The 125,309-nt window shown below is 52.7% G+C and overlaps 1 protein-coding gene across 6 annotated transcripts; it reads right to left on the bottom strand.

The window, feature by feature from the left end:
* Nucleotides 1–26,001: 26,001 nt before the first annotated feature.
* LOC144931788 (collagen alpha-1(XIV) chain-like) lies at nt 26,002–120,391 on the bottom strand. 6 transcript variants are annotated; one of them, XM_078856086.1, is made up of 55 exons: nt 120,373–120,391; nt 119,709–119,779; nt 114,947–115,056; nt 109,921–110,040; nt 107,825–107,971; nt 106,155–106,238; nt 103,500–103,766; nt 101,998–102,180; nt 101,540–101,713; nt 101,004–101,297; nt 100,182–100,343; nt 99,726–99,887; nt 98,576–98,866; nt 97,906–98,244; nt 96,960–97,232; nt 93,858–94,133; nt 93,547–93,742; nt 93,280–93,407; nt 90,665–90,817; nt 89,957–90,076; nt 89,450–89,614; nt 85,569–85,730; nt 83,880–84,040; nt 82,943–83,072; nt 82,400–82,545; nt 80,613–80,742; nt 76,854–76,967; nt 76,591–76,713; nt 68,079–68,228; nt 67,374–67,490; nt 65,847–65,993; nt 65,000–65,074; nt 63,832–63,971; nt 61,596–61,719; nt 60,031–60,174; nt 58,530–58,694; nt 58,016–58,054; nt 55,914–56,052; nt 55,656–55,798; nt 55,351–55,460; nt 54,388–54,546; nt 54,147–54,224; nt 52,389–52,475; nt 47,771–47,824; nt 47,239–47,334; nt 46,619–46,672; nt 45,906–45,959; nt 45,531–45,584; nt 45,005–45,076; nt 42,265–42,300; nt 41,028–41,094; nt 38,687–38,878; nt 37,812–37,889; nt 35,244–35,399; nt 26,003–26,389 (listed from the first exon to the last, which is right to left on the bottom strand). In XM_078856086.1, exons 3-55 carry the CDS (start codon nt 115,023–115,025, stop codon nt 26,109–26,111), a joined length of 7,590 nt encoding a protein of 2,529 aa, XP_078712212.1. In that variant the 5' UTR covers nt 115,026–115,056; nt 119,709–119,779; nt 120,373–120,391; the 3' UTR covers nt 26,003–26,108. The 6 variants fall into 6 exon arrangements, with proteins under 6 accessions (XP_078712213.1, XP_078712212.1, XP_078712214.1 ...); XM_078856088.1 differs by having other exon boundaries at nt 76,911–76,967; XM_078856089.1 differs by having other exon boundaries at nt 76,926–76,967.
* Between the last annotated feature and the right edge of the window lie 4,918 nt (nt 120,392–125,309).

Genomic DNA, 125,309 nt, shown 5'->3' with positions numbered 1-125,309 from the left:
GGTAAAGATACAATATGTACTATACAGAGTGAAATTATTATAGTTGTGTAATTAATAATTAAACTAATACGATAATTTATAAACTGGGCAATTACCAATTTTGCACCTTACGTGAACCCTTCCCCCTCCCCCCTTGGTGGATGTTCTCTGTTCGCTGTGCATTGCTGTTCTGTTTGGGCCATGCACGTAGACACGTGAGCTCGTGAGAGTGTCAGTGGGGAATTTGCTTCAACTTTCTCCATTTTTAAAAGCAATAACGTGTTCTTTTCCCGTTTTGGCTTTCGGTTCACTGTCAATGTGCCACTCGGCAAGGTGCATGCCTCCTCCTTTTAACGGCTGTTGTTTCCGCGTCGTGACCCCCATCTCCCGTCCTCCGTCTCGTTATATGTGCCTGCTCGCCACGGCGTCCGTAACGCAGCGTGGACTGCCCCTGGCGAGGTTGGTTCTCCCTCGGATCTAGGTTGAGTGTAAACAAACTCCACTCCGGTTTTCCCGGCCTCGGGTGATAACGTGTGTAGGCGGATCGACTGATAAAATTTAATTCCGAAAACTGGCGGTGGCTTCGTTATCATAGGTGCTTTCTCAGAGACCCATAGGCTCACATAGAGATAGACTCACACAGGACTCACTCACATACAGACTCATACCCTGACAAAGAGACCAATAAACTCGCAATGAGACCCACAGACGTGCAGAGACCCATTGATACACTTGAATGCGCAGACAGTGGCTTCATCATCAGCACTTTCTAACAGAGGCTCATCGACTCACATAGATACCTGCAGGCAAAAAAAAAGACTCATAGCCTCACATGCAGACCCACTGCGAAACTGTAATGAACTGGCAGTCACTGGCCAGAGATCCACAGCCTCACAAAGAGACCCCTTGAGTAATTGGCCTGCACTGGCGGAGACAGTGGAGAACTGGTCTGGCGGAGCCCAGCAGGCGGCATGATGATTACTGGACATCTGTGAAAAGAGCTTCATAGCTCATCAAATTTCTCCAGGAAATAAAGATTTTGATTTCAGATGGAGCAAAGGAGCAACCGCACGTGCTGGAACCTACCAATGATTTTTGATTCATACGTAAATGGCTTCAGGTCACCCCTCCAGCCACTGGAAGTACTCGTGAGGTAACCGTGCTTACGCCACCCGCTAGTGTCCGGAAGTTTCGTGGAGGGCTCCCTTCGGTGGAACAACCACACCAGCTCAGTAGTCCCACGGGACCACAGCCACGGCCTCCAAGGTCTATTTCCAGGCTGGCAAGGTTTACGATGTCACGTTCTCTCACGTGAGGTCCATGATGTCACATTCTCACGCGTGACAGCCTGAGAGCGTGGCTTTGACAGTTGGTGATGGAGAATAATATTTTGGCTGGAGGGAACTCGGTCAGGTCATCCATCATACACGTCACGTGTTCCTGGGTCGTGCTTCCGAGGTCATGTCACACACCCCACTCGTGTCCGGGCTGACCAAGTTAGCCGCACAAAGCAGCTAATTTGGTCAGCCATTGCACCTTCTGTGTACGCGGCACACATACAATAATGCGTGATTTCAATGTAATCATGTCATGGAGTAATTTAGATGATTTTTTTTTAGTTTTCCAACTACGGTTGAAAGTGTTAATGCTTCATCTTGGTCTGTTTATCTGTGTGTAGCGGGGGCTGGGGTTTGGAATCGCAGTAATCAGCATCAAGTTCATCCCAAATGAATAAATCCTTTTTTTACATATTTAAAGCCTTGTTGCTATTTTTGAATTACTCTATGCACGACTCCAAAAGTTAGAGATCAAAACCAGCGCTTAAAGGATAAGCCTTGTCGGCCAAGGTGATGAAGTCATTATGTGTGAGGTCTCGTGGTGCGGCTGAGAGGGTAGCGTCATTATCGCTGATTAAACAGTCCCGAGGACAACACGCATGCTGACATTCATTACAGAACCCATATGCGTGATCGGTCTTCCCGGCTGTATTTTATTTCATTTATTGTTTTTATATCCTGGTTGTGTTATTATTGTATTTCTGTGCGTTGTATTTTGTTACACTGTGTAATTCATTGTGTTTATTCTATTTCAAACGTCTCCCGCACCCACAAGTCCACAACCGACAAGTCCACAACCACAATTCCACAACCAGCAAGTCCACAACCAAGAAATCCACAACCCACAATTCCACAACCCACAAATCCACAACCAACAAATCCACAACCAACAATTCCACAACCAACATGTCCACAACCAACAATTCCACAACCAACATGTCCACAACCAACAATTCCACAACCCACAACCAACAATTCCACAACCAACATGTCCACAACCAACAATTCCACAACCAACATGTCCACAACCAACAATTCCACAACCCACAACCAACAATTCCACAACCAACATGTCCACAACCAACAATTCCACAACCCACAACCAACAATTCCACAACCAACATGTCCACAACCAACAATTCCACAACCAACAAGTCCACAACCAACAAGTCCACAACCAATAATTCCACAACCAACAAGTCCACAATCAACAAGACCACAATCAACACATCCACAACCAACAACCGACCAAGTAATCTCTCAAGGCGCAATTTTCCTCTTCAAACTCCAGCCGCTAACACAGCGCCTTTGGCCTGTCACACGTGGCCACGTTAGATCAACCACTACATCCCATGAAGTGGTACCAACTTAAAATGCCCCTGGGGGGATGGACTAAATCCCTCTCTGACAGGGATGTGAAATTTCAACTTTGTAATTGTAAGTCAAGAGCTCTTACAGCGACACCACCTTGCAGCCAGATTATTCATAGAATTACGTTGTAGTAATATAATTGCTGAGGCCACCAAAGTCAAGCGTGTGTATCATGAATCTAGGCCACTGCGTAAAAGCCAGGGTGGTGGTGGCTTGGGCTTGCTGCCCACGCGGATAATCTCACAGATTCCCCATCACCAGTGGAGGCGCTGTCTCTTTGATGTCCAGGCATGTCACCATTCTCCGATGCACACCATTCAAATGTCACAATTTCTTGTCATTATTTGATTCAGAAATCGATTCCTTATTTTTTTGATTGGTCGTAGTGTCTTGTCTTCATTGCCCATGTCACTTGTATTGTCTTCATTGTGCTGTCTTTCAGAGTTAAAGTGATTTCTGGCTCAGTTGGTACTGGGGTGGAGCTAATCAACTGTTTACAGCCCTGAGTTAGTGGGAATATTCCACATTCCTATGAAAGGGGCGAGTCTATCACTGATGACCTCCCCACAACGTGGTGCTTATTTTATCAACCCCAGAGGGGTGATCGGCTGAGTCAGCCCCCAACCAAGATTTGAACTCGCCACCATTGGATTCAAGCCGCTCACTCTGCCTCTTAGCCACTTGTTTGGTTGAGACAGTGCTGTCTGTACCTGTCTGGTCGGTACTGTTTGTCTCATCCACACTGCATGTCACTGTACTGCCTCGTTCTCATGGTCTCATTAGTACTGGCTAAACTATGTTGTTCATCTTATTTGTATTTTCTAGTTTGTCCGCTTTGTCTGCCTCGTCTGTGCGTTGGTGTCTCTTGCAATGCTGCGTGCCGCGTTCCTTTGTACCGTGCGTCTAGTCCATCTCGATTGCTCTTGCACGTCTGCTCTGTAACTGTCCACCTCGTTTGTTCTGACCCTTACAGCCTCATCACATTTGCATACAATTATAAATGTACATGTGGAGATATTAATCTATTCCTACATTTCAACCTCCAAAGTCCAGCCCTAGACAATCAAACCTAGCTCACCAGCTACGAGCAGTGTCTGACCCGAAATCACGAGCCAACCGACTTCTTGTACATAGCGAACAGATTAGCACGGTTATCTATGTACGGTGTGAAAGAAGTTCAACGTACATACATAGTGAACAGGTTAACCAAATCCTAGCCTTACCACTTACCAGCATGCCGACTGACCACGAGTCACAGCTCCACCACTGATTCGAACCACAAAAGTGCCGCTTTTCACTCTTCGTTATTTTCCCAGTGTTCAGTGTTCATGACGCTCAAGGTAGAATGTGCAAATTGAGCTTCGCACTTTGTTCTATCTCTGCCTCCTGCAGGTCAAAATATAAAACAAACGACAAAATGAAATATTCTTAGGTTTTTTCGGAAAAGTCAAGAATATGAATCGTTGCAGTCACGAAAGCTTCAAATCTAGACAAAATGAAAACTCAAATAAATTTAAGTCCCGGATCCCTGTGGAGGGGTCACGCTGGAGGAGGTGATGTATCCGTGCCTGTCCCGTCTGTTTATCTGTCGGAATGTTGTTATGAAGCCCTGATGTTCTACCAAATCTGAACTGTCATGCTAGTGTATGATTATTAAAGCTGAATAATGAGAATATCAACATTAAAGTATTTTTTAAAAACCAACCGCAGATGTTCACGAGTCGTTAACGAAACCCCCAGCAGTGACGGGGAGCGTTGTGAGAAGATACTGAACATCTCGTTTGCAAGGGTATCGAGGTGTGATTTTCACAGTGCACCATCGCACTGCATCATCAGAACACTGAACACGTTTGTCATTAACAATGCGTGGCCTTCAACGGATACATACTACAATAGCAGGCGACGTTTCGGGCAATGGCTCTTTTTCATTACATGTGCTTGTGCACCGCAGCTAACGCAGTATCACCAATCACTTGTTCACTTTGTAAGCGCACTGCCATGATTTGGAAAGGTTCATTTAAGTGTTGCTCAGCACAGGCCCAGAGGCCCACAAGATCAAGCGGGCAGAAACAAACAGCACGATTAGGGTTACAAGAGATGAGTGAACACGTTGCTCTTTACTGCTTCTGGTGTTTAGTTGGTTGCGCCCCCTCCGCACCTCCAACGAGTACTGTTGGCTACGCACGGTGGTTCGTATCAGAAGTGTGTATTATATGTCGAGAGCTTGGGACAGCGATGATGACGGGAGGAAATTCCAATGTGGAACAGAGTGTGTTGTTGTGACCTGCATGCACGGTGGCGAGTGGGTCAGTTTTGTGAGTATGTGAGTGGGGTGCGTGAGTGAGTGAGCAGGTGAGAGTGGGTGAGTGAATGGGTGAGTGAGCGGGTGAGTAGGTGGGCGAGCGAGTTGATGGGTGAGACGAGACCGGTTGGGCAGCTGCACGGTGGTCGCTCACCGCATCCGCGGGATGGTTTGACTCGGACACGGGCAACAACACTCCAGCAGCAGCAGCAAGTCGCCATATCAACAACAGCAGGTGGAGGGAGACACCGGCGGTGATCATAACGTGCACATAGCCTGGCACCACTCAATGACGTCACCGCCACTGAATGGCGGTTGTTGTTGATTTCACTGCCAGACGCTGCTACTTATACTCACGATACAGAGCTGAGATAGCCTCGGCACGACCGGGCTCGGATAGCTCCAAACCGGTTCAGGAAGCACGGGCCTGACTCGGATAGCCAGGAACTACGACCCGTGTCACTGGAGATGCAATGGGTTTCCTGTGGCACGGATCGGGTCGCAACATTTTCCATTGCAGGCCAAGCCCGAACATATTTCTCGGTCAGCCCAGGTATTTTAAAACCGTGCAGGTAAAGCTCAGTGGGCTTACCTAGGAAAATAAAATAACTTAGCTTAAATTACGTAACATTACTTAGCTTAAAATTACGTAAAACTACGTAGCTTTTTAGTTTGATTTTCACTAAAATCCCTCTCGCCACATCCCCTGTATCAATTTCAGTCCGATGATCGATCCGTTTATTCCCCGCACTCTTCTCTCGTATGAGTAGCGTAAACACATTCCTGCGGAGGGAGCTGGTAGGGACGTTGGGTTGCTGGGTCAATGGCCAGGGTCAACGGCGGCGTGGTGTATTCCGCAAATATGCCCGACTGTGAGGGCGGGCACAAGCCGGCGTGAGGAGGTTAAACGTTGAGTTATATAAGGGCACCACGGGGTGACCAGCCACGCGGGGATCCAAGTGACGGCGACAGACCAAGCAGCACCCACAGGCAGGCGGCACGATTGGCCGCGCTGTACGACGCGACCCCGGGCTTTTGAGGTCAGGGGGATAATAAGAATTATTTTAAAGATACTTTTTTAAAAACACTCTTTAATGAAATGTACCGTACGAGTAATGGCAGAACTCCACGACTCCAGGAAGTAGCCCGGGGCTTGCCATAACGTAAGGACCGTGGTGATTTACAGCCAACGTCAGTTGAGCGTGGACAATTAGAGCCAAGGCGAAACATAACATATAAAAAAGAGGGTTTCATTTTTTTTTATGATAAAATATAGTATTGCCATCAGTATGACATAAGTATACCAAGTTTACAGTCGATACCACATTGGGAAGTGGGTTAAAATTGAGTGACAATATTTGAGCATACGACAACGACGACGACAACAGACAGAGTGAGTTAAATAACAGCGTGTAATACGAATTATAAAGGGGAGCCCGGGGGGCGTTCAAAAGAGTGATTCTTCAACATCTTGGCTGTCAAGACCCCCTGCCCGTCCTGCCTTCTTCTGCCTCTCACGGCGTCCGTGCGACGCCCGTATGTGCCGCTACGAGAGAGGGCGCGAGCGTGGAGGGAGGGGGGCGTCACTCGGTCGGCGGGGCCCGGCGGGGCCCGACCGACGCGGTAGAGTTTCCTTTGGCCTTTAAAAAATGCCTTTATGCAAGCCAACAACTTTTATTGAGCACATCAAATTTAATTAATTCCGGAGTCAAAAGAATGTATTTTACACTTTTGAGTCCCCAAAAATGCGTGCATTGAAAAGCTTGTTTTTTTTACCTATTTTTTACTCCTCCCTTCTATTGGCTTTTCTTTCGACAGATCGCATTCGAAGTGAATAAAATCTCGTTTATTTGTCAAAGCCTCATCGAGCCGAAGTAGCGTGGTTGGTATGGGCCTCGGCGCAAGGAAGGAATGAGCAGATGATCCACCTCATGTACGCCCGATAGCCACTGCACAGTTCGGCCAGCAGCTGCTGGCAGCACCGGGTGGAGGGGGAGGCCCCTCCAACCCCCGGACTCCACCAGAACCCCACGTCCTCCCTCCACCCTCTCCGCATCCGACCTCCACCACCAACTTTCACGCAAAGATCAGGAAGCTCCTTGGAATAATCGCTGTCTAATCGCCCCGCCTCACAAATGGCGAACGCTCTTTTACAAGCAATGCTCGTCATTGCCGATCGCTTGAATGAATAAACAGCGCGGGTCGCTCAATTTGAAGCCAGAGAGCCGCGCTATACTGAACCGAGGACGCGGCGTGTTTGTGCGTCACGTGCGCAGCACGTGGGGTCTTCATGGATGATGTGGAGTCCCCAGAGGCCCTCTCGGCCGTTCCATCAATTACAATTCAATGTGAATGCATCTCCAAGTTGGGATACCCGTTGATCAACTCAATTGCGCCGAACATAGAAATCATCGCCGGCGGCTGCGTAAACTTTCCAGGACTCTGCTGAAAGAGGATCGAGAAGGAGCGATGCTCTCCTGGGTAAACAAGCAGAAGAATTGTCCGGTTTTCAGTCCCCGAGAGCAACGCACATTTTTAATTCCAGCTTTGTTTCACGTTGGGTCATCTTTAGGACGGGGGCTATCACGACACAGCCGCTTGTGCACGCGCGCGAGGGTCTCTGGCGAGTAACGTGGAGTGGCCTCTGCAGGAGCACCGTCGCGCCGCCGTCCGAGAAGGAGCGCCAGCGGGAGGGTGGTGCCAAGAAAGAAAAGAGATCGACAGGGTAACGTGTTCGCTTCTCAACGCCGACCACGTCACAAATTGCGAATGCTGCAGGTATGAGATCAAACTCGGAGCCATATCTGCCAAAAAAACATCTGGTGGGTTCATATTCTCAGGTTTTTTCGGTAAAGTCACGTAGGTAAAACATTAAAAGTAATGAAAGTAAAATAAAACAAAACAAAAATAAAAATAAAATTCACGACGTTTCGGAGGCAACACAAGTCTCCGTCATCAGGTGGGACCGTCACAGCCAGATTAGCTGCATCAAGTGCTGCATCAAAAAATCTTGATGCAGCTAATCTGGCTGTGACGGTCCCACCTGATGACGGAGACTTGTGTTGCATCCGAAACGTCGTGAATTTTATTTTTATTTTTGTTTTGTTTTATTTTACTTTCATTACTTTTAATGTTTTACCTACGTGACTTTACCGAAAAAACCTGAGAATATGAATCATTGCAGTCACGAAAGCTTCAAATCTAGAATCTGGTGGGTTCACCATCATTATTGGTGAAAGCAAGCCTGGCTGATGGAGAAACAATGTCGAATCCCGTCCAGAAATTTTACTTGTGTTGAACTAATAGCTAAAATTCCACACTCCGATAGGGCTGTTCATCTGATGGGATGCGTCAAATACTGTTGTACTTCATGAGGTATGTGGAAGAACAGATGTGTGGAGGAGGCGTATTGTCTGCTTATTTATGTTGTACAAAAGCGATCATGGTGGGAAACGGACAAAGTCCGCAAGGGCTCCGGGAAGCTGCGACAGTGACTGGAGCTGCTGGAGGTTGCACGTTGCATCGTTCCCAGGGTGCTTGTTATATTGCCATTCCTTCGTGGTAGTTTTCTCCTCCTAACAGAGTGCAGTAGGCATTGGCTTAGCTCTTCATAAGAAATCTCCGCTGTATACTCACCCGCTCATGCACGTGAATAAAAACTGGGGTACACATTCACAAGAAGACAACGATCCCCCATATAGCCTTCAACAGACGTATGGGGCAAGTGCTGTTAGTGAGCACCTATGAAGGCCAGCACGGTACAGGAAGGGGTGGGTGGCCAGCACCGCTCCTCCCCCACACACACAGACACGCACCCACAATTCAACACTTCTTAGCACCCGCGTCACCGCGGCTTGTGCAGCAGACGCGGGGCTTCTCGGCGAGGGCGGAATACAAATATCCCAAGCGATGCTGCTAACGCGCAGCACAACACTGAGCAAATACAAAGAACGTTGAGAGTGGAGATGATGAAAATACAGCACAGAGGACGGCGCTCGTTTTGTTTGATGCCGCTTTTTTCGATTAAAAGGCACCTCTGTGAAGGTTCACGCAGCTGAGATTCGAATGTTTTTAACTCAACACCCATGTGGGGAATGCGGCGTCTATAATTGAGCGGGACCCACTGCCCCTTGGCCCAATGCCCCATGCAGAACGCGGCGTCTCTTCGTCGATCACGGCCTCTCTGATGGCTTCTCGCTTTGGGTTTTTCGCCTACATCTTATTTTTACTCAGAATTTACCCGACGCCGAGTGGGGGCATAGCAGTTAGCGCACTTCTATGAAGCTGGTGACTGAAGTTCAATTCCCGGCCAGAATTAACGTCAGCGACGAGTGGTCTCTCTGCCAGTTCTGGATGGCCTCATTTTACCAACCCGCACTGACCAGCGTGGTGAAGTATGGTCAATCAACCCACATGGCTGGGCACGGCATGGCGAAGTCTTAATTTTATTTTAGGATGTAATTTGGGTTCCTCCACCCAATCAGATTCTATCTTCGCCACGTCCATAGAGGAGCGCGCTGATGATTGCCCCACCGATCCATCCACAACATTCATCCTCAGCAACAACAAAATCCCAATCGACGAACACAGACGCGCGAGTATCTGGGCCATGGTCGACCACCAGAGGTCCGCACAATGCCACGTGGCCATGGTTGAACATGATAATTGTGTTTTGGTCGCTGCTGGTCAGGGGTCAAACTTATCTTACTGTGCTGAGATCATAAATGCGGGCAGCAGGGAGTTGGCGGCGCAGATACATTCTCCCCAACGAGAGGAGGTGGGGCCGAGTGGAGACCGCGGTGCGAACCGCCCCGTTCTGAGACGTGACTCCCTTGCCTAGGCTATGTCCACTCGCGCGCACGGCACAGGAGCAAATGTGTGTGCCAAGGAGGAATATGTTCCAGTTATTGGTAGGTTGGAGTAGATGCGTGACTCGTAGACACAGTCACAGCGAGACGTATACTGGATGGGTGTGAAAGGTGTATAAATATTATCTGGGTAACTTACTCAGACATATCCAGGTTTATTTAAGCCATTGTGTGTGCACTAAAATTGGTGTATTTCAAATGTTATTCCAATTTCGCGACTGACATCGTCACATCAGCAGATACCTCCATGTGCAACTCTCTCAGAGCAGTGCGTCATCCCTCTGGTAGTGAACGGCCCGCGGAAAGATATAACAAATAGCGACTTCTGAGACCCCTCAAAGTGACGTATTTTATTTCACACTAGGGCTACTGGAATTTGCCGCATGCCTGATACGGAGAATTGTTCGTGGCACGATAGCCAAATTTAATATTTTAAAATGATCAGAACTTGAATGTATCCGTTTTTGTAGTTATCTTCTTTTGTGTAGTCACCGACAACAAAGCTGAAGCCATCAACTCGCAAGAATTGTAGAATCTGATCACTGCTGGCTAATACCCGGATTATAACCGAGGTCCTCAGTTATACCGACTCACCCCCGTCCCTCCCCCACGGAGCCGCTCGGCACGTTTTACGCAGCGAACTGCGATCTGGTTTTCAACATTCGCGCACGTCCCACATTCGTCTCGCAGATCTGCGTGGGCGTGAGCTGCAGTGTGGTCCGCGGTCATTGCGATTCGCGGCAGGTACGCGGCAGCGACGCAGCAGCAAGCGGCACGCGAGGTGGCCTCGTGCGCGCGCCACATTGCGCATTCCGTGCGTGCGCCCCTCTCCGCCCCCTTCGACTTCCCCGCTCACGGTCGCCGCAGACACCGCCGTGAGCTCTGCCACTGGCTGGCTGACTGCCGTGACATATTTCACATCGTCTATTTGTCAAGAAACCATTCCTCGCCACTTGTCCTCTCCGCGTCCATACGTGGATATCATTCTCCGGCCTTCTCCCTGTATTGTTTCAATGAAGTGACCGCCCCAACGCACCAACGACGCTCACTGCAACGTTCATCACCTCAGCGACGAGGAGTACGTGTGCAATAATAATGTTCAGCCTCCTCCATGGGATTATACACGTGGTCAACTCCGAAATTACAGCATGGGGACAGATAATATGATTATCACAGAACGTAATGTGAACATCGTTCGGCTTTCATAGTTTATAGATCTCGCATTGCAGTACATATAACATTCCCCCGCCACCCCTTTCGTCACGGTGTGTAATGCGCCTGCATTGATTTTGTAATTCCGTTGTTAGCCAATTGTCCACATGTATGTGTGTATCGAGAACGCAGGCGAATTACATTGATGGCCAGAGAGAGGCACGCGTGGATCGTACAGCAAACATCCATCAGACGCGGCACATTTCCCGACGAAGGAAAAGGAACGCGGGGAGCCCCGACGCGTGCGAGGGGAGGGGCGGGGTGTAACAATCAGCCCACGTGCCGGTGGAATATCGTCCAGGGCCGAACTGACATTTCGTGGCAAGCCAGAAGATGGCGACCTCTCAGCAGGTTTGGGACGTCACGAGCCGAGATCAGAGCTGCGACTTCTCGCGTGTAACAACGACAGTTGTGTGTCACCTGTGAGATAAACATACACATTATAGCGCATAGATGGACCCACGAATCCGCTTCCTCTACTGAAATCGTATGGTTACTTCGCAGCCCAGCTGGTTCGTGAGTACCACAAATCTATAGGTGATCCACTAACTCTCGCTACGTAGGCCATGGCGCCCGCTTACAGCGCCAGCGATTTAACTTGAAAGCGACCAATTCGTGTTTACGGAATTGCAAGCCACAGAGAGGTGGCCCACATCTTGGTACCGAATCCAGCTTGCACATTCAGCCGGGTTCATCAATTGTAGCTGGATAACGTTTACACAACACAGGTATATAATAATATGGATGTACACCAAATCACAATAAACATGCAGCGAACTGCAATTGCGAAGCTATGGGAAACTGATATCGTCATATTGCCAACATTGATATCGTATTCTGTATCTATAAACCTGAATTATATAATTATCGACGCGGGTGTCACGTGCGGGGTGTGTTCACGAGGTGGCGCTGTTGCTCTGTAAGTCGTCGCGTCTGCATGGCACTGTTAGCGACAGCGCTCAGAGTCAAAGTCGATTTCCTACTCGAGTGGGCATCGAGACATTCGTGCTCATACCCTGTTAAACAGACCAGTGGAGGACATTCCACATTGCTATAGCCTAGGCGAGTACTATTCACAGGACAGCCAACGTTGATTATTGTTGATTTCTCCGCAAAGCGACAATCGTGTCGACCCCCCCCCCACCCCACTGGGATTTAAACTCGCGACCTTCCGATTGCGAGCGGCCTTTTCTGCCGGTGTGCCACTACCCTGGATAATAAATCTCGCCTGACCACGTAGCCATGTGGGTCACTGTTTAGGATAAATTTCCGCATTGAATATTGCGAGTGGGACGATTCTATGGTCCCTGTTTGGTAGCAGAGATAATTTAGTGGCGTTGGTTTTCGCGCCATTCTTATGCGGCACAGCTGCTGCGAAGGCGCTATGATTCCACACAAATATAGTCCACCAGTATAGCCCATCAGAATATTCCACCAGTAGGAGGCGATTTTGATATGTGGCTTTGTCCAATTAAGCAATTTTTAAGTAAATTTCTAAATTCGGACCGTGATACCAGCATACATTGCCAATTATTTCATATAACGTCAAATAAATGTATTTTTAACGTCCACCGTAAGCAGCATAAGCCGCGTATTATTATTATCATGGTCAATACAATCACAGCATTAATCAAGGCGGTCGCTCGTCTAGAACCACGAACATGCGACAAACGCAAAGCCATGTCACCATCTCGACAAGGTTTCATTTCTGCCACCACGTGGCTCCTGCAGAGGGACAGCCACTGGGCAGCAACAGCGGCAGTTGCTTCAACTCTCGTGGGAAACCAAGGTGGTGGTGGTGGGGAAGGGTGGGGATAGTAGCTGTGCCTTGGGTCTGCATCGGCGCGGCGGTCGACACAGAGCAAGGAATGTACGAATTGCGTGAGAAAAAAAAGAGAGAACACCACCGCAAGGCCCCGGGACGCATTCCTGGAGAATCATTGTGAGGCGCGCAGTGGGGACGAGAGTGAGAGAGCGATGATGAGAAACCCTGAGGCCGGGTCAAGTACGTGGGGAGAGAGTGGGGAGACGGGTATGAGGGTCATGATCCATTCGCACTCATTGCCCCACGTGTTACCGGTCTCCCTATTGCCATCTTCACGCAAAATAGCACCGCACACAATTCGCCTCTTCATCTCTGTCCCTGGACGTAAATAAACAGGTGTATACACATATTCATCGGCCACAAAGCCTCGAGTGCGTTAATTTGTTCAGGAGCATTGGTTTTATATTAACAAACTCTGGACCGGTGCCAACATTCAGCGTTTTATCAGCAGCGCTGGGCTGTTTAAATCACTGCCGGAAAACTACCAGATGGTTAATCTTCGATGTTCTGCGAGATGACCACAAGATGGCAGTTTTGAGTGGCAAAGCCCTCCGATGCAACGTAGCGAGTCCTCTCCATGGTGTCCGGTTTCCTCCAATGGAATTGGCCAAACACCTCGATGCAGTCTTGAGACTCAGTGAAGTCTTTCTGGTTAAACATCTGAGAATTTTTGCTTGTTAAACGAAAACATTGACTCGCTCAGAGTGCCGATATTAAATCATTATAAATAATGTACAGCCATGTGTCAATCCACGGCGAGATGAAAGCTCTTCCACCACGTGTCGGTCATGGATGTTTGACCATACTTCACCACGCTGGCCAATGCAGGTTCAGATATCACTCGCCACGGATGTTAACCGTGACTGGGAATCGATGTCAGGACGTCAGGTAAATAGCGAAGAGCACTAACCACTGCGTCACCGCTCCACACAATATCAATAACCACAAAAACAAGAAGCAAAAATATCATTACGCATATTTTATCGGCGGTAGTTACCATGCACATGGCCTGCAATCAGCACTGTGGAGGCGAGGGTTGGTGGATCACACAAATGTTGCGAAACTCCCTGTGGCGTCGAGGTAGTGCCATACCCTGGCTCGCCAGGACAATGCGGTACAGCAGGGTGTGTACTCCATCGGTTGCGTCTGTATGGGGTGAAGTGTTGCCGCCTTGCACGCGTGTGTTTTCTCTGGGTACTCCGGTTTCCTTCCACGTATAAACAAGGACTAAATGGCCGATAACAACTTCATATATAGAAAGGATCGCAGAGCTTGGGGAGAATTTGTCGCCAGGTCACAGCGTAGCTGCTGCAATCCCGCTCGTCTGTGTTTCCTCCACGCGCCTCTTAGTAGCCCTTTTTCTCCGAGAGTGAGCGAATACTGAGCGCGTTACAAGTTTACATCATTATTATTATTGCAGGTCTTGGATAAATGTAAAGTGTGTTGTGTTTTTAAAGTGCATTTTATTTCACTGACGCCCTCCTCGTTATTTCCCCTCGCGGCGCGGGTGACGGATTGAGTTATGAATCTGTTCAGAGCAGCCACGATGCCCTCCCTTATGCATTTATGCTAATATATCGTGAGATGTGTGCGTGTTGAACCTGACATTTCAACGATTTTCTAATACGGCTGTTTGTTTCTGAATAAAGTCAAGGTGCAAAATGAATTCCTGAATCTGGACGGGACGTAGTGGAGGCGGGAGATAGAGTCGGTTTCAGTTAATATAACAAATAATAATCAGAAGCTATGATCGATCCACTGCTGGATTAAGGACTCGGATAATAGTTTGGCATAATGGAAAATCAATAATTCCACGCTTTACTCGGCAGGTCAAATGAAAATAATTACAATAGTAAAAAATAAATTCCCTTTGCTTACTCATGAAAATCTTACTAAGTCTCAAGAATATTTTTCAGCAGGGTCCTGCTTTTAAATGTTTGGACAATTCCAGTAATGAGTTTGGCTTCGTGTTGGGAGGACATCCGATAATCCTGACAAACCCCAGGACGCAAACGAGGGGGTGACGCTCCAAGTTCAACCCAGATGGATTGGCTACGAACTGTGTGAAAGAAGTTCAACATACGTACATACAATCAATCTGCTGGAGTCATCTCATCCCTGCCTCGTGGCCCAAGCCTACAACAACTGGCATATCCAGGGGGTTTAACATTTGAGTGTTAACCAGGCTGACAATGTAGTACTCGTTTTATCGACGATGAAGAGATGATCGCCGGGTTAGTGGATTAGTTGAAATGGAGGCTGGGTGAGACGCCCCACAATATAGGCAGGAGGTTCGAATGCCGATGGAGAGTACTGTATATATCACAGTGCGTACATGAGAACGTTTTAAATCGGTGAACGTCCTTTGATGTATGGAGCAGAAAGATTGACAAAGAAAATGGAACAAAAGATGAGAAGAGTGCCAAGAAGCAATCTTGTAATGACGCTGAGAGAAGAGAAGAGGACACACGCAGGCTTGAGACAACATGGGGACTGCCGAGACGACGGGTCCCTCGGCTTGGGCTAGAATGGTGATGGCCATTGGCTGAGGCTGATGACAGAGTGACAGCCAAGAGGACGTCCACATAGAAGAGATGGAGCGATGACATCCGCTCGTGTGACGAAGATAAATTCTAACGAAGATATTTCCATTTTTGCAATTGAGATGGCTTGGGGGAGGTCTTCATGCATCAGTGGATAGATCATGGCTGATGATCATAGCTCCACTCAGCTCTTATCGGCAACCGAGAGCTGAGTGGCGAATTCAAACATTTCCGCGAAAGCCCAACACTGTCGCCCGCTTGAGCTCTGTGATTAAGACGAGTCAAGTCTCGAGCGCCCCAGGCTCAGTGCCGAGCTCTGCCTTGCTCCACTTGGAAGCGACGACAGCGGCGTCTCAACGCATTTTCCATCTACCCATGCTGCCTGTTCAGTGGCTGATGGAGCGGTGGCGCAGTGGTTAGCGCGCCGCACGACAGGAACCGCTCGCGACCCGAGAACGATTTCCCAGGCCGCGGCTAACATCAGTGGCACGTTATATCACAGCCGGTCTTCTTCACCAGCCGGAATTGACCAGCTTGGTGAAGCATGGCATTTAAAAAAATCATGGACAACATACCGCGAGACCTCCATCCATTGGTGGATTGTGGATGGCAGCAATGTATCTTTATTTATTTAATTCATGCTCAGCGCAGGTTTCACATCCTCCTCTTTCTTCCGCTCCACTCTCTCATCACCACCACCACCACGGCGCTCGAACCACCCGCTGACGCTGCCGCAGCTGACGACGCCGCGGCTTCACTCGACGGGCAGTCCAGGAGGTGCTCGACCCGGAGGGGCGGGGCGGGGGGGTAATTGAGTTTCCGTGTGCCGGGGTTTTCCTGCGTCGTGTTAAGCGAATGCACGCGTGCACACACAACATATAAAGATCTCCCGTATAACATTTAACAGGGTGTTGGGGCAAGTGCTGTAAGCGAGCACATAATGAAGGCCGCCATGGCACGCGAAGGGTTGGGTGGGGGCAGCACACAACGCCCGGCTGCCTTTGCTTCCCGAGGACTGCTGTTTCCATGCCGCGTCAGATGCTCATTGAGGGCTGAGTCAACCTAAGTGAAGCCAACGAATGGTCAAGATAATCGTCACTGGTATTGGCCGTGAAAGGGATATAAACTCGGGTGGCCGGGTTCAAAGTTCAGCGCGCTAACCACTTCGCTACCGCACCCCCAATACACGCGCACAAAGACACGCGCACACGATCCCCTGGAGCTGTTGCAGGCTGTTGCTGCACGGAGAGGTTCGACTGCAGAGTTAATCTGTTCCTCGGAATTAGAAAAAAAATTCAAAAAATGTAAAACCTTTGCTAAAATGACACATGTGATTACTCCCCCCTCCTGCAAGGATTGGAGCCCCCGACCGGCTCAGCAAACATTTCCTCTGCTTAAGAAAACACAGACATGCTCGTCTGTGTGCGTGTCTGTGTGACTGTGCGTCGGTGTGCGAGTCCGTTTTGGGGAGCGGTAGCGAAGTGGTTCGCGAGCTGCGCTACGTACCCGGCCATCCGACACCAGTGACGATTATCTGTACCGGTCCTGGGCTTTCCCTAGATCGACTCGGCCTCAAATTAGTACCTTCTGCGGTGTGTAAACATCGCCGCCCGGAGACAAAGGCGGCCGGGAGTCATGGCCACCACCCCCTCGTGTGCCGTCCCGGCCTTCATAGGTGCTCGTTAACAGCACTTGCACCAACGGTATGTTAAGGCTATACGGGGGATCTTTGTCTTGTGTGTAACTGCGTGAGTCTGTGTGTCTGTGGGGCAGCTGTAGCGTAGTGGTGAGCACACTGCGCTACGAACTCGGTGACCTGATTCCGTTTTTGAATCCACGGCCAACATCAGCTGCGAAAATCTAAATATTTCCTGGGCCTCCGCTCGGTCGACTTAGCCTGGTATCGGGTGCGTAATGTAACATATCAGCACTGGGAAGACAAAGGCGGCCGGGCATACTGGGCACACCACTACTTCGTGCCCCAGTGCCGGGCCTTCTATTAACAAGTTCTCGCTAAAAGCACTTGCTTCAAAGATCACGTGTAGGCTAAATGGGAGATCTTTGCCTTTGTGCGTCTGCGAACCACGGGAGGGGGAGGGAGTACCCGCGCCCACACAGGGGACCATTGTTCACGTCTTCGCCTCAACTCCGAGAGGGGGGGGGTCCACTTTGTCAACTCTGACCGCCCGTGGGCGGCACGCGGCTCCCAGAGACGGCGGTGTGACGAGCGAAGTGACTGCGCGCCGTGCTGCCACGGCTCGTCTTGACCCTCGCGTTCGTATTACTTTTGCTAAGTCCGCATGCATATATATAAGTCGTCGTTTAGTCCATTGCGTATGTGGTGGGTGTAATGGGAGGCGGCTGGGTGGGCGGGCTAGGCGAGTGGAGGACACGAGTATGGATGATGAGTTTGCTGACAGTGCAATGCTCTCGAGGCGCCGCGTCTCACCTGCAGAGGAGACGACTCCGCGGCGCAGCTTCACTCGCGACCTAGAACTACCTACACCACCATCAACACTGCCTTCGTCATTCTCGTCATCATCAGCAGCAGCAGCAACACCACCACCGACATCACCACCACTACTATTTTCATTAGCAACACCACGACGATTACAATCGACAACACCGATGTCACTAACATCACCTTTAGGACGATCATCAGCAACAACAACGCCACCACCCATCATCACAATCAACATAATCATGGCAGGGAAGACACAATTTGACACATGGACACTAATGCGACTGCAATACCCCCAGTAAACTATGCGACCCTTAAGTGTTTATTCATCGAGGCGACCGACACAAATTAACAAGTGTAAAGCAAAATCAACAGTAACAAAATGAAGAGGAACAACATCCATCGTGGTGAGCAGCTTGCTCGTCGCTCCCTTGCACGCCCCAGGGGCTCTGATCCTCCACAACCCGCGCACGTGCATGGCGCCACGCAATGCGGAGTGACCGTAACAGGTCTGGGCACATCAGCAGCGTCTTATAGAACACGACAGAGGTTCGACGATAGCGAGGTAATTGTAAGTTACTCCAGATAAACATTCCCCACCAACGCTGCAGGCTCAGTTGGCATACGTGTCCCTCTCTCCCTTGCGCGACTGTGACCACGACCACCAAACCACACACACCATTTCACTCCGCACTGCCTCAAATGTACACGCGCAGACGTTAAGCGAGGAGGTGAGTGGGTGGCAGTGTCTGTAATCCACCAACTCTCAAAGCAATCGAATGGCTAAGTCACTTACAACGGAATCTCGATGAGTTGCTCTGCATTGGCCATCGGAAAGAAAACGTGGGCACAGAACCATTCGCCGGGAAGGTGACATTTGCGATACTGTACAAGTATTCGAAATAATATTTTTTTTTCAAATTAATCGTAATACTAACATTACTATTTGTCAACTTAGGCCTACACACTATCTGGTATCTGAATGGTGCTCGAATAATAAAACGTAAATTGAGATTTGATATTTGGACTTCAAACTTTCGTGACTGCAGGAATTCATATTATTGGTTCTTTCGGTAAAGTCACGTTGATAATCTACGTGAATGTGAGATTTGAAAGTCTAAAATCCACAGCTATTACAATTCGGCTCTCAGAACACGTCAGACAACAATGGCGAACTCCACATTTTATTTTGAACCCTTGACCTCCCTGGAGATTGTAAATATGGGGCTTAACCCGCATACGTGGAATAACCTTTATATCAACTCGGGGTTTCGGATACTTTAGTGTGACGTTAAGGGCAATTGCGAGCGTGAAGCAGAGATCACGTGGCCCACAGCTACACTGCACGCGATGAACAAACTCGGTCCACATTCCGGGTCACCCTCCTCGGTCACCCTCCTCCTCCATCGCAGCTCTGTGGATGCGATTTCGCGTGCGTACCGGCAGTGCGGCCAGTCGCTCTAACCGGACTGTTTCGTTTCATTCATATTGTATTCAACCACGACACTGCAGGCCAACACGAAGACGAATATCTCACGTATAGCCCTCAACAGACTGTTGGGGAAAGTGCTGTTTGAAGGCCCGAACGGCACACGAGGGGGTGGGTAGCCAGCACCGCGATCGACCGCAACACCACCCACTCACCCACCCACTCACCCACCAACTCACCCACCACACTGCAGGTCGCCTCACTTTTCAGCTTCTTCACTCGCTCTGCTTCACTCTGGAATTCCCTGCCATCGTCTCAATTCCCAAGCCTTGACAATAATAACCTTTCTCAAACGTGCCACACTCTTATCAATGACGACTGATAAGAGTGCTGTTTGTTGCTGGCTACTTGACGTTTTGGGTATTCGCTGAGTACCTGAGTTTAAAAAGAAAAGTCGAGCATCTGCAATGGGCCTCTGGGTCGGAATAGACACTTCAATTAGTCATTCAACCAACAGGTTTTAAAACTTCAGGGTCTCATTAGCAGTCGTTTCCCCTCCCTTCTCTCGATGGGTTTTGTGCCTACCTAAGCCGAGAGTGACCGTGGGAAGATATCAATCCAATTATGACTACAATCTCCTTGTTACGGTCAACATCTCACGCGGTGATGAACGGGCTGGTGTCACACCGGTTGTTGTCACGAATACCAATCTTAGAGTGCATTTAATTAGACCAATTAAATGCATGGACTTTGCTGATCAACTGCTGATTGAGAATGCCTCTACGTTCGTGAAAATCTGGTCCAGCAGGAGACGGAGGCATTGTTTTCCTCTCCACGCCAGGAACGCGATAAGCCTTGCGGAGCAGGGGGTTGCATATCACGAGTTGACACGCATGCGTCTGTCGGAACGTTTACAACGTGCACCTGCCTGTCTCTCGTGGTTCTTACCTGGAGTGCACGCACCCCCTGGGGGTGTGGAATGCCCTTTCAGTGGGTGCGAGACGTGTCAGAATTGTTTAGAAGGTAAATCATCGAAATACAAATTAAACACGGGCATGTAAAGTAACAACTTCCTTTGTTTTATAAAAAAAAAACTATGTATGTATTTATTAACATTATATATTTTTTACGATTGAGAACCAAAGGCTGCAGTGAAAGTTAAGAACCGCTGCTCGAGTGAGAACACGTGTGCCGTAATCATACAGACCTTTCAATTTCGTGATGGGGCGGTCATTAACGTCATTATCACTTGAGTGTGACGTCTGCAAGGGTCATCCCGAGGATGAATTGACCCTCGCCATGACAATGTGGATTTTCCAACACTATCCCGGCGAATATATTGTGTTGTCCCATTGCTCAATTGATTCTGTAGAGACGTTGATCTTGGCTTTAGAATAAATTAACTGGAAAGGTGGCGCAGAGGTAGAGCGATCGGCTTGCAATAGGAAGGTTGTGAGTTCACATCCTGATTGAGAGTCGATTCAAACGACCATCCCCCCCGAGGTGGATAGTGATTTGTATGCGAATAAACTCGCCCCCGCCATAGAAATTTGGAATTTCACCCTCTGGCTTCGGGCTATAAACGGGAGATGAGCACCATCCCAACGTTATTATGAGCAGGAAATAACTTAAGACTGATTGCTGGACTATTAGAGGTGGCTCAGTAACAACCAGCGACACTCAAGGTCTCTCTGCTCACGTTTATAAGCACCGGGTACGAAACCCCCTTGAGCTGGGCAAGCAGTGGCCCAGCTTAGCACCAAATCACCCTGAATGCGCGCGATCACATTGGATATGAGATGCGAATCGTTATCGGCCAGTACTCGGACTGGTAATGATCAGAGCTAGTCGAACAAAATGAGCACATCTCATAACGCACGCCACTGAGAAACCCGTCCTCTTGTGGACACGTGCACACGGTTCCAACAAGGGAACGTGATCTCAGAACGTCCACCACTCGCAATGGCAAGTTGTGAACTTTGTGATGAGATTTCAGCTCAGGTGTAAGAGGTAGACTTAGAACACAGGCCAAGTGTTGGACAACCTTCTGAGTCGTCCGACTTTAGCTACGACGTGCCGATGTGGATTTCTCCATTGCTAAGGATGGGCGATGCGTTTCGGCCCCTGATGTGGAACTGGCTCAGAATGCAGGTGAATGGGAGTGCCAGGGCTGATAGAGAGTTCCGTGGTCCTACACAGAGAACGGCGAGTGGCTTCACGCAGCCGTGGTCCTGCTGCAGGGGTCGCCCTCAAGGGCCGTACACGCGGCCATCGTCACCACCATCACCGTGGGTGCCCCATGGCCCAGCCTGGGAGAACACTCGCTCCCCAAGCCACTCGCAGCTTACACCGTGACTTCATCGTTACGAGAATAGTAATTATCCCCACATCATTCTTTAGCCGTGGACGTAAAAACTTAACACATTCGTCACCTTACCAGGATAATATATGCATAAAATAGGCAACGTTTTGGGCCAAAGCCCTTCTTAATATGCAATGCATTAGTGTCATTGCCAAAAATGTCGCCTATTGTATATTAATTTCCATTCAAGGCGAGTGTTATTGGTGAATGTGTTGAGTTGTTGCTGTCTGTGCTTGTGCACCGCTGAATCCCTTGGGCTGGAGAGACACGGAGACGACGCTGCGCGCCAGGTCCGGTAAGCGCAATCACTTTGCTACAATTACTTTGCTACAATCACTTTGCTACAGGTTCGACCCAAACGATTTTGGAGATCTCCATGTTTTAGAGAACGCGTAAAACGAGCTCATCTCAGAGACCTGGAGAAAATAACACGACAGTTAATCTCATATTACATTTAGTTAATTGTTAAACCAATAACGGAATTTTAGTTACCTGTCCTCCCCTGTGTTTTAACACCATTATTAGTAAGCACCATTGTAAGAATCTTGTTCACTCTATTAGCCTCAGTGTGACGTGAGCATATCGTATCATAATTTCTGGAGTTGGCCAACCCTGAAACATCGAGGACTACACAAGTTGGTCGGCGCAGCTTCTGGCTGCCGCCATGCGGTGTCGTCTGCGGTTCCCTGGGCCTCTCTGAATCTCTCAGGCGGGTGGGGCAAACGAGAAGTGTTCTCCTTACACACGCCACGTGATTAGTCAAGTTGTTATTTGCAAACATTGGAAATAATGGCTTCGATTTGCATTGTAAGCAAATCGATTGTAATTGGTGAACGGGAGGGTGGTGGCGCCCTCTGTATCTCGTGTTTGGAGATTAATTAGTCCCAATTTCGGAGCGCGTTACATCACTCCAATGAAGAACTCGTGCCCTCGTGAACATCAACAACACGAGGTGACACCCCGACACAGTCCGGATAAACAGCACAGCCGCTCTCAGGCGGAGGCAAAGCTGAAGTTTCCTCTGCAGACTAAAAACACCCGTAAAAGTAAAATTAAAAACTGAGGGCGATTCCGCAGACTCGTCACGTCGGCTACGGCAGAAGGACAGCGATTCTCACCGAGGGTGATTCCGAACAGCACAGGGAGAGCGAGTGGGGTCTCACCGAGGGTGATTCCGAACAGCGCCTGCAGGCAGCCGGACATCGAGCGCTCTGCACAAGCGGTGGGCGCACCCATTGGACAGGGAGGGGTCAAGGAACGGAGAATTCTATCCGGACTTTGGGGGAGTTGACAGCACGGGTGTCTGGGGGAAGACAACTCAAGGCCTTGTGGACAGCAGAGGAGAATGAGCGACCTCCCACTGGGCGAATCAAGACAAGACAGCAGTGATGGCTGGAGCGGAGAGAGTGTAGAAGGGAGTAGAGTGAGACTAGAGGGTGCAGGTGGAAGTGTAGAGGGGAGTAGAGTGAGACTAGAGGGGGGTAGAGTGAGACTAGAGGGGAGTAGAGTGAGACTAGAGGGTGCAGGTGGAAGTGTAGAGGGGAGTAGAGTGAGACTAGAGGGTGCAGGTGGAAGTGTAGGGGGGAGTAGAGTGAGACTAGAGGGGAGTAGAGTGAGACTAGAGGGTGCAGGTGGAAGTGTAGAGGGGAGTAGAGTGAGACTAGAGGGGGGTAGAGTGAGACTAGAGGGTGCAGGTGGAAGTGTAGAGGGGAGTAGAGTGAGACTAGAGGGTGCAGGTGGAAGTGTAGAGGGGAGTAGAGTGAGACTAGAGGGGAGTAGAGTGAGACTAGAGGGGGGTAGAGTGAGACTAGAGGGTGCAGGTGGAAGTGTAGAGGGGAGTAGAGTGAGACTAGAGGGGGGTAGAGTGAGACTAGAGGGTGCAGGTGGAAGTGTAGAGGGGAGTAGAGTGAGACTAGAGGGTGCAGGTGGAAGTGTAGAGGGGAGTAGAGTGAGACTAGAGGGGAGTAGAGTGAGACTAGAGGGTGCAGGTGGAAGTGTAGAGGGGAGTAGAGTGAGACTAGAGGGTGCAGGTGGAAGTGTAGAGGGGGGTAGAGTGAGACTAGAGGAGAGTAGAGTGAGACTAGAGGGTGCAGGTGGAAGTGTAGAGGGGAGTAGAGTGAGACTAGAGGGTGCAGGTGGAAGTGTAGAGGGGAGTAGAGTGAGACTAGAGGGGAGTAGAGTGAGACTAGAGGGTGCAGGTGGAAGTGTAGAGGGGGGTAGAGTGAGACTAGAGGAGAGTAGAGTGAGACTAGAGGGTGCAGGTGGAAGTGTAGAGGGGAGTAGAGTGAGACTAGAGGGTGCAGGTGGAAGTGTAGAGGGGAGTAGAGTGAGACTAGAGGGGAGTAGAGTGAGACTAGAGGGTGCAGGTGGAAGTGTAGAGGGGAGTAGAGTGAGACTAGAGGGGGGTAGAGTGAGACTAGAGGGGAGTAGAGTGAGACTAGAGGGTGCAGGTGGAAGTGTAGAGGGGAGTAGAGTGAGACTAGAGGGTGCAGGTGGAAGTGTAGGGGGGAGTAGAGTGAGACTAGAGGGGAGTAGAGTGAGACCAGAGGGGGGTAGAGTGGGACTAGAGGGTGCAGGTGGAAGTGTAGAGGGGGGTAGAGTGAGACTAGAGGAGAGTAGAGTGAGACTAGAGGGTGCAGGTGGAAGTGTAGAGGGGAGTAGAGTGAGACTAGAGGGGAGTAGAGTGAGACTAGAGGGGGGTAGAGTGGGACTAGAGGGTGCAGGTGGAAGTGTAGAGGGGAGTAGAGTGAGACTAGAGGGGAGTAGAGTGAGACTAGAGGGTGCAGGTGGAAGTGTAGAGGGGAGTAGAGTGAGACTAGAGGGGAGTAGAGTGAGACTAGAGGGGGGTAGAGTGGGACTAGAGGGTGCAGGTGGAAGTGTAGGGGGGAGTAGAGTGAGACTAGAGGGTGCAGGTGGAAGTGTAGAGGGGAGTAGAGTGAGACTAGAGGGGGGTAGAGTGAGACTAGAGGGTGCAGGTGGAAGTGTAGAGGGGGGTAGAGTGAGACTAGAGGGTGCAGGTGGAAGTGTAGAGGGGAGTAGAGTGAGACTAGAGGGGAGTAGAGTGAGACTAGAGGGTGCAGGTGAAAGTGTAGAGGGGAGTAGAGTGAGACTAGAGGGGGGTAGAGTGAGACTAGAGGGTGCAGGTGGAAGTGTAGAGGGGGGTAGAGTGAGACTAGAGGGGGGTAGAGTGAGACTAGAGGGTGCAGGTGGAAGTGTAGAGGGGAGTAGAGTGAGACTAGAGGGTGCAGGTGGAAGTGTAGAGGGGAGTAGAGTGAGACTAGAGGGTGCAGGTGGAAGTGTAGAGGGGAGTAGAGTGAGACTAGAGGGGAGTAGAGTGAGACTAGAGGGTGCAGGTGGAAGTGTAGAGGGGAGTAGAGTGAGACTAGAGGGTGCAGGTGGAAGTGTAGAGGGGAGTAGAGTGAGACTAGAGGGTGCAGGTGGAAGTGTAGAGGGGGGTAGAGTGAGACTAGAGGGTGCAGGTGGAAGTGTAGGGGGGATTAGAGTGAGACTAGAGGGTGCAGGTGGAAGTGTAGAGGGGAGTAGAGTGGGACTAGAGGGGAGTAGAGTGAGACTAGAGGGTGCAGGTGGAAGTGTAGGGGGGATTAGAGTGAGACTAGAGGGTGCAGGTGGAAGTGTAGAGGGGAGTAGAGTGAGACTAGAGGGGAGTAGAGTGAGACTAGAGGGTGCAGGTGGAAGTGTAGAGGGGGGTAGAGTGGGACTAGAGGGTGCAGGTGGAAGTGTAGGGGGGAGTAGAGTGAGACTAGAGGGGAGTAGAGTGAGACTAGAGGGGGGTAGAGTGAGACTAGAGGGGGGTAGAGTGAGACTAGAGGGTGCAGGTGGAAGTGTAGAGGGGAGTAGAGTGAGACTAGAGGGGGGTAGAGTGGGACTAGAGGGGGGTAGAGTGAGACTAGAGGGTGCACGTGGAAGTGTAGAGGGGAGTATAGTGAGACTAGAGGGGGGTAGAGTGGGACTAGAGGGGGGTAGAGTGAGACTAGAGGGTGCACGTGGAAGTGTAGAGGGGAGTATAGTGAGACTAGAGGATGCAGGTGGAAGTGTAGAGGGGAGTAGAGTGAGACTAGAGGGTGCAGGTGGAAGTGTAGAGGGGAGTAGAGTGAGACTAGAGGGTGCAGGTGGAAGTGTAGAGGGGAGTAGAGTGAGACTAGAGGGTGCACGTGGAAGTGTAGAGGGGAGTAGAGTGAGACTAGAGGGGAGTAGAGTGAGACTAGAGGGTGCACGTGGAAGTGTAGGGGGGAGTAGAGTGAGACTAGAGGGTGCACGTGGAAGTGTAGGGGGGATTGAAGGGGAGAGGTAGGAGCAACTCGCAGCAACGGAAGGCACTGTGCGGTGCAAGACGACTCATCACAGTGCAGCTAATGAACTCCCGTGTCTGCCATAACCGAGATCACGCGGTCGCGGGCGCTATCGTGGCGAGCGGCGGAAACGAGCCATCCACCGAGTCATCCCGGGAGACGGCACCTGCTCCTCCTCATCCAGCCCCGCTGCTTCGTCCGCCGCGTCCCCGTAGGCGCCCTCGTGGTGGCCGTAGGGCCCCGCGTAGTCCCCGTAGCGCCCCTCCTCCTCCGCGTCCTCCTCGCCGCCCTCGTCTCCTCCCTCCTCGCCGGGCGAGTCGCCCCGTCTCGGCGGCGGCGCCGCGGGCTGCTGGCGGCCTCCTCCTCTTCCTCCCTCGGAGTTGTGGTCACCTTGTTGTTGTTGTCGTGGTGGTTGTTGCGTGTGTGTTTATATTCGTGTGTTTATGTTCGTGTGTGCGTTTCGCGGTTGTTTGTTGTTTCGCAAACAACGATGCAATGCATCGGCCGTTCCCCCACCACCAGAATAGGAGAACGCGTGTTAGACCTGTCAGAAGTCTGTTTTAATATCACACTTTATGTACAATCAGAAAACAAAACGTATCAAAAATCATTCACCACAGAACCAAATAAGGCCACGGTGATTGCAACACCTGTTCCACAGGTGCTGTTGAGGCGGTGTGCGGGTTGTCCCGTCAATGTTCTGACATGCGGCGTGTGACATCCTCAGCGTCACGTGTGGTGTGCGTTCGATGTTCCAGGGAGACAGGGAACGGTATGTGGCAGGCTGCTCCCGAACAACGACGATGACGAAGGCTAATCAGCAAAGGGTAAACACCCGAGTGGAGCGTGGCACGCCACTGACAGCGCCCAGCTGTGTCTACACTGCCCCCCGTGTGCAGACGTCGCGATTAGCGCGTGGTGCTGGCCAACCACCCCCTCGTGTGCCGTGCCGGCCTGCAAAGGTGCTGCTCGCAAACAGCACTTGCTCCTACAGTCTGTTCGGCTATCGGGTGATCTTTGTGCGCGTGTCTATGTGTGTGTCGGTGTGCGTGTGAATGCAACGTTTCAAAACGAGGCATGATTCTCGCGTAAGACGAGTGGATGAAAGAGAAGCCAGAGGTCGTGTCGAGTGCGGCCAGTGGTGGTCCAAGTCGGGGGTCAATCGCCCCACCCCCGCCCTTTGAGATCTGTAATATCGGTATTATATTTGATATTTACTGTAGAAACCGCATAGAATGTTTTTATTTCATTAATGTAGTGGGCCCGATGAAAAATCTTTAACTTCCAAGACCGCCCCCCACTCCCCCATCAAGTGGGAGGAGCTGCCGGGTGGTGATGCGATGGTGAGGAGGGTGAGCGCACAGACGCTGCTCACCGCTCTCCGCCCGGCCCCTGCGGCGCGCGGTGTCGGTCGACGCCGCAGCGACGGCGCGCAGTCGGCAACTGGCGGCAGCTCTGCGCCTTAGGCATCACAACAGCTCAGCCCCATGCTGACCCTTCGTTCTCTGTGGTGTAGAATGTGTCTGTCGCGGTGTGTATGACCCCTGGACGTGTGCATGCGTGCGCGTGCGTTCGTGCTTCGGGCGGGATGGCAGGCGCGTCATCCATCATAGTGCCGATCCCCACCATCATAATCCCCCTCCTCCGCCTCCCCAAGCCTCTCCACCCCAGTGTGGACTACGCGATGAGTCGGCCACACGTGAACGCAAACGCCGGCGACCACCGACAAAGAGGAGAGAGAGGGAGAGAATGAGAGACACACACACACAAGGGCAGAGACACACACACAAGGGCAGAGACACACATCGTCATCGTCACCACCGCGACGTGGGGGAGGCGGCACTCCACACCCTGGCACCCACCACGGCCCACCTCTCCGCGCTCACCGAATTTCTCAGTTTCAATACAAACCAGGTTGTTACATATTCTTAGGTTTTTTCGGTAAAGTCACGTAGGTAAAACATGTAAATTAATAAAAGTAAAATAAAATAAAACAAAATAAAAAATCACGACGTTTCGGAAGCAACACAAGCCTCCGTCTTCAGGTGGAACCGTCACATCCACGACAGCTGTATCAAGTAAATGAGAGATCACAAGAAATACCACCCCGTATATATAATGGTTGAGGGAATCAGAAGGATGTCGTTCCTGACTTACAGTATCCTGGAGTCTACAAACTGAGTTGCAGATGTGGTGATTGCTACATTGGAGAAACGAAACGTCATGTTTCTGATCGTGTCCGCGAGCATAAGTCAGATCTGAAACACGGCAGAACTGATTCTTCGGCTGTTGCCGATCATTGCTACAACTCTGTGGGCTCTCATGAAATTGTCTTTTCCGAGACCAAGGTGCTCTGCAAACCTCCTGGCTACCATCAAAGGTTTGTACACGAAGCCATACAAATATAAAAACACAGACATAATTTCAACCGTGATGAGGGTTACAAACTGAGTAATCATTGGAAAAATGTGATTAACCATGCAAAAAAGATGTAACTACACTTATTTGGACCATCTTATTTGACAGACAACTATTACAGGTTATTGATAGACAGCCAGTTTGTTGTTTTACCAGTTTTAGTTTTTACTTGCTTTCTTTTTCACACTTTTGTTATGTATGCTAGGTGTTAGTTACAAACCGCACCTCTCCATAACAAAGGCTCAGTCCTTTGTGATGCAGTCTATTCTTAGTATTAAGCCTCACCTTACCATATTAATAAAAAGTGTGCCGTTCCTGGCCCTTCCCCCCTCAACCATTATATATACGGGGTGGTATTTCTTGTGATCTTTCATTTACTTGATACAGCTGTCGTGGCTGAGACGGTTCCACCTGAAGACGGAGGCTTGTGTTGCTTCCAAAACGTCGTGATTTTTTTTTGTTTTATTTTATTTTACTTTTATTAATTTACATTTTTTACCTATGTGACTTTACCGAAAAAACCCAAGAATATGAATCCTTGCAGTCACGAAAGCTTCAAATCCAGGTTGTTACACACTACCTGAGCCTGATGATTGGTAAACATGTCCCATGTCATATAGAGAGCAGCGATTTGAATCACTGTCAAAGATCCCCCATATTGCCTTGAGCAGACTGTAGGGGCAAGTTCTGTTAGTGAGTAGAATCTATGAAGGTGGACACGGAACATTATGGGGGTGGGTGGCCAACACCATTCCCGACTGCCTTTGTCTCCGTAGTGGCGATGGTTTACACACCGCACAGGTATTTATTTGAGGCTGAGTCGACCGAGGTGAGGCCCAGAACCGGTTCATATAATCGTCACTGGTGTTGGCCGCAATGGGGAATCGAATTCGGGTCGCCGGGTTTGTAGCACAGCGGGCTGACCACTACACTACCACTCCCCGCCCATGTATATGCACACACTCACGCATAGATAATATTTGTGAATGCATATATACATATAATGAGCCTGTAGAAATTCTTTGAGAATGCAGTCTTTTAAGACTGTGATATGCTCACTCTGGGAAGTGCACATTTGGGGTATTAACTCCCGAGGTGCACGCACGCCCTGAACGAACGGCAGAGTGAGCGGTAGCCAAAGGAGACGTCGACGAGGAGGAGACCGAGAGGACGGATCAACTCGCGTGCGGCAGCGGCAAGGCGGATTGTTGCATGGCGGAACCGCGATGGACTGCAAAGGTTCGGGGAAGCCTTCATCCAGTAGTGGACAAACCAAGTTGTTTTTATTATGCACCTATACTAGGCACATCATCATCATCAGCCATGATCATTCCACTGCTGGATGAAGGCCTCTCTAAGCCGCACTTGCGTACGAATGGATTTCATCGCTCCATCTCCTCGACGGCCGTCGCCTTGAGGCGCGTTCCATTCCTCGGCTGCCACTCCATTATGCTTGACCCTCGAATCGGTCCCCATGAGCACACTAGTGTTGACGAGCACACTAGTGTTGACGGTCACCAACGGATCGCTAGACGCCCACCACACTGGGTGTGAAACGTTAGACGCCTATCCTCAAAACACTTTCACTGGCCCTTCTACCTAAAAAAGACGTGAATACAGTGCAAGCAGAAACACAAACGCACACGTTGCTAACATTTGCATACGCATGCATTATGTATGCACACAACTGTCGGTTAACTTTAAATAACAACGCGTTGCTTCATTGCCACAGAGTCCCGGCAAAGGATCCACTGCTGCATGTCCCCCACCAGGGTGGGATGGGAACCGAGGGTTTTAGCGCCGAACAATTACTTGATGGAACGTTACAGCCAATGGGTTAACTTTTAATTTACTGACCCTATTATCCTAACTGATCTTACGTGGAATGGAAACAATAAAATAACAAAATAAATTAGCAAACAAAACGTCTCCTTCACGTAAAAATATGGCCTTCTGGGAGTGTGTTAATTCAGCAACGTTGCTTCCAGAGAAGCAAACCGAGGTTTATTAAATATCCATAAAAATAGCAGCCATCTGAAGCGTGGATGATTGGTCCTTTCCTCTCGGTGACTGGAAAGATTATTTTTTTGTTATTTTTCTGTAACCTTAGTTTGTGTACAAGTTCGCTGAAAGAAGAACTTGACGTCACAAACGGACCTACAAACACACAGAGCAGACTCCCAATTCACCAGGGTATTGGGTGGGGGAGGGCGGGGGGGCTGGGAGGGGGGCATGGCCAGAAAGAAACAGAAATAAGTCGTTGTCAAGAGTAAACTTAGCTCAACTCGGAGGAGGTTTTCGCAGCCAATATGATGATAGATAGGTTAATTTAGGGTGAGGCTACGCGATTATCTGGCCAAATATATGGTGTAAAGCCCTCCTCCACCAAACACAGCCAAGTAAATCGAATTTGTCACTTGGTGTGCAAGCCTTTAAAGTTCCAATCAATATGTTGCTTCAGCTGACCAGTTAGTTGAAAATCAATGCACACAGCCAAAATTTGAGCGATGAAAATTGCTCTCAACTCACTGGTGAGTGAGCTGAAACAATGAGAATTGGCACGTAGTTCAACGCTTGTACACGCGACACTTTGATTGTTTGGCTGTGTTAGGTGGTGGAGGGTCTTACGAAACACATTTTGCAAGATCATTACGTGGCCTAATCCAAAAGACAATTGTGAGACTTGAGTGAATGAGACTATCAATTATAATTCTTGTCGGTACAATCGGTGTGCAGATGTAGAAGGCGACGCGTCCGCGGTCACGTGGGTGCCAAGTCTGCGACCCTCGACGAGTGAGGAGCAGCCAAACGTAAAGCGAATAAAAGGCGCGACAGAGCGGAGAGTCCGCCTACAGCTGATGGAGTTAATAGCGCACACGCACACACGCGGAGGAAACCTCAGGTTACCTTGCCAAAACGTTTCGTGGATTTAAACGCCTCGAGGCGTCGCGAACGGTCGCATGCGAAAGAGGAGCGCGGCGGTGATGGCGAGACAAGGATTCACGCTGTCAGTGAGATCCATCGTTTAATTTCACAGGCAGGTTTAATGCATTCAACACACACGAGGCACAAGGAGGTAGGCCTGCACAATGCACCTTCAACACACGGCTCTCCACAGAAGTGTAATTGTTATTGGTGTGTCGGTATTAATTGTAGTCGCTCATCGGACAGCTCGGGATACACGGAGTGTTAGGGGCACGTGCGGCGCCAGGTTAGTGCATCGCTGTGCCGCGATAGCGCATGCAAAGCCACCCAGAAATCACGAGATTCGAGGTCACCTGGGTTCACGCCCGAGTCAAATCGGGGCCATTGACAATGCGAACAGGCGTTTACGTGACATGACCGCCACGCGGTAAACTTGGCCGGGCAGCGATTCGATTGTTCACAGAACGACGCTTCGCTTGGGCAGTGCCGCAGATTGGCCAACGTCACCGTCCCACGTCACCGTCCCACATCACCGTCCCACGTCACTTTCCCGATCTCAACATCGTCGTCCTAACCCAGGGCTCCATTTCTCAATCGGTGCATTCTGGGTCGCTGCTACACTGCAGTAGGCAGTCACGTGATCAGAGGCCACGGCCAGAGCGAGAGGTATATTTGGATGTGATGTGCAGGGCGCGTGAACATTTTCATGGTAATTGGCCCAGACAGACCCGGGTGAACCCGAGTCCTGACCCTAACACCACACAGGAGATGTCGTTTTGCAGGTAATCGTCTGTACTTTTAGAAGGAATAAGTGAAAGGTCTAACGAATGAAATGGAAAGCACCATCGCCACCCTCCCCACGCGGATGGGAAAGCTGAGTTCGTCCAGAGTTCGTTCCGGGTACGCCCGACACCGCCGCGGTATTTTACGAGCGCTTCTCCCTCGCTAAGGAAGGTGGACAAATGATTCAAATCTGCATTAAAGAATTCCTCATTGGTTTACATCCTTCACCACATACAAATAACTTCAGAGTGTCTGAAATGTACGTCCAAATCTATGGAACTGCCACTGGACGGCTAAGATTTCATCGTAAAGTTGGGCATTGCCAATAGGCGACCGACCACATGTGCTCCAATTGCAGCACTGCAGTGGAAACGGTGACGGACGGCAAGTCTGTTGCCTGTGGTTGTGCACGACTGCTAGGTGCAGTGCAGTCAAATTTAAATTATTCAATATATTAAGTTTGCTTTAAATATCTACAATCATAGCTTTTGGAATAAAAACTCAAATTCCAGATCGTAATTGAACGGAGACTTTGATTTATCGATGGGTTTGGGGAATTTTCGTTATTTGTTGTTGTTGCAATATTTGCAAGTGTTTGATCCAGACAGCCGTGTTGCAGCCAGCAGTGTCACAGCCAGCCCGGTCATCGCCTACCCCCGCTGTCGTAGACTCGATCGCTGGAGCTGCAACGTGACCAAGGCGTTCCCCTCGTGAAGAAACTTGTCGATATCACATCCCTGACACCAACATTGAAGACCATCTCCACCAGCCTACCGCATGGAACGCATTATCCAGCACGGCCCCTCTCTGGCTCTGTGTCCCACCAACCTCGTCTGACTGATGCTTGTATCAAATCATCTCTGGAATTGTAAAAATGTCTTCCTTTCCAACTTTTCCTGTGCCCGTCTTTGTTTTATGTCAGGTCTCTAATAATTGGCAGCATTTCTGAGATGACAAATGTTTGAATTCCTATGATAAGTATTTGAGAGCAGTGTGACGATTGTTATGGTGTACGATGTGTACGCTTATTGCAAGGTGCCTTGGAGTAGTTATATAAATGTGAGTATTGATCATTCTATCATTATTATTGTCATGCCAAATGCCGCACACAGAACGACTGCGCAGGTGGAAGCTCCTCAGAGTGAGAACAGCGACGGCATCGCTGAAGCCACACGAAGCTCGCGGCTATCTTCGCTACGTACGGGCACGTGTGCGCACACACGTGCCCGTACGGTCACCATTCTCCTCTCAAGCTGCAGGCGCATGGCTGGTTTTAACCGAAGTTAGGGTGGAATGACTGAATAAGCGACGGCTCTGAGAGGCCTTCGTCTAACAGTGGATAGATAATGGCTGCAGATAACGATGATGGCGATAAGGTGGGAATGGAAGAAATCTGCCATGCACAGCCATCGATGTGTCCCTCGGCTAACCGGCGAGAAATCGTGGCACACCCAAGGAGGCGACCGTGCCGATGCCCAGAGGCAGCAGGGGGCGTGCGAGAGGCAGAGAGCAGCATTATGGGGATGCCTCGTAAAGCCGGTGGGGGGCGGGGGGGCCAACATGTGAGTGCCCCCCCACTCCGTGCGCAAGCTGAAAGCGAGCATGCATCACCGCGCTGGTCCAGCGCGACACTGGGGTTTGCAGAGACGCGGTTCCTCCTCCTCCTCTCAGCAATGCTCCGCTCGGGGTCAGACATGTGATCACAAGCTCGTATCACTCTGGGTGACTGACACCAGAATAAAGACCGAGATCGGTTGAAGAAGGGATCATGTTGCTGCAGAGTCCTCAAGGTCACGCAGGGCGTCACCGACCAGTGGGACGTCAAGAGCCGTCCTTCACCGATACGAGTGAACCGCGTTCTGACTGTGGCTCAGAATGGCATCGGTGGCGTCATTTAGCCATCGGTAATGTTGGTCGCATAAAAACGCCTTTGGCGATATAAACATTCTTCTGAGTCCATTGCTTACAAGAATGTGAGTGTCACGAAAAATATAACACAGAGTGGGTTTCCACAGGCAACAGTAAGATCCGTAATTGATTTTTGTGTCAGGCCACGAAATTATTTGGTCAAATCTGTGTCGTGAAGGCCCCTCCACCACCACCCAACATGGCCACACAAGTCAGATTTTCACGCACAAGCATTTACGTGGCAATTCTGATTGTTTCAGCTCACTCTCCGGTGAGTTGAAGAGCAATTCTCACAGCCAAATATGGCGTTAAGATAAATAACGTTTACTTTGAAACTGCATCAAGGTACAGACAGTCAGAATAAAAATTCAGCAAGTGACAAATGCATTTATTTGTCATGTGGTGGAGTGTCTAAACGACACATATATGGCCAGACCCTTAGATGGCTTGACCAAAACATCAATCGAAATAACAATGTCAACTTAAAATGCGCACAGTAGTTGCCTGCTCTGAGAGAAGATGGATGACGACTCAGAGGCGTGAGGAGCCGCCGCAGACGAGTGGGGAGGCAGCCAGGGAGTAATCCAGCACCACATTCCCACCAAGCTCTGCGGCCGTCTATATATCGACGGTGTTATCAGCCTTTTAATGAGTGTTTACACGTGGGAAGAACCCGGAGCACCTGGAGAAAGCCCACGTGTGTGAGGGGGCAACACTCTATCCTGTACAGATGGAATAGATGGACTTTAGTCTACACTTAGCTGTACAGCCAGGAAGTGAACCAGGGTATGGCACCTGGACACCCACCAACCCTGGCTGCCGCCTCCGCAATGCGGGACGAGAGGCTGCGTGTTGCAGCTGTATGAATATATTACGAGAGGATGTTTTTTCTCAAAGAGAGGCAATGGACGAACGGGACGGGCAACTATTATGAAGAGGGCCAACGAGCAGACAAGAGGGGCAGACAAGGGGGGCAGACAAGAAGAGGGGCAACGGTCGAATGGGAGAGGGGACGAGTGTTCGATATCGTGACGGGCGAGTAAATAAAAACATAAAAGTAAAATGTGAGAATATCAAATGACTGGCCACAAAAACGAAACCTCGGCATCAAACAAACGGAGGAGGAGAGGGCCCGCGTTTAAACGGCAGGCCGAGAACGGCAGTGCCGGTACTGCCGGAGGCGGTGACGCGTGCCCGCGTCAGTAGTTACCTCCGATGTTGTAGCCGCCGCACATCGATGCGTCGCAGTAGCCGTTGGGGCCCGGCGAGCCCCGTAACCCAGGCGAACCGAAGGAGCCTGGAGGCCCCGGGGGCCCTCGCATTCCCTCAGGGCCCGGAGAACCCTGCCGACCCTCTCCAGGGGACCCTGAAGACAGAGAGGAGATCGGTCGCCATAATTATAATTTCGGACAAATTTAGCCTTGCTTAATGGCAACCCCTAACTCGTCTGCGTTTCTAGCACTGGTCTCTCACCAAACCTGTGCAGTGTCCTGCACCAGCGCACAGCACCACGCCGGTGCCAGATCTCAGGGAAAATAGATTCCGGGCACCCGGAGACAGATGCCGGATTTTGCGGACTCTGCAGGTCAAATGTGGGACAGGTGTCGACACAAGCGGGGCCTTGGCAAGCGCTCCGTTAGCTCCTCTCTCAATCCCCCCACTCGGCTGCCTTCCACACAACCGCATGTGCGAAGGTGGAGCGGTGGTGCAGCGGTTAGTGAACTGCGTTATATACCAGGCAACACGGAGTCTGATTCACTGCCGAGGCTAACGTGAGTGGTGAGTGACATCTGAACTGGTCCTGGGCTCCACCCATCCCTCCCCATCCCTTTGGTAATCCGCACTGGCCAACGAGGTGAAGTATGGTCAAACAACCTCCACGACCGGCATGGCATAAGAAGACCTTCATCCAGCAGTGGATTGGCAAAGCGTTGTAAATATGTATTTATAATTTTACCTAGAGGTATGGTTCAGCGTACGGTATCATGCACGAGGGATCTCTTTGTAGCGTGAGCCCCATGTGGGACCGCAAACCCAATGACCCTTTGTTGCGAGTACCTGCACAATGAGGCACTCGCTCAAGAATGTTGTCTTTACGACCAGGGTGAAATGCTTTATTGTGTAAAAGCTGCTCGTCTGTCACTACATTGATACCACGGCAGTAGCAATCGACATCTGGGGGAGTAACTCACAGGGCCGGGTCTGTTTTGTTGCTCACATGAAGTAACGTTTCAGTCTCCAGAGCCACGAGCGCTGTGCTCGCATTTCCCAGGAGCAAACCATAGACCAGTTTCACTTTCTCCGAGTCTCATCAGCAGGGTATGTGACTCATGAAACAAACAATAGGTGTCAAAAATGACGTCGTGCGTCACTCTGTTTATCCGGGAGAGTCTTGCCGAGTGTCGAGACTATTCTTCAGGGTCCCACTACATTGGGATGTCTGGCCAATTACTTGTGGGAGGAAACTGGAGTAACCGGAAAACTCACCACACACACGAGGGGATAACACTCAAACCTCCGCACAGATAGACTTAAGAATTCACTTCTGTCTCCTGGCCACCTCGCATCGAAATCGACCAAGGAGTGTTTTTGACACTGCACGAGTGCGCTACGTTATGGGCAATATCTCTCCACAGCCAGGACCTATCCACTGCTGGATGATGACAATCGCATTTCCTCCCAGTCTTGCGTTACAGCAATCACCTGGCTACGGCAACCCAGAGCTGGCTGGCGTGGTGCTGGTGACACTGCCCTCTCGTGCACTGTTCCGGCCTTAATAGGTGCTCTCTAAAAGCACTTGCCCAATGCGTGCATGGCTGTAAGAGAAGCTTTGTTTTTAGCCGTGCGGACAGACCACACTTTATTTTCCCGTGACTCACTGAACACGACAAATGATAAATATTCGTTTAAAAACACGACCATTCGCTTCCAATTCCCCAGCCAAATGGCAGAGAACCATTTGCATTCGAATCAGTGCCTGCACAGAATACCCATTAGCATAAAAATGTACGAATATGGAAAATGAAAAAATGGAAAAAAAATCAAGCGGCAAGGGTTGCGTGTTTTTCTTCTTTTTCTTCTTCTCTTCTGTGTGGAAAATAGTTGGCAGCTCTGAAGGAACTCAAGAAGCCCGCCATGGAGGAAGGCATGTGTTCTATATTTTCTCCCTCTGGGCACGAGTCCAAGTGCGCGCTCCGGTGCGAGAGTGGAGGGCGCAGCGGAGAAGCGGAGAAGCAGAATCGGAATGGGGGTCAGGGGCTGCGAGCGTCACTGGAAAATGCTCACGCTCGGCCGGCCAGCCGAGACAGGCCTCTGCGGGCTGGGTGGGGGAGACTGTCGGGGCAGGAGCCGTGGGGCGCGGAGAAAGGGGGGCTCGGGGAAGAGACGGCAGGGAGGGGGGTGGAGAGCCGGAGAGCCGGAGAGAGGAGCGAGCAACAGAGACGCAGGAGGTGTCGGAAAGAGATGGGTAGGGACAGGGGAACGGATCAGAGAGGACGCCAGTGCAGACACAGTCACGGAGGTGAGTGAGAGAGGAAGTGCGGGAGGTGAGCAAAGGAACAAAAGAAAAGCTCGCGTTGACACGCGAGGTAGACGCAGCGAGACAGATGCGGTGACGGGGACAGGCGCAGACACGCGCAGAGACGCAGACGCACGGGGAGGAATGGGAGGCGCAGTGAGACCAGGAGAGAGGCTTGCAGGCTGCGCGTGTGTGCGTGCGCGCATACGGAGAGGCAGGGTGCGACTATAGGGAGGGGGAGGGGGGGTGGGGGGCATTTACCTGGAGAACCTTGAGGGCCGGGCAGTCCTGAACTTCCAATGCCCGTGGATCCCCGCTCGCCCTTCTCTCCAGCGAGGCCTGAGGGACGCACACAGTCCACGCCACGGTCACCCCACGTCCCCCAAATACAAAGATCCCCTGTAAAGCCTTAACAGACTTTTGGAACAAGTGCTGTTAGCGAGCACCTATGAAGGCCGGCACAGCACACAAGGGGGTGGGTGGCCAACAGCACGCCCGGCCACCTTTGTCTCCCCAGTGGTCATGTGTACACACCACACCAGGTATTCATTAGAGGCTGAGTCGACCTAGGGGAGGCCCAGGACCGATTCAGGTAATCCTCACTGATGTTAGCTATGAGCGGAAATCGAACTCTTATCGCTGGGTTCATCGCACAGCGCGCTAACCACTGCATCACCGCTCCACCCCAGGATGAGTTAATCTCCGCCAAGCAGTGTGACGCATGGGACGAGACATTCAATGAATAAATAACCAACAACCCCAGCAAAACAAAACAAAGGAGTGACAGCTGCCATAATATATCGTGCACTTTGAAGCGCAAACTTTTGTCAACGCATTCTATAATTTAGCAGAGCCATACCTTAGATGCCCGGCGGGCCCACACGTGGAATGCGCCACGCGGCAGGGAGAGTACCGCTGCTCAGAGGGCCGCAATGAGCGGGACATGAGCAAGAGGCAGAGAAGAGAAGAAAGTGGACTTTTGGATGAAAATTAAGAGGTGGAGTAAGGAGGAGGAATTAGGGGGAGGAGGAAGAGGTGGATGAGGAGGGAGGGATGAGAGAGAGGGAGAGATGGGGAGGGAGGGTGCTTCATGGAGCACGTGGAGTCAGACAATCTCGAGAGTGGAGCCGCCTCACCTCTCTCCCCGCCGCGACCAGGCATACCAGGGGACCCTGGGAAACCCGGGCGACCCAGAGGCCCCGGCTCCCCAGGCGGCCCGGGGGGTCCTGGGCGTCCCGCCTCCCCTTTGGGCCCCGGCAGGGCCCGGACATGGTGGTGGTTGTTGCTGGGGATCTGGTTTATGATGCTGTTGAATCGGCTGATGTGGCCTGAAGATGGGATACGGACACAGTGGTGAGAGCAGAGGACACGCAACGTCACTGCCGGGGGGAGCGATGATGGCCCTTCCTTGAGACCCCAAATATTTGTGTTTTATTGACGTTTCTTTGTGCCAAGACTAGTTTTGTAACCGAAAATTTTCTATGAGAAAAAAACAAGAAATGACATCAGTAAAAAGCATTTTCTTGGAACATGCATGTCACGTTTTTATTAACTTCGGGGTGGCCTGTTTGTAAAGTTTGACATTTTGCGACCACCCCCACCTTGAGAAGTTACTCGTTTCATCACTGTAACGACATGTCGACTTATCGATTAAAATATATTTAATGCTTGCGACACATATCATGATGCCTTAAATAATTGGAGGATTGTGGGTAATGTTTTAATAACTCGCTCTTAGTTCCAAATGGCCACGTTAACATAAAGTATCGTTCAGGCAATCAGACCAGCGATACTGGAGGTCAAGAGGCAGAGAGGATTAAGAGATAGGCTTCTGCAGAGATGATTGAATGGAAGCCAATTTATTTGTAACCCAAATTGAATGCAAAGTTTGGTGCATTTCTGAATGTTCACCATTCTGACAGAGTCCATGCACTGGGCCGCTAGACTCGACAAACGTGCGTTACTTGCTGCCAAACCTTGAGGAACATTTTTTTGGAATCACCTGCAGCCGCAGAGATGTGCATGACATAGATAAGTAGTACACATCTCCCACCGCCGGAGCGGAGACGGAACGGAGAATTCCAAATTTCACGTCCGTCGGCGTGAAGTGCTGCAGGTTGTGCGAGTGTGAGCAGTGACGCAGCTCACCGGGAGAGCGTGACGACAAGCCTCTCTCTTAAACGATCCTGAGAGCGTGCGCCTTTGCAAAACTGCAAAACGCGTTTCTTAATACCCTTTGTACCAGAAACCACTCGTGCAAGGGCCTCTTGCTCGTGCCAAGTCTATAAAGCAATGGCAACCGCACATTAACCGAGAGATTTACACGTGGTTTATATGTGGCACGTTCTGTTTAATCGCTGCATCTTTTAGAAGCCACTGTCTCGTGGGGTTTTATGGAAACGCAGGTAGCGATGTTTAAGAAATTACGCCACGTGCGATGGCTCCACAATTCCAACTACAGGTGGCACACCGGGATGTTATTTAACAAAAAGAAGAGTAAAACGTGCCGGCGTGCATCACGGCGTTTAATTTACGAGCCGGGTCCGGCAGCGAGCCTCGGGGACGTGAACACGCCAGCACGCAAACTCTCCGCATTGCGCGCTCCCCAAATGATTGCGCGTGTTTACAGCAAATTTCACAAACACGCTGGAAATTACACAACAACAACAAAGAATGACTCGCGCTGAAATACGAAGTCATTCTTTCCACAGACGTTTCCCGGGCATGGATGTGAGCCAAAGAGCGACAGCAACTGCAGCCCCGCAGCGCTGATGGCGGTCGTTAAATCGTGATCAGAATATTTCATTAAACTGGAGGAATCCGATGAGCTATAATGCTCTTTACCACGAATGTCCAGTTGGGGTGGGTAAGAACGTTACAACAAACAATAAAATAACATGATAGGAGTGCAAAGTACAAGAAAGGTCAACAATCACCCAAACACGAAACAAATACAACACTAAACCATCCCCATGCTACCAGACAAAGCTCACCGAGGTAATAACTTGGTTTTCAAAAGCGCCTGGTCACTGCCACTACCCCAGTGTCGAGTAACTTCCCAGGTGGTCGAGTGGCTCGGGAAGTGGAGCGCTGATCTGGCACCCCTGAGAGCCGGAGTTCGAATCTGAGTTTCAGCGGTGGTGCGTTGATGGTTTCAGCCGAGTCACCACCAATGGCTCACACAGAGACCCACAGGCTCACACAGAGACCCACAGGCTCACACAGAGACCCACAGGCTCACACAGAGACCCACAGGCTCACACAGAGACCCACAGGCTCACACAGAGACCCACAGGCTCACACAGAGACCCACAGGCTCACACAGAGACCCACAGGCTCACACAGAGACCCACAGGCTCACACAGAGACCCACAGTAATGTCCTGCATAATATGTGGGTAGTCGGTCCTGGCTCTACGAATACCACTGGTGTTATTTTCTGGCACGACTCTACGAATGTACAGCAGCAGGAACTCACTGTTGATCATCTGCTCGCAGACCTGCCGCGCGAGCATCCGCACCACATTCTGTCCCTGAGCATCGCCCTGTGGGGGCATGGGGTGGGGGAGTCAGTGGAATCGATGGGGGGGGGGGGGGAAGCAAAATGAGTCTCCACCATGGCGCCGTGCAAGAAAATGAGGGAGTGAATGGGCACCACGTAACCTTGTGTGGGAAACAAGGGTTAGGGAAACAGGGTGAGGGTTCGGTATAAGGTTTATATCAGGTTTGAGGTTAGAGTTAGGGGCAGGTATCAGGGTTGGGTTAGGGTTGGGGTTGGGATTAGGGTCGGGGCTAGAGTTTGGAATGTGGATACGGTTGGAATTAAAGATTTTAAGGTTAAAGTTGGGTTCGGGTTCTATTTAGGGATTGGATGAGGGTTAGGGTTCAGGCTACAAGGTTCACGATCGAGATCAGCTATCGATTGGCTGCAGCGCAATTAACCATCACTGTAGCGTTGCTCCCGCCAGTGCCCACCACGGCTCCTCTGCAGGGTGGACACCACCTGGCTGCGCGGTCGATGCGTTACTTCTGCAGAGGCCGTGCCAGCGGTCATGATTACATATTTACGAGTCCTGACGGCGAGATTGCTGTTCCCGCGAGTGCTCCGGTCAAAGGGCAATTGGTAACGTGCGCTCGTATCGGGCCAGATTACCACGCAACGCGATGATGACCGGAGCGCCATTCTGCCGGCTCACGTGTGGGGAGCGAGTGAGGGCCGCAAGGAGAAATCGCGAGCTCAGCTGTAGCACTCGATTTGAGCCGTCGGGAATTGAAGCGACGGCTCGAGGCTGCGGGAGACGGGGTGACGGAGGGAACGGAATGGAGCGCCACGCTCACGAGTTTGTGACCTTGCGGCACGTGGTGGTGTGGGTGGGGTGCCCATCATGCACCAAGTTCGGTCCATGCGCTCAGTCGGCCCTACCACGTCCCCTCACCTGCTGTGACTGCAGCAGGTGAGGGCATGTGGGGAAAATTTAGTTTCAGCTGGGCCCGAAAAATATATCAGCACCCGGCACACCACAACCAAATAAACCCCTCGATTTGGCTGTGGTTACCAGTCACGCGGCTGCTCTAGTCGACCATGGATGTGGCAGTGAGACATTAAACCTTGGACTGCGTAATCCTGAAGCCGAGGAGTGAACATCCCAATCCCCCAATTCTCTGACCCCCGATCCCCGGAACACCAGCGGTGCTCGCGTTGCGTACACACTCACCCTCTCTCCCTTTTCTCCTTTCGTTCCTGCTGGGCCCTGACGTGGTGGGGAGACAGACGGACAGAGAATAACACACGCGTTGTGAATCAGTGCCAAGCGGGAGTTACACGCGTCGCGTACGCGCAGATCGCCGGGCTCCAGGCAGGGAGGCCGAGCGTGGAACCGCGCTGGCTCCACTCCCCGAAGCCGGGAGCCCAGAGCCGCGAGCGGCACTGCCCAGAGCAGGATCCGGCGGTGCAAACAGCAGCCACTCACTCGCACTCTGTGCGAGCTTGTGAGCGAGCGAGCGAACGAGTGGTGTGACTCGATATTGATAGAAAAATCCACACGGGTTTTCTTCTTAGGCAAACACAATGCACAAAATCTACCCCCATCGCTTCTAAAGCAGGGGCTCCCCACCTCCCCCCCATCCCCCTTGAGAACCAAAAAATATAAATTGTATTTATATTTATTAATATAGAGCCTTGTTTATTTAGTTTGGGATTTTAAGACCATGCCCCCCATCCCCTGCCCGGCCCCCGCCGTTCACCCCTACAGTGGCAGGTTTCTCAATCCACCCGGCAAAAAAGCCTGCGGCCCGGTTCTAGACGGTGACATGGCAGAGACCGGGTGGCTCGGCAGCCAGGGGAGGCCGAGTCGGCACAGAATAGATAAAACCCAGGCTTGGGCTCAAACCAAGTTGATCTCAACTGAGGTCACCACTGGCTGTTCAAACAATAAATAAATAAATAAGCGATGCTACATTGGGATTAATACCTTTTTTGGCAAAATTGACGGCTGTGAGAATGCAAGATTGTTTAATTGCCATATGATGAACGCTTCTTCGTAGCAGCGCATGTGGCGCAGTGTGGCACCCCGGTACTGTGTGTATAAGTGATCACTGAAAACAGCCTCAGAAGTAGTTCTGCGATGTCTCCTTCTACAGACCGCTCACTAACACACTACTCTGGCAAAGTTCAGAGTTCATGCCACGACATCAGCAGCACAACTGTAGTAAGACAGACAGACACACACCATGGCTTGGGGTGGTCTGCATACAGCAATAGATTGATCATGGCTGCTGATGATGATGATTATATATACATAAATATTGGCTACGTTTAAAAATTTGATTTGTGGACCACGCTCTTGGGCGGAAATAAAGGGCATTTTTCACAGCTGCTGGTGCTGCCAAACACACACGTGTGGAGGTGTGCAGACTGGCACAAAACACCGGGCAGCATGAGCGAGCGACACTTGCTGTCGGTCGTAGTCTTAATATGGCAGGTCTGGGGATGGGCATGCACGCGGCGAGCGGACTGCAGTGAACAGCTGAACTCTGCTTCAAGGAAAACACGACCCCAACCCCACCCCCCGTGCAGGGTCACCCCGACTATAAAACGCACCGCGTTCATCATCTTAAGCCTTGATCTACCCACTGCTGGAGGAAGGCCACTCGTCTGGCTCTTGCACGAGAGCTTATTTCGTCGCTCCATCTCTACCGTGGGCGTCCTCCCGGCCTCAGCTGTGCTCCCTCCTTTGGTTGCAACTGTGGAGTCAGTCTCTCCCTACCCACCACCCCATGCGTCATTGTAAGCATTCCCGAACCCTCATAGCACATTATAAGCCCTCCCTGCCCTCTGCTGGGCCATCTGAACCCATCTCTGCACCTCACGAGCCACCCCAAGCTTTCTCTTGCCCCTGCTGGGCCATCATCGGACGTCCCTAAGACGCGGAGAGAATTCCGCCCCCGGCGCTCTCCGCCTGCCGTGCAGCACCGCCTCCGCTGCCGCCAGGGCCCAGGAGCGTGCACACAAACACCAACGGTCAAGCAAAATGAAATATTATCATGATATTAAAATAATACGATTTGTGCCAGCTCATCTGAAATAGTCATCAGCATCTGCACTGCAAGGCGCCATCGTTGATGGGAAGGATGATCTATGCTTCTGTGCACGTGTGCGCGTATTTGGGCAGCTGCAGTTTTAAAGACAGCTGACACACAAAACCATGCTTATGCATCATGTTTCTAGAGCAGGCTTCCCCAGGCTTCAGATATCGCTACCCACCACCGTACGCTCTGCCGAGAGTTTGCCGTTTAATGATCATCCTCATCATCATCATCTTTGCACTAATATGGTGCTTGCTTAAAAACCTCAGCACTCAAAACCAGCTGGCATCAAAACTCATCTCAACCCTTGATAAGGACACCACCAGTGGCAGCTGTCCCTGTGCGGCACGAAGTGCTCATCACGTGGCCTGCAAGCAGGCACGAGTCCACTAGTTGGGGGCGATAATTGCTTCTACATGATTTGGACCGTGACCCTGGCAGACAAAGGCCTACTTATACTGAACGACGTCACGGGATCTTTCACGTTCGCTATGTGTACAGTTAATACGCCGGCAGTGTATTCTTGTGACCTGCAGCACAGTGGTGGCTGAACACAGTGTGGGTGAGACGAGACAGTGTCTGGTAGCCCGATTCCTCAATGTGGGTGGAGGAAACAATGAGCAAAGCTTACGGACACCGTACCCATGGCCATAGTGATATGAGAGCAACAAGGAGAATGACATACAAAGCGTGAATGCTTTGGAGCGTTAATGGAGTGAGCTCTCAGTTGCTGGAGCAGACGGGCGGAACATCGAGACAGCAACAGCCACCAGCATGTCGGGAATCCGTGCACAAGAACCAGATGGCCCGGAGTGGGGCCCATTCAAGCGCTGCCCAGGTTGGTAATGTCCATGCTGCGGGGCCGCTCACCTGAAGTCCACCCTCGCCGTTGAAGCCAGGTTTGCCGCTCGGCCCCGGGGGTCCAGGGTTTCCTGACGTGCCCTGGTGGACAACACAACGATGGGTCGAGCAAGGGCAACGCAGCCTCTATCGCTGTGCCCCTCTTAGACACACGGCACCTCTGCACAGGCACACCGCACGCAGCCGGCTCAAGCTTGGCGAGTTGCTGATTTAAGCAATCGATTACTCTACCAATTATTAGTTCATCACTCCATCAGAAAACACAATTGGGAAAAATAAGAAATGTCGCCTCTGTTCCCATGTGTGCTGTTGGATGGGTGCTGATGGGTGGGGCTTGGCGACTTCATTAACATCATCAGTGGCGCTATGCTGGGTGCAGATTGACGGGGGTTTCCTGCCTATGGGAGGCAGGATGTGGCCGCGGTTTTTAAAGGGGCTGAACAATCGAGTGCAGCGAGCGGTCGATTGCGATCGTCGGTGAATTCGTCGGCCCACGCCACGTGATGCACGACCACCCAGGGGTCTCGCCACTCACCATGGGCCCCGCTTGACCCGGCAATCCAGGTCCACCTTCCTTCCCCGGAGGGCCCTGCACAGGAAAACACACCGCGATCCGCGTGAGGGCACAGCGAGGGGTGCGGTTGATGCAGCGTGAGTGGCGAGCGGTCAGGGAGCCGAGGTCGGGGTGGCCACCGGTCCGAGTTTATATGTTCACGGAATACAAGTAGAATCTACACGTCACATTCCTTTACAAAATAATTTCTAAGTTATAAAGTGAAGGTTATTGGGTTTGCTTGCTGTTCACACACACTCGTGCGTGCACACAAAAGACACACATGTCGAGTTAAAAGTCTCTTAAGTTGTAATTAAACACTGACTTGAAGAGTACTAATGTCGTGGAGCCACTCACCCGCGGGCCCTGCAAGCCCTCCCTGCCCTGCTGCCCGGGAGGGCCAGAGGGACCCTGCAGACACAACGTTCAGAGATGGCGAAGAATATTACAAATATTACATAGAAAACATAGGGGGAACATAGACATGGAGTAGAGAGAGAGGGGGGTTCGAGAGAGAGAGGGGGGTTCGAGAGAGAGAGAGGGGGTAGAGATAGAAAGAGGGTAGAGAGAGAGAGAGGGGGTAGAGAGAGAAAGGGGGGGTAGAGGGAGAGAGAGGGGTAGAGAGAGAGAGAGGGGGTAGAGGGAGAGAAGGGGTAAGGAGAGCAGAGCGTGAAATATTTTCATTTCAAAAGGGGAGGGGGGATTTACATAAAGCAAAGCATAAAAAACTAAATGATGAACGAAGCAAAGTGCCGACTACACCGAGCATATTCTTGTTTCCTCTGATCGTAAAAAAAAAGAGAGAGGGAAAATAAAACAAAATAATCAGAGGGAGGCAGGGTGGTGCAAACAGCTAAACTGCACGGCCACGAGTCGGGTGCGGACGTATGCTTTGATTGAAATGGAAAGTGTGGCAATGTCTGGAATCTCAACATATCGCCACGTTGTTGGTGTGTGCGGCAGAAGGAACACAAGCGGAGCGCGAGACGGGCGAGGGAGCGAGACGGGCGAGGGAGCGAGACGGGCAAGGGATCGAGGCTGCCAAGTTGAAAGTTCGGCGCCGGTGTTACCATGGGCCCTGCATGTCCGGCCGGGCCCTGGTCTCCCTTCTCACCCGGTCGGCCCTGCCATCAGACACCAATGATGAGGAAACGATCGTTAGTATTGCGTCAGAGAATATTGGTAACAAAATTATTATGCAGACAATTTGCCTCCTTCACATATCAGTCCTGGCAAATAAAAAATAAAGAAAGTATTTTTTACGCATTGCATCAATCACATGCCATTATGTGAGTGCATAATTTAATCGGCATTGGTTCAACACGAGAAAACTCTGGACCAGTTTTGACATTCAGTGTCTCATTAAATTATGCCAATTGTGCACTTCAAACAAGCCTGACTATGCTCATGAGACAATGCATGTGAAAAACTAGACCAGCATTTGCTCAGGATTAGAGAACACACGTAAACTACGGTGTAATTCTGACTCAAGAAAAGACGATGACCGGTGGTCGAGACTAACAATGGAGTGGCAACCAAAGGAGGCAACTCGACTTCGAGAGACATCGAGCGCAGAGATGGAGAGATGGCAATCAGCTGGAGATGAATGGTCCATTGCATCGCAATACCATCAGAGATCGCGACACATTGGGGAGGCCTTCATCCAGCAGTGGATAGAACCCCCACTCACCGGCTCTCCTTCCATTGATATTCCATTGGGGCCTTGAGGTCCAGGCTGTCCCTGAGAGCCAGGGGGTCCTTGCTCCCCCCGTGGACCCGTTGCCCCCTGTGCTCATGACAACAAAGACAAAGATCCCCCATGTAGCGTTTAACAGACAGCTGGGGCAAGTGCAAGTGCTGTTAGGGAGCCCCTATTAAGGCTGGCATTGCACACGAGAGGGTGCTTTGAAAGCGAACATTACACCGGGTTGCATTTGTCTCCCCATACAGTCTGTTAAAGCCGAACCAATCCAGACGGGGCCCACGATCGGTTCGGACAGCACTCGCCACTGATGTTAGTTGTGACCGGCAATCTGATTCAGGTCACGAGTCCGTAGTGCAGTGCGCTAACCACTGTGCCACCATTCCCCACGCACAGAGACAACACTCCCCACGCACGCTCGCGCACGCACACGCAAGCATGCACCAGCACGAACGTGCACGCACACGCACGCACACGCACGCGCTTCTCCAGGATGGAGTAGTGGACGCTGGGCGCTCACCTGGGGCCCGATGCCGCCGTTCTCTCCCCTCGGACCCTTGGGGCCAGTCCCTCCCTGCGCACCATGACGCACGCACCAGCCCGGTTAAGCATGGGCAAACAACCCCCGTGACAGTCGTGGTGTGGGGAAGCTGTCAGCCAGCATTGGGATGACAGAGGGCTGCAATCAGCGATGGGAATTGTACTGAACGAGCTGCACTGTCGCATGTGTGTGACGTCCTTCCACTGGAGTGGTGTGCTTAAACATCTTTTTGTTACATTCCACGGTGAGTTTTTTCACGACATTAATTGGCAGTGTGGGTAATTGTTTGAGTTGAAATAGTTAACATTCCAGTCATACTTAATTGACGTACCTTTGCTAATCAACGACCATGGAGTTGTTTGACGATGCTTCCCCATGTTGGCCAATGCGAATTGATTAAGTGGGAGGAGCGGGTGGGAGACGCACACGACCAGTTCAGTTCCTGCTCCCCACTGATGTTCGCCGCGGCTTCAGAGCATGGCAGGTGCTAACCGCTGTGCCACTGCTCCACCCGAACGACGGTATGTTAAATATTACTCCTATAATGGGCCAAGAAAGTCTGTTTGTGTCCCGTGCGTGACGTCACTCCACATGCCCCCCCCATCATTAATATTCATGAGCGGGTGGATTTTTACACTCACGCAAAAGAAGGTCGAGCGGAAATTTTTTTTTTTCGTAAATTCGCTTTAAGTTTGACGTTTCTTTATTGAAAGTGCAGCTAATAAATAATTCTACGCAGCAACAACGTGGATTTATTTATTTATTCAACACTTGAGACAAAAGGTAAGTCTCATTTATGCTCCTACATTATGGTAAAATAGACATTTATTGGTGATTTCCCAGATATTTTATCGATTTCCAATTTATTTCAACCCCAGCGACCGAAAGCAGAAGAGAATAAAGTATCAGAGCAGTGAATTTGAACACATAGAAGGTCAGTTATATACAGTGCTACAGTGACATGAAGTGAGGTGTTTTATGACATAGTTTTGTGGAAGATTCACTGCCATTAATACAGTGCTACAGTGAAATGCAGTGACGTGATTAAGTACATACTTTCGTGCAAGATTCACTGCCATAAAATTTACACAAGATGCAATTATACTCTGCTCAATTTTTTCGTAAATATTACAGCTTCCGTCCTAGGACGGGCAAAGAAGCTAGTTCTTATATAAACGTTGAGGGTGTTTATTGTGACTGTTGTTTCGTATTATTATTTATTACCCTGAACTTATCCTTGGCCAATCACTCAAAGTGACGTCATCTCTAAGAGATTTCGCTCGGTCTGGAACCAACACTTCAATTCACCCGCCCGCTCGGTCACACGCTCCACGCGGCACTATCAAGATCGACGGCGGTGAGATGAGACGCGCCGGCTCAAAGGGAAGTTCGTGAGGTCGGTGGGAATTTCCACCGCTGGCTCCGGGCTGTGAACGGGAGATGAGCACCAATGCCTCAATGCTCCGCTGCGACTTGACTCATGAAAGACCATCGGCAGCAACGCGGTTCTCGCCCGGCGTGGGAATGCCGCGGCTCCCACCGCCGACTTGTTAACGGCCCGGATGGACGGATTTAACGATCTGCACGTGGGAGTGCGCACGACGTGCCCTGACTGCGGGCGCTCGCTCCAAGCATCTGGCAATATGATCCAAAACCGATCGAGCAATCGTGTCGCGGACAACTGACCCCGTGACCCCGCGTCACGCCCGTGTCAAGGACACCCCACTCCGGGTCAGGAGACGCCAATTGAGAAGAGCGAGGGTGGGGGCGGCCGGGTGGGTCAGAGGTAACGCACCGAGCCAACAATACTTGGAATCTGGGTTCTAATCCAGGTTTCAGCCACTGACGGTGATTATACTGGCCTCTCCAGGCGTGAGGCGATAGTCTCAGTCCGGTCACTGGTGACTCACACTGAGACCCATAGACTCATATAGATACCTACAGACTCTTATGAAGACCCACAGACTTACAAAGACTGTTTTGAGATTAAGTCAGGTTTTCAAGTGTTATGCGTTTAGTTTTTTACGTAAGTAATTGATTCCTTAAATAATCAGAGACATAGTTCGACTGCCAAGTGGAGTTACACATCCGTGATCCTGAGGACACCTTTCTAACAGCTTGTGCATCGCGAGGACCAGTGCAATGACAGCAGAAAACCACCGGCGTTTGCTCATGCTCGCGGGATGGCACAATTGGCACAGAACGACATTTAGAAAAAAATATTTTAAAAAAGTATCGGCAAGCAGACGCATCTGTGCAAATAAATAACCAATGAGCCACAGCTGTAACAAAAATAACCACTGAAAAAAGCCCACAAACCAGATGACCAACACGAGTGGGGCATTCTGTGGCGTCTGTAGACTCCCCGTCAACCCCAACATTGGGCCGACGTCGATCAAACGCTTCCAACCACATGCTGGGTTGGGACAACGTCGGCATGTCTGCCGGGTGGTGCTTGAATGGCACCGCATAGCTCCCCACTTACGGCTCACCTGACGCCCCCCCCCCTCCCCCCCTGCATGGTTGCCTGCGCACGGCACGAGTGACCGGGAAACCGGAGTTCAAACTCGATCACCGCAGGTTGGCGGCAACTGGCAACCGATTCCAGCGGAATCCTGGTCACGAATGCAGCGATTGGAACTATGCCGGAAGATGAAATTGTTACCACTGTGGCAGCTCCCTTCACTTATCAGTTAAAAAGGTTAGAATTGTTATTTGGTTACGAGACCAGTATTCACCGGGTTTTACCATTGTTTTTTTTCATGGATGTTCCAGTCATCCAAACAAAATATTTTAACTGTGATAAAAGAATCCCCATATAAACCTTCCTATATTAATGAAGCAAGTGCTGTTAGCATGCACTGATGAAGGCTGGCATGACAGAGGGGGTGGGTGTCCAGCACCATGCTCGGCCACCTTTGTCTTCTCAGTGCTGATGTTTACACACCGCACTAGGTACTAATTTAAGACTGAGTCAACCTAAGGTAGGCCGTGAACAGATATATTCGTCACCAATGTTGCCCATGAGAAGGAATCAAACTCCAGTAACCGGGTTCATAGTGCAGAGCACTCACCACTGCGCCACCGTCCCCCACATACGCACACGTAGCACACACACTCGCGCACACGTACGGAGGCAGACGAGGCTCGCAGACACGAGAACGCACACGGCGAGGGAGAAGGACAGGGCGCAGCCCAACCCCCTCCTGCGACAGCCCTCGTTACTCTACACTGAACTCCATAGACCAGGTGCCCGGTATCTGACCAAAATCAGATGCACTCGCTGGCTCTGCCGTTTGCTTATTTGGCCAGGAGGTGGAGGAGGCGCTCGAGGCTGAGCAGCTCGCCGGAAGACTTCCGTGATTACCCCTCTTCCCGCACACACGAGCCCATCTGGACGGCATTAATCTACAGACCAGGCTCGTTTGTACGGCGCGTGGACGCGATTTGTTGATTCACGCGGTGGGGGGGGGGGGTGTCTGATTTATTTGCAGTGTTCACTCAGCACCTGGGGGCATCTTGCCCGCCCTGGCACCCAGGGAGGGCGAATCGGGCGTCACGACCCTGCCCTTGTTGCAGAACTTTGTGGTTCGCATCCAGCAGGGCACCCTAGTTATTACTGTGGGTGATTTAACCAAAAAACAAACCTGCCGTTTGTTTCACATTGGACTTTGTGGAAAGTCAACGTCCAAATTTAAAAAATTCAAAATTTACAAAACAAATGAATAAACTGGGATGACACAAATCAACAGCAATTATCGCTCCCCCTCCCCTACTGGCAGACTGATGACCTCTTGCAGGCCGGATGCTGAGTCCCCTTGTGACGTAAGCCGCTTATCGCGTGTAAAGATTTCTCTGGGACCGCGCGGCATAAAGGAGGGCGGCAGTATCAACAACACAATTCATGATCATTAATACCGATCTGTCGGACTGGCTCTTGGCACGCGAGTCCTATCCCAACCGCACGCCAAGAATCCCACCACCATCACCATGAGATACGGATGCCGGGGCCCAGCGGGACCCACGGAGGCGACTGCGCAGGATCTGTGGGCAGCTCGTGTTTCTTATCGACGTTATGCTCATTTCATACGTTTCTGCTCCGACTCATCCATCTCGCTCGCGGGGGAGGGGGAGGCCACTTCCTGTACAGACTGCGAAGAAGACGAAGGGGCAAAAACTCTGAGGAGTGGGCGAGGAGCAGGTTGGAGGGGTCTGTTAACTCGTGACCACCCAGCGGTCCAATCGTTGCAACCTCGTCCAAAGCAGGAAAACCTCTGGCACAACGGCACCGTAGCGAAAACACCACGCATGGGTGGACATAGGAAATATTGTATGGAGATTGCGTCTCTGTGTCCCTCTTTTTATGTGTCTCTCTGTTGCTGTGTCCATGCGTCTGTGTCGTCTGTATGTCTGTCCGCGCATCCGTGAGTCTGTGTTTATGTGTCTATACGTCACTGGGTTTGTATGGCTAATTGTCTGTCGACGTGGCTCTCATTCTCCCAAGAAAGCAGACACGGAGACAGACACAGAGAAAGCGAGAGAGCAGACCGAGAGACAGATAGTGTGTCAAGCGGTAACAGGTTCATGGGGCACTTACGGGGGGCCCTGGAGGTCCGGGGGGCCCCTTGCTGTCCTGGGCGCAGGAGCAGGCGAGCGGCAACGTGGGGCACGTCGCCTCGTCTCTCTGCAAGTGCAAAGAGGACGTGAGGGGGGCTCTTGGCCACAGCTCGATGCACACTCCACGGCACCTTCCTTTGCTTTAAACGAAGCCGCCGAGTGCAGGTCCCAGGGCCCAAAACGTTTAGTGGCCAGCAACAAGCAGCAGAACCACGTGACCCCAACCAGCCAATCGGAGCTCGTGCTGCTTGTGAAAACGCATCAAATGCTATTTCTAAAACAGAGTTCCCGCGTGTTGCAGAGTCGAAGGTGAATGTGTTACACCGGGATCCGTGTGGTGTACGGCAGTACACGGCACACCGGCACTTCTCACAACACCACATGTGCAAATACCGGCAGTGTCCACAACAATTCTTATCCCCACCCCACGGTGTTCCCCTACTACCCCTGTATTCCCTACACCCCTTGCACCCCCTACATCCACACTGTCCAGGACTGCTTTCTGCGTTAAACAACAACACAGAGAACAACAACGTCGTCGCTTGTTACACTAATGGCGGCTTAGTGGTAGAGTGAGCGCCTCGCAATCGCAAGGTTGCGAGTTCAACTCCTAGTTGGGGGGGGGGGGGGGGGGGGGGTGTTCACTCAGAAAATCATCCCGACTGATCTATAAAATGAGTATCATTTTGTGCGGATGTCGAAAGCAGCTGTCTAATGGATAGACTTACTCCCCCCTCCCACCATTAAAATGTATAATTTCTAACAAATGGCAAATTATAGCACAGGGCTATGATGAAGACACCATCTGCCAGGAGGCAGCGACGTTGCTCAGTGTGTAATCGAAATTGAGTAACTCTTTGGTTCTGTCGGTAAAGTCACGTATAAAGATAAAATAATAAATTAAATAATAGCATACTACGACGTTTCAATTGCAACACAAGCAATCATCATCAGGCATAAAAGAAATAGCAACAAAAATCTAACCAGAAAAATATAGACAGACATATAAGCAGACAGATATCACAAAGATACACACAGAGAGAACACGCATCAGCACAAAGAGAGAGATTGTCTCTGTGACGAGGCCTTAAATAGAGAGAGGGGGGCGGGGGCGGAGAGAGGGGGCAAAGAAAAAATTAGCATGTCAATGGGTAGGACAACGCGTGGTACGGTACACGCAAGCTTGAAAAATTAGGAGAACGGGAGAGAAACACACAAAAATTACATAACCTAGCAAAATATCGAAATGTAATGTAATGCAACACAAAGAGTCGGTCAACACACAATTAACGCATAGCCTGGTTGATTACGTATTTCAAAGATTGCTAAGTTAGAATTTAAGTGTGAAAATTCCAAAGAGAGGACACAGGCAGAGAGAGAAAACAAAAAACCCAGAGAGAGAGAAAAAAAGATGAGCTTAAAACTTCCCCGTAGAAGTGGTTCAATCTTAATTTGGAGCTTTCGTGACTGCAGGGATTACTCTTTGGTTCTTTCGGTAAGAACCAAAGAGTAATCCCTGCAGTCACGAAAGCTCCAAATTAAGATTGAAATTGAGTAACTTGCAGTGTTTAATTTTTTCGAAATCTTGCAAGTTTTAACTGTGACTCCGGGACACGATGGCCTCCTCACTTTAGAATGACATCAAGGGACATTCAACGCCCGCTGCAAAGCAACTGGCAGAGTAGTGCCCCCCCCCCCCCCCCGCGTCTCACAGACGCCCTCACCAAACGGGACTCACCAGCGCCGGCAGCTCGCAGCACTTGTCCTTGGCGGGCCAGGTGGTGCCGCACACGATCTCGAACATCTGCAGCTGGAACTGTAGGGGGAACCGAAGAGAGCGTGTGAGCACATTCGTGCGCGTGCGTGTTCGTGTGCAGGTGCACGCGCAGGCGTGCTTGCGTGCATCTCTGTTTGTGCGTGTCTGTGTACACGTGCGCATCTCGTCCATGCGTCTGTGCGCACGGCTCGCATGCGCGTACCGTGGCGGACTTGGGCGCGCTGGGTGTGGAGCGCGCAAGCCGGCCTAGCACTTCACTGCCGTCAAGCGACACGTTCCCCGGCACGCGGCTCTGCTTCTCCGCGATGAGCGTGCAGTCGACGAAGAGGCGCACACTTTGCTTGGCCACCGTCACGTGCACCTGCGGCAGGGAAGCCGTCGCGCGCGCGTCCACCGCCCGCCCTGCTGCACGACGCCCCTTGTCCTCGTCGGACCGCGAGAGATTCCGCGAGAGATTACGCGAGCCCCCCCATCGCCCCCCCACCCCCTTGCACACTCCGACTCCTCCTCCTGCCTCCCCATCCAGCCCCACACAGCCACGTATAACCCCCATGTGCCCACATTATATGACTCTTTTTCAAGAGCGGTGGTTCTCACCCTGCGATCGGCGATGCTCTTGCAGACACGAGGATTATTTTTCTTCACATAACACCAGAACTTTTCCTGACTGGAACGTTAGCACGGTTGGCTATGTACAGTGCAAAGAAGTTCAACATACATACAACTGCTCAGATTCATAAATCAAAAGCACAAGCAGTAGGGTGAAACGTTACGTGGCTTGGCAAGGGATGAGGCGAGGACCGATCCAACAGTCACAATTGTGCCCTTTGCCATCGATAAATGGCCGGATTGTCACGGGAAAGACCCAGCACCTCAGTGCTGTATACCTCCTGGCCACACCACATCATGCCTGCAACATCTGGCAGCCCACCTTGCAACTCACCCAAGAACTAACCGCTTAGCTTCCGCTATCTGATGAGGTCGAGCACGGTCTGGGTTATGTGGCCGTAGGCCAGCAGCCCGAAGCTTATCAACTCACACCGCTCCAAAACAATGGATTACCTGCGGGCGGCTAAAACCTTGGATCAGAAAGCAGGTGCTGGGCGATGGCGGCTCAGTGCCCCGGACACGGCCACTTTGATCCTGCGAGACTGCATGTCCATACCTTGTGGAAGGAGCCAAAGAAGATCCTCTGCACGTCGGGGCCGTCGAACGAGATGAACTGGGGCTTCCCCTCCTCATCCACCGTGAAGTAGGTGAGGGTGCGACCGCCGACTGCGTGCGCATGCACAAACCGGGAGATTGAACAGCTTGCGAGCCCAGTGCTCCGACCGTTACAATGCACCGGAGCGGCGTGCCCTTAACGGGAGATACGCGAGTGTTCCCCGTCAACCTCTCCGTGACGCCGTATGGGAAATCGAACCGGGCCCGGGCGGGTGACGGTGGCGCGGCGAGCGGTGCGGACCGTACCGTCGAGCTGCACGCCGGCCTGCGAGGAGCTGTCCTTGTCGAGCACCTGCCACACGCTAAACGGCTCCGTCGACGTGTCGGGCAGGATGCGTAGCATGAACGAGACCGTGTACTCCTGCGGCAGCCCCTCGGGGTGCAGCTCCCTGCAGCACACGCAGAGGAACCACAGAAATACACGGGGATGCACAAAGAGACACGGGGATGTGCGGAGAGACGCGGGGCTCTGTGTGCATCCAATGCAGGAATGGCAGCGAGCACCTGGTGGCCTGAGAGAGCATGGCGTCCTTGTGCAGGCGGAATGCCGGGAAGGCATTGAAGGAGCCGGGCTCCATGGACACGCCGCTCAGGGACGAGTACAGCTTGTCCACCAGCCCAAACGCCTCCATCATCTTGAAGCCTGCAGCAAGCAGCCCGGAGGGGCACACAGAGGCACAAAGGTGAAAATGGGAGAAGTCAGCGGCGCAGGCCACGTTTCCAGGCACCAGCGATAAAACTGGCGTCAAGAGCACGGGCCTTGCCAGCCAAGACGATTACATGACATGTGGCATCTCCACGTGGGGCTATTATCACAAATGACAAACTGTGGTTACTGTTCTTGGGAACTTCACTAATTGATTCCTCCAGAAATGTTGAGGACTCGGTCTCTAGCAGACGCTCACCGTTTCATCACATCCACACTGCGGTCACCTCCGATTAGCACGGTTAGACACATACGGTACGAAAGAAGATCGACAAACATACAGACACTAGCATCTTTGCCCAACCTAGGACAGAAGCTGTAATATATACAAAAAATTGAGCAGAGTATAATTGCGTCTTGTGTAAATTTCATCACAGTGAATCTTGCACGAAAGTATGTCATCAAACACTTAACTGCATTTAACTGTAGCACTGTATTAATGGCAGTGAATCTGGCACAAAACGAAGTCATCAAACACTTCACAGCAGTTCACTGTAGCACTGTTTTAATGGCAGTAATTATTGCACGAAACTACATCATAAAACACCTTACTTCATGTCACTGCGGCACTGTATATAACTGACCTTCAATTTGTTCAAATTCACTGCTCTGATACTTTATTCTCTTCTGCTTTCGGTTGCTGTGTTTAAAATAAATTGGAAATTGATACAATATCTGGAAAATCACTGAGAAATGTCTCCAGAAAAGACAAGTTGCGTTATAAAATGTCCTTTGCGCCTAAACAAATTCAACAGCTTTAGGTGGAGTGCTCTGCGACTTACTTATTGTGGTGTGCTGGAGCTCGCCGGAGTAGCAAACAATTTGAATAGGAGGCAATAGTGGCAAAACAGCAGAGAAATGTTGATTTTAGCATAATTTGCAAGCGTAAAGTTGACCTTGCTATTGTTTGACGTGGCAAAGAAATAAATGAAGGTAGAAAATGCAGTGGGATGTGGCGTGGAATCAATTGTCTGGTTAGCTCTAGATAAATTGGGGACAATGGACGTTAGAAAATGTCATTTGTGCCTAAACAAATTTTCATTTCCGCTCCACGTTTCTCCTTGCGGAGTGACTTCAGTCGTTAACGTTGATTATTTCGCTGAATGTAATGGCGGAGAATATTTGCAAAAAAAAAATCATAAAACACTGTACTGCATTAGATTGCAGCACTGTAGTGATAGCAGTGTTTGTTGCACGCAACAATGTGATGAAACAGCTGACGCAATTCCGCTGTGCCACTGCACTAAACGGACACTCAAAGACTTGAGGTGCAGTGCTCCGAGACGTAGTGATGTTCCGGTTTAGCTCGCCAGAGTTGCAAACAATTGTAATTGGAGTCAATGGCCGCCAAGCAGCAAAAACATGTGGAGTCACATAATGACGCGGGGGGGGGGGGGGGGTTACCCAATATGGAGTGACGTCAGCCGTTCATGATTATTAATGAGGAGGGATAGGGGGGTGTCCATTTTCAGGACGGCACCTGCTAATGAATATTAATGAGGGGGGCTGGTCGACGTGGAGTGATGTCACGAGCATTAAGGACATTCCTGGGTGATTATAATAAGTCTTGCACACCGCAGGTCACAACAACACTCACTCATCCACTCTCTCATTTACCGACTCACTAACCCACCCACTCATTCATTCATTCACTCACGCACTCACTCACCATACTGCAGGTCACCTTATTTCTCTTTTGGAATTCATCATTGTCGTCATCGTCTCTTTTCCCCAAGCTCTTACAACAATAACCTTGCTCAATTCCAGACATGCGTTACACTCTTATCTATCGCGGCTTTCACAAAGGTGTTGTTTGTTGTTGGCCACTGTTGGGCCTGTGGTCAGCGACTAATTCTTGAAAGAATCCATCGTGAAGCGAGAGGGGGGCGGGGCACCGCACCTGCCACGGAGTATCCGTTGAGGTAGACTGGAGGGCAGGCTGCGGAGAAGACAGGGAACATGGACACACGCGCAGGCGTCACAAGGCAGGGAACACGCGCAGGCGTCACAAGACGCCCCCCCCACGTCCCACATATGGGCAGAACGCGGCGACGCATGCTGCTGCGTCGCCGCGGTCGTTTGCGGTGGGGCGCCGGTGGCCCTGCTGCGTGCCCGGTGGCCCTGCTCCGTGCCGCCTGGAACGTGAAACTCCCTCCCTACCGGTGAGTATCGAGGTGGCCCTCTCCTGTCTGAGCAGCACAGTACGATGGCAGTACAGCAAGCGGGTTAATTTCCATCTTTTGTGTACTCTATCTTTTTAAGGCCACAGCCGGGTGCTGGCCGCTTTCCCCCGTCTCTGTGGTTTTCCGCGCACCTCTGAATCACTCTCTCTTTCTGCGAGTGAACAAAAAACTGCGCGTGTAAAAAATTATATTAATTTCTTTCATGTGCATTTATACGGAGGGTGCACTTACTTGCAGAGGCCGCTTCACACATGAAGCCGATGAGCTCGTTCTCGATTTTCCTGAAGTCGTCGAAGCTGTCGACGAAGAAGCGATGCCGCTCACTGGGCCGGCTCGCGATGTTCGTCAGCTCTGCCACGTCGGCGTCCGCGATGCCGATAGAGAAGACGCTGTAGCCTGCGCCCGCGACCGCCACCACCACCACACAGAGAAATCCGTGTCCCCCTCATCTCTCCAGCTGCAGAAAGTGGCTCGAGCCTCCCCCCATAAAGCACGCAGCTTCGTTGTGGTGACGCTCACTCAGAACCCCACCCCTCTCCCCCCCCACCGCCCACTGCGAAAACAGACTCCGCTCTTCCATACAGCTCACCGCTGCTAGCTCCTTCCTTCTCTCCCGCTCTTCCCTCCCCTCATCATCACCCTTCAACCCCGACATCTTGGCCTGGTCATTAGTACTATGATGCCTCCCCCCCTTCCCCACCCCTCTCCCCCCCTTCCTCACCCCTCCTCTCCCTGTCTGGTCTTTTTCACAACTGACTACACGACATCCAGAATACTACAGCTGGAACACCACAGCCAGTACACTCTAACTGGAACACTACAGCCAGTACAGGAACCAGGATTCCACAGTTGGAGCAATCGGAGCCGGACTGCATTGTGGGGCACGTGGCCGCGCTTCTCGGCAGCGCTTCCCAGACCACCGTGGCATGCCCCGGTACACCGCGGCATGCCCCGGTACACCGCGGCATGCCCCGGTGCGTTCTGGCGCTCACCGGCACGCACACCTCTCCTCCGTGCGCCACAGCGCCAGCTGTCGATATAGATTTTCCTCAACTCTTGGCAAAGTTGGAAACAAATTAAAGAAATACTTTCACCAAATCGCTTCCAACTGCCCACAATTCTAACAATTGCAGTTGTACTGCAGCCCAAAAGATGCATTTATTCGTCTTATGCCACCAAAAACAAAACTCCTCCATACAGCCTTAGATTGTTGGAGTAAGTGCCGTTTGCGAACACTTATAAAAATCGGCACCGCACAGGAGCGGGCGGGTGTTCAGGACCATGCCCGGCCACCTTTGTCTCCCCAATTATGATGTTTACACACTGCACCACGTACTCAATTTAGAGCTGAATTGACTTCGAGGTGGCTCAGGACCAGTGCGGAAGTGTATAACATGAGCACTGGGGGGGGGAGATGACAAAGATGGACTGGCGTGGTGTTGGCCACCCACCCCATTGTGTGCCGTGCCGGCCTTCATCTTAGGTGCTCGCTAGCAGCGCATGACCCAAAAGTCTTTTCAAGGTTATGTGGGCGATCCTTGCCGTTGTTGCTTAGAATAACCCATGTGTGTGCGTGCGTGCGTACCCTCATTCTGTACGCCCCTGGTGAAGCACGAGTGTTTGTTTGAATACGTATGTTCGTGTAGACACGTGTGTGCACGTGCTTGTAGACATGCGTGTGTGTGCACGTGTGCGTTTGTGTGCACGTGTGCGTGTGTGTGTGCGCGCGTACCCTCGTGCTGTACGTCCTTGGCAACGCGCGTCACCTCGTCCTGCGAGCGCCCATCCGTGATGACGACGAGCAGCTTGGGAACGCCGCGGCGCATCCCAGACTCCGACACGAACATCTCCGTGCGTGCGTGCTTCATGGCCCGCCCTGGGGGGTGACCAACTCACCGGTCATTCAGTGGACATGTGGTTTGTCTTGTTAGTTATATAGCAAGCATGATTAGGCAAGTGGCCAGAATTGTGAACATCTGCTCCAGTCTTGGGCCTTGAGAAGGAGGCGTGGTTTCATCAACATGCCCCTCCACAGGGTGATGGCGTCTCCACTCGCTATGTTGCCCAATCCGCGTGCCCCCCTTTGTGTATGTGCAGTTCACACGCGTGAACCTCCACACACGTCCATCTCCCCACGCCACCTTTGCGGACACTTCAACACTTGGGAGGATGCCCACCAAGGAGCTGGAGCACTGAGAGCTGATGCTCGTGTGCAGGAGCGAGGTGGATTGGTGCATCACGTGACCGTGAGAGATGGTGACGGCTTGATGATGAGGGCTTCATCCAACAATGGATAGATCACGCTGCTACTGCTGATGATGCTGATGATGTGACTGTGGCCTCTACTGGTGAAGGGAGCTGTGGGTTATGAGCTGGATCAATACGAGCTCTGCTTGCTGGAAAACGAGGCCCTGAACGTGGCATGAGGATGTAAAAAGCCAAACATCTCCATTGAGCAGAACAAAGATCAACAAGCAGAGTTTACACAACGGGAATGAACTTTAGGAGCACTGCAGCCCACCACGCTCTACCGCATTGCATGTTGACATCCAGTCGCTCTTACAGAAATAAACACCACACTCGTGACCTTCATTGGCATTGGCGGCGCAATGGTGAGTGGCGCACTGGGCTCGCAACCCCGGGGTCAATGATTCGATTCTATCTCCCGGCGCGGAAATCAGAACAATTCTATGGAGCAAGTTTCTCATATCTCCCCCCCCACCCACCCCCCTGGCAGAACGTGCGGGACGCGGGGGACGCCAGCGGACGCGGCTCGTCTCGCGTTTCCCTGCCCTGGCGGCGCTCAGCCGAGCCCGCAACCACGAAGTCATCTTCCAACAACTCCCAGAGAGGAATGGCGCGGAAATGGTACCAAGGCGCTGTCTTTTGTTATAGAGACCCAGAAACTCACATAAGAACGCATAAACTTACACAGAAACCCACTGGCTCACTTAGACAAGCCATATACTGTCATAATTTCGAAACTCATAGACTAACATAGAGACCTGTAGTGCTACATAGAGATCCATGAACATAGAAACCACACACTGCCATAGACAGCCATAGACTCACATTGAGACTTATGGACTCACTTAAAATAACCCACAGACTCATACCGGGATAGAGTGTTGCCCCCTCAAATGCATCAGTTTTCTCCGGCTGTTCCGGTTTCCTCCCACATGTATAACAAACACCCATCATTAATTGCTTAAATGATGACGCTCTGAATAAACCCAACTCAATATTACATTTGTTACGGGAGTTGTGGCTAAGCGGGATGGGGGGTGTTGGTCGCACCTGTCTTAGTGTTGCCCCCCTTGTAGCGGACGTTGCGGATCCCGTCGAGCAGAGACTCCCGGCTGCGGTGAACGTTGAGGTTAAACTCGGTGCGCGCGTCGTCGCTGAACTGGGCCATGGCCACCTGAAGGGCACGCCACGGCACGTCGTGCGGTGACAAGTCATGCCAAGGCATCATCGTCGTGACCAAGATCATCACTGTCTGGCGTCTCTGATACCGCACCTGCCACGCAGCAGTACACCGCGTTACGCCACGCCACACGGCGGTGCACCACACCGCGTCACGTCACACCACACCACGTCACACCACACCACGTCACACCACACCACGTCACACCACACCACGTCACACCACACCACGTCACACCACACCACGTCACACCACGTCACACCACGTCACACCACGTCACACCACACCGCGTCACACCACACCGCGTCACACCACACCACACCACGTCACACCACACCACACCACGTCACACCACACCACGTCACACCACACCACGTCACACCACGTCACACCACACCGCGTCACACCACACCGCGTCACACCACACCACACCACGTCACACCACACCATGTCACACCACACCACGTCACACCACACCACGTCACACCACGTCACACCACACCGCGTCACACCACACCGCGTCACGTCACACCACGTCACACCACACCACGTCACACCACACCACGTCACACCACACCGCGTCAAACCACACCACACCACGTCACACCACATCACGTCACACCGCGTCACACCACACCGCGTCACACCACACCACGTCACACCACGTCACACCACACCACGTCACACCACACCACGTCACACCACACCACGTCACACCACACCGCGTCACGTCACACCGCGTCACACCACACCACACCACGTCACACCGCATCACACCACACCACGTCACACCACACCACGTCACACCACACCACGTCACACCACACCGCGTCACACCACACCACACCACGTCACACCACACTGCGTCACACCACACCACGTCACACCACACCGCGTCACACCACACCACGTCACACCACACCACGTCACACCACGTCACACCACGTCACACCACACCGCGTCACACCACACCGCGTCACACCACACCACACCACGTCACACCACACCACACCACGTCACACCACACCACGTCACACCACACCACGTCACACCACACCACGTCACACCACGTCACACCACACCGCGTCACACCACACCGCGTCACACCACACCACGTCACACCACACCACGTCACACCACGTCACACCACACCGCGTCACGCCACACCGCGTCACGTCACACCACGTCACACCACACCACGTCACACCACACCACGTCACACCACACCGCGTCAAACCACACCACACCACGTCACACCACACCACGTCACACCACGTCACACCACACCGCGTCACACCACACCACACCACGTCACACCACGTCACACCACACCACGTGACACCACACCACGTCACACCACACCGCGTCACGTCACACCGCGTCACACCACACCACACCACGTCACACCGCATCACACCACACCACGTCACACCACACCACGTCACACCACACCACGTCACACCACACCGCGTCACACCACACCACATCACACCACACCGCGTCACACCACACCACACTACGTCACACCACACCACGTCACACCACACCACGTCACACCACACCACGTCACACCACACCACGTCACACCACACTACGTCACACCACACCACACTACGTCACACCACACCACGTCACACCACACCACGTCACACCACACCGCGTCACACCACACCGCGTCACACCACACCACGTCACACCGCGTCACACCACACCGCGTCACACCACACCACGTCACACCACACCACGTCACACCACGTCACACCACACCACGTCACACCACGTCACACCACACCACGTCACACCACACCGCGTCACACCACACCACACCACGTCACACCACACCACGTCACACCACACCACACCACGTCACACCACACCACGTCACACCACACCACACCACGTCACACCACACCAAACTACGTCACACCACACCACACTACGTTACACCACACCACACCACGTCACACCACACCGCGTCACACCACACCACACCACGTCACACCACACCACACCACGTCACACCGCGTCACACCACGCCACGGCACAGCATTGGCGACGAGCCGAGCGGGCGGCGAGCGGCAGCGTACGGCCGCTACGGGCCCTCACCTGCGTGCCGTGCGGGCCGATGTTCTCCAGCGCGCCCGCCAGGCTGCCCAGGAACCTCATGACCTTGTGGAAGTTGTCGTCCCCGATGCTCCACGAGCCGTCCACCAGGAAGACGAGGTCGGCGCGGGCCGAGCGGCACTCTGAGTGCACCCACGCAGACAGAGATGCCCCCGTGACCGATCCACTCCGGGAACTCGCTCGCTCGCTCACCGGTCACCAGTCGCCTCTTTGTCGCTCTTCAATTGCTAGTGCAGCAGTTTTTGTGACCCTAAACCTCACTCGCCAATTCCTCCTGCTGTGTTGAGGACTCAGTCTGCTAATCACCGACTGCTTTGACTCGTCCCCAGAGTTGCAGCCACTACACTGCAGGCCACAACACTTCTCTTTCTGCTTCTTCCCTCACACTGCTCCACCTTGGAATGCCCTCCAATTACTATCCATTTCCACCAACCTCTTGCAATAAATAACCGATCTCAATTCAAGAGACATGTTATACCATTATTATTACAACATTGATGGTGCTGCTTGTTGCTGGCCACTTGTCACTTCGGGCATCGGGGCCTGTGCTGAGTAACAATGAACCCAGTTGACAGGGGCAAGCAAGGGCACATGAAGAGAAATACAAAGATGCCCCGTATACCTTTAATAATTAATTTGCTGGGGCAAGTGGTGTGAGTTGACACCTATATAAAGGCTGACACGGTACACGAGTGGGTGGGTGGCCTGTACCACACCTTTGTCTCCCCAGTGCCAAGGTTTACACCCCGCACCAGGTACTAATTTGTGGTTGAGTCGACCTAGGGGAGGCCCAGGACCGGTTCAGATAATCGTCACTGGTGTTGGCCGAGAGAGAAATCGAACTCGGGTCGCCGGGTTTGCAGCACAGCGCACTAACCGCTACACTACTGCTCCCCACGCATATATATGCGCACACACACACGCGCAGAGAATATTTATGAATGCATATATACATATAATGAGCCTGTAGAAATTCTTTGGCAGTGAGCTGCAATCTGGGTTTGTGGGGTTTGTAGCGCAACGCACTTTACTACTCGCCACCACGAGGGCACGCACACACACACACATGCACGCATGTACGCACGCACGAACGCACGCACAAACGCACACACGAACGCACGCACAAACGCACACACGAACGCAGGATCACCTTCACGAGGCTGCGGGGCGGTGGTGGGAGGAGCCCCGATGGGCGTCGTGTAGGGTGCCTCGGTCACCACAGAGCCTGGTCCATCACAAACACAAAGCGATAACAACAATCATAATCATCGTAACATTGTCAACTCGCAATGCGCCGCCGCCGCCGCAGTGTTCACTCACTCGTGTAACGAGAGGACAACTCAGAAGTGTGAAGAAAAAGACAAGCAGGGAAGCAGCCACGCGGCGAGCCGGTGCCAATGATTGTCCAAGCTCTGCGGTCCTCTATATATTAAGGTGTTATCGACCAATTACATGTGGGAGGAAACCGGAGCACACGGAGAAAACCCATGCATGCAAGGGGAAACACTCTATCCCATGCAGAGAGAACAGGTGGAGACCATATTTTTGCCATGCCACCTTCTCCTGGCAAGCTAGGGTACAGCATCTCCTCGATGCCCACGGGTAGGAAAATAACTTCACAGCCATATGTGCAGTGATCCACCAGCTCTCACTACCACCTCCACAGTGCTGTATCGCAGGCCACCTGTGTGCCACCAGCGCCTGGCAACGTGAGGAGCTATCATGGATCACGTGACGCGGCCCATCATGAGCCTGTATCGAGTAGGTAGCACTGCCGCGAGCTGGCGCAGCCCTGGTGGTGCTGCCTGCGGTGCTGGTGGTGACGCTGCTCGTGGTGATAGTGGCGGTGATAGTGGTGGTAGTAGTGGTGGTGATAGTGGTGGTAGTAGTGGTGGTGATAGTGGTGGTAGTAGTGGTGGTGATGGCGGTGCTCGTGTTGGCAGTGCGACACCATTGCTGGTGCCAGTGCCGCATGTGGATCGTGCCGCGCCACTCACGTGTCCGCTGCGTGACGTTGACGGCTGGGCCCTCCGCCTCCCGCACCTGCGCGTGGACGCCGACGCGGTACTCGGTGCCAGGCAGCAGCACGTAGTAGCAGTGCGCGTTCACGCTGGAGGACAGCGTCACGTCCTGCTGGGGACCGCCTGAGGCCAGCAGCAACACCCAACAACTCAACTCCACTCAATTCTGCACCATACACATCTCAACTCCACTCTATCCTGCACCATACACAAGAGCATTATTGATGCTCATGCCCTGTTGAAAGGCGGGCAGGGGCAATGGTGGACGTTACAATTTTCTGTTGAACACGTTGGCTTTCGCGACCAATATCATCCATAAGGTTTTTTTACGCGATCTAACTAAAAAAAACTATATTATGAATTACACGTTTCTATGGCGGGGGCAAGTCTATCTATATGATAACAGCTGTTGAATTCCTTACAAAGCTGCATACATTTCGTCGATGCTCATACCGGCGACAGTTTGATTTGGCTGGCTGTGGCGAGTGGTGGAGGGTTGAGACACAAATTTTGCCAGATCAAAATGCGACCTAACCCAGTGTGGTTTAGAGTAGTTTAATTGGTGGTGGTGCAGTGGTAACACTTGTGCCTCAGAGCAAGAAGGACCTCGGTTCGATTGCAGACGATAGTGATGTATTAAAGTTGTATAGCTTGTCCAATGATTCTTAATACATTTATTGGGTTAGGCTATGTAATAACCTGGCCAAATTTGTGTTGTGTAAATCTGCGCTACCAGACACAGTGAAACCAATTAAATTGTCACTAGCGCAGGCTTTTATTTAATGTGCCAATTATCATTGTTCCAGCTGCCCATGATCACTGCATGTGGCCGTAAAAATTGTTCTTGTGAGCATGACCATTTAACTTCTTGGTTCTTTCGGAAAGAACCAAGAAGATGAATCCCTGCAGTCACGAAAGCTTTAAATCGAAATATGACTATTTAACTTGATTGGTCGCGTCAGGTGGTGGAGGGTTACACGACCACCACGTGGCCCAGCCCAAAATCATCCATTACGAATCCTGACATTGGCTGTGCTCGTCTGACCGATGTCTGTGACCACGGTGCCCACAAATCATCTCTGGCACCTCCGCTGAGAGAGCTTTGCAGGAGACAGCGGTGAAGGATGCGAGGCTCATGGACCCAAGGGGCCTGAGAGGCCGGAGGCCGCCCCCAAGGATATTTTCTCAAGTGGCCGAGCCAAGGTGGGGGGCTGGGGCCACGTGATGGGGTGATGCCCCCTCCCCCAGACCCCCCTACCCCTTGAGACCAAACAAATTAGAATTGATATTTTAGCAGAGCAAATACATATTAAGTTTTATTTTCATATCAATGCAGGGCCATATTTTAAAAGCTCGTGCTCTCACTCAAGAAGAGCTATTAGGGCCACACGCACACAGGACAGTTATCGAGTTGTTGTGTTGGTTGTGCTGGTGCACCACTGCCAACACGACGACATTGTTGGCAGCATCGCCAGGCGATTCGTTGAGGGTGCGAGGTGTCACCTAGAGCTTCCTGCAGCACGACGCGGTAGGCAGTGGCGTCGCGCTGGGGCTGCCACTCGACGCAGAACCCCGTGGCTCTCACATCGTACACGAAGAGGTGGTTGATGCCCAGGTGCCCTGCGAGAAAGAGGCGGGGACGGAGACGCGGGGCACGCCAGTGACGCCCGGCCGGCACAACGCGGAGGAGCGCAGCAACGGAGCGCGCGCCTTACGACGAACCCGGATTCGACTCCTGCCACGGATAGCCTAACATCGGTCCCGCACCTCCCCTCTGGAGTAAACAGACCGTCGCGCTACGAACCAAGCAATCCGAGTTTAATTCCCGCTCAGGTAGACTCGGCATTAAATGAGTACCCGATGTGTGGTGTGAAAACAGCATCACTGCGGAGTTAAAGGTGGCCGGGCATGGTGCTGGCCACCGACCCCTTCATGTGCTGTGTCGGCCTTCAGAGGCCCTATTCGCGAACAGCACTCAGGGCCACCACGGGCGGGTGGCCAGATGAAGGAAGTCGAAAGTGATTTCCTGCTCAATGAACATGGACGCAGCGGTACTCATCTCCTGCTGGCAGCCCCCAGGCAGTGGCCAGTGGCAGACATTCCTCACTCTTATGGTGGAGGTGCGCATGTGTGGGCTCGTGCGTGTGTCGGCTCGTGCGTGCGTGTGCTTGCCCAAATGTGTGTGCTCTCGTTCGTGCGTGCCCCTACGTGTGCGTGCGAGCCCCGTGAGTCCGACGCTCTCGCCCGTGCTGTAGGTGGCGTGCACGTGGGCACTGTACTCCGTGCCGGCGCGCAGGCCTTGCAGCAACACCGAGCTGACGCCCGCTCCCACCAACAGCACCTTCTCCTCGCCTCCCGCTGTGCACGCGCGCGAGTGTGTGCATGTGTTTGGGTGTATGTGTACGAGTGTGCGTGTGAGTGTGTTTGTGTGTATGTGTGCAAGCGAGTGTGCATGTGAGTGTGTACGTGTGCGAGTGAGTGTGCGTGTGTTTGTGTGTACGTGTGTGCGTGTGTTTGTGTGTATGTGTGCAAGTGAGTGTGCATGTGAGTGTGTACGTGTGCGAGTGAGTGTGCGTTTGTCAGCACGTGTGTGCAAGGGACACAGACATGTACGGGGAATGAGGGTAGGGATGCGTTCCACGATGTTTCCTGCTGCAAATCGTCACACAAACGACGCGTTGGCGTCCCACCGAGGCAGGGAGCCAACGCAACGGCAAGACCACCGCAGGACGACCACGGTGGAGCCCAGGGTGGTGGAGCCCAGGGTGGTGGAGCCCAGGGTGGTGGAGCCTCGACATCGAGCACGGCCACAGGAGGAGCTCAACTGTTATAAACCTGGCCGAGGTTATTTCTGTTTGCTTATGAACGCATTCCACGTGGGTAATCCCTTGAGATGGAACATCTCGTTTGCAAAGTTGCCCAGGGTGTTGATTGCCAGTCCCCTCCTTACCACTATTCTTTCGCGACTACCACCATGGTTACTATTGCCGAGAACTTCACTCCTCTAGCAGACACCGACTACTTCGTCGCATCCACACAGTGTTCAACCACCACAAGTCACAAAAACAGACTCACCCACCCACTGACCACACTGTGTTCAACCACCACAAGACACAAAAACAGACTCACCCACCCACTGACCACACTGTGTTCAACCACCACAAGACACAAAAACACTCACCCACCCACTGACCACACTGTGTTCAACCACCACAAGACACAAAAACAGACTCACCCACCCACTGACCACACTGTGTTCAACCACCACAAGACACAAAAACAGACTCACCCACCCACTGACCACACTGTGTTCAACCACCACAAGTCACAAAAACAGACTCACCCACCCACTGACCACACTGTGTTCAACCACCACAAGTCACAAAAACAGACTCACCCACCCACTGACCACACTGCACTTCTCTTTCTGCTTCTTCCCTTGCACTGCTCCGCTTCGGAATTTCTTCCAATAATCGTCCCTTTTCCCCAACCTCAAGAAATGTATTCACTCATATATTTAAACTGTGATAGTGCTGTTTGTTTCGAGATGCTTGACGTTTTTGGTAACTGGGTTCTGTGCTCATCAACTGTATTAAAAAAAAGTATTCTGAAACAAGCGTCATGACGGCCACAGCACCGGGAGGGCACAGGCCAAGGAGCAAACCCACTCGGCGTGATTCACACGGGGGTCACGGGGGTCACGGGGTTAGAGGGGGCGCTCTGCCGGAGTGACCTGCACCTGCGGACGGCCAAGACCAGCGGGGAGGGGACGGGAGCAGTGTGGGAGCCACGACCGGAAAACTGTTGACGGCTCCTCCGAGTTGATCTGAGTTACGTTCCTAAAGACGCCGGAATGAAAGGTGATCACTCCTCCCAGGCGCTCGCTCTAAGCGCTTGGCGAACCGGCGCTCACGGTACTGCCTGGTGACGATGCCCCCACCCAGGCTTCTGGGCTCACCCCTCGTTCCCTCCGCGTTTCTGACCCGCGTGCCAAAGCCGTGGGATTGCAGCGATCGAAACACCGCAAGCTCGAGAACGTGCGCAGAGAAACGAGTAGAGGTGGGAGATGGAAATAGGGGCACCTGGACCGAGGAACGGGCTGGAGCGATAGAAGCCGCATTACTCAGAACGCAGAGCGGGTCGGCGTGAGACGCATCGTGGCCAACAGGGACGACGGCCCATCAGCGAGACGTCGTGGAATGGCAGCTCATGGAGAAGACACACTGGAGATGACGGCCACCGTGGAGATGCAGAGATGTGGTGAGCTCATGTACAGGAGCGATATGGATTGTGGTATCGCAGGATTGTGAGAGATGGCGATGTCGTGGGCAGACCTTCATCCAGCGGCGGATAGACCATGGCTCACAATGATGATGATGTACCAGTTGAAAGGGTAAAAACCTATTACTAGATGATGATGAGCGTTTACATGTCACTTGCCGCGAATGTTTCAAGAGAACCTGGCTAAACTGATGAGACACTGATTGTCAAAGCTGGTCCATAGTTTGGCCTGTGTTGAACCAATGCTGCTGAAATGATGCACTCCCAGACATAGGTCCGTGATGGGATGTGTAAAATAATACTTTTAAAAGTAATGAAAGTAAAATAAAACAAAACAAAAATAAAAATAAAATTCACGACGTTTCGGAGGCAACACAAGTCTCCGTCATCAGGTGGGACCGTCACAGCCAGATTAGCTGCATCAAGTGAAGCAATGATTCAAGATGTAATCCCTTATAAGCAAGTTGAAGGGGGGGAGGAGAGGGGGGGGGAGTTCATCAGAATGTGGTAGCCAATGAATGGAACGTATCGGGAGGGAGGGGGGTGGGAGGGGGAGGGAGCCAACAAAACATTTGGCGACGGCTTGGACGCGGCTGCTGCGCACGCCAACACAATGGGCAGAAAGGGGGGAGGGGAGGTCTGATACACATGATAGAACAAAGGAACGAAAATGCCCATGTTTATACCAATGCAGGCTGAAAAATGAAGAGAGTACTGTTAAAAATAACTGGGGATGTTAACACTCGGTGAAGTAAATTAATTACTTCACCGAGTGTTAACATCCCCAGTTATTTTTAACAGTACTCTCTTCATTTTTCAGCCTGCATTGGTATAAACATGGGCATTTTCGTTCCTTTGTTCTATCATGTGTATCAGACCTCCCCTCCCCCCTTTCTGCCCATTGTGTTGGCGTGCGCAGCAGCCGCGTCCAAGCCGTCGCCAAATGTTTTGTTGGCTCCCTCCCCCTCCCACCCCCCTCCCTCCCGATACGTTCCATTCATTGGCTACCACATTCTGATGAACTCCCCCCCCCTCTCCTCCCCCCCTTCAACTTGCTTATAAGGGATTACATCTTGAATCATTGCTTCACTTGATGCAGCTAATCTGGCTGTGACGGTCCCACCTGATGACGGAGACTTGTGTTGCCTCCGAAACGTCGTGAATTTTATTTTTATTTTTGTTTTGTTTTATTTTACTTTCATTACTTTTAATGTTTTACCTACGTGACTTTACCGAAAAAACCTGAGAATATGAATCATTGCAGTCACGAAAGCTTCAAATCTAGAAATAATACTTTTATATATTTATGTGGAGGAACAGATATGGGAAGGAGGCAAATATTTCTCAGAAATGAGCAAATCTCCAGGCTAGTTCTACACCGATGCTGACAGTGCACATGTGGGGGTTGTGTGTGTGCACGTGTGTCTTGCGCGGGGATTTTACGTGTGTGTGTATCTGTGTATGGAGGGAGAGCATGCGTCCGTGTGTGCTGTTTCTACTGTGTGTGCGTGCATGCGGTTCCTATGTGTGTGCATACTTGTGCGTGTGTGCATGTGTATGTATGTGTATGTATGTGTATGCGTGGGTGTCCGTGTGCTCGCGCGAGCGTGCAAAAGATGCGATGCGGAGCACTGGCCCTCTGCGAGTAACCCGACCCCTGTTCTGGACTCGCACCGGAACTCCCATGGTGCTGCACAAATCGGTCATGAGCCGGCACGGCAGTCTCCGAGATGAAGAACCTCACCCCAGCGCGGAGTGGGCCGGGGGGGTCACGGCTCGTCTAGTCCTCCTCGCTGCTCAAGGGGGGGGGGGGGGAGAGTGCCTGCTACCCAGCCCCCCACCCCGCCCCTCAACATGAATTCTCACGGAGGAGACGCGAGGGGAAGAGAAAGGGGCAGCCCTGCAATCGCTCACTCATGCAACTGCTGGTAGAGCTGCCTGCACTAGAGGAACCCATAGAGAACCCGCTTTCGGAGGGTGCTTGGTCTACTCTTCCACGGTGACCCAACCGTAGGTGTCCTGCCAAACGACTTAAAGTCGTGAGCCCTTTATTCTGCTCGGTGGACAGAGCCCACGGTGGGGGGGGGGGGAGTTAAGAAGCTTGTGCCAATGTGTAAACTACTGTGCCGAGAGATGGAATCGAACCAGCCACCATCTGGATTAGGGCCACAACTTCTGCGCCACTGGGAACTATCTCTTGGCAGGAGCCTGCAACGGTGCCGATGTAAAGTGGGTCAGACGGGTGCGGCAGCAGCACGGGGGATGTCCCACGTCTCGCGGCCGCGCGGGGAGGGGGGGGAAGATTCTCAGCGGTGCGGCCGCCGAGTGACCTCAGCTGACGTCAGGCGGAAACTATGAGCGGTGATTATAATGAGCGCGTCGAGTGGTGAATGAGATCATGACACAGAGAGGGAGGGGGGGCGGTCGAGCCAAGTGCCGGAGCCGGGAACGCCGGTCCCACGTTCACGCTTTAAACGCCGCTTCTGAGCGCAAGCCCAAAGGGCCACGTTAAGCGGCCAGCAACAAACAGCACTTTTACTGGAACCGATGACGGTGTCACACGTTTCTTGAGTTTGAGCAAGGTTATTGGGGAAAAGAGAGGAACTGTGGCAAGGAGAAGTAGGAAGATAAGTGAGGTGTCCTGCAGTGCGGGGAGTGAGTTGGTGAGTGAGTGTGTGAGTGGGTGAGTGTGTGGGTGAGTGGGTGAGTGTGTGGGTGAGTGTGAGTGAGTGAGTGAGTGGGTGAGTGTCTGGGTGAGTGGGTGAGTGTGTGGGTGAGTGTGTGGGTGAGTGGGTGAGTGAGTGTGTGAGTGGGTGAGTGGGTGGGTGAGTGAGTGGGTGAGTGAGTGGGTGAGTGAGTGTGTGAGTGTGTGAGTGAGTGGGTGAGTGGGTGAGTGAGTGGGTGAGTGAGTGTGTGAGTGAGTGGGTGAGTGAGTGTGTGAGTGTGTGGGTGAGTGGGTGAGTGGGTGAGCGAGTGTGTTATTATGACCTACAGTGTGGTGACTGAACAGTAGGTTCTCGCTCACACCACTATAGTGCGAAATAAGTTCAACATACATAAATAGATACTAGATTGAAAACGAATCTCTTTAGAACCGATGTGTTTAGTTTGTTGTCCTTCCCCTGCACCTCCGATGAGCACGGTTGGCTCCGTAAGGTGTGAATGAAGTTCAAGTTCAACATATATATATACATACACACATACATACGTTCCAGATTTGAAGCTTTCGTGACTGCAAGGAATCATATTCTTAGGTTTTTTCGGTAAAGTCACGTAGGTAAAACATCACAATTAATGAAAATAAAATAAAATAAAACAAAAATCACGACGTTTCGGAGGCAACACAAGTCTCCGTCATCAGGTGGGACCGTCACAGCCAGATTAGCTGCATCAAGTGAGGCAATGATTCAAGATGTAATCCCTTATAAGCAAGTTTGGAGGGGGGAGGAGAGGGGGGGGAGCTCATCAGAATGTGGTAGCCAATGAATGGAACGTATCGGGAGGGAGGGGGGCGGGAGGGGGAGGGCCAAAAAAATGGGCGACGGCTTGGACGCGGTTGCTGCACACGCCCACACAATGGACAGAGAGGGGGAGGGGAGGTCTGATACACATGATAGAACAAAGGGACGAAAATGCCCATGTTTATACCAATGCTGGCTGAACAATGAAGAGAGTACTGTTAAAAATAACTGAGGATGTTAACACTCGGTAAAGTAAAGTAAAATAGTGCCTGTCAGATAAGATGGTCCAAAAAAGTGTAATTAAGTCTTTTTTGCGTGGTTGATAACATCTTTCCAATGATTACTCAGTTTGTACCCATCATCACGGTTGAAATTATGTCTGTGTTTGTATATTTGTATGGCATCGTGTACAAACCTTTGATGGTAGCCGGGAGGTTTGCAGAGAACCTTGGTCTCGGAAAAGACAATTTCATGAGAGCCCACCGAGTTGTAGCAATGATCGGCAACGGCAGAAGAATCAGTTCTGCCGTGTTTCAGATCTGACTTGTGCTCGCGGACACGATCAGAAACATGACGTTTCGTTTCTCCAATGTAGCAATCACCACAAATGCAACTCAATTTGTAGACTCCAGGATACTGTAAGTCAGGAACGACATCCTTCACAGATGGAATCAGATCACGGATTTTATGCACTGTACTGAATCGGACTTGGATCTTATGTTTGTTTAGAATTTTGGAGATCTTTTTGGTCACGCCTGCTATGTATGGTAACGTGATGGTTTTGGTCGGAGTTTCATGTGGCTGTTTGTGTGGTGGGAGAGACAGCTTGGCGGATAGTACGGTCAGAGTATCCGTTCATCCTGAGGGCCCGATGTACATGTCTTAATTCACCGGTCAGGTGGTGTTTGTCAGAAATCCCATGGGCTCTGTGGTATAGCGTTTTGATGAGAGAATTCTTTTGAGATGGGTGGTGGTGGGAATCCGGTTACAAGTAGGAATCTGTGTGGGTGGCTTTCCTGTAGACAGAATGTCCCAAGCATCCGTCAGGCCTCCTCTCAAACAGAATATCCAAGAATGGTAGTTTACCGTCTTTCTCCACTTCCAGATGACGAAAGTGTCATCCACATACCTCTTTCATCATCTGGCCACATGGCCTCTCAGCATTGAACCACTTCTTGGACCACATCAATTCTAGACACCCATCCATCAGATTCACCATGGAAGTGGAGAAAGACGGAAAACTACCATTCTTGGATATTCTGTTTGAGAGGAGGCCTGACGGATCCTTGGGACATTCTGTCTACAGGAAAGCCACCCACACAGATTCCTACTTGAAACCGGATTCCCACCACCACCCATCTCAAAATAATTCTCTCATCAAAACGCTATACCACAGAGCCCATGGCATTTCTGACAAACACCACCTGACCGGTGAATTAAGACATGTACATCGGGCCCTCAGGATGAACGAATACTCTGACCGTACTATCCGCCAAGCTGTCTCTCCCACCACACAGAAACAGCCACATGAAACTCCGACCAAAACCATCACGTTACCATACATAGCAGGCGTGACCAAAAAGATCTCCAACATTCTAAACAAACATAAGATCCAAGTCCGATTCAGCACAGTGCATAAAATCCGTGATCTGATTCCATCTGTGAAGGATGTCGTTCCTGACTTACAGTATTCTGGAGTCTACAAATTGAGTTGCATTTGTGGTGATTGCTACATTGGAGAAACGAAACGTCATGTTTCTGATCGTGTCCGCGAGCACAAGTCAGATCTGAAACACGGCAGAACTGATTCTTCTGCCGTTGCCGATCATTGCTACAACTCGGTGGGCTCTCATGAAATTGTCTTTTCCGAGACCAAGGTTCTCTGCAAACCTCCCGGCTACCATCAAAGGTTTGTACACGAAGCCATACAAATATACAAACACAGACATAATTTCAACCGTGATGATGGGTACAAACTGAGTAATCATTGGAAAGATGTTATCAACCACGCAAAAAAGACTTAATTACACTTTTTTGGATCATCTTATCTGACAGGCACTATTTTACTTTACTTTACCGAGTGTTAACATCCCCAGTTATTTTTAACAGTACTCTCTTCATTGTTCAGCCAGCATTGGTATAAACATGGGCATTTTCGTCCCTTTGTTCTATCATGTGTATCAGACCTCCCCTCCCCCTCTCTGTCCATTGTGTTGGCGTGTGCAGCAACCGCGTCCAAGCCGTCGCCCATTTTTTTGGCCCTCCCCCTCCCGCCCCCCCTCCCTCCCGATACGTTCCATTCATTGGCTACCACATTCTGATGAGCTCCCCCCCCCTCTCCTCCCCCCTCCAAACTTGCTTATAAGGGATTACATCTTGAATCATTGCCTCACTTGATGCAGCTAATCTGGCTGTGACGGTCCCACCTGATGACGGAGACTTGTGTTGCCTCCGAAACGTCGTGATTTTTGTTTTATTCTATTTTATTTTCATTAATTTTGATGTTTTACCTACGTGACTTTACCGAAAAAACCTAAGAATAACACATACATACGCTTGCACGCAGAGTGCATCTCTGTGTGGCTGGTGCTTATCATTGCTACTGCTAATTACATACAATTAAGGACAAACATGTGTGGAGCATACGTGTGCATGTTTCACACGCGTCTCTCCTACCTACGACTGGCTGCACCACCTCTCTCTGGGTGCAATAAACACGCCCCACGGTGTCCGCCCAGCGCCTTCACAAGGCGTCGCTTTAATACGCCGCCGTATTAATCTGCACGATTTTCTATTGTACTCTTGGCGGCCCTGAGCCAATGTTCGAAAGTCCACATTCCTATGACAGGGATAGGTCTATCGACAGGCAATGGGTGCTGCTGTGAGTTTAGTAGAAATTCCACATTCCTATGGCAGAAGCAATCCCTCCACGGGCGCCGGGCGCTGCCGTGAGTGCAGCGCGCGTGTGCGGTGCGTACCAGAGGGACGGTGCACGACGCGGAATCCCAGCACGGAGGAGTCCCCAGGGACCTCCCAGGAGAGACGGAACCGGTCGTACGACTCCTCGGACACGTGCAGGTTGCTGGGAGCCGCCAGGCCGGCTGCAAACACACAAAGACAAAGGTTCCCCGTGTCGCCTTTGACAGACTGGTGGGGTAAGTGCTGTTAGCGAGCACCTGTTCAGGCTGGGAATTGTGACCCCACCTACCCCCCCCCCCGAGCCACCCAGCGACCGACCTACCCGATGATGAGCTAACGTCGACTCTTTCCTTAACGAGGTGGAACGAGGAGGGCTTGCCTGTGGGCATCTTGCCTGTGGGCATCTTTGGCGTGGCTGCAGCGGCTCCTCGTGCAACTGCCAATGACAAAGTGCAACAGGCTTGGTTACTGCTGCCACTCAACAACGCGACCGGCTCCTCTCTCACCCAGCTGCTCCCCTGCGCTGTGCCACGCGGCCCGTGTCCCGGCTCCTACAATCATAGTTTTGTTTAGACTTCCTTAATAAGCAAAAAAAAGATACAGTATTTTAAAGTTACCGCCAAGCGGCTCTTTATGCTGGTGACATCACCACAACGTCACTGCCAAGTCCTTGACGAGTTTTAATTGGACGTTGATGCAGTCTCCTGACGGGGCGCCTGAAAGTCAATGTAAGGCTTTTTTCCTCACCAATGTGGTTACAAGCATAAGAATCATAACGATTTTTGAATTAAGCCACGTATTTACTGAAATGTATGTCATAAGAACCTCCACCACCTAACACAGCCAAACAAACGAACGTGCCGCATGTACAGGCTTCAAATGCTCGGGTACACGGGGGGCAATTACATTTATTTGGCGGCATCGGATGGTGGAGGGGATTAACGACAAATTTATCCAGATCATCACATGGCCCAATTCAAAACTTTAAATTAAGAATCCTAATATTTTCTGCGAAAACCAACCAGTTAAAAGGTTCTTAGTTACGTTTTTATTATTTCCCCCGCATCCACGCAAGCACGCAGTATATTTACTCAATGTGTGCGCCGACTCCAAACCCGTCACACATTCCGGCGCTGCACCGCAAGCAGGTGGCCTGCAAGCAGTTAGTGCGGTGTGTTGGCGGCGAGCCTGCGGCGCCGGCGACGGCCGTTTGTCTTGGCCGAGACAAGTCGCGCGTTCCGCTCCTGGCACCTCGGACCGCTGCCAACGTCAGGAAATGCCAGCGAAGCTGCGCCAAATTGCCAAATCATAATGCCGAATCCTAACTCCGAATCTGAATCCTAGCGCCGAATCCTAACTCCGAATCTGAATCCTAGCGCCGAATCCTATCGGCCTCTGCGCTGCGAGAACCCCCACCCTACCCAACCACCGTGTCCTTCCTCTGTCTCGGCTAAGGAACATTGGCCGTGTCACTCATCTGGCTGAGGAGTCATTGAGGAAGCTTGGATTTCTTGTCCATGGCAATGCCTTCGTCTTTAACTTGGATAAATTATCACAGCTGCTGCTTCTGCCACATCTGGGGTGGAGTCTTCAGTCCCTGCCTCACTGCTGCACCCAATAGGGTTTAGAGTGCAGCAGCAGTTGGGTCCAAATTTGACAAATTAGAAAAAAAAATCAAATGGCATCGCATACAGCAGCAACAACGCCCCCTCTTGTCAAACTACTACAAATCTGAAACACAACAGTGCCTTCAGGACGATAGCCTTGCGCCTTTGGAATTAATTCCAAATGTACTAAATCATCATTATTAATCGATGGTGCAGACATCCGCGTGCCTACCTCTGAGTGCCCCTGAAACGGAGCAATCGTAACCTGCCCCTGTGCTCATGGCGTCACCGGGGATCAATCTCTGACAAAATATTCTCCACGTCGCTGGTATACTGAGACGTGGCACGTGATTAGTAGCCACGGCCATGACTCGCGCTAGATTGGATGCGGTGTGCCGGGTGTGGGAATAGTCTCCACGTCACTAGTTAGACTGGAGGCGGCACGTGACGAGTCGGTTCTCAGTAAACGCTAAACACGTTGTGTTTGTCGCTCTGGACATTTCTGTTCAGCGGCATCGGTTCAAGCGAGTCTAACTCTACCAATGACCCACTGAAGGTGTGAACCGGTGCAGAGTTTTGCTTGAGTTGAACCAATGCTGCTTAAACAATTCATTGCCAGAAGGCCGTGCGGCCGATGGATGGTGTGAAAGATGAAGATCAACCCATATCCCCCGCCCCACCCACCACCGCCGCCCACGCCCCCCACCCCTCCACACTCCGCTTGCAGTGGAGACGTTTTTCCAAAAGTGGGACAGAAGGCAGCCTGTCTCACGTGATTCGACACAAGCAAGGGAACATCTGGCACTCGTGAAAGGGAGGCTTCTTCATTCAGTTGCAACCCCACACGGCAGTGGTTGGGCCATGGAAAAACCTGTCACGCCATACGAACGTGGAATGTTCAATACACGATGCCTATTTGGGAAGCATAACACTTTGATGTGAACCTCGACAAAGCCTCAGCTCACCCATAGCTACTATCACCCACAGCCCCGCTCACCCACAGCCCCGCTCACCCATAGCCCCATTGCTCACCCATAGCTCCACTCACCTACGCACATGAGGCTTCACTGAGCTTTTGACGGTGGCACAGCAATGTTACCAGAACCCTGACGATTCCCCAATGTGAGGTCGACAGTAGTGCTTATACAGGGGTGGGGATGGTAATGATGGTTAGTGGTGCTGGTAGTGGTGGTGGTGGGGATGGTGGTGGTGGTGGTGGTGGGGATGGTTAGTGGTGGTGGTAGTGGTGGTGGGGATGGTTATTGGTGCTGGTAGTGGTGGTTGGGGGTTGGAAAATAGGTGGGAGGCTTCCTGGGCTCATGATCGTTGGCACCCCCCCCCGCCCCCCGGGCACGGGAAGCTGAGCGAGCCAAAACCAACAACCCTACGGCTGCCTCCAGACTCCCCACCCAATGGGAGAAGCGCTTCTGCGCATGAAAAAGTAAAATTTGAAAACATTTCAAATGGTCGCCCAATGCAGATTCTTCCCCTGCTCATCTCCGTGCCAGTAGTTGGTGAGAACGAGTGTCGGCACCGCCTCCTGCCACGCATTGCTGGGGAGTCTGGGATCCGTCTCCCACGTGCCGCAGCCCCGGTGAGCTGCGGGGTTTGGAGCAGCATGACCCAAAAGGCAAGGCCGATTGTAAGAGAGCTTTTCTCAAGTGGCATGTACGCGGACATGCCCACGGGTATCTGGAACTTGCGAGTGCATGCAAACAGGAGGGGGGGGGGGGGACCCACGCGTCGCCTCGGTGACGAGCGGCACTTGGCCCTCATCGAACTCGGACACGCAGGAGAAGTGCAAGTTCTGAGCTCCGGACATCGGCACTGACCATGCACAATCCGCGTGACAACAACGAATATCAACACTGCACACACACCGCACACACCGCATACACACCACACACACACCACACACACACCATGCACACACACCATGCACACACACCGAGCACACAACACGCGCATGTCCTGATTGGACAGACCATCCCTGCCTTCGTCTCAATCTCCCTACGACTGCCACTGCTGCAGGTACAGCACTCAGCACAAACCCGGCTTCGGCTGACCTCCTGCTGCTGACCTTCTGCTGCTGCTGCTACTTCGTCTGGCCTGCTGCGCCCAGTCCCTACCTCACTGCTGTACCAGACAGGATGCATGGTGCAGCAGCAGTCAGGGTGATTGATGACCCAGCACTCATCAAATCACTCCGGTCACTCGCTCACTCATCACGGGTGAGGGAGGAGGAGACGGGAGGGAGGGAGGGAAGTAGTGGAGCGAGTGAGATGTCTGGAGCGAAATGAGAGGGGAAAGGCAGGAGAGAGAGGGGTCAGAGTTTAACCTCAAGTTGTTTTTGTGTAACCAGGTGAGAACTCTATAGAGGCCAGTAGAGTGACCTGAAGGTAGAGGAGGAATGAAGGGAGGGTGGGATGGAGGTGGGGGGATGGAGGGAGGGGGCGATAGGAAGAGGGACCCACGCGTGGTCTCCTGGCCAGTGAGCGGGTCGCTCGCCTCCTCGCCGTACATGGCGTACAGCGTCACCGTGTACTCCGTGCTCGGCGTCAGTCGGCTCAGCTCGATCTCCGTGAACCCCGCTCCCACTTTTTGCTGCCGATGGTGGTGAAGGGGCGAAGGCACCGAGGTGGGGGGGGTGGGGTCACAAGGAGAAGAGAGCAGAGATACAACAATTCACAAAATGACTAAACGAACGGAGCAACGACGACTCCAAGATGCCACTCGTCCCACTTAGCGACAGGTATGGCACCACATTGCTTGTGTTAGGTTGAGTGCACTTTGAGGCCATCATGTAGAGACTGACTGAGATGACTGAATGTGACCGCATGCCAAGGTGCTCTCCAGGAACGGTGAGCACGTTGGCGACTCGGACTGCCAGACACTCACTGCCTCGTCTCGTCCACCACGTAGTGTTCAACCACAACCACCACTACCGCCACCACATTGCAGGTCACAACAACACTCTCTCTCACTCACTCGCTCACTCATTCACCCATCAACTCACCACACTGCAGGCCACCTCAATTCTCTTTCTGTTTCTTCCCTTTCACTGATCCACTTTGGAATCATCATCATCAACTCTCTTCCTCAGCTCTTCCGGCCGAGTCATCCTTGAAAAATAGCTCAATGGGCTTTACTTGGAAAATAAACTTCTCTTTCTGAATCACCTTAAACACCCGCCGGCTCAACCTGGGGTGCAGGTGCACTGCTGCTGCTGCTATCGCCCTCCGCTCTTCAACCGCCAAGTGTTGCGCAAGCACTAGGCTCAACTGCGCGCACCGTTGCATGGACGACGCTACAAGTCACCCCACTTCCTCGGCTGCCGGTTCCTCGAGGTAGCGTCGTGAGGAATGATTTCATCCAAATATTGAGAACCCCTTCCTCATTGGCGACCCCGCTGCTGTTCGTCTCCCTGGCCACGGGCCCTGCTGCTCAATGGGGTCTGGGCGTCCACGTGCGGCCACCCTCCCTGCACATTCGGGGCCGTCGTGACCACCGCCCACTCCGGCTGCGCTCAGCGCCAGGCCGGGTTGTCGCTCATTGTCGACGGATGGCCCCTGACCGGCCCCACCCTCCCTCCACGCAGCCAATGAAGTGGCTGGTGCCTGGCTCAGCAAGATGAGCGGACGATATATAATAATCTTTATCAATTGAAAAAACCTGTTGCACTCTTTGATGGTGCTGTTTTTTGCTGGCTGCTTGGCGTCTTGGGCCTTTGATCTTGTGCCTGTCAACTTTGTTGGTAAAAATCCCCCCCCCCCCCCCCCCCCACTGTGGTTGCTCAGTGGCCCCCTTACACGCAGTGCCAGGTAAGAGATCATCGCCATTCCGCAAGCAACATTCCGTTAACATTGCTCAATTTCTGACAGCGAAACCACGCGGAAGCAAACCCGAGTTGTAAACACGCTTAAACGCCCAATGGCAGGCAGGGGACGCTGGGAGATGTAGACACTTGGAATGACACTGAGAGACGGGAATGGGAACATGTGGATCAGAGAGCCGACGCCAATGTTGCCCTGGCTCTCTGGGCATGATGCGTCGCTGGAGGTCGGTGCTTGAAACTAACAATGGAGCGGCAGCCAAATGAGAGAGCACGCGTCCACCATGAAGACGGAGCGATGAAATCAGCTGATGCGTTGGAGCTCAGTTGCATCACGTGGCCATGGGAGATGGTGGCGATTTGGGGAGTCCTTCGTCCAGCAGTGAATAGAGCATGGAGTGCGATGATGGTGGTGGTGAGATTGTGCACCTCCTTGGCATCACCCTCCTCTCCGCCCGCGTTGGCCGAGTAGAGCAGCAGGTAACCCGTAGCACCTGGGGACGCCTCCCACGCGACGCGCATGCTGCTGTGCGTTACGTCAAAGATCCGCAGGTCCCGAATAGGGGGCAGGTCCACTGTAGACACACACACACACAAACATAGTACGTAGTACACACACACACACAGTCCACACACATAGTACATACACACATAGTACACACACACAGATAGTACACACACATAGTACATACACACATTGTACACACACACACACACATAGTACACACACTGGACACACACACATAGTACACACACTGGACACACACACACACGGTACAGCCACACACTCGTAATGGGAAGTTCGTCATGCAGCAGTGGATTGATCGTCACTCATGGAAAGGAAAATGTCACGGGAGGAAGACTCACGGGTGGAGTCGTGGTGGGGGGGGGGTACTAACTGGTTGAGTCGTGGGGGGGGGGTGGGGGGGGGGACTCACGGCTGGAGTCGTGGGGGGGGGGGGGAGGACTCACGGGTGGACTCAGAGCCACGGAGGGCCTCGCTTGCCGCGCTGGCGTAGACGCCGAACACGGCCACCTGGTACTCGGAGGCCGTCAGGAGGTTGTGCAAGACGGCCGAGTTGGCCGAGCCGTCCACCACCACCTGCAGGAAGCAAGCCACGGGTAAGCGAGCCACGGGTAAGCGAGCCACGGGTAAGCGAGCCACGGGAAAGCGAGCCACGGGTAAGCGAGCCGGGACGAGCACACGGATGCACGAGCACACAGACAGAGATCCGGCGTGCAGCCCCAAGACTGTTGGGGCTGGGGCTGTTAGCTGGCACCTGTGCAGGCCGGCACGGCACACGGGGCGTTGGGTGGCCAGAACCACGCCTGGCCGCCTTTGTCTCCAGAGTGGTGATGTTTAAGTAATGCACCAGATACTTATTTGAGGTTAAGTTGACCTAGGGGAGGCCTAGGAATGGTTCAGATGGGCGGGAATTGAACTTGGGCCATGGGTTTCATCGTGAAACATGCTAACCACTACACTACCACTTTCCAACACACAAAAGTTAATACAAGCACAGTCTGCATGTGCATGTGTATTTGGGATGTCCTCCTGGACATAGGGTAAATGTATGCATATCTGTGTGTGCATGCGTATCTACGTGTGTGCGCACATGTGTCCGAGTGGGGAGCTGTAGTACAGTGGTGAGCGCAATGCGCGACGAGCCCGGCGACCCGATTTTGATTTTAGCTCACGGCCAACATCGGCGACGAATATCTGAACCGGTTCCAGGTCTTCCTTAGGTCAACTCGGCCTGAAACATCGGCCCTGGGGCGACAAAGGCAGCCGCCGGCCATGGTGCCGGCCACCCCGCCCACTCGTGCGCCGTGTTGCCCTTCATAGGCGCTCGCTGACGCCACTTGCCACGACGGCCTGCGTGGACTACGCAGGGAACCTTTTCCGCACCTCGTCAGGCTGGCCGCCCTTGGTGGGGTAGAAGACGACGCGGTACATGAGCACGCGGCCCGGTGCGCGCGTCCAGGACACGCGGAAGCTCGTGGTCGTGATCTCCGAGGTCACGAGGTCACGCGGGGCCAGGGGGCCGGCATCGGCAATGCTCGCCGCAGCTACGCCCACGGTGCAGGGCGAGCCACCAAGTACGCACACACGCACGCACACGTGTACACACACGCACGCACACGTGTACACACACACACGTACACATACACACGTACGCACGCACACGCATGCACGCACACGTACACACACACATGCGCGCACAAATGCACACACGTACATGTACACACGCACGTACATGTATGTACACGTACACATGCACGCACATGTACGTACACGTACATACATGTACACATGCACGTACACGTACACACGCACGCACATGTACGTACACGTACACACGCACGCACACACCCAAGCGCAGCCGCACACGCGCACACACACACGCACTCACGCAGGCGGGAGGTACGCACATCCAAACCGACACGCGCAGACACGTACACAGACACACGGACGTAAGTACACGAGAGCAGATAGGAATGCACTGACATACAGTTGAACTCGCTACCTTCTGTCCTACCCCTCAGCTACAGCCCCTCCACCTTGTGTCCTACCCCTCAGCTACAGCCCCTCCACCCCATGTCCTACCCCTCAGCTACAGCCCCTCCACCTCGTGTCCTACCCCTCAGCTACAGCCCCTCCACCTTGTGCCCTACCCCTCAGCTACAGCCCCTCCACCTCATGTCCTACCCCTCAGCTACAGCCCCTCCACCCCGTATCCTACCCCTCAGCTACAGCTCCTCCACCTCGTGTCCTACCCCTCAGCTACAGCCCCTCCACCCCATGTCCTACCCCTCAGCTACAGCCCCTCCACCTTGTGTCCTACCCCTCAGCTACAGCCCCTCCACCTTGTGTCCTACCCCTCAGCTACAGCCCCTCCACCTTGTGTCCTACCCCTCAGCTACAGCTTCTCCACCTCATGTCCTACCCGTCAGCTAGAGCCCCTCCACCTCATGTCCTACCCCTCAGCTACAGCCCCTCCACCTTGTGTCCTACCCCTCAGCTACAGCCCCTCCACCTCGTGTCCTACCCCTCAGCTACAGCCCCTCCACCTTGTGTCCTACCCCTCAGCAACAGCCCCTCCACCTTGTGTCCTACCCCTCAGCTACAGCCCCTCCACCTTGTGTCCTACCCCTCAGCTACAGCCCCTCCACCTCGTGTCCTACCCCTCAGCTACAGCCCCTCCACCTTGTGTCCTACCCCTCAGCTACAGCTTCTCCACCTCATGTCCTACCCGCCAGCTAGAGCCCCTCCACCTCATGTCCTACCCCTCAGCTACAGCCCCTCCACCTTGTGTCCTACCGCTCAGCTAGAGCCCCTCCACCTCGTGTCCTACCCCTCAGCAACAGCCCCTCCACCTTGTGTCCTACCCCTCAGCTACAGCCCCTCCACCTCGTGTCCTACCCCTCAGCTACAGCCCCTCCACCTCGTGTCCTACCCCTCAGCTACAGCCCCTCCACCTCATGTCCTACCCGTCAGCTAGAGCCCCTCCACCTCGTGTCCTACCCGTCAGCTAGAGCCCCTCCACCTCGCGTGCCCCCCCTCGCTGTCCCCAGCTCCCCGTGGCAGGGCGCTCACCGACGATCTCCCGCTCCTGCTCGCTGACACGCGTGCACACGGTCTTGGTGAGGCTGCCCACGATGGAGCTCATGGCTGCGAAGTCGGCCACGTTATGCACGTGCATCTCGTCCGGCTCCGACGCGATCTCCTTCAGCTCCGCCTCGTCCGCTTCCTTCACGCCTACACACGCCCACAACGACATATATACTCGATGTGGTGTGCTGCGTGCGAAAATATTCTCCAGGTCACTGTGTAGACTGGAGTAGGTGGCAGGTGGCTAAGAAGCACAGTCGCAGCCTTAGTGACATGTATACTGGATGCGGTGTGCTGTAATTTTTCTCGGGGTCGTTTGCATTCACCGTGAAGGTTTTCACTTGTAACAATCTTTCTGTCACAGGGTGGATATTAAAGGTCCCCGTGACATCGCTTTAAAACATTCAGCCATTTTGTGCCGGCAACACGGTCCAATGATAAATGTCACCGCTAATTACTCGACTGGGAAACGCGTCACTGCCTGCCGCAAACACTCAGCAGCACCCTCCTGAAAAAGAGTCTTGAGACTCAGTGAGGCTTTCCTGGGTAAAATAATCGTAATAACAATGAAACCGGAACATGCCGGAGCGCAATGCTAAAAGCCATTAGTGTCAGCAGCGAAAGCACAAAGGCTCGCTTCATGGTTTAACTAAGGAAAGGATAAAGTTTTGCACCGCGAGGGCGGCTGCTGGGCCGGCAGCGCTCCTCCAGGAGCTGCCAGCCGTGACGTAACGCCACGCGTGCGCTGGAATGCAGCCAGGGAATACAGGAGCAGCGGCATGAGAGGGGGGTCGCCTTTCACTCCGCCGACCCTTGCGTTAACCCTAAAACCTCAGCCACGTCAAGCAGCCATTCTACCAGACGGGCCGTTTCCTCAAACAATCTGTTCAACCACTACACTGCAGTACGCAATGCTTCCCTCCCTCTCTCCTCCAGAACACCACGATCTTGAGGTCCCTTCACGTGAACAGCTGTGACATCCTCCAAGCGTCGAGCTGATGTAACGCATCTCGGCGTCCTTGTCGACGTTGAGGCGACGTTTGCCGCTCGCATCAGGCGTTTGACCGGACGGTGCTTCTAGCAACTGCTCACCGGCCGTCGTGCACCGCCAGCCAGGGTAGCTGTCCACGCGACGCAGTGCACAGCGGCGGCCTCAATGGGCCACGATCGATGCCGTCTATGATCCGCACCCCACGGTGACCCTGGCGCTGCGGCTGCTGCTGCTAGACATGAATACAAACCTTGTGCTGTGATACGGCCAGCCCAGCTTCACTGGGGTCTCCGGCCAGATGGTCACTTTGTGTTCGAGGCCCATCAGCTTTGTGTTCGAGGCGTGTTAGACCAGAGGACGCCAAGAGGCGTCCCATGATGTAAGCTGCTCACCCTGAGCTCTCATTACTCTGATAGTGAAATGTCTTTGTGCTGTACGCCTATTGGCGTCCTCTGGTCTAACACCGTTTGAGACTAGGCTCGAAAAAAAGGTGTCTCTGGTGTGGACCAATCAGTTTCAAAGACAATGCTAATATTTCGATTTAAAGCTTTCGTGACTGCAGGGATTCATCTTCTTGGTTCTTTCGGTAAAGTCACGTAGAAGGGAAATAATAAAATAATAAAAATAAAACAATAAAATAATTCTCACGACGTTTCGGCCACAACGCAAGCAGCCGTCCTCAGGTGAAGAACAGGTCTGTTGGAAAGACAGCGTCTGAATGGGCACCACCAGGCTTGGCAGCGTATATTTACCTTCACCTTCACCTGAGGACGGCCGCTTGCGTTGTGGCCGAAACGTCGTGAGAATTATTTTATTATGTTTTATTTTTATTATTTTATTATTTCCCTTCTTCGTGACTTTACCGAAAGAACCAAGAAAATGCTAATATTATTAGAGTATGTTTTTTGTTTGCATTCTGACCACAAGTATTGTGGTTAATGCACACATGATTCCTCGTAAAATGGTTTCAGTTTGGTGTTTTAACATCTTAACACCTGTTTTGTTGCCAGAAAAAAGGGGAAAACCTATTCTCATATTTTGGTACACTGGCAAAGGAGGTCCCATGATGAAGTTTAGGTCATCGTGTAATTTAGTTTACGTCCGCTTTGGCATGACGATGAACACTCTGCAGGGCATATGCACGTTGTGCCCCGAGAGACCAATTCAGAAGCAGCTCTGCAACGTCATATTTTGGGAGCTGTTCTCTGTCACAAGGTGATACACTGCTCACTGCAGAGTTCTGAATGTAACGTCCTCGTCACATGACGATATGAACACCACGGACCGACTGCCATTGCTGCCCAGCTCAGCGAGTCGGTAGTGTCCTGATCCATGGGGAGGGGCAATGGGGGCAATCGACCCCTCCCCCCTTGAGACCCAGAATAATCGTACATATGATGATAGCTTTCTATAACAGGATATCACTTTAGGGCTATCCCAACCAACATTGCATTACCTCGCTCATCGGGAAGCACACACAGAGCTGATGACTCAGACATGAGGGAAGAGGGAGGGGGGCGTGGCTCTGCCGGACTTGCTGCTGCCCAGCGTCTGGAATGTTTAATCTGAGGGACTGGTTGTATCCACCGAGGCGAGGGACGTGGGGAGAATGGGATGATGCTTCTGTGAAACCGTGGAGCTGAGGGGGGATAACCTGCTCGCACAAGCAAAGGACAAACCCCAGGGACTCAAACCTTTCCGGGCGGTCGGTTGCAACATTCGAAGCAGGATGCTCGACCAGAAGTGACCCTAATCTATCAGAACACAGGACTCTCCTCTGTGCCTTGGAGAGTCCCATCCATCTCTTCGCGTAGCTAACAAGTGGGAGCTCTGACCCGTACGGAGGAGCACAGACATTGTGAAGGCTTGAGAGATGCTCACGAAAGAGGGTTACATAAGAGCCCGCTTAAAATAATCATCGCTAGGCTTGGCATTCCAAACGCACGGCATCACAGGTATTTACCAGCTCGGAGTGCTGTCGGTGAGTGAGAGAGAAGCGTTGCAGCAGTGACAGAAAACCTCGCCCGACAGCTAAACCATGAGAGGCAAATAAATCCTCGCCACAGACAACAGAGCGGCCAGAGCACCGCTCTGCGGGAGGGAGCCCCATTTGTGGCCTGGGCTTGCTGCTGCATCCTAAAGACAAACCTGGAGCTCGATATGCATGGCCACTCACTCCACTCACTCCACTCACTCCACTCACTACTCTCCACCGACTCCGCTCCACTCCGAGCCATCAAATTAGGTTTCTACATGGGGCGGAGCTCGTGAATCAAACGAGAGTGAAATCCAGTGGCCCCAGGGGGTCGTCTGGTGCCACTCAAGATGTAATGAACACGCATCTGGACTTGTCCAGGCGTGCGGAACTTTCTCCCATCGATGGTGACACACTTGCGCAAAAGTAGCCTGTTCCTCTCTTTCCCCAGCTTAGGAGGCCAGCAGACATCTCTAGATATCCGAACACTTGACTCAATGTCCTTTTCTACAGCACAGCCAGTAACACCGCTCTGTGTACCTGGAAGGAGCACAAAGCCCTCCTGTAGATAACTCACTGCACCAGCTGCTTACACGAGCTCGCCCGTCAAGACTACACTGCACTGACGTCATCTTCCCGTGCTGTCGACGTTCAAAAGTGGGCAAGCTAAGCGTGTATGGAAGCACGTGCACTCATCCGTGCTTGTGTACAGTTACACACACAATCAGAGTGTCACGATCCCTTGAGACAATGTGCGCCCCAGAGCGCTGCGGTCATGACCTCATGCGGTGGCTGCGGTCGTGACCTCGTGCGATGGCTGCGACTGTGATCCCCCAAGGTAGCTGTGGCCGTGACCCCCCAAGGTGGCTGTGGCCGTGACCCCGCACGGTGGCTGCTCACCGATAGCGAAGAGCTCGACGCCAGCGTCCTTGAGGCTGCTCGCGGGCCCCTTCACACCGTCCTGGGACTTGCCGTCCGTCACCAGGATCCCGATCTTGGGGATGCCGGGCCGTGCTCCCGCCTTCACCGTGAAGCTGTTTTGGAGGATGTAGGAGAGCGCCAGGCCTGCCCCACAATCACCACCACCGCCGCATCACCCCCCAACCCGCCACAGAAACACGAGACTACATTCAGTAACGGATTCGGCAAAGGACCAAATGGAGCAGGGCCCTCAATACAAATCAGGAATAGGAACGCGTGAGCACGTGCCTGTGCGTGTCTCTGTATGTAGCGTGGGCAGCGGCAGTGGAGCAGTTGGCGCATTGTGCTACAAACTCGGCCACCCGAGTTCGATGCCCGCTCACTACAAACACCGGTCTCCGAAGGTGCTTTCTAAAAGAGCTATATGGGAGATATTTGTGTTTGTGTGAATGAGAGCGTGTGGAAGTGCGCCGCTGTGACTCCCACCGGTGAGGGTGTTGCCCCCTTTGTAGGGCAGGCCCCTGATGGCCTGCACCACGGCCCCCTTGGTGGGGTACGAGTTGAGGTTCCACTCAGTGCGTGGGTCCCCGCTGTACTGCACCAGGCCTGTGGGAGAGAAAGTGCCATTACAATTATGGCTCGTACACCGTAACCACAACAAACAACCGTTTTTCGAATCAATTGCCAGTTATTACACCACAGTTGATTTTAACAGCTACAGATACACGTCACTCAACGGATTATCGGTTTATTTTCTGGACTCATCGGTTAACAAAAAGTCTCAACCCTCTTCCCACGTGTGCTGCTGGATGGGAGGTGTGGGAGACAGGGCGTGGCGAGCCCATCAACATCATTAGCCATGCCACGCTCTGCGTGGCTCGCAAGGGGTTTCCCGCCTTCTAGAGGCAGGATGTGGGGTGGGGGTAAAATTGGTAAAAAATGTCGATGAATCGACAGCAATAATATTGCGATGTGGATTGAGGATTAAAAAAAAAAAATTTGAGCAATTTCTGCGCCGGTAGATGGATTCGAATAGATCGAACACGAATCGGCTGCTGTTCTTCTCGCGCAGGTGACGACGGCGACTCATCCTCCAGAGGCGAGGAAGCACCATAGCCCACAGAAGTTTTACTCTATGGCCGTAGTGGCGGTGGTGGCGGCAGTGGTGGCGGCGGTGCCGGAGGAGGATCGCACCGACGCGCGTGCGGCCGGCGCCCACGTCGAAGGCGTGCACGAGCGCCTCGAGGAACTGGCGCACGAGGCGGAAGTTGTGGCGCCCGATGCTCCACGAGCCGTCCAGCAGCAGCACGATGTCAGCATGTGGCGCCGAGCACGCAAAGCGCCCGCCTGCGCCAGCGCAGAGCGCACACGAGTACACACACAAAGACAGATGCAGCATGAACACACGCACCAGACGTGCACACGAGTACACACACGCAAGCGCACGCGATCACACACTAAGACAGATGCATGCATGTACACACGCACCAGACGTGCACACGAGTACACACACAAAGACAGGCAGGCTCACACGCAGGCATGCACACGAGCGGTCTGTGAAGTCTGCCCAAATGATTCTGCACCGCCGTTGTTTTTGCGCCGTCTTCTATTTGCTTCATTACTGCACTTTTATGTTTTCGCTTTTGACATTTTGGTGACCCAATTCGCTCTTGCAAATTACACCCCGAACCTGATCTCCTGAGCTTTCACCTGGTCACACAAAATAAGTACAGAACTACAAATTGTGAAACCTAAAATCGGCCAAATTGTAATGCATTTCAAGATGTTGTGTTAAGCTGCCCGTGCGATGTTCTGTGCACCTCACGGTCGGTTTATACAATATTCAAATGTCTGGATGACTGGTACTGCGATTGATGAACTGGGTGCAGATTGTAAGTGAAGCAACCTCAATGCAGCAGACTCATCATGGATGCATTGTGCCGAGTAGAGACATTGTGCCGAGTAGAGACATTGTACCGCATTCCCAACTGCACAAACGTGAAGCAACTTGTATTTTGAGCTGGAGACAGGTATCCCTATCGTGCATGAGAATGCGCTAGGGAAACTATGGGCTCGTGAATGGGCCCATGAATTAATTCAATTTCATGAGAAAAGGGGCACTCTGAATGCAATGCATGCAGACATGACAGGCAATATGAGGCATGCAATTCACAGATTTGATTTGACAAAGAGTTGTATACAAACACAACAACAAACAAATATTTGACCATTTAAAATAAGCGCAAAAGGGTAGAATGTCATGCGATTGATGTTGATGGCATCGTGTGATGGTCTTGTTTGTATAGAGCAATGGTGCAAAGTTGCGTGTGCAATGTGTGATGATGTGAGTGTGCGATGTTGTGCCTGTGTGGGGTGCGGCGGTGTTGTGTGTGTGTATGCGGTACCCGACGAACGTGCAATGCTGTGTGTGCGGTGGGCCTGTGGTCACCGCATGAGCGAGCTGCTGCTGTTACTGCTGCTGCTGTTACTGCCATTCCGCTCCGCGCTGATGACAGCGGTGGCCATGCATGGGGGAGCGGGGTGGTGGCGGTGGTGGCGGTGGTGGCGGGGCTGAGTGGAGGTACTCACTGGTCAGGCGGTGGCCATGCGGTTAGAACGAGTGCCACCGTGGTGTGCGCATAACCAAGGCGACGGCACCGATCGGCCGTGCGCGAGGAAACAACGGAAAATTGGGGTTTAAAAAAGAAAATACACGTCCGCTGACACACGCGACAGAAATAAAATCACACGCGCGTCATCACGTTTATTGTTCCCCAGACACTCGGCATAAATGTACATTTGGCGCAAGCGTGCGGTCATTTCTCACGTGAGGGTCAGACGTCCACTGGGGCGCAACGTGGGGTCACTTGCTCGGTTTTTAATTGTTGCTGACGCTCTCACCCGTGGCACGCATGCACTCATGCACACACCGACGCATGCACGCACGTTTATTCTAGTCGCGACACGTTATGCGCACGCGTGTAACGATCACAGCGTGTGGACTTCAGTTAGGGTACAAAGACACGCAGCCCGGCAGACCGCTGGGTAATGTGCGGTTAGTGGAGCACCTATCAAGGCCAAACAAAGACACAGACGGACACACACGCGTTACATTAATGCAACACATGCAGTACATGCTGTTACTCAAGAGCAATCCCTGTTCAAAGCGTCAAACGCGATCTGTTAAAGTGCGCAGAGGACAAAACGACTCGGCTGAAAGGCAGCGTTTTGCTCGCACCGCCATTGCCCGATTTAAATTGCTCCGGGCTTCATCACAGAATTTGACAGACTCAGCGCTGCATGCCCAATCCCTGGGGGCGTGAGTCAAGCTGGCATCACTGGACACACCGCTGGATCACACTGGCCTAAAAAAAGGTCAGAGATGTCTTTCGATGAGAAAATACACGTCATATAAACTGCTCAACACGAGCCATTAATGCTTTGATATTTGCGCCTATCTGTGTGCCGTTTGTCTTTTGGCGCCATTTGGTCTCAGACTGGTGAGACAAGACCATAAGGAGTCTGTCCCTGGTGTAAGCCTTTCAATTTCAAGGACAATGCAAACATTATCAAAGAACGTTTGTATGTTTTACCACAAGTACGTGTGGTTAATGCAGACTTGGATCGTGAAGCTGGCTGTGAGAACCTCCTGTGGGTTAGACACGATGCCTCACTCAAGGCAAGAGTGCAGCTGTTCAATACATTATGCAGCCTATTCAAACGATTCCCCTGACAATGCTGCATCTTCCTGCGATAAATTCCCATGGTCCAGCCCGAGGTGCAGGCCGCGGTCCAGGCCCTGGGTTTACCTGAGGGCTCCGGCTCCATAGTCGGTGGCTCCGGCTCCATGTCGCCAGTCGAGGCCTTCCCCTCGAGGCCCAGGCTCTCCCCATCGGCAAAGATGGCGTGCACGCTCAGCACGTACGCCGTGTCAGGCCTGCACCGTAGTGCCGGAAAAACACTCGGTGAGAAACACTCACGCCAAAACTGACACCGTCGGCTCCATGCGACGATGGACAGCCGCTGACCTCCTCCAAACCCCCCTGCTCCACCTATGACCCCCTCTCCCCTCTTACCGGAGGTCATCAATAACGGCCGTAGAGTCGTGCGGCCCGACGATCACCTCACGAGGCAAGGCCGCGTCCTCGTCTTCGGCAGCGTAGGCCACGCGGTACGCCACCACGGGCCCTGGCGCCGGGCGCCACGACGCGCGCAGGCTGCTCGCCCATGCGTCCGTCACGCGGAGGTCGCGCGGGGGTCGGAACTTGACCGCTTGAAGATGGGGAGGGGGGGGAGGGCGGAGACGTCATCAAACCACCTCGACAATGACGACGACGACGATTTCGATGGTGGCGGTGGTGGACGCAACGGAGGCGCGGTCACGTACTAGGCACGGTGGAGAAGCGGCCCTTGATGGGCTGGCCCTCCCCGGAGCGGTACACGGGGTACACCAGCACGTCATAGTTGGTGTTCTGCCGCAGGCGACGCAGCGGGATGGCCGTGGCATCACCGGGCACCTTGAGCACCACCGCCTTGCCGGGCCCGCTGGCGGCACGGAACGATAAACGGTACTGCGTGACGGCGCCGCGGGCGGCGCTCCAGAGCACTCGCGCGCTCGCCGGGGTGATGTGCGAGAAGCGGAGCGCGCGTGCCTCTGCCGAATCTGTGGAGGGAGAGACGCCCGTTGCGGAGACGGAGCGACGAGATCAGATCGCGTACGAGAGCTCAGGAATATTGCTCCGCGGGACCGCGAGTGGTGACGGTGGCGGCCTAGGGAGGGCTTCATCCAGCAATGGATTGACGGTAGTAATTTTATTGAGCCCAGAGTAGAGTCTATACCACCTGACCAGGATTTGAACTCGCGAACTTCCGATTGAGGCGCCCACTCTTCCGCCCGAGACATCTGGCGGGTCCCGCACAACGTCATCATCAGTTGGCTGTCATTTTGGCGCAGAGCCCAAATTCTCCTTTAGGCAATTTCGCTTCAAAGTACTTGGCCTGAATTCCCCAAGTGAGAATTCAGGCCAAGCAGCAATACACCAATCAGATATGTTATAGGCTTTAGGAATGTTTTCTATCACTTTTGATATAACACTCACGGTATTCATTTAACTTAATCAGAAATGCCATCTTGGCCAAATGAGCATTTAAAACCCTACAGATTCAGCAGTGGGAATTCCACATTACTATGACAGGGACGTGTCTATGCAGGACACGTTGTGACAGTAACGGACAATGCCCATTGGTTGATACTAACGACGAAGTGACGACCAACAGGACATCTACCACGGAGATGGAGCAATAGAATGACTCGTATGCAGGAGCGAGACGGAGTGGTGCGTTACAACATTGAGAGATGATGATGGCCTGGGGAGCTCTTCACCCGACAGTCTGTGGGAGCTACATGGGGAACCTTTGCCTTTGTACGAATGTGAATGCAAAAACTGCGTTAGGATAACGTTGTGGGTCTGACATGCAGGCTCAAAGGCTTGGCAACGCTGAGTTAGGGCTCCCAGCATGGGACCCGACACTCAGCACCCCACCCGTTGCGCTTTCTCATTGCATTACAAACGACGTCACAATTGGTTCCCTGCTACGACATCCAGCCCCGCCGTGTGGCATCATCCCCTACGCTGCGGCTCTCGCAGCTAACGAAGGCCTCCTCCAGCACAGGAGTCTCCTCCCCGACGTTTACCACTGTCGTCTTGATTTCGCTACTGCGCAAACTATTTTTAAAGTAAGAAATCTTCACGCGGCCGCATTGCCTGGACATACTGCCGTCACCCCGCCGAAGAGAAAATATCAAACTCGAGGACACGATCGCTCACCCGCATGTCGTCCATCGCGAGCGACGCGGGATGAGGCGCATTCCGACTGGCGGAACAGAAAACGCTCCAGGGACAATCGCACCGGACGTGGTGGAATGCGCCGCTCGATAGCGAGCCAGAGAGTGAGAGCCAGAGAGTGAGTGAGAGAGCCGGAGAATGAGAGAGAGAGCGGGAAAGTGAACGTGATACTTTTTAACTCTAGTAGCAACACAAATCCATAACTTTACCGCAATCACGAATACTATACGTGTGCATTTATTTTACAAAATATAGAAAACTTACAAGAGGGAGGGTAGGAGAGGGTTTGAGAGAGTGGAGAGAGTGAGAGACAGTGGGAGATAGTAGAAGGGAGAGAGAACCTGGGTAGGTGGTCTGGATGTCACAGTGGTTCTGTGATTTACGCCGCTGGTCAGCAAATCTTCACAGCCATCTCAAAGTCAACAAGCGCTAAATGGTGCACTTCGCGAAACTCAAGTACGGCTTGGATTTCACTTTTTGCACAGGCAGGGAACGCGTGTGAAACAAAACGTGGTTTACTCGCTGCCAAAAGAATGTCCACGCTCTGGGATATTTTTTTGTTGGTGCCGTTTGGAGCGTGGCTGCACCAGCGTGCGGGACCCCCTTAGCCCCGCTGCCCCCGCCACGTCACCGCCTCCCCATCTGTGAACTTCGCTCTCCAGTACGGTCGCCAAATGGTAAACCGGTAACCATTTGCAGAATCGATAACTGGTGCTAAAAGTCAGGCACCAGCTGTGCCAAAGTCCAAATTGAGACCACAAACATTGCTGTTAGGTTGGTGCTGAACATCGTGGTGCTGATCAGCGCACCACGGGAGCTCCCTACACTTCTCGGATAGAAAACTTAACCAGTATTAACCGTTTTTTTTATTTCTCTCTCACGCGGTTACTAATGTAGTGTCTTCAAAAATTACTCACACCGACACGTTGTAACATGTCACCTGCTTACACTTTATTCACATAATCTTGCACCAGTTGTAGGTACTCCTAGAGCTATTTATACGGTAACTTCTCCCCACTCTTATCTACCTTTCACCTCGCTTATCCTGCACTCAACGTCTCTGCATGCAGCGTCTCCCCATGCAGCGTCTCCGCACGCAGCAACTCTACACTGCCACCGCTGCCCTCACCTACGCTCCCTCAGACCCGCTCACCCATCTGGTCCGGGCGGGGGGGTCAGGTACCACCCGCCCGGCGACGGCGTGAGGGTTGAGGTCCTGTTGACGGCTGGAGCGGCAGCGGCGAAATGTCTTCACACTTGGTCCCGGGCAACAACTCCCTGCTCCGCTCACGCACACGCCCTTATATTCAGCTGCTAATTATCCGAGACCTCTCACGCGTTTCTTTAAGCTCTCACCAGGCTGGCGCCTGTTGGCCCATCAATCAACCCTCATCTCCCGTCTCCTTGGCAACACCTCCGGTCTCAGCGTGCACAACCGGTCGACCCCGTGTGCACCTGCTTCGCCCCTTAACAACTGGCGGTTTGTCCGTGTAAACCTCACGCGCACCTGTTTGCCCTGAGTTGCCCTCGGTTCATTGTGCGCACCGCGTATTTCACTACTCAACACTAGTAATGCGAAAAACGAAACGATTTTATGAGCTCGACTTTTATCTGACGAATCGTGGCGCGGTGCCAGCACCCACCTTCGGTCGTGAAGTTGACGGAGGCGGGAGGGCCCCGCTCGTCATCGGCGTACACGGGCGTGACGACGGCCTGGTATGCCGTGCCGGGCGTGAGGCTGTCGAGCGCGCCGGATGTCGCCCGCGCCACCGCGTCACGAGCGCCGTGCTCGTCCCCGGCGACCGAGCGGAACTCGATGCTGTACGCCTCGACGCGGCCCGGCGCCGGTGCCCACGACACCGTGGCGGAGTCTGCCGCCACGTCCGAGGCCTCCAGGAGTGACACCGGCCCCATCTCTGCAAGTGTAACGCCGCAGCCGTGGGGTTAAATCCAAGACGTCCTGGCTGCGACTCGCAAGCGATCTGACCAACCCTGTGTGGCCTTGAAACACACCAAGTCTGACCCCTAATTTCGGCTGAAGAAGCCCACGAATAAAATTGTGTCACACAGGTAGTGCTGCCACGGGGTGTACCCGTTCCTAATGTGTTGAAGATGAGATGTGATGATGTGAGTCACTTATCACGTGTAAAGCTCTCCGATAAGATGCCCTGGTGTAAAGGAGGGCGTTTATACCAAAAGAAGCAACTACCACAACAACCACAACGGCGACTCATCGTTTTTGTTGTTGTTATCAATAAAGAGTGACAAAACAATCCCGGAGTCCTGGATAGAGAGGAGAAAATCAAGGCCACCAGGTCAAGGACAGCGGGCTCCTATACAATGGATACGTGGCCAGAATAGATGGCAGTGACGGATCAAAGGACGGGGGGGGGGGGGGCTAGACCCCAAGGGTAGGAAGTCGAGTATGAGGCCAGAACATTTTAAACTGAGTAGATGACAGCTGACGAAAGCGGGACGAGTGTCACCACGTCAGCAGAGCGAGACTTGATCAGAATCAGAATCTTTATTCAGACTGGAAGAATCTGATGAGATACAAAGTTCTTATTCACAGATGTCCAGGGCCCACACCTGGCAGCGTGGTGCCCTCCACGGAGGCCCTCTCGCCCTCTCCCGACGCGTACTCCGCCATCACGGAGATGGCGTACGTCGTTTCCGGCCTCAAGCCTCGTATCCAAGCCCCTGTGGCATCGGGCCGCAGGATGGCCTGCTGCTCGCCCAGCCCGGGCCCCGCGCCCACGTCCCAGAGCCCGCTGCCGGCCTCCTCCCCCCCCGCGGTCTCCGTCTCCGCCGTCGATGCCGAGTACCGCAGGTTATAGCGGGCTACTGGGCCCGGCGCAGGGCTCCAGGTGAGGCGCAGGCTGCCCCATGTGGCCTCCAGCACGCGCAGCTCCGTCACGCCGCCCGTCTCTGTGTGCGAGGAGGGGCAGAGAGAGCGGGGATTTGCTGCATGTTGGCCACTGCCTGTCTCTCCCCTCTCATCTCACGATGACGATTTATGATCATTAAGGTGACAACGATGATTGGTGACGATGTCGATAATTAGTGATGATGACGACGACGATGATTGGTGATGACGACGATGACGGTGATGATGATGACGACGACGATTGGTGATGATGATGACGACGATGATGATGGCACTAACTGGTGATGACCATTATGATTGGTAATGACAATGATTGATGATAACGACGACAATTAGTGATGGCGACGGTGATGACGCCGCGGCCGCCCTCACCGCCCAGCGTCTCCACGTCAGCGACGAGTGGGTCGCTGAGCCCGGTCGCGTACTCGGCGATCACCGTGATGCGGTAGCGCGTGCCGGGCGCCAGGCCCTCGAGCCGCGCGCCGACGAGCTCGCCGCTCACCGCACGCTCCCCACCCGTGCCCTCCGCCGCCCCCGCGCCTCCCTCCAGCGGCGCGTAGCGCACGCGGTAGGAGAGCACGCGGCCCGGCGAGGGGAGCCAGCGCACGAGCACGCTGTCCGACAAGCGCTCCTCCACCTCCAGGCCGCTCGGGGAGCCCCGCTCTGCACACGGAGACGCCCCATGTAGCCGCTTTGCAATCTTGCAATTATAAATCTTTCTTTTGTATGCAATGCATTCTATTCGCGGTATGTTCTTTGTGCTGGTCGGACCGTGTCAATGCACGACCTTGCCACCAAGAACTTCACCAGGTTTTGTTCGTGTTTTTGCTGTAACCAGGTTATAAATGAGTGCTTATTGCCCAAAGGGTTTTACCTGTGCCGCAATAAAACCTAAAACCTAACCCTTTAGCAGCGAGCACCTTTGAAGGCCGGCACAGCGCACGAGGGGGTGGGTTAGATCACGTAAATATATAAATCTGTCGTTAAACCCGCCACCACCCGACACAACCAATTAGTAAGGTTAGTTAGGTTTGTCACGTTACTAGTACAGCACACCGCTGTGTTGGAGAGTAAACCCACAACATTTGCAATTCGAGTACTTTCCAACACACCAGTGTGTTGTACTAGTAACGAATTGGCATTATTTTTAACGTGACAAACCTTACTAATTGGCTGGATAATATTGGTCGCGAAAGCCTACGTGTTAAACTAAGGGGGTGGGTGGCCAGCACCACGCCCAGCCGAGCTTGTCTCCCTAGTGGCGATGTTTTACACACCGCACCAGGCACTCATTTAAGGCTGAGTCAACCTATGGGAGGCCCAGGACAGGCTCAAATATTTGCCACTGTTGTTGGTCATGAGCGCATTCTTAGCACAGCGTGCTGACCACTCCCCACAAGTTTATGTGTCCTCGGTGCACGAGCGCCCGGCCACCTCTGCTGCACCCGCCCAGCCAATCGGCCGGAGCCTCGTGTGGGCGGCATAGGGAGTGGTGGTGCCGCAGTGGAGGCAGTGGCCGTACCATCGAGCGTGGTCTCCTCAACGGCCCCTGACACGACCTCGCCCCCGTCGTACACGGCGACGACGTGCACGCGGTAGCGCGTCTCAGGCTGCAGGTCGCTCAGCGCCAGCATCGTCACTGCCGCATCCACCTCGGCCTCCTGCAGGCTCGGCCGCTCCCGGTCTGCGTGATTGAGGCAGAGGTCGCCATCATGATCATCATCACAATCGTCACTATCATCACAATTATCATTATCACCACAATTACCACCGCTATTGTCGCCACCATCATCACCACCACCACCACCATCACCACAATCAGCCGGAGCAGGGGGGGGGGAGGAGGAGATAGGAAGAGACAATGAGCAAGTGGATAAGAAGGCGGAGGAAGGAGGGAGGTAGTCAGGAAGAGGGAGGAAAATGTTGATGGTGGGAGGGAAAAGGATGAGGAGGATGGGGCGATGACTCCCGTCCTCACCCTCATCATCCTCCTCGTCTTCGTCGCTGGCATCTCCGGGCACCAGGCTCCGGTACTCAATGCGGTAGTGCTGCACAGAGGAGCGCGCGGGCGACCAGGACACTCGCATGCTGCGTGATGACGCCTCCGTCAGCACCACGTCGCCTGGCGGGGTCAGTTCCCCTGAGGCAGCGGAAGGAGAGCCCCACAGCACAGGCAGAACATTCACCCACCAGTTTCGCCACCCTCTTCACCCACCAATCTGATACCCTCATCACCCGCCATTCTGCTGCCCTCATCGCCTGCCATTCCACTGCCCTTATCACCCACCAGTCTGCTACCCTCATCAGTCTGCTTCCCTTATTACCCGCCAGTCCGCTACGCTCATCACTTGCCAGTTCGCTACCCTCAGCACCCACCAGTCTGCTACCCTCATCACCCACCAGTCTGCTGCCCTCATCACCCGCGAGTCTGCTACCCTCATCACTTGCCAGTTCACTACCCTCATCACCTGCCAGTCCGCTATGCTCATCACTTGCCAGTTCGCTACCCTCAGCACCCCACACACCAGGGTAACCAGCTCTCTGGGTTGGACCCAGACAGGGTGGGAGTGGTGCGTGGGTGGCAAGGAATTGATTTGTTCGAGGTCTGGTAGCGGTGTTGAACTCTACCATATAATACTGCACTGCACAGTTTGTGATCATAGACCTGGTGGGAATGGCTATATACATTCAGGATTGGTCTATAGTGGTCTATAGTTATCTATGTGAGTCTGTGTCTCTATGCGAGTCTGTGTGTCTCTACATTAGTCTGTGTGTCTCTATGCGAGTGTGTGTGTCTCACCTCGTCCATGGTCCTCGGTGGTGCTCTCGGTGACGACGAGCGGCTCGCTGGAGCGCTGGCCCGACACGGCGTAGATGCTGACCTGGTACTCGGTGTCGGGCTGCAGGCGCGACAGCTGCACGTGCGTGGCGCCCCCGGGCGCTGTCGCCTCGCGCCGCGCGGTGCCCTCGTCGTCGCCCACAGGCTGGTAGAACACACGGTAGCTCGACACCTCGGGGCCCGGCGCGTCCCAGCCCAGGCGGATCGAGTCGCCCGTCCGTTCCAGCGTGCGCAGGTTCTGGGGAGGTAGGATTTCTGTGGGGGGCGGTGAGGTAGGTGGGGGGGGGGGCAAAGGGTGGGGGGGGGGGGCAGTGAGAGGAGAGAGGTAGAAACGAGACAATGGCGGTGATCTTAAGGGTTCGCAATCGGTTTCATTTGGGCAATCGTGATAAGCTTTTGGCGATTCCGCGGGATCGCTGGCGATTGCGGTCGATGGCAGACGACCTTGGCCGACGGTGGTCGGCCGCAAGCGACGTTTGGTGACCGGGGTCACTCACGGCTTGTCTCTTCCTCGATGCGCGCTTGCTGCGCCTCCACGCCGGCACACATCTGGCCGATGACGACGCCCTGAGACGACTCGAGCTGCTCGAACCCCCGCACGGAGAAGACGTGCGTGGAGAGCGGCGGCGACGCCACCAGACGCAGCTCGTTCTTGTTCGCTTGGGCCACGCCTGACGCAGAGAGGCGACGGGAAGGCGGTCAGCGGAACAAACTCATTTTAATGGCACGAAGATCGAGATCAAATGAGCTCGCACACAGCAGCAGTAGTCATTACCCACTCCCAGCAGACTAATGCCGGTAGCAGGTAAATGGGTGAGTGAGAGAGTGTATGAATTAATGAACCAGCGAGTCGTTGAGCGAGCGAGTGGTCGAGCGAGCAAGTCCTTGAGCGAGCGAGTGGTTGAGCGAGTGAGCAGTTGAGCGAGCGGTTCAGCGAGAAGGCGAGTGCTCGCACCGATGGCGAAAAGCTCGACGCCGGCGTCGCGCAGCTCCTGTGCGTGCTCGGCGACGTCGGCGCCGTCGTCGGCCGGGCCATCGGTGATGAGCACGGCGAGCTGCGGCACGCGTCGCCGCGCACCGCCGCCCTCCGCCGACGCCGCCGTGAGCACCGAGGCCAGGGTGAAGCGCAGCGCCTCGCCTGCGTGCCGTCGCAACAATGGCAACAACAACGTTACCAACAGCAGCAACAGCAACATTACCAACAAAAGCAACATTACAAACAACAGCAACAACATTTTAACACGTAGGCTTTCGCGACCAATATTATTGATAATAAAAGTAGAAATGCGTCGTAACCCTCCACCACCCGGCACAGCCAATTTGTAAGGGATTTGTCACGTAAACAAAACACCAAATAGTGACTACTTCAGCCCACCGGTGTGTTGGAGAGCAAATGTTTTCGATTAAAATGTTGTCGATTTACTAACACAAAAACCTTTGCTATTATTACGAGTAACAACATTACCAAGAGCAGCAACGACATTACCAACAGCAGTAACAACATTAACAGCAACAACATTACCAGCAGCAACAACATTACTAACAGCAACAACATTAACAACATCAGTAACAACATTAGCAACAACAGCAACAACATTAACAACAACAACAACATTACCAACAGCAACAACATTACTAACAGCAACAACATTAACAACATCAGTAACAACATTAGCAACAACATTAGCAACAACAGCAACAACATTAACAGCAATAACATTACCAACAGCAGCAACAACATTAACAACAGCAGCAACAGCAAGGCCGCCACCCTAGGAGGACAGCGGGCACAGAGCACGTGCCCTCAGGGCCCCGGGAGCCGACGGGCTGTGCCCCTCCTCCTCCTCCTCCCAGGCGAGGCCGAGGGGGTCTGGACAGAGCCTCAGGGCACCACCGGGGGCCCCCTGGGGTCAGGGTCGGCATGGACCCAACTCGACAGGTGGCACAAGCAAAGAGTTGCTACGAGCGAGCCAAGAGACTCGCGCATCTTGACGTTAAGGGCTAAACAAAGAGCCATACGATGTCAAACCAACATCCCACTGCAGGATAATTACATCTAAATGACACAATTGGGATTTACACAGTAGCAGCAGCAGCAACATCGTGGCCCCTGCTTATTGCAAATACTTGGCAGCACCCTCTTGAGAAGGGAGTGTGGAGACTCGGTGAAATGCTCCTGCGTAAACACGAGCACTCACGTGAATAACTACAAAATTAAGTTAAGATGAACATCGTGAACTTCCCCAATTAACGTAAAACGTTGGGCCAACGTTGAACCATAATATTGGTCGCGAAAGCTTACGTGTTATACATTGAACCAACAGTTCCAACCACAAGCCAACGTTTGTCCAACGTTGCGTGTTTACCGGGCGAATGGTTGCCTGGGGCCCTGGACATCTCCCGTAGTCAACGAAGGGTGGGGGGGGGGGGGCCCGGGGCGACCGTGGCACCGCTCACCCGTGTTGGTGGCGCTGCCACCCTTGAGTGTGACGGCGCGCAGGGCCTTGTAGATCTCCGCCTTGCTGCGGTAGCGGTGCAGCGCAAACTCGAGGCGCGCGTCGCCCGAGAACTGCACAAGGGCGACGCGCGCGCGGTCCGGCCCCAAGGTGAAGGCGGAGATGAGTGCCGACACGAACGCCTTGACGCGCTGGAAGCTGGCGCGGCTCACACCCTGCGAGCCGTCCACCACGAACACCAGCTCCGCGGGCACGTCCGGCGGGCAGCCTTGGTGGGAGAAACGGGGAGGTGGTGAGAGGGATGGGGAGGTGGTGACGGACAGGGAGGTGGTGAGGGACAGGGAGGTGGTGAGAGGGATGGGGAGATGGTGAGAGGGATGGTGAGATGGTGAGAGAGATGGTGAGATGGTTGGAGAAACAGGGGAGGTGGTGAGAGGGACGGGGAGATGGAGGGGTTGGCTTCACGTGCGCGCGTCAAGGCCAGCTAATCATTCCCGTGGCGCTGAGCACGTGTTCTCACGGACGCCCGAGTCGACACGCCATGCATGATACTCCGCCACGTTTCAGCTGCGGACTCGCCTCGTGTCTCTCACCGCCACGTGACCCCAATTTGCCTCCACTGCCCACAACTCCTCATCTCCCACCTCCTCCTCTGTGGCCGGCTTCTCTTTGCTAGATGCTGTCCTCGTCTGCTCCTTTATAAAGCCACTGTCTCCTCTCCCTGACCGGCAGTGCGGACTGTGACCTCATCGACCTGTTCCTGAGATTCCTCTTCCCACCACCTCACTCGTAAAATAGAAATGTTCCCCGTATAGCTTGTAACAGACTCTTGGTGCAAGTGCTGTTAGCAAGGACCTATGAAGGCCGGCACGACACACAAGGTGGGGCGGGGGGGGGGGCAGCACCACACCAGGCCGCCTTTGTCCCCCTAGGTGATTGCGAGGTATTATAAGGGTAAGGTGAGGAGGGTGAGCTAAGGAGGCTGCGGTGGTTGAGGTGAGGCAGGTAAGTAATATCTGTGCCGGTCCTGGGCCCTCAATTCTCCAACCTGCGCTGATGAGAGTGGTGATCTACGGACTAACAACCCCCTTAAGTGGCATGGCGAGTCCATCAATAGGTGAAGATTCCACATTACTGTATTAACCACGGAGGCAAAATTAAAGAAGAGGAATCTCACAATGTCCTGCATTGATTCTGCTCCCCATCCCCGTGGGATGGCCATCGGCAAGAGCCAAGACCCGGACCGGGCCGAGCGGATGTAATGGACCGGGGTTCGCGAATCGGCAAATCCCACGCCACTCAAGAGCAGCGGCGGCAGATGGCTCCGTGACCGCGAACACATCGCGGCAATCCGCGCCGAGTCTCCCCCAGGCAGAGCACGCGGCCAACCGGCCCCGCCTCGCCTCCCCCCTTCACCCCAAACTCCACAAACTCACATCTCCCACCCTCGCTCTCCCCTCTCGCCTCCTCCTCCTCCTTGCGTCTTGCTCAACCTTAAGCCACCTCGCAGCAGCCCAGACGAGAGGAATCTCCTGGGGGAGCTCAGCGTTTTGGGGTTTTTTCCCCTCCTCCTCCCTCCCCCTTTCCCCCTCACTCACTTGCTCCCTCCCCCCTCCTTCCCTCATGCATGAGCGGTCATGTCAATGCCCCGTATGTCACAGCTTAGTATTATATATGCGTGTGCAACTGTACACGTGTATACAACACGTAGAGCAAGACAATACACAGAGCGGTGGGACTTGTTTGATGTGTGATTATGTCCCTGTGCACCACCGTCAATGCCGAATAACCCACGTGCTCTCCTAATCTTTTCTTGCGCACGGCAGCCGCAAGATGGTTCAGGAGCTCGATGCCAATTTCGAGGTGCGGTGCCGGCCACGATGAGATGGCTCAGCAGAGGGTTTGTGTCACTTTCCTGTTCCTCCTCCTCTTTTGAAGGAGCGCAGACCAAAGTGGGTTTACTGCATGGTCCATAGTTTGTGTTGCATGGCCATCATCGCACCGCTGTGGCTCCTGTCTGGAATGTTCAATTTAGGAAGAAGATGTGGACATAAGTCTGCTCATGTGCAGATGCAGTTGATGGTTCCACCAGTGTCTTCAAGGAGGAGGAATGCCAAAGCCATGAAGAGATGAGTTGATGTTTGCGTCTTGAATGAGGAGTTGATTCTGGACGACCGCGTTGTTCTACCTCTGTTCGCGCAGCAGCAGCAGCAACGTTCCTCTGGATCTGGGTGGTGACATTCCAGGAGGATGGCGACAACAGCAGCATCGCGATCCCACATGGGATGGCATCGGGATTTGAATTGCCGGAGGTTATGAGGTTCACAGTCGAGGTCTTGGTCGATGATGGGAAGGGTTGTTATTCATGTTCTTCCACATCCATGTGTTCCTCTTCCCGCTGCCTGCCCAGGCTCCCACCTCGGCCGTGCGCCTCTCCTCTGCCCCACGCGTTCCCTGCCGTCTCGGTGTAAAAAATACAAACTTATAGGCTTAACAGACTGTTGGGGCAAGTGCTGTGAGCGAGTTTCACCTAAGAAGGCCTGAACGGGACACGCGAGGGAGTGGGTGGCCTGCACCATGCCCTTTTAACACGCACATACCCACACTCACAAGACAAAGCTGACACACACTGCCACGTGTACCCACGCATGTGTACCTCTGATGTGCGTGGGGCTGCTGCTCTCTTCTTTTTCCTTCTGAATTTTCGGCGCCTCTGCCAGAGAGGCTGATGTTGTTTCAACTGGAGAGGGGAGGGAGGGAGGGGTGGAGGGGGAAGGAAGAGGGGGAGGGATGGGGGGTAGGGAGCGTGAGGGAGATGTCAGCCACGTCCTGCTCGTCCCACCACACCGCTCGATGACTTCTCAAGAACATTCATAAGGTGGTCCCTCTCGTGGAACGTGCTGATGAATTACCGAAGGGTTCTGGGGGGTGTTGTAATGCGTACATCACGCGAGGAATGGGGACTGAAGGTCCACTGTGGTGTGTGCTGCTGTGAGCCATCGGAGGAAAAGGCTGAAAATAGCCGTTTATCCTCATGGCGCTTACAGCCACTGAGGTGGCTCACGGGGGGCGCGGGCACGAGGAGCCGTAATTATTGACCAAAGAACCACGGAAAAAACAAACTGAGCTTGTGCCGGAGACCCCGAGGGAACGTGGGTCGATGACGTCTCTTGGTCAAACCCCAGATTCTGAAGCCAGGAGACAACTCCCCCCCCCAATACCCCCCCCATACCCCCCCTCGCCCCTTGGGGTTTCTCCAGAAACAGCAATAAACCACTGTGGCTGGCCACGTGGAAGAGCCAAACGTTCGCTGGGGAGCAGTGGAGGCTGCCATACGTCTTTCAGAAGCTGGACCAGCATTGCTTGGACCTGAGGAACACGGGAGCTCCGGAGGGCGATTTCTGGCTCCAGTCAGCCCGAGGAGTGGACCAGTTCTTAACTTGGGACAGGCAACTGCCAAACAACAAGGATCGTGGCGACGAGGTGAGGGAAGCCGTGCGTCTGAGTCTATTGTAGGCTCACCTCCCCATCAATCAATAGCAGGCAAGGAATGGTGGTGATGATAATGATGATTGTGGTGATGGCGATGTTGGTGGTGGAGGTGGTGGCCTGCGTCCCTACTGAAGATGAAAATCCGTGGGGGCATGCAGGTAAAGGGCCATGAGTGACACAGACACGAAGAAACACATGTAACCATACACAGACAACTATCACAAAGTGACGTGAACATTTATACACAAAGACCAACACAGACGGCACAGCGAATTGTTCATGAACAACAGCAACCCACTCACCCATGCGCCTCCCCAGGCATGCCATGGGCCATTAGCCTTGGCCTCAGAGCCAGAAAAAACACTCCTCCACAAGGCGTGGGGGGCTTTCGACTTTTGTGAAGGGGGTTGTTTCACATACCCACAAAAGACAAATATCCCCTGTATAACCTTTACCAGGCTGTTGGGGCAAGTGCTGTTAGTGAGCACCTATGAAGGCCGGCAGAACACATACGAGGAGGGTGTGGCCACCACCACGCCCGGCCTCCAGAGTGCTAATGTTTACACACCCCACCAGGTGCTTATTTAAGGCTAAGTCGACCTAGGGGAGGCCCAGGTCGAATTCGGATATTTGTCACCAATGATGGACGTCGGCGAGGATCAAACTCGGAGTGTCGGGTCCATAGCGCAGTGTGCTCACCATTGCGCCGCAGCCTCGCCAAGCAAATGCACAGACACAGGGTGCGAGGTGAAGACATATTTACACGCGTGTGCATATTTACACGCGTGCATGTGTGCGTGAGTCGTTGCATTGGGGAGGAGGTTGCGGACTCACTGACGATCTGCTTGACGAGCGGCGTGCTCTCCCCGTGAGGACCATACGCGGCCACGCTGACCATGTACTCAACGCCGGCCTCCAGTTCGCGCACCACCGCCCCCGTGGCATCGCGGGCCAGCGTCATCTCCTGTGGGGAGCCCTCGCCTGCTCGGCGAGCGGCAGATGCACGCTTTCCGTCAAGATGTATCGAGCACACTGGCACGCACAGTGAACGTGCAATGTTGACCGACATTGAGCCAACTTCTGACCGACATTGGGCCAACGATGCATGTTTACTGGGCACCCATCATAGAATGTAGAACACATTGGCACACTCTCACACACAATACAAATTCCCAGACTGGTGACAACCCGAGTCTTCCGTTGCATGGCCAAAACGGGGGGGGGGGGAGGGGCAACTGTTATGGCTGGGGTTCTAGAACCCTCCTGTGTGTGTGGGGGGGCACTGATTGGCGACACCAGCGATGGATGTGCACTTCGCTAAAATGGCGGCTCTTCTCTTGGCGAGATCCACACCGCTCGCTCGAACCTCAGCATCAGCACCAGCAGCCAGACCAGGCTCTAGGAGGCACTGGCGATCACTCGCGGTCGAAATTGAATCATTAGCGTCGTTTGTGCAGAACGTAAGCGAACATTTTAATAATGGGACACCACGCCTCCTTCACATATCTGGCCCAACACGAAACATTTAAAATTATTTTTCTACATCCCATCAGCCACACGGCCTTCGTTTGGAGAGTGCATCATTTTAATAGCATTGGTTCAAGACATGCAAGTTCGGGACTGGATTCAACATGTCTCATCAGCAGTCAGACTTGCTTGAACCAACGCTGTTCGCAATGATGCAGCTGAGGTTGATCCTAGAAGCGTTGAGACTACAAATGCTGAACAGATTGGGTCAGCACGAGACGCAGAGAACGACACCGACTCCCGTGTCTTGGACATGCGACCAGAAGGGAAGGCATTAGAGTACCACCATCGGTGACCCTGCACTGCCACGTGGCGAGACCGAGATGTAGGGGGCAGCCACGCAAGAGGAGGATTGGAAGCGCGAGGAGGATTGGAAGCGCGAAGAGGATGTCACCATCATTAGCAGCAGCAACAGCAGCAGTGGCCATGGTCATTCCACTGCTGGATTGAGGACTTGGCAGAGAGAAACGTGGGGAGCCATGAGAAGCGAGCGCCGTGACCCAGAGAAGGTTGAGGAGCCGAGGACGCCGCTCTGTCGCCGCGTGGCGAGGGGAAGGAGAGGGGGGGGGCTCGCTCCCCCACACCAACTCCAGGCTGCTCAGAGGGATGCCCCGTGAGCGGGCGGCGCACGAGTCGCCCACACCGACCGATGGAGGAGGCGCCGCGAGACACAGCGATTACAGCGCGGGGTGGGGGGAAATGGGGGGGGGGGGTGGGCGGGGGAGGGGGGCACAGAGCCAGACGCTTCCAGCCGAGCCAGAAACCCACCCCCCAGGCCCAGAACAAATCCGTGCTGGCGTTCTGTAATGCCGCCCGAGTGTAATTATATTATTTTTTTCAAGTTTATTTTCTCTTTGCTTCCCTGAGCCAAAGCCCATGGAGCACGACTTATGCGCTGCTCTATGATTTCCTGCTCAAGTCTCATGTGCAACAAAGAATTCTCTTCCCTCTGAAGAACTTCCCCCCTCTCTCCGCTCTGCACGTGCTCGGGCAGTGAGGGTTCTCTCCACCTCCCCGATGTGAGATCTACTCAGGACAGATCCTAATATCCGCCACATCTACTCCTATTATCCGCACAAGCAATAACATTGAAATATTTTTCTCTCTTATCTGTGCAGTTTTTCTCACTGCGTTGTCCTTAAGAAGAAATTAGCAAATAATCGCGAATCATATAAACGTAAATCATAAATAATCGATTTGGGCGCACGTGATCAGACAAACCTCTAAGCGGAAGAATCAGTTGTCGTCGAGGAGTTGATACAACCCTTCGCATATAGCCCAGTGGTCAGAGAGGTCACGGTCGGGTGAGTTCAAAGGGCAGCGAGAGAGGGGAATGACGAGAAGAGGGGAAGGGAGAAAATGAGAGAGGAAGAGAGAGAGAGAGAGATTGGCAGGGTACTGACCCGAGCTGGGCAGCACAATGAGGCGGTACCCCTTGAACCGCCCACGCGCTGGTTTCCACGACACATTGACGCTGCTCTTGGACAGCACGCTCACTTGCATGTTGGCCGGCGCCGGCACCGCTGTGTGGAGCGACAGCCAGGGGGAGAGAGCCGCAATGTCGGGGATGAGGAGGTCACGGTGATACAAACGGCGTGCGCCAGCACCCGCGCTGGAATTGCGAGTGATGAGCCAAGAAGTGCGGCGATGCCTCCCCATCGATTTCCCTTCTCAGCGAAGTTGTAAAAACAAATCAAGGTGGACCTTAATTTGCCTGGGATAGCCTCGCTGAGTCTCAAGACTCCTTGTCATGAGGGTGTTGCCACATTGGGATGTTTGGCCAATTCCAGTTTGGCTTTGTATGGAAGTAAACTAGAGAACCCGGAGTAAACATACGAGGCCGTTCACACATCTCCCCCTGTGTGTGTACACGGAGAGCGGCAGCACAGTGGGTTACCGCACGGCTGGGGTTCCGAGTTCGATTCCCACTCACCACCAATAACAGTCGTAATATTTGATCCGGTCCTGGATCTCTCCTGCCTCCCCTAGGTCGACTCAGTCTAAAAAAAGCATCTGGTGTGATGTGCCATCATCAGCAATAGGTGACAAAGGCGGCCGGGCGTGGTGTTGGCCTGTATAGGTGCCCGCTAACATCACTTACCACAACAATTTGTTCAAGGCTATAGGGGGATCTTTGTCTGTTTTTTTACTGTTCTGCATGAGTTTCCACCGGGCTCTCGGGTTTCCTCCCCATAGCTAAACGTGCACACACAGTGGAACTGGTATTGGCCAAATCATCCCAATGTTGAAAAATCACCCGCTAATCACACACTTGGGATTCCACACGCAGCAGCAACGTCGCTGCTCACCCCCCACCTCCCCTACTGCAATAACTTGGCAGGGCCCTCCTGAAAGACGGTCTTGAGAGTCGGAAAAGCTTTGCTCAGCAAACTCGCGAAATTATTTTTTTGCCAGCCACGTCACCACTCTCGCCCGCTGCCTCGACGTGGCGAGGCGCCTCGCGTCATCGTCGGCTCTGCCCGTCGCGTGGCCGGGAGAGCGCCGCTGCGATTCCGGACGCGTTCCCCTTCACCGCACACACCGGTGCCGCCGCCTGCTAACTGTTGACACCTGCTGACCCGAACAGACTGGGCACGAATCCCTCCCCCTGCTGCCCACGGAGCGTAGCGAGGCTCTGCCAGCTTGGCACAGCGCCCCAGCGAGGAGGCCCTTGCCCGAGGGAGGGGAGGGGTTGGACGCAACTCTAGAAATGGGACGGGGTAAACAAGAACCGGATTGAATTGTGACCCTGCGTTACAGTTCATCAAGGGTTAGGGTGGGGGGGCTGTCGAAGAATTATCTCGATCCGTGATCGTGAATCGATTGAAGAATATATTATTATTTTCTTTACACTGTGGGGAATTGTAGCGGCCTCTAGTGGCTGTTTAAAGGTTTTCACATGGACGCATTACGCCGAAAATATTGAATCATGGATGATTCCCACGCGTGACAGTGGATGGCCGTGTATGGAGATATGTATGTTGCTTCGTTTGATTTTTAGTACTGTATATCTTTGATTTTCATGAATATTCTTCATACATGTATTTTGCAGATACTAAATTAATGGAAACATATATTGCATAACTTCTGCTATGTTGGATTAGTTATACATGTTTGACTTAAAGTAATATATTGAGTGTGTATTAAATATATCTTACATTTTTGGCAAAATTAAGTTACGTATTTAATGTTGTCGATAATTGAGGATATACTAAATAAGCTTATTAAATCATCATTAGACCTCCTTTGCCAGTACAAAAATATAATAATAGGGATTTCCCCTATTTCCCCAGTTTTGTTGCCAGAAAAAGGGGGGAACCCCTATTATTAAGCTTATTAAATATATGTTTGAAAATTAACCATATTTAAAGAATCAAACATAGCAACCAGGAGCGAGCAGCATGCGTGATGTAGAGCCATCAGCAGGTCCCACCACCACCACCTCTAGAGCACCACCACCAATATAACACCACCACCATCACCACTATAGCACCACCACCACTATAGCCGGAACCACCACCACCATAGCCAGCACCGCCGCCACCATGGTCCACGCCACCACCACCACCCACTGTTGTCTCACCAACTTGAGCAGCAGCAGCTTTGTCACCCCGAGGTGTCCTCCTCTGCGCGAGTCGCCCGACTCGGCGTGGCTCAAGGCATCACTCGGCGCCGCCTCTTCTCTTCCGGCATCGCCTCACCCTCGTGGCGCTCGGGTCCAGACCATCGTGGATCCATGGATTTATACGCAGCGCGACCCCCGCCCCGCGAAGCGCACGCGACGCCCCCTGCCCCCTCGTGAGCAGCACGCGGTACCAGGCAGCGCCGGGCGGCCGCTGGATTCACGGCCACTGCACCTAACGTCTCATCTCTCCGACTCCGCGAACGTGGCGCGTGGCTCCGTCTCTCAGTTCGCTCCGGGCAGCTTCCGTTCTCGGCCGTGGGGAACGTCGCTTCACCGTGGCTGTGTTCTGCGAGTGTTCCGTCTATTGGCATCTTCGCCTGACGGCGTCTCGCCGAGCTGAGAGTTCCGCTTGTGGGCACGGTCTGTTCTCTCCGGCCGGGCCATGACGCACCCAGCACGAGGTATCGCTACCCACCCAGCACGAGGCCTCTCTACCCACCCAGCATGAGGCACTGTGAGTATTCAATTCTGGGAGTCAAACCTATTGGGTTTTGGCTACGGTTAGAGTTAATTGAAAATCCATTGAACAGTACAGTTCATTTAACCAGTTTCCAGATATTAGTATAAACCCAGCAACCAAATTGTATTTTCGTTCCGGGGCAACAAATTTGATTTGCGTTCAAACTTAGAAAATTAGAACTGATATATCTGGTTCCAGTCTACGGTTCGGTTTGACTCTCTGGGTGAGGAATTGAATCAGTTTTACTCGGCTCACAAGGTGTGGCCATTATTGCTATGCCTGGGAAATATCGTGTCCATCTTTCCTGTCTGTCCATCCGTCTATCTAATCCTGTCCATCCATTCATCTATCCACCAGTCGTCGATCTGCACCCGTGTGGCCCATCTGCAGTTTGAGCTTGCCAGCTGCCATCTCGGCGACGCCAGTGCGGTTGGTTCGGCTCAGTGGATGCAGCCCCGCGGATTACGTGTGAGTCACGGCAAGCGGAGCCAGACTCGTGGCTGGATCTCCGTCAACCAACGATCCCCTGGCAGAGTCGGTGCCTGGCTCGGGCTCCGTGCTGTGTGGGTGGTTGTTGTTTTATATTCCACGGCGGGCGATTAAAAACGCATCAATGCTCTGTTAAATATTCAACTCAAAAGCGTAGAAAATAAAAGTTAGAGGGGAATCGTCTTGGGGTGAGGGGAACGCTTTACGGCCTTGGTTTTTATTTGACTGCAGCAGGAAACTAAACGTGATGATGGGAGGCCTGCAAGCGACCACATCTATTGATTCTAAGTGACTCTGGAATGTCCTCACCGCCGTCTCTCCTTACAAGCTGTGTAAAGCCTTGCTCAATTCAAGAAGTGTGATCACTCTTATTATTCAACTTGTTCATAAAGGCTGTCCTTCGCTCGGCAAAAGTTTTCAACAAATATAATAATTGACCTGATATGATTTTTAAAATTAGTATCTAAGATCAGACACGAACAACTACTTAAAAAACATTTCCACAAAAAAAAAAACAAAGATTGTTGACGACTTGATTAAACTTCTTATATTTAAAGACATACCCATCAGAAACTGCTCGATTTAAAGATTCTGTTCTTTTTTATTAGAAATCTAAAAAATGTATGAACTTAATACTCTGAGGGAAAGCTTCTCTACCTTTTACCATTTTCTAATTATTCAGATTTAAATATCATAAAATGCGTTTTTTTTTCGTTCAAAACCGTTTGAATCCGAAACATGTCAAACAATAAAAGATAGAACAATGGTTCTCGCTTAAATGTGATTTGATGTTTCATGCTCTGTCAAACAAAAACACTCAATCTTATATTTTGAACGGTGTCCGAATGACACCAGGCACAAACATGCTCATGGGGCACTTAAAATCGATATTTGGGGGCCTTAAAATGAATAATCTCGGATGTTTAGATTTCTCTAGTCGTTTCTATTCTAAAAGCTACCTATGTAACAAATTTCAGCTTTCTACCTTGTCGGGAAGCACCCTAGAGGTTTACAGATGAAGGTCTTTATTTATATATATATTTCAACCTCAATGGTGCTATTTGTTGCTTGCCGCGAGGCGTTTTGGGGCCACTGGACCTGTGCTCAGCAACTGCGATTGTGTTCATTTTGCTTTTGTTCCTTGGATTTAAGTCGACTACAATGACGTGTGACACGACCCACGCGAGCTTGTTGACGCCTCTCATGTGCAGGAAGAGGCCGAGTGACGCGTCTGTCCCAGGAGCCCCATTATCATCTTCTGTAGGATGTTCTCACGCAGGGCAGTTCACTGCTCGCTGCTGGCAGCTGTGACCTCTCGCCGTCTCGTGGCGTTGAGAGCCCAAGTGGAGTGTCAACGTTTTAATAAAGCACAAAGAGCACCACGCTCAACGAGAGCAGTGGGCAGCAGCCGCGTGAACTTCCACCAACCATTGAAACCTCCGGGCGCCACCCACGTGACTGCTGAGGGAGTCGAGTTGCCCCGGGGTGGCCGGGGCCTGACGCCTGTGGCTCGTGCCAGCGTGACGGCCAATGGGTAATGAACGCGCGTGTTCATGTGCCCGCGCGCGTGTGTTCGCGTGTTGAAGTGTGTGAGCGTGTTGAAGTGTGTGTGCGCGTGTGTCCATTTGTGAATGTTTCCACGGGTTCGCATGTTGAATCACGTGTTCACGTGTTTGTCCGCGCATGAGTGTGTGCATTCATGTGTCTGCGTGTTCGTATGCCAGTGTTGTCCATGCACCGTCCACGAACGTGGGCATGTGTGCATGCATTATATGTCCACGTGTTTGCATGTTACCTTGAGCGGTGGTGGGCGGTGTGAGGTGGAGGGAGAGGAGACAGGCCCAGGCCACGAAACTCGCCACGTGTAGTCTCATGGTCGCTGCTGGGAGGTCGACGCAGGCCGACCTGCCATGGCCAGAGCACAAAGCCAAGTTCAGTGCCGGTGTGGGATCTGCTGCGATGTGTCCCAAGCCTTTGAGGGATACATCAACCTGGGCAATTATATCATCCACTGGGATGTGTTTGGGGGTGACTGCAAAATGGCAGTTACACCGAAATTATCCAATTTCGATGTCTGGCTACGGCTGACATCAGTAGTAAGGGTTAGGGTTACATTAGATAGCTTAAAAGGGCTTTTCCCTTTTTTCTGGCAACAAAACTGAAACCTTTTTACAAGGAATCATATGTGCATTAACCAATACTTGTGGAGAAAATATATTATCAGTGTTTTTTTTGCATTTTCTCCACATGTATTGGTTAATGCACATATGATTCCTTGTAAAAAGGTTTCAGTTTTGTTGCCAGAAAAAAGGGGAAAACCCCTATGAAAATATCTAATAATATATTGGCATTGTCCTTGAAACTGATTGGTCCACACCAGAGACGGCTTTCTTTTGAGCCTCATCTCAATTGGTGCTAGACCAGAGCACGCCAAATGGCGTACAGCTCAAAGACAATGCACTATCAGAGTAATGAGGGCTCGGGGTAAGCATCTACATCATTAGACCTCCTTTGCCAGTGCCAAAGTAAAATAATAGGGGGTTTCCCCTTTTTTCTGGCAACAAAACTGAAACCTTTTTACAATAGGGAGTGTGTTTTTTGTTTGCATTTTGACCACAAGTATTGTGGTTAATGCACACATGATTCCTTGTAAAAAGGTTTCAGTTTTATTGCAATAAAAAAGGGGGAAAACTCTATTATTAAACTTTGGTACTGGCAAAGGAGATTTAATGATGAGATATCTTGTTTAGGGTTATGTTAAGGGTCTTTGTTAGCTCGAAGGGTTTGGTTAGGATTATTGGTCTTAGGGGTAGGGTTTTGGTGAGAGTTAATGGTCTTGGTTATTGGTTAGGGCTAAAGTTTTAGTTTGGGTTATTAGTCTTGGTGATGTTTATGGGTTTGGTGCGCCATCCACAAGACAGGCAACATCCTGAAAGCATGGAAGTCAAAGTCATTGCCATCCTGAAACCCGGAAAGCCACAAGACTCGCCCTCGAGCTCCAGGCCACGATCCTTCGCGTCCTCCACCTCCCCGCGCGTGGAACGTGCCGTGCTCGCCACACCCCCATTATTGACCCTCAACTGCCTCCCGAAAGAGCCGGAGGATTCCAAACCAACCGGAGCTGCTGCTGCTGCTGCCAACAGATCATTGCCTCTATCATCCTCACAGAAGCTGGTTTCCAGCGCCAACAGAAAACCGGCACGTCAATGATTGACTTCTCTGCTGCTGCTGCTGCTGCCTATGACTGTTTTGCGTCATGGCCACATGGCCGTCCTCGTCTATTTCTCTCTCTTCCACGTGGCTCATCGACGGTCCTTGTCTACCTACCCTCGTGGCTCCCCCACGATCCCCCCACCTCCACCCTCATGGCTCCTCGGCCGTCCTCACCCCCCATCCAGCCCCCCCCCCACTCCGCGTGGCTCCTCGGCAGGCCAAGGTGCGGCCCGAGGACCCGGTCTGGACGTGCCGAAATATGCGCGGCACGGTGTTGATTTGACAAAAGCCGAGGCTCACACGGGGGGTGAGCGGGGATCGGGGCGAGCCCCACCCACCCTCCCCCACGGCTAAAAGGCCAGCGAGTAGTTCTGTTCAAATCGTCTCCATCAACGCTGCCCCGCTCGTGCTCCGAATCCATTCGGTGCCAGAGCAGAGCAATGAGACCCACAGAAGCGGATATCACAGGGCAAATGCTTAGATTAATTCGCGTGACCCTCTGGTCCACACACAATCATCATCAGCGTGGTCGTGAAGAATGTTACAAAATAAATATGCAATCAATTCGCCTCCTTCACACATCTGCCTCTCGTTACATGATACAATTAAGAGTTTTCTCACATCCCATCAGCAACACGTCCTTCTTCGCCGAGTATCAAAACCGGTCCAGAGTTAGCTTGTGCTAAACCGATCTTGCTGAGAAGATTGACTCCCCAGAAGGCCGTTTGGCTGATGGGATGGGTAAAATATATACCGCGTGTGTGTACGTGGAGAGACAGAAGTTAAGCAGGCGCCCTGCCTGGTCCACACTGATTGGTGAACACGGAGACGCGCAGTGGCTGCCTACAAAGCCCAGAGCCGTGCGGGTTTTTCCACGAATGAATAACAAAAAACCTCCAGAAACGCTGTGGAAAGTTATAAAAAACGCGAGTTCCGGCTCAAATGAGCATTGAGTCATTTGTACTCATCTCCCGTTCACAACCCTGCAGATCCAATGATGACCATTCCACATTCCTATGTCGGGAGGCGAATCTATCCATTTCGCAAACGCTGTTGGCATCTCAACACAAGCTGGTAGTTATTGTATCGACTCCGGAGGGGAGAGATGGTGGGGCTGAGTCAACCCATGCCATCCAGGATTTGTACTCGCAGGCTTCCGATTGCTGCGAGCCGCTGGCGCTACCGCTGCGCCACGTGGCCGGGTTCCCCGCTCGCCCCCAGCGTCGTCGCCCGAGGCCTCCTCCTCCTCCTCGCCTCGCTCGCCCACGCGGAGCGTCGACGCGAGCAGCCAATGGGCGCTCGCGCGCACGCCGCGCTGACACGGACACCGCGTGGCACGGCAGCTCCAGTCGGACCCTTCATCCCGGTCACCCGATTTGATGTTTAAGGCGCTCGCCGAGGAGATGGAGCAATGAAATCGGGCTCTAGCGCAAATCGATAGATGGATGATTACGTGGCAGGCTTGTGAGAGGCGGCGACGGCTTGGGGAGGTTTCACCCAGCAGTGGCTTGATCGTGGCTGATGTCGAGCCGCTAATTGCGCTGCAACGGCACTTGCGTTGCGGCACTTCACAGCGCTCATCGCAGCTCGCCTGACTCCCCTCTCACGGCGCGGTGTGCGGGCCCAAGCCAGTAACAGCAATTCCCCATTCACATGACGGGACCACGTACAGTATAGCACCTGCCAACGGCTGGGGTTACAATCGTCGGCGATGTGACACGCGAACAAATAATTTCGTTCAAACTGGAGAGACCGAGCGTGGCGTGACCCGGCCGCCTTTGTCTCACAAGGCCTCGTGCGTTAACGTAGCGATCGAATGATACCACACGTTGACTAATCCCCTCGCTCGCTGCGACAAGCACCCGAATATAACTTGCCATCTATGTGGGTAAAGTGCTGTTAGAGAGCACTTGGCAATACAGGCACGGCGCACTCACCAATACTCATGCCTGGCTGTCTTTGTTTCGCCAGTGCTATGCGAGTTTAATTTATTTGGCGCCGTACGTAGTCAACCGTGCTAATCGGAGCGCCCCACGTATTCACTTTCAGGCTGAGTCGACATAGGGTCCAGGACCGGCTAAAATATCACTCGCCACTGACAGTGGTCGCGGACGCAAATCGGATCCAGGTGGGCCTGGTTCATAGCAGAGTGCGCTAACCAGTGCGCCACCGCTCACCGCACACAGACACGCGACTTTGTTGAGAACCAGGCGAGTAACCATCGACACGAGTCTCATGGGTGAGGAGCTCAAGGGGAGCTCGGGTTGGGGATGGCGAACAATATTGGTGGGTGATGGAACACCCTCCAGAGGCATGACCACCGCCGAGATGGAGCGACCACGTAAGTTATGAAACGTCGCAAGAAGGGAGATGGATCGTGGCATTCGCTGGACTGTGAGGGATGGCGACGGTGTGAAAATAGGCCTTCATCCAGCAGTTTATAGACCACGGCGAATGATGACGAGCGGCGGAGTTATTGTGGAAGGTTTAGTAATTTCAACCGTGCGTGCACGTGCCCACTGCGTGTTCGCTGAGCGTTAGTTGACATCCCGGGACACCCTCGCATCGGGCATATTCCATCTCCAGGGGTTATCCAGGTGAAGCGTGGTGATGAATAGAAAGGGAGCTGTGGATGAGAGCTCGGAGCTCAACGGATTCGTTCCCCGAAGCGACGGATTGAGTGGGAGCCTCGGACTGTGGCGACGGTGGAAGTTGCGCCCAAGTTGACGCAACGCGTGTGGTCCCCGCATGTTGCTCACCCACTCGCTCACACCGCAGCGTACACCTCACTAATCTCTCGCTCACAAACTCACCACTCACCCTTTCACACACACTCACCACAATTCCACACTCACCACAATTGCACACTCACCACAATTGCACACTCACCACAATTGCACACCGTGTCGTAAACCTTACCACTCTCTCGCTTACAAACTCACCACTCACTCAGCCTTGTGATGCAGCCTCACTGCATCAATACCCACGTGCATCCCATGAACAGTCAAGCACGTGCTGTGTTAGCGAGCACCTATAACGCCCGGCACAACGCACGAGTGGACGGCGGTGTTGGGATCCGCCCTCGGTCTTTGTCTCCCCATTGCCGATGTACGCACACACACCTCACCACCAAGGCACTCGTTTAAGGCGGCGTCGACTTAAGATGGTGAGGACCAGTCCAAGTACTGATACCGCTCGCCACTCATGTTAGCCGTGCCTGCAAAACGAAATGGCGTGGCAGGCTGGGTCCGTATCGAAACGCGCAAACCACTGCGCCACCGCTCCCCACACAGAGACAGCCACGGAGAGACAAAGAGAGGCCGCAGAGACACCTGATCCTGTACCTGCACGGGGTAGACAGACGCGCGGGCGAAGCAGCAGCAGCCTCTGCAGCGTGCGCCTCCAACAGCACGGACTGGGCGGGACACAAAGCAGCAGCCGACTCGCTCAGCCTCCCTCCCACTCACACAACCTCCCACCCAGACAGCCAGCCACGCATCCACCCACCTAGACACACAGCCACTCACCCACCCACCCAACTACACAGCCACTCACCCACCCACCCAACTACACAGCCACTCACCCAACCACACCACAATCACCTACCCAGACAACCATCCGCCCAAACACCCACCCCATCACACGGCCACTCACCCACGCAACTACACAGCCACTCATCCACCCAACCACATCAAGGCCGCCCAACCACACCAAGGCTACCCACCCAGACAGCCAGCCGGTCACACAATCACCCACCCACCTAACCACACACCCATCCACACACCCACCTACCCAACCACACACACACACCCACCAAACCACACACAACCACCCAACCACACACAATCACCCACCCACCCAACCACACACCCAACCACACAGTCACCCACCCAACCACACCCAACCACACACCCACCTACCAAACCACACACAACCACCCAACCACACACACCCAACCACACACACCCACCCAACCACACACACCCACCCAACCACACAGCCACTCACCAGCCCACCCTACCCCTCCTCTGTACACACACGCGTGCACCCAGACCGCCGTATCCCCAGTCCGTTCCCACTTCCCTCCCGCGCCTCCTCCCTACTCCTCTTCCTCACTACTCCCTATTCCCCCCCACCCACTCCTATTCACCACGCAACGTACAGATCCAAACGCCGCTCAGGCACTCGGCATCACGTGCCGAATCAATAGGAGGGAGACTGAGAGGGAGGAGGGACGTAGGGAAGGGGTGGGGGAGGGGGTGAGAAGCGATGCAGGATGACAAAGCCTGCACAGCGGGGTAGTGCGGGGCCGTGGAGGATGATTTGGAATCGGAGCCGTGGTGCCGCTGTTCCGAGGCGGCGGGTGGCGCTGCTGCTGCTGCTGCTCGCTGATCACTCAGCAGGCGGATCGAGTCGCCACGGTGTTCGCAGCCGCAGTCACCATGAGCATTCGCCTCTTGTTTGTGCATCCACTGCTGGATGAGCAAAGCCGTGTCAAGGACAGGGCTCGGCAGCCTCCAGCTCCCGAGCAGCATGCGCGGTGGCTCTTTAAAGAATGCTTCGTGACGTCGTTTATTGAGGACGCCGCCGTCTCGTGTGCACCACAGCACATTGCGGCTCGTTAATTATTGCGGATGGTGGTTTTTGCCGAATTGGAAAAAAGTCTCTTCTTGTTACTTTGGTTGCTGACCCCTTGTCAAGGGGGTTGTTTTGACCATACTTCACCACAATGGCCAGTGCCGGGTTTGATGAAGTGTGGGACCCGGTTGGGATAACGCTCGCCACTGATGTTCGCCGTGGCTGGGAGGCGAACCGAGGTGGATGGATGAGTCGCGCTCCATCAGAAAGCGGTTGCTGGTGTTGTAATACGTTTACCCCAAGTGTTTCCAGTTCCGACGCCGTAAATTCCACATTCCTTTGGCGGAGGGAACATCTATCTGTGAAACAACAATCACTGTTTTCTCGCCCACCGAGTGGTACTTATTTAACCGACCCCAGAAGAATTATGGGCTGAGTGAACCCCCAGCCAGGATCTGAACTCACACCCTCCCGACCGCGAGCCGCTCTCTATACCGCAACAAATCAGACCGCTACCCGCCTGCGGGCAGCACCGATGGTTGTGGAACAAAATCGGAAATATGTCGGGTTTCGAGTTTTTCTGGTTACAGGCGAGCAGAAGGAGGCACCGACTGTACCAGATCTCCGCTCTCCAGCCCGTGCACAAAAACACTTCCATCATCACTCACGCGGCCAACATCGTCGCTGTAAAGCAGCTGCGTTAACTGCACCGAGTAAATGCTAATTTGACTTGTGGGAAGCGATTGAGCAATGGTGAGAGCGCTATGAGCCCCCCCCCCTTCACAATCCTGAGTTCAATTCCAGCCCACGGCTAACATCTGCGGCCAGTGATATATTAGCTGGTCGTGGTCCCTGCCTAGGTCGACTCAGCCTGAAAATTAGTAGAGTAGAACCTCTGGTCACGACCATAATTCGTTCCATAACTTTGGTCGCAACCCGATTTGGTCGTGACTCGAACCTAATTTCGCCATTGGATTGTATGTAAATATGATCAATCCGTTCCAAACTCCTACGAACTGTATATAAATATTGTTTTTTAAAGACTTTAATGCACAAAAATAGTTAATTATGCCATAGAATTCACAGCGTAATAGTAAACTAAATGTAAACACATTGAATAACACTGAGAAAACCTTGAACAACAGAGAAAACTAACATTGCCGCGTCAAGGTTTACAATCGTTCAACAAGATGATTTTTTCGTCTGCTACATCAGTCGGTCGATTCTGAGAGAGAGATAATATTCGTATGAACAATTCATGTTTCTATTGAAAGTAAGTTAACAGTAATATTTGGGTACAGTATTGTTTTTGGAAGCATTCACCGTAATATCGTATGAACGTTTACTTCACCGCATCATCGTATGAATGATGCAAGAAGAGATTAACGGGTTCTTATGTTAGCGATTTACGTACTCAGCGCTTTCGCTCTCGAAATTACGGCTTGGATGAGGGGGGATGGGTATGACTACACTCACAAAATTAATATCTTACTAGGAATTTTATATAACAAAAGTTATGTACATAACTGTTACGCTTTGTGTAATTCAACAAAAAAAATGGCGCGGAAGGGGAACTCGGCCGTGTTTGATCGCCACCCGAGTTTGTGTTCGTGACCAGATTAAAAAATGTCGTGAATTTATTGGTCGGAACCCGATTTGGTCGTGGTCAGAAGCATTCGTGACCAGAGGTTCTACTGTACATGTTACGATATATAAACTATACACGTCACCACTGGCGAGACAAAGACGGTCGGAGTGATTGCTGGCCACACCACCACCTCGTGCACCGTCCCGGACTTAATAGGTGCTCGCTAACATCACCATTCAGCAATCCGTGCTGACGTGCGTGGTGCAAGCTCAGCGGTGATGAGCCTGGCTGAGTGGGTGGTGCCTGAACAGATGACCTCGCAAAAGGAGCATGCTGCTGCTACTGCGACAGGCAGCTGCTCTTGCAAACTGCTGCTCAATGCAGACTGCTGCTGCTACAGGCTGCTGCTACTGCTACAGGCTGCTGCTACTGCTACAGGCTACATGCTGCAGGCTGCAGCTGCACCGCTCCGTGATGGGACAGCGGAGATCAGAGCAGCAAAGATTCACTGCCGCACTGTCGTGCTGCTGTGCTTTGACGTCGATGCTCCCCGCATTCTCGCAACCCGCACTGACCGAGTGTGGTGAAGTATGATCAAACAACCGACACGGCGTGGGGAGGCCTTCATCCAGCAGTGGAATAACGAAAGGTAGCGCATTGCTGAGTTGTCGTTATCATTGTGTGATCTTTATGTGAGCGCAGCTGAGGGTCCATGGACAGTTCGCCCTCGGTGGTGGCACGTGGCCCGTAGCCCAGCACTGTGGAGGCAGCGAGGGTTGGTGGATCACCGCACATCTCTTATGAGTCAGGAGAAGGCAGTACAGCAAGTGGACTAATCTCCATCTGTTTCCATCTGTACGGGGACCGAGCGTTGATACCCCTCGCGCAAGGCGTGGGTTGTCTCCGGTTTCCTCTTCCCCACGTGAAAACGTCTTACGAACAAACACCCATTGCAGCCCGACTACTGTGACTCTCCTCGATATATCACAAAAGTATTAAGTCGTTATTATTATTATTTTCAATTGACCGGATTCCTCTACAGGGCCCAGGAGGCCGCGCGGGCCGAGCTCGCCCTCTCGTGGCCACTGCCCGCATCGCTCCCCACGAGGCGACGGGGATCCGACGGGGAACCGGCAAAGAAACGTCGCCTTGCCGTGGTGATTGCGTTGGCAGTGGTGCACAATCACCAACAATAACAACTCAACACGCTGCCTGTGAGGAACAACACTGTGTGTGGCCTTCAAAGGAAAAACATATAATAGGCGACGTTTCATGCAGTGGCCCTTTTTCATTCTGATCCCTTTCCCTCTCCTCCCCCCGCCCACTGTGGAAACAGACGCCGCTCCGTGCAGCAGCAGCAAAGGCCCTGACGCAGCCTCCCCGTTCCCCCCTCCTCGTCTCTCCCTCCCCCCTCCTCGTCTCTCCCGACCCTCTCTGCTCACGTTTCTCCATCCCTTTTCCATCCCTCTTCCTCTGATCCCCCACTCTCTCTCTCTCCCCTCTTTCCGATCCTTTCCCCATGCATTACATCCTTGACTCCCCTTCTGGCGATGTGCCACGACTACAAATAGAAGTCAATGTTGAACACAATCAGTATCTCTCTGCCTCGTTCTCCGTGTAACTGACTCCTGTCCATTCAGTCCTCCTCCCGTGTTGAGGCGTCGGTCTGCCAGACTCTCACTGCTCCGTCTCATCAGCCACCACATTGTAGGTCACAACAACAAATACAAAGTTTCCCCGTATAGCCTGAAAAGACTGTTGGGGTAAGTTTTGTCAGTGAGTAGCACCTATTATGGCCTGCATAACATACGAGGGGGTGGGTGGCCAGCACCACTCTCGGCCGCCTTTGTCTCCCTAGTGGCGATGTTAACATACCGCACCAGGCACTAGTGATGGCCGTGAGCGCGAATCGAACTCGCGTCGCCAGGTTTGTAACACAGCGCGCTAACCGCTCCCCCACCGCTCCCGCCAACAACACACAGCATCACCCACCCACTCATCCACCTACTCAACAACAACAACAACCGCAATTTGCCACGATATGGTGGTGACATCACCACGGCGCTTGTGGCAGACGAGGTGCATCTTGAGGACACGTGAAGTGCCAAAGGCTGGCTGGCAGGAGGTGACGGAACAGAGCCAGGTGCCATGGGTTGGCTGAGACGACTGGGGGATGCACCGGCTGTGTCCCCCACTGGGCCACCTCGTGATCTAGCCGCCCGGCGCTCCGCTCGTTGTTGTCAGCGTCGCTCGCTGTTGTTGAAGGGCGACTGCCTCCAACTGCCCACTGCAGGCCACAACAACACCCTAGTCCAGAAAAAAGACAAAGATCCCCCGTATAGCCTTAACAGACTGTTGGGGCAAGTGCTGTTAGCGAGCACCTATGAAGGCCGTCATGGCATACGAGGCGGTGGATGGCCAGCACCACGCCCGGGCACCCTTGTCTCCCCAGTGGTCATGTTTACTACACACCGCACTAGGTACTCATTTGAGGCTGAGTCGACCTAGAGGAGACCCAGGACCGGTTCAGATAATCGTCACTGGTGTCGGCCGTGCATGGGAATCGAACTCAGGCCGCTGGGTTCGTAGCGCAGAGCGCTAACCGCGACACCACTGCTCCCCACGACACGACCGCTCCCCACTCCCCAGACACCCACTCACTCACCCACTCACTCACTCACCCACTCACTCAACCACTCACTCACCCACTCACCCACTCACTCACCCACTCACTCACTCACTCACCCACTCACTCACTCACCCACTAATTCACTCACTC

This window comes from Lampetra fluviatilis, chromosome 4 (assembly GCF_964198595.1).
Source record: "Lampetra fluviatilis chromosome 4, kcLamFluv1.1, whole genome shotgun sequence".
NCBI lineage: Eukaryota > Metazoa > Chordata > Hyperoartia > Petromyzontiformes > Petromyzontidae > Lampetra > Lampetra fluviatilis.
Note: the sequence above shows the minus strand (reverse complement) of the source record. Positions and strands in the feature narration are given on the sequence as shown.

Coding starts and splice junctions, on each gene's coding strand:
- LOC144931788 (XM_078856086.1), bottom strand. CDS start 115,025: ATGAGACTACACGTGGCGAGTTTCGTGGCCTGGGCCTGTCTCCTCTCC. Junction 55,461..55,655: donor GGCCGGCGTGCAGCTCGACG/GTACGGTCCGCA, acceptor ATGCGCACGCAG/TCGGCGGTCGCACCCTCACC. Junction 37,890..38,686: donor TGGTCGCGGCGGGGAGAGAG/GTGAGGCGGCTC, acceptor TGCGTCCCTCAG/GCCTCGCTGGAGAGAAGGGC.